Source organism: Melospiza melodia, chromosome 6 (assembly GCF_035770615.1).
Source record: "Melospiza melodia melodia isolate bMelMel2 chromosome 6, bMelMel2.pri, whole genome shotgun sequence".
Lineage (NCBI taxonomy): Eukaryota > Metazoa > Chordata > Aves > Passeriformes > Passerellidae > Melospiza > Melospiza melodia.
In genome coordinates, this window is record NC_086199.1 from 71,619,611 (window position 1) to 71,763,789 (window position 144,179).

A 144,179-nucleotide genomic window follows, 5' to 3' on the forward strand; every position below is an offset into this window, starting at 1 on the left:
TGGCAAGCACCACTGGTGGATGCGGGCTGCCCTGTCCTGTCAGGAATGCAGGATTTCACAAGTGAAAAGCACAAGTCACCAGCACTTTGTCAGGACACAGGGTACCATTCCATTTGTTAAAACAGCTGTACACCTATGAGGAAATGTGGTGATACTGGCTGAAGAATCTTTTTATTCTCCAGGTAGCTTTGAAAGATTTGGAGTTAAATCTTACACAAACTTCAGACACCAGTAGTCCCCTAGAGCGATATGCTATAAATGATGTCAATTAAACCTATCTAACCTTATCCAAGCAATCACTACTTATCAATATTATAAAAGAGCAATTTTTATTCATGTATTTATTAAAATGATAATGTATTGCATGTTTTTGTTTTCATCTTCATTAGCTGAAAGCAAAATCTTTTAAATGACGTTTTATAACCGAACTGAGCTGCTAGTCCCAGAACTGTTGCCAAGGTTAACCTTATTCCTAAATAAGGTTTCCTAATCATAGACCACACATAATCTTGTAATTGCAGAATCGGCAGACAGAGCAACGGCTAAAAGAGACTGGAAACTGAAATGTCCTTCCACATGCAGCAGGCCATCTCCTGAAGGGCTCCTGTTTGCCCTGTGAAAGCTCACACGTAACCCTTCTCCTGTGAATAAATATATTTTTCCAGCTTGCTTATCTACAGACAGAAGCCGCCAGAATGACATAAGAGTTACATCGGTCCAACCTTGTATATAACCTTGAATATCCATTTAAAACTGCCCTCTGCATTTTCAGCTCAATTTATAGATTTATTACTGTGAGTATTCTTAGAAAACCATCAATTATAAAATCATGCTTTTGATTAAACTGTTATGACTTTAGGTATATATTAGGTTTAATCAATTTTCGTTTTAAGACTGCCTTTCTGCTACATGAAATTTGAAACTGATTGCAAAATTAATAATAAAAGCATCTTCTTTCAGAAAGGACGTAAATCCATTACAGTCTACCATGAAGGAATACCCTCCTACAGGTGCTTTGGTGTTCTCACTGTCTGTTGGGGAAAAGTTGCACTGCCAACCACTTTACTGGTTGTGTTTTCACATACTTTGGCGGCAGCTGTCAGCCCTGCCTCCCCCATCACATACACCTTGGGAGAACTCCCACTACAGCTTCTACACAAAACTAAGGCCACAACAAAGCTTGGCCATTTAAGCCAAAAATCCAAACTTCCCAAATTCCTGTCTAGGCACCACGTAGTTTCAGAAAAGTGTCCAAAGATGACTGATTTTTTATCTTATTTTAAGTTTCTCAGCGGCCTTTCTGTCTGCTCCTTAGCATTCACAAGCTGTGGGCCCTGTGAGAAGCCCAGCAGCCACCTCAGGGGAAGGCATGTTGTGCGGTGCCTTTTGGAACAGGCTTTTTCAGAGGTAACCTGAAAGATCAAGCTGTAATATAATCAAGTGATTATTTTACAGATGATCTGACCGAATCACAGGATAAGGTAACAAATCATTTATAGCATCACTGGAGGGAGGAGTCTGGGACTGCGCTGGGTGCGGTGGAGCTCCAACAACCCCTTTTGCAAGGAGCTCCCAGCCCAAGCACCAGGCAAGAGAGAGCAGATGGTGAGAGACAGATGGGAGAGTACAAGGAAACAATGAGATAAATGAGCAAAAACTCAGCTGAAGACTTTAGCATTTGGTTCCAAAATTATCAATTTTAGTAATCACTTCAGCTGATGTAACCCTATGGTAGAACGCCTTTCCCGTTCCAAAGGTCTTAATAGCTACAATTACAACACATGCGGCAGCCCAGCACGGGTTACATTTTAGGTAAAGAGTGGGAGTTCAGCAGGCAAGAAGCACCAAGGCAGGGGGTGTCAAACGCTGAAACTCGCTCAAGGGGGCTTGGGTACCGCAGCAAGCGGCGGCTGAGGGCAGCCTGACCGAGCGCTGCTCAGCAGTAACGCGCTGGCTGACAGCAATTGGGGCTGCCCAAAGCCGCTGTCCCGCTCGCAGCTCGCCGGGGAAGCTGCAGCGGGGCCGGGGGAGCGCCCTCAGCCGCCGGCACGGCGCGGTCACTCCCGCACCGCCACCCGGTCCCCGCGGGCTGGTGACAGCCCAGTCACATCCCCGCCCCCGCGGGGGCGCTGAGCCACCCCAGGATGTCGCGGTCCCGCCACGGCAGCGGCGGAGGCCCGGAGGTGGCCCCCGGTGTCAGCGCACCGAGGGGACGCTCACACGCGGACCCCGGGCCGCCACGCGCGGCCCCGAGGGGGCCGAAATCCCCCGGGAGGGTCCAAGGCCGCCTCGCCCGCGTCCCCAGCCGGGGCTGGGCTGTGGGGCCGCGCCGCCCTCCGGCCCGCGGGCGGCCGGGGCTGGCCGAGCTGCGCAGCCGCCGTGCCCGGGGAGCCGCGGCCGGCGGGCGAGGGACGGCGGCCCGGAGGTAAGGCGGCGTACTCGGGTGGGCACCGGGACACCCCCAGGCCGCTCCCCGGGGGCCGCCGCAGGGAAAGCGAAACCAAAAGGGCGGTGACGGTGATGGTGGCGGCGGCGGGAAGGGGCGGGCAGGGGTTCCCGCGGCGCGGCTGGGCTCGCTGCGATTCGATCGCTCCTCCCCTCAGCGCCGAGGCGGAGCGGGGCGGTGGCGGCGGGCGGGCGGTCGGGCGGGCTCAGCGCGCCCCCATGGCCCTGGCGCCGGGTCAGCGGGCACGGTAGCAGCCTCCGGCTGTCGCCGCGGGTGACTCAGAAGCTGCCCGGGCAGGGTGGGCTGGCGATGCGCCTCTCCGCCGGGCTCCGGGCAGCCGCGGGAGACTGACTGAGCCACAAAGAAGTTTCCCCGGCGGCGGCGGCGCGGCGCTCCCCCATGCGCGCCTCCGGGCGCCGGTCCTGGAGCGCTGCTCGGCAGGCGCCCGGCGCCGACCGCGCCATGGAGCCCCGCGCGGGGCTGCACAGCAGCCCGGAGCTCAGCCGGGCCAAGCGGCTCACCGTGGGCGAGCTCTGCTCCCTCTTCGAGGCTCGCTGCGCCGCCGTCGCCGCCGCCGCCGCCCGCCAGCTGCCCGACCGGCCCAAGAGGGGCTGCCGACCCCCGAACGGCGTTCTGCCGCCCGTCATCCCCCGGCTCACCGTCACCGCCGAGGAGAGCGAGGAGGCGCAGGGCAGCCCCCAGGCGCGGCCGGCGCGGCCGGAGGGCGGCGGGCTGAGGACGGGCAGCTCGCTGCACCTGCAGTCCCGCCGGCTGTCCAACTCCTCCATCTCCTCCACCGGCTCCTCGTCCCTCCTGGAGGACTCGGAGGACGACGTGCTGAGCGACACGGAGTGTAGGAGCCAGGGCATCGTGCACTTGGAGCACGGCGAGGACACCAGCCAGGTAGGGGCGCGGGGTGAGCGGCTCGCCCGGGACGCGCTGCCCTCGCTGGGCGCCTGCCGGGCTCCTCAGGGGCCAACAGATGCTCCCGCTTGGAGCGAGGGTTGCGTGACCCAGCTCCAGGAAAGCTCCGTGCAGCTCCTGTCCTGGGCCGGCGGCACTGCTGCTGTGCCTGTGGAAAAGCGCTTCTGCACGTGGGCTCCTCAAAAACCCGGCCAGGTGTGCGCTCTTTCTTTCTGCTTGCTGTGGAGTTGGAACTTTACGTCCCAAGAATACGGGGAGGTGTTTTTTGATCATAAGTGGGTTGTTTTTTTTTCTTTTTTCCAGTCTCCTGTGTCAGATGCTCAAAATAAAATTTTACCAGGCATTTCCCAGCAGGTATTTTTTGTCTCTTTCAGTCCTGGAGTCTGTGGTTGTCAATTTTTGAGCCATTTCTTGCTGTGAGCATGACAGGAGATGGGGAGGAGCTTGGAATGGATAGAATGCATGCTTTTGTCCATTCTGGCAGCAACACATTCTTCTCAGTAAATCCCCTCTGTAATTTGGCAGCTTTCATCCATGAAGTGCACTTTTAAAGGCATATGGTTAGTTGCTTTTTCATGGTCTTTGATGTATATTTCCCTGACTCCATACAGAGTGCTTCTCAGGCTTTTGTACTTGAAAAATGTAGCTTTAGTGAATTCCCCCTCCCACCTTCATTGACACTGCTGCTTAAATTGTTGTTCTACTGCCAACTCATTGGTGCTGAATTGTTTTCAAGCACAACATACGCTTTGATAAAAAAGGTATAAAGAAGAAGTAATGTAACTTGTAGGTGATACCTCCAGCTGGACTTTTCTCATGGTAATTGTGGGTTTACTACTTTAAAGGACACATAGTCCAGGGACTAAAATGCTGTGCACAATATTGGTTTTGTTTGCATCAACTCGTGGCCTGATTTCAGAAGAGAAAAAAAAGAGTTTTGTATTTTGTTATTTTGAGTATAAAGAAACCTGTAATAATAAGTCTTAGTTTGTACTTTGGATTCTGAGATAGAATCTGGTTTACACAACAAAAAAAAATCACTTGTTTTGCTTTCTTTTCTAAAAGACATGCTATGTGATTTTGTGAAAGTAGCAGGAGAACAGAAATTAAATATAATAAAAGGCCGTGGGATCATTTGACTCAGTCTCCCTGCTGTGGCAATATGCGTGCAGCAAGAATTAAGTGATGATGCTTCAGCAGTAAGAGAACTCTGAGATGGCATTGTGGCCTCTGGTTAAACTGTGTGTGAGTGTAGACTGAAGCAAAACTGATTCTTCAGATGAGAAGCTGTGCTGCGTCAAAGCTTATGCTTCTGATTCTCTGAAGTCATTTGTACTGAATACAATATTGAGACCTAAATGATTGGGGCTGTATCCTTCCCTATAGTCTGAAATGCATGTATCATGTGAGTGCTACTACTTTCTTTTAGGAAGTCTTTATAGTCACCTTTTAATTACAAGAAAATAAAATATTAAAAGAAGAAGATCTCTAACACTGATTTATAGACTAAAAATATCCGTATTATAAATGTTTTAAACACCAAGAGACCATCCTGTTCACTTAGGTGTGTGGGAATCTGAGAACTTCCATAGTATTATAGCAATTCAGTTTTTGAAAAAATTTTTGCAGTTTTCCAAAGTTTAGCACAGCTGCAGGACTGTTTAATTCCTCTTTATAAAGTAAGTATTTCCTCAACTCAGGTGAAATACTTGATGCTTTAAAAGGCTGAGTTATGTTTCCATACCTGCAGTGTAGGGGAAGATGGGGGAAACTGCACCCAGGAGCTTGCATTCTGGCTGATTTTCTTTATCTCATTATCCCTTCTGTGGCAAGCTGTCAAAACAGAGCAGGGTCTGGTACCTAGGACTCTAAACCAGCAGAACTCCATGGCACTACCTAATAAATTAAATGGGCTCACCTGCTCAGTGACTGCTTTCATGGCTCATCCCTGCCTTGCTTGCTGCATTACCCACCAAGAGCTGGAATCCCAGGAATCTGCTGTTTCTCTGTGGTCAGGTGCACTGCCCTTCTTCTCAGGTGGCTGCACTGTTTGCTCAGCCATACCTGGAGGCATCCAGGACAGTTCTTGTCATTGATGTCTTTTGGTGCTGGACAATGCTGTCCAGTCGTTTCTTCAGCAAAACAGTGACCTCATACTGTGCCAAAGCTGGAGTCCGTGCTTTGAACCTCTGAGGGTTCTGCTTTACAGGATGTGTCCTTTCAACTCGTAAATCTTGAGGCAGGATGAATGTTTATTTTAGAGTGGAAGGCTTTGGGTTCAAGGCACAAACATGCAAGTGAAAATAACTACAAATTTTAGGATACTCTGTGGAATGGTTTTATATTTTGAAGATTTCATTTAGAGGCAATTTGGAACATTTTGTTTAAATTTATTGTTTTCAGTGTATTTTAATAGGTGAAGGCTTGTTCTAAGAGTGGAACACAAAGCACGGAGACTTTTCTGAAGGAAGCTGGAATCAGAGGTGGGCCAAAGTTTTCTGTTTCCTAATTCACGGGAAATTTTGACATTTTAAAATTTCTCTTGTATTGGGGAATTCCCTGAGACTTTTCTCTGGAAATGTTGGAAGTTAATTTGGAGCCTGGTGCCTTATGATTAAGCTCAGACCAGTGTGCTCAGAGAACTGCTGGGTTGTCAAGCCTACCAGGCTCCCCAGTGCCTACCAGGGACCTTGGAAACTTGCCCAGGTCTTCAACTGTGGGAGTAGAAGTTCTGATAATGTTCCTGTTATCAGAGCTTCAAGGCTTCCATCTGGAGACCCAGGAACTTGAGACCTAAGCTGAAGAAGGCCCTCCCAGACCTCTCTACTGTTGATCTGGAGATCAAGAGCCAGCTGAGTCTGAAATATCGTGGGCTCTCAAGCTACCTGTGCAGGACTGTGTGTGAGATGGGAAGCTCAGGAGCCTCTGGGTCCATGGCTTGCTGCCCTGGAGTTCTCAGGCCTTAAATCCCAGGACGGTGTGCCTGGGAGTGCTGTCTCTGACTGCATTCCTTGGAGGAAAGCTCTCCTTGGTCGTTCACTTGGCAAACAGCTTTCCAAGAGGATGAGTGATTCAGTTAAGTATTTCACAGAGCATTTGGGGTTGGATGGATTGACATATCAGGATGATGTTAAATTTTTGTTTCTTCTTGAGCACAGTACGTGGGCATGTCCCTGGAGTGTTGGGGGCAGTGAATACCTTGGGGCTGATGACGGTGACAGTGCAGTCCCAGCCTGGCTCCACTGGGACAGTTCACATCTGGGCAGGCCCACCTCTGAGAGTAGCTCAGTGGGTGGTGTTCCAGTTTCTCTGCATAAGTTATTCATGCCATTTTGCAGTAATTAGCAGAGGCTTTGAAATGGGAGTATCCAGGCTTTCCTGAAAAAAGACCCTTCCAACAGAGAAGGGATGCAAGTATGAGAGAAGCCGATTCTGCTGCTGTCCTGTTGGTTCAACTTGGGGCTGTGAAAACCAGTGGTGCAAAGCTGTGATAATGGAAACTGCATAATGCCACATTTGGATATTTGTAACTCTTGGCAGTAGCTTAAGAAATATTGGTTATTTTTTAAATAGCCAATTGACAGAATAGATTTTACCCTATGGCAAAAGCTAACATTCCTGCGTTTAAATGGGAAGCATACTTTTGTAGCCTTGCTTCATGCCATGGGGAAGTGTATATACACAGCTGAATCTTGCTGTAAAAACACCAGTGGTGCCTTTATAGTAATGGAGAGGATACAAGACTTATGTATTTTTGTCTTAATTCTGCGAATGAGCAGTTTTAAGAAGTACGAAGTCTGGTTGGCACATTTCTTGTTGGGACAGGGACTTTAAAGAGTGGTTTTCACAGAGAATAAATACCATGCTAATGTACAGCAGCCTTTTGTCCTCCTTATAGGAGAATGTTATTTACTAGATAGAAACATGCCAAATAAATTTACTCATTTTCATAGCTGTGACCTGTCATTCCAAATTCCTAGAACTGTAACCATGAGAACAGCTGACAGTTTGCTAGAGAAAAAGCAGTTCAGATCTTGCCTGCAGTAATACCAGAAACTTTGGGGGATATTTATTAGTGAAGTGCATTTGGTTTGGTTTCACTGATCATCTTAATTGTATTTTTCATAACATCAAGTACCTTAAAATGGACAAGTGTATAGAAAGGCACACACTTAATAGCTAACCAACTAAATAAATTAATAAATACAGGATGAAAGTTTTAACTGCTTTGGCTCAGGGGTGGGTTACATAAGCTAATGCAGTAGAATATAATTGTTATTTTTAAATGAAGAATAGGAATGACGGGATGACATAAGTAAGACTGTTAATGGGATTTTAGCCTACTCTCCAAAGGAAAGAAAGCTTGTGTAATCACTCTATCAATTCAATTTCAACTGCTTTAGTAGGTTTCAGCCAAATTTGGCAGCAGCATAGACATCTCAAAGTTTCTTCAAGAGCTCTTTAAAGTTTCACAAAGGTCAGACTGGGTGGAAGAGAGGAAACCAAAATAAGTGCATACTTGGTATTCTCTGGGGGGGAAGGTACCAGAGGAGATAAACAGCTGTGTTCTGCTTCGCTTGTTGGCTGCCAAGTTGCCATGTGCACGCTGGCTAGCCCATAGGTGCTTCCATGCTGGATCCAGCTGCAGCAGGTAGTGCCTCCTCTCCTGAGGGTAATTAGAAGGTGTGGGAGGGATCACACACTGCTGGGGGCTGGTGAGGTTAGGGAATGTGGAAGGCGCTCGTTGGGGCACAGGGGTGAAAGGGAGGAACTTGTGAGGGGGTGTGGAAATGTTGGGGAGCTTGGAGGGCTTTTGGAACAAGTTTATAGAGGACAGTGACAAGCTGTAGATACTCTGATAAGGGTGCAAGACAGTAGATACCAGTCAAGTAGAAACTAAGCTTATCTCTCTAGTGTTCTGCTCATGAGGCAGCTGCTTTTGATGGAATACATTTCATGCTGCTAAAAGCATGCATATTTATAATGACAGTCCCAAATACTGAAATCTTCCCATTGTATACTGAACAAATTTGAGGCAAATAGCAGTGATGGTCCATGTTTGCACAGTACTTGGAACAAAACTCTGAACTGAGAGCCATCTCTCAGTCTGAGCATGAATTCTTCAGCGCTCTACATTGCAGTGGTGGAGTATATCAAACCATCAGCAGTATCAGGTCTGATGGTGACTTTTTATTACAGACTTCTTGTCTGTAAGGAAATTGACTTAGCTGTTCTCAAATCAGGTGAGAGAGAGGCAATTAAATGCCTTATCAGATAAGAGTTTCTAATCATCGATATATCTGAAATGGTGACTTAGACATTAAAAGATTCTTCTCTTCTGAATCAATTTCACTCTGATAGTTCATTTTTCTTGTGTTAAAGGACATGTTGTTTGGGCATACAGTCTAAAGTTGAAAGAACTCTGTGATAACTTTTCCCTTATGGACCTGCTGTGTTGGCTGTATTGTAGAAGTTTCTCTGTATGTCCACTTCTATAGTTCAAACCTCCTTATAATTCTTGTTTCAACTGGAAAGGTGAGAAAAAAGTAACAGCAACTCCTCATTGCTGGGTGATGCATATTTAAAGAGGCAATACCTAAGTACCTATTTTACTCACACTATCATTGACTCAGCAGATTTATTTGTGAAAAACCATGCCAGTCTTAAAAGGAATAAGGGTAGTGGTTGGAGCAATAGCTCGGAAATTTTGCATGTCTGTACTTTTGGGTTCTGACACTATTACCCTGTTAGACTGGTTTGATGAGAGTGAATATTTTTAAACTGGTTTATTTGATTACCACGTGTAATTAGTGTGGTAGTTAACATATGCAAAAATTACCTCAACTCACATTTAAAGTTTATTATAAATGGAATGTGTTAAAGTGGATTGGTTTGGTTAAATGCTCACAATGTGATGCAATTTAATGTTGGAAGCTGAGAATGCACATTGTATTTTTGTGGTAAATAGCTGGTTTTTTAGCAGTGGCTGAGAAAAAAACTAAGGATCATCATGTGGCATTTTGTAGTGATTATCTATAAAGTGTGGTGGTAGAAAAAGTAATGTTAACCTTAGACATCTTGGAAGGAAAAGGTGATCTTATGTACAGCAGCAGTCAAGTCTATCTCTCTTCTTCCTTCAGTCAGGGCAGTTCTTGCAGTGAAAGGGGGCTGAGGCAGAGGAAATTGGCTTATCAGTCCATGTTAATTTGGATCTTGCATAGCGTAGGTTTAAATGGAATTTTTAAGCACTCTTCTCTACCAACAGAGCTTCATCTCAAAAGCTCACAAATTAGGTAAGGTGGCATTGTCTGTCCACAGCATAGCATACCTGGGGAAAAATATAATAAAAAAAGGAGGAGAGTGGGAGCAGGTGTTAGTGTCCATTAGCTCCTTCTGAATAAAAGCATAGGGAACAGGGAGAGGCTACCTGTTCATCCAGAGTCAGGCTAGCAAATAGCCTGGCACTGGATAACAGTGTGGTGGTGGTGGTGTTTCCAATGGTGCTGTATTGGTGTATTCTTTCCAATGCTTAACTAATTCATTCCTGTTATGCAGAATGCTGTCTGGGATAACACATAACCAGCAGCGTTTGAGGGGATTTTTGTACTGATGAATGGTGAGCTTCTCACAAGGGATGAAACCTTTTACATTCCAAGACATGTAGGTGTGAGACAGATTCTATAGAAACCTACCCTGAACCCATCAGGCCTGGCTATTGTTGCTTGTTAGCAAATCTTCTGTTCCTTGGCAAGCTTGGGAAGAAGTCAGCCAAAGACAAATCGACAGCTCATGTGAAGCAGTGATCACAGACTTGACATGATCCAGATTTAGAGCTTGGGACAGACTCTCCAAGCCAGTTGGTGACTATGGCAAGCAGAGCACAGACACTGCTTTGTGGGAGCTCAGCATTAACCCAGAATCCAGGAGCACTCCGTATTTACAGGCTGAAATATCCAAGTAAGGTGATGCAGTGATACAAACACTTTAAACTGTTTACCTCAGCCCACTATTACCATGTTTATTTTACTCACATTCAGCTTCAGTCTGCTGCTTTATTCAGCCTTCTGACCTCATCTGTATGTGAGCCACATTCTAACAGAGGTGTGGTTACAGGTGATAAAGAATATGTATAGAAACTTGTTTAGTCTGGGTGTCATTGGTACTCAAATGTGTCTGATTCATCCAGAGGATTAACAGGAAGCTGGGATGTTGCAGAACTGTATGAGTTAGTTAGTGGGAATGGCAGAGTTCACTTGGGATGTATCAGCAGAAACTGCTTCATACAACTTCATATGTACTTTGTACAACTTTCATGTGATGAGAATAATGTCTCTTGATAAATTGCATTGAACACTGCATAGAGAGAGAAGGTCTTTGTTTTCAGTGATGGTAGAAAATTATCATTAATTATCAATATAACTGATTTTGTCTCCTGATCTCTGCCACATCCCAACATAAAGTGATCCAGTCTTAGTTACAGCTGCATTCACTACTCTGAGCTGCTACAGAGAACACAGCTTTCTTTGTGTCTCAGCTCTTTTCAAGCAGCTCCATATAGTGAGAACACTGCAGTGGTTCTTTCTAGTGATGTTCACTCAAGACAGAACTATTTGCTGTGCTCTACTTCGTTTGCTTCCTGTGGTGGAGTGCTGAATCAAATGCAGGCTTCTGATTCTCACCTTTGAGGTGCTGGTGCTAGTCAGAGTCTGTGTGCTGTGGGCACACAAGAGATGGACAGAGCCCAGCTGTGAGGGATGTGTGCTGCCATCCCACTCAGGTTCCAGGTGCAGGGGGTGAGCTCAGGGAGGCTCAGCTGTGCTCCAGGCAGCTGTCAGTGGGGTTTTCCCATGCAAGAAGGCATCTCTCACCACAGCCAGCTCTGGCTCACTCTGCAGCACGTACTTTGGAAATGGAGGGAGCATTGCTGCTGCGTGTCAAGACCTTCCACTACTGGAACCTCTTCAAATGCTCTGAAATCACCACCTCTGCTGAAAATCTTCAAAGATTTAGAAGCATCTGGCACAGATCTGAGCATGTGGCACAGGTAGTGGTACTGTCATGTGCTTTCAAATGACCAATCTTATGGGTACGCATATTGCAAAGGGCAGCTGCAAGGTTCTAATGCAGGCTACTCAAGAGGAAAACTTTGGAGATGAGGGAGGTAAGAGGGTTGTGATAGCTTCAGGTTATGTACCATCAGACAGAAGGGGAGTCACTGACAGGGATTGGGAAGGGTACTGGAAATGTGAGGGGAAGAGGAAAACTTAATAGGCAAGCAGATTATTTCTTTAAAAATCAAGAAAAATACATTCTCAAAAAAACCTCAGGAGAACATATGACAACTATATTAAGAAATCATCAGTCAAACATTGAAAGTATATGTAATGAAAGAGCTCACGTGCCTGCAGTGTGGGTATGTTAATGTTCTACTGTCTTTCATAACAAGTAGGCATAGCACTTTATGCACAGAATTCATGACTTTCAACAGTTCTATATTTTCAGTCTACTCAAAGGATAAGTTACAGTTCCACAGTCACTGATGTAATGTATTGCAGAACCTCTGTTTATTCACAGTTAGCTCTGCAGCAGATCACAGAAGGGAAAGGCTGACTTCCCAATTTAACACGGCTGAATGCTGATGTGGAGAGCTGCTGCCTTTCACAGTTTCACAGTCCTTCTTTGCCTGAGAAGAGACTAGGGAAGTTATTTATGGAGACTTTCACCATGGCAAATAACTGTATTTTTTTCATTCTCCTTTTGACTAACTTGAGAGTGAACCTTACTAGCAGAAACACTGAACATATGTGCATGCAGCCAAAGTTAATGGGAGCTGTTCTACAAAAGTATTGTACAGTATTGTATAACACTGGATATTAGGAAAAGCAAAGGTTGACACCTCAGTTTAAGCTTTCAAAATTAGTTTTACTTTTCACATTAACCTATCTTTCCTTCACTATTTTTCCCTTCATTTAACAGGTTGTGAAAACAAATTCACTAACATTTGGAAAACAGTGTACTGCTGCTGTAACAGTTAAGTTTGTACCGGAAACTTCAATTCTGAAAATTTCTAACTTCTGAGTACTCAGTTTTGCATTTAAGGCATTATTAAAGTTCCAGCTCAAATGTAATTCTGGATCTGAACATGTTCCAGGAGGAGAAGGTGCTGACATCTGGCAATGATGTTTCATCCTCCCTGCCTTCCCGAAGCGTGCGCTGTGGAACAAGGCAGCGCTGCCTGGCCCAGGTGAGGTGCCCATGCTGGAGAGGGCACTCAGTGCAGGGCTGCACTTGGAGAGGCTCTTCAGGTGCCCTCTGCTGTGGGGAAAGCCTAGTTCACAGCTCTCTGGTGCACAGCTGAGCCTCCTCAAATTCCCTCCTGTGTATGGCTGAACACATCCCTCACAGCTGAGCTACATTGATCCCTTGTTTGTGCCGTGCCGAGCAGTCTCCACAGAAGGTAATTAACTACTAATGAGAGTCTACTGCAAGTTAATTTGAGGTTCTTACAATTTGCCAGGCTTTTTCAGGTTGACTTCTGTTCCTCACATTGCTTACTCCTGCTTTGAAAACACTCCTCTTCCTAGATTTCAGGTTCCTTCCTCAAAATTCAAAGTTAAAAAGCTTTCAAGAGGATTCACTTGAAATTTTGTAGTGGCGTCAATATGAATCTTTTTCTAGCCTTGGAAACACCTCAAGTTTTTGTTAGAGTTGTTCAATCTGAAGCAAACCAGAGTTTTAGCTCTTTTTTGAGGTGGTTAACTTAGAGCTAATCACCAGAGAACGAAACACATACAAAGAATTCTTGTGCATTGGTGCTTTCCTGGTTGTGCAGGAAATCTGGGTTTTGCCTCTCTGAAAGAGGCAGAGCTAGAGAAGACTGTATGGCCTTTGTACTCTTCTCCTTCATTGTATGCTTATGTGATGCAGCAGAAAGGATAAAAATCTGTATGAACAGTGTTTTTGCATGCAGATCAGCTGTTATCTTGTGTGGGGTTTGAGTGGGTTGTTGGCTAAGTGCACTTGACCTGAATATTCTAATAATGACAAGCTCTGCTTGGTGTGGGCTCCCTCCTTTGCCACCCATGTATAGTCTGTTGGGACGGCGTCGCTGACCCCACAAAGGGTCAGCTTTGTTCAGAGGAAAATATAATCTGAAGAAACTAAGAAACCTTCCTACGCTTCAGCTCTCATTTTTCAGAGTGCAAAATGCTGAGTATCAGAATTTTGAGCTGATAATTTGATACAGTTTGTATTGTCTTGCTCAGTGGCATTTAAATAAGGAACTTTTTTTGCCTTCTTTGTACTAACCCAGGAGGAGTAAGCAATTAAATCCTGAGGTTACTCATTTCAGCACAGATCCTGCCAGATCTGTTGAAAAACCTATAAAAGGATTTTAAAGTGGGGACTCCTGACTTTCAGGTGCTTGGGTTTGGGCACTAATCAGGCCCCTATAAGAGTTTCATGAGTTGTTTTCTTAAAATTTATAGCAAGATCACAGAAAATTATTGCTTTCAGCAAAGACACCAAGAAAGGGAGCAAGTCCTGAGCTCTGTAACAGTCCAGTGATAGTTAATCACTATGCCAACAGTCTCCAAGTCTTTTTCCAGTAATTGGACTGGCTGATGTCCTGATTATGATTTCTCATTCCAATATTAAAACTGGAGTGACACATAATTAATCATCTGTCTTCTGTCCCTATTTATCCATTGGGATTTTCCACATCATCTCTAGAAATATGTCTTCTTCCATTGCTATAGTTCTGTGCTTTGATCCTAGTCTGCCTTTTCAGTCCTCTGGTTTTACAGGAAACAGTCCTGTCTGGGACTATAGGATGAATGTAGCCAAATCACCAATATTCTTTTTACATTGCATTCTTTAATAAAAAGAGTAGGTGGGCAGCAAAATCAGTCTTGTCTTGTGAAGTAACTTCTCTGCGTGGCCTGTTCCCCTGTGTCCAGTGTAGGTCATCACCCATCTGCAGATGGCATTTCAAATGTCTGTTTTCTCTTTGCTGAACCCTGGTAAATTGATATTGGTTGCTCTTGGGTTTTGCTACCCGTGTCCAATGTGGCACAGAAGCTGCTGCTTGCTCCATATACCAGGAGGCTGGTGTAGGTGGTTGTGCAAGATACGGGAGTGTGGCTTGCAGTTCTGTTGCTAGGAGCCAACAGTATGAAGTTCTTTGAAGTTTTATGGGGGTTTTTAAATCTCTTTTACCATAAGATAATAATTTTGGTAGATAAATTGTCCTTGTAAACTACACCCTGCTTATTTTACTTTATTTTTAGGTGAGTTTGCATCTTAATAATCAGCAATTGATGTTCATGCTTCTACAAAGGTGGCATCTCCAGCATCGTGATGGTGAACGCAGGTTTACCTTCCGGGCAGAGGAAGCATGCTCCATAAAACACATTTGCTATTGTTCAAACACCCACAACTCTTCAGGAAGACAGATGCCTTGTTTCAGTTTCAGTCTTTAGTTGAGTCACTCGTGCTTATGTAAGGTTTGAATTTGATTCTCTTTCTTAAGGCTACATTATGGAAATTAAAATCTTAAATAACCCCTTGTCTCTGGGGCTAGCTGCTACTGATACAGAGGAGGAATTCAACTCACTTCTCTTACGTCGTTCTGTTGACAGAAATTATCTTTTGATCCTGTAGTTTTGCTCAAGGGAGATGTCATCTTTTCTCTGTATTCCTTACATAGTTCTTAGGGCTGACTTGGGGAAGGAAGAGTTTCTCTAATCTTAGGTTTGTGTCAAAAAGCCTCTTGCTCCAATGGGATAAGGTGAAGAGTACTAATTTCCATAGAATTACAGGTTTCTTAATCATTGCCACATTCCATTAATAGGAGCGTGGATTTCTGTTTGGTTGGGGTTGTTATTTTTTTGTTTGTTTGTTTCAAAATCCTTTCGACAGAGTGGTTTGGAATAATCTCAGGGTTATACTGTGTTGAAGCTTGGAGCTATTAAAGTGGTTGAAGGATGTGGCTTTCCCCTAGGCAAACACCACACCCCGCTCAGTAGCAGTGCCTGCTGCATGTTGACACTGGCATTCCATGGCCAGGGGTGGGCCCTGTTTGAACAGTGCAGTGCACTGCAGGTGAGGCAGTAACTCCTTATGCTTCCTTAGAGGATAGTGGAAGAGGCAGTTCAGAGGAGACAAGGCAGGAGGGGTGGAGTACTGGACTTTGTCTTGTGATAGACGGAAGAGCAGTTGGCAAACTGCTACTAGTGTATGTGTGGTCTGTTTTTTACATGATGTATTTTTAGACTCTCATAATCATTTTTCACTTAACACTGAATTACTGCTTATTTGAGTACCTGACTGTCTTGCGTGCCTCTAATTTAGTTTACAAGCACTAATTACTTAAATTATTCAACAGTGTTCTGAGGTAGAGTTGTTATAACCTGCAGTTGTGGGAACTGGAGCAGAGAAAGGGCACATATCTGGACCTAGATTCCATATTGAAGCAGTGAAATTTGTGGAGATCTTTTGCAAGTGAGTGTCTGACAGTATAGGATGTTAGAAGCTGAATTATCATGGTACGAAAGAAAAGTTAGGTGAAAACGTTTTAAAAATCAATATCTATCAGTAACCTCTCTATGTGTGTGTAGATACATACATGCAGGAACCTTAATTCTGTCCTTGTGCTTCCTATCCTTTCCTATAGAAAAAATTATTTACAGTACTATAGTCTTCCACTGTTACATTTCTTTCAGGCAGAATCTCAAAGTTGTGTGGGATGCAGTTTCTGGGGCTGTTACATGAGGATGTGCTGAAAACAGGGTCAGCTTTCAACATGTGTCCACTAACCCAAACTGCTGGGGATAGACCAACTAGTAGAAAACAGTTTTGCAATTCCTGTTGGACGGTAGCAGTTTCTGGCAAATCAGAAAGTGTAAGGATAACTATTAAAATTTTCTTTATTTCTCTTTGCTCAGACTGGAGATTCCGCTGCGGGCTCCTGAGTCCCTGGGATGTTGAAGTGGGGGTGCCCAGCCCTGAGCTGCTGGGCAGGCAGGATAGAGCTGTGTCTCCAGGTAACAGACTGCACCACCATTGCAAATGAGACACAGCACATGCTCAGCTTCCTTCCCAAGCTCACTCAGGGGAGATTAGTTTATTGAAGTTGTTTCCTGGCTTCTTGCCAGAACACAGTCTCTCTTGATGTTACACAGAAACCACACCTGATTTAAACTGATTGGCACTTTTGTAGTACATTTGGATTTGAGGTCATGCACAGTTCACAAATTACAAGTTTGCGCCTTAACAAGTTGTGATTATGTTTCAGGATAAACCTATTTATTGGTCTGTGCACAGAGAAATGCAGATCTGTTTGGATTTTAAGTATTACCAAATATTCATCCTGTTTGGAGCTGATAATTATGTGTCCTACCTGATAGGATGCTGGGCTTATTTTATCGTGTAAAGAGTGTTGTCTTTCTAGATGTCCCCTTCTCATGACTGGAGAAGTCAGTCAGTGACCCATGAGATGTGAAAGACAGGCAGAGAACTGTCAATTTGCTAGACTGTTTCTGAATATTTAAACTGCAGTTGTTTTGGAGGTTAAGAACGATTTCTTTCCTTCTGCCACACCATCTGCTAAAGTGATGTTTGATTTACCACATATCTGTTCTGGGTGATGGACAGCCTGAATAAATCTTGAATGTTTGGGCTCTGAGTCAACTTTCCTATAGTGAGGAACTTTCCATTTACTTCTTGGATAGTAACATTTCAGTTTCCAGCAAGACTGATGTTTTGGCAGAAACCTGGTAGGAGCAGAATGTCGTGGATTCAGCTTTCCTATGCTTGGTAGGGACAGATGGCAGAGCTCCATCCTGTCAGAGACCCAGTGTCTTTCAGAGCAGACCACAAGATGTGAAAGTAGGGGTAATGGCCATATTTAATACCTGCTATGGAAGACAGTTTAATATCCCTTAGAACAGAAAACATTTACTCTTGTTGAATTAAAATCTTTCAGTCAACAGTATCAGTGTTTACAACATATCTGTGAGATAAATGAAGGAAACCCTTGTGACAATGCACCTTTGAAGCCATATAACTTTATTATTTTGTCTTTTGGCCCGGGAATAATGTAGAGGTTGCAGAAATTTCAACTGGTAATAACCAGAAACAGAATGCCAACATAGATCCCTGCAGAATAGTCAGCAGATTGTGGCTCTTGGTGCTCTTTGCAGGAGGACAAACAAGGCTTTTGCTTCTTTGTAGTCAATTTTCCTCTGATTTAGAGGGGAACTGCTCCTGGACTGTACAAGTAGAATCCAGCTATGGAGTGGGACATGGGATTCTCTGCTCCTAGTAATTGAGTCTGATACTGACCTTCCATTTCTCTTACCTTCACTTCTTTAGTCCAGACATAATGAACACCCAGCAGGCTTACCATGTATCCTAAAGAGTAGCAAAACCAAATTATGTGTGCATCTCACTGCATGGTGGAGCACCACAGGGGAGAAAACACAGGAACCTGAGGCTTCTGACTTGCAGTGTTGTTTCTGCTTATTGCATTAAGTGTTTCTCATGACTCCGAAGATTTAGCCCAGCCCATCCTGAGTGCAGCACAAACAGGAAATGGAAACCCTGCAGTCAGAGGATCCACCTGCCAAGTGCTGGTTGAGCAGCTGTGGCCCTCACCCATGGCTGAGTGCAGAGCCAGAGGCATCAAGGGCTAAGAACAGTCTAAGCACTGTTTCTTCTCTAAGGTTGGAGGCTGGAGGGTGAAAGAGAGGGAGGGAGAGTTGAAGGTGTGTTCGCAGTTTGCCTGGCAGTCTGATGAGAGGTGCTGACCAGAGGCTGCTTGTGTGGCATGCAAACTGCTGCTCTTTAGGAGTGCATGTTCTCCCTTGCTGTTGATTATCAGTCTTACAGCTCCAGCTGGCACTCCTACATCACGGGAAGATCAACTGTGTGACAAAGCAGGGAGTGTTAAGTTCCCTTGGGAACTTAGATGCAGGAGTGGTCATGGCTGCCGAGGCATCCCTTAGGTGGAGAGGGCTCAGGGATATCCTTGACCAGGGATGTGGTTGCACTGTTTTCCTTGAGCAACAGCTGACAGCGTTTGAAGTGACACCATTCCCTGGCAGGAGGCCATTTGCTGTGATTTGGCCAGATGATCAGTTGGCATTGATTGGCATGGATCTCAGTGTGAAGAATGATGCTGTTGCCTGTCAGGGCACAGACTGTCCAAAGCCCGTGCTTGCAGCTCCAGACTCTGGACCAGGATCATAATGCAGTTATCATAATGCGGCATTCTGGCCCCAAATAGTTTTTTGTCTAGTCAGAAACACTGACTGCTCTGTGGATCAGTGTTTGCTGCTTCAGGAACCTGTTTCCTGCCCAGGACCAAGAGAAGGTGAAATGTGGTAATAATGGGGCTGAGTTGCTGTAGGAGCCTTGCCCTGCCTTGGCAGCTGAATTAAGTGTTGCACTCGGGAGCTCCGTGATAAAGGTTTGTGTGAGGGTTCACTCACATACGTTTGGGGAGCATTCTCCTACTTAACTTGCTCTTTCACCTCCCACCCATTGAGATCTTTGTGATTCATGTCTGATTCAGCCAAGTGGGTAGTAGACTTGGCAGCAAGAATCTCCTGAGCTTGAGGATTCCAGGAACCTTTAATAGGGGGCAAGAGCAAAGAAACTGGCTGCTGAAAGTATAAAGTGCCTTCTATTATAAATTCAGGGATTTGCTGTCATTGTTTGGGGCATTTTTGTTTTAGCTATGGGAAAATCTTGCACCTTGCTTCCCTACAGAGAGCCTTTGTGGATATTTCAGTTATATTTTTCCCAACAAATATGGTAAAAATGTCATGTGTGCCTCGCTTGCTCTGTGTCTTGTAAGGTGTTCTAAGTTTCTTCACATACCAGATGATCTCAAGCCTAGGACTTGTTATAGTCTGGATAATTATAAAAAAAGTAATGGAATTTTCATCATCTGCAATCAAAGGCTTTTACAATCTGCTTTAGGTGTTTTAAAAGCATGCATGAATGTGTATGCATATATTACTAGAAGAAACACTGAGGATAATTATGTTTTGCTTACATTTGGCATAAAAATGTCAGCTGGTTCAGGATCTGGATCTGACCAAGATGACTGCCTGCCTGTTTCATATCTGCAAAGATGACTACACTAAGACTCAAACTGAAAGAACTCAAAACCAGAATGCCTTGATAGGCAAATTTTGTGACTGTAACCGGAAAGATACTGTGTTGCTCAGCAACTCTCACTATCTTTTAAATTTTTTTTTCTTATATAACATCACTCAGATCCTCAGTTCTCTCCATGAAGTGAAACCATATGGTGAACTGTCCCAGAGCTATACTCCTTGAGAGAATGAAATCCCTAATAACCATTGAAGCTGGCTGCTGGGAAGCTTCACCTGTGGAGCAGTCTTTGGTTTGGGCAAACTGTGCTGATAACAACTTGTCTTGGTAGAGTATTGTGATTTTGACAAAGCAGTAGATACTTTGCTGAAGTGTTATGTGTTTTTTTTTTTAGTAGATTGTAATTATAGTACTGTTGTTATTGACTACATTCAAACAGAGAAAGATGCAGATCTAATTACTCAGTAATTAAATTAGGCCACTAATTTTCTTGGTTGTGATTTGCTCAAAATTATTTCTCATGAAAGCTTTTTATAGTAGTGGCAGGTATTGACTGTGTTGAAACAGATGAAAAGAAAGTTTTGTTTCAGCTAGGTTTAGTCCATTAAAATAATATGATTAATAGCTTTAGACCTACATTTAAATTCTTTACCTGTGTAGGTCCAATATGTCAGGTGAAACCAATTCAAATAAAGTGGCAAACAGTAGTAGTGAAAGCAGAGAACAAATATATTTTAATTTTCTGAATTATTTCAGTAATTTAATAGAATGGCATAAATAATTAGGAAAACAAATTAGCCTTCAAACTGATTTCAGTTTTAATAAACTATGGGAAATAAAGCAGTCAAGGGTTTTGTAAATAAAATTAACTCAGAGGTTTTATAAAACATTTTAAGTAAATGTATATAAAAGTAAAAAAAGTGTACATAAAAAGTAAAACTGGAGGCCAAGAAGGCCAATGGTATCCTGGAATGCATTAGGAAGAGCGTTGCCAGCAGGTCTAGGGAAGTGATTTGACCCTTCTACTTAGCCCTAGCATCTGGGCTCCTCAGTACAAGGGAGACATGGAGCTCCTGGAGCAGGTCCAGAGAAGGGCTTTGGAGAGGATTAGGAGACTGAAGCAACTCTTCTGAGGAAAGGCTGAGGAAGCTGGGCCTGCTCAGCCTCAAAAAGAGAAAAATGAGAGGAGACCTCGTCAGTGTCTATCAGTGTCTGAAGGGAGGGTGTCAGAGAATGGAGCCAGACTCTGCTTGGTGGTGCCCAGCAACAGGACAAGAGACAGTGAGCAGAACCTGAAGCACAGGAAGTTCCACCTGAATAGGAGGCAGAACTTCTGCAGGTGGCCAAGCACTGGAACAGGTTGCCCAGCAAGGTTGTGAAGTCTCCTTCACTGGAGATAGTCCAGAACCATCTGGATGCAATCCTGTGCCACGTACTCTAGAATGGCCCTGCTTGGGCAGAGAGGTTGGCCAGATGACCCACTGTGCTCCCTTCCAACCCGACCCATTCTGTGAAGCAATAGTAAAACTGTAGAAGATACAGAGTTTAAAGGAAACAGTTATGAACAGAAAGTGACCAGCTGCTCACCCTGATACTTAAGCCACCTGTGTGAGTAATATTGTGTGTAATATTGTGGACCTCCTGAGGATTTGTTGTGTCACTCAGAGTAGTAAGGATGCTAATGTGTGATCAGGAAGGAAGAGAAGAGGGGCAAAAAAGCCAACCCAGCAGAAAGGTGAGCCGCTGGAGAGTGACTAATTCTGTGCCTGGATAAGTCATAGCTGATACCCAGTTTAGTAATTCTTGGTATTGTTTTTGGGCCTCATAGAAGGCAGTTCCAGCCATTGACTGGTCTGACGAGTTCCCAGACACTTTTTACATTTCCAGACACTGTTGCTGTGGTTACTGTGCCCCAAAGGAGGCCAGCACTCATCCCCTTCTCATGTGCCCGCTGCTCACTGTGCTGGCCAAGATCCCTGGCCAAGGGGTTGCTCAGTGCTCCTGCATTTTGGGCACATGGCTCTTACAGGATTGTTCTGAAATGCACATAGTAACTTTTTGATAATTATAGTTTTCTGTACTCCTTACAAGTCCCTGTGGAGGACCTTTGTTCCTTCTAGGAGTTGGTGAGACACTGAGTAGGCAGTGGCAACCAGCATTACAGATTAGATTTCAGCCCCCATGTCCCAGAGTGGCAGAATTTAGCCTAAATGATGTAAAGACTTTAAGAGAACAGTAGGTAATGATGACTGACAATTAAGTACTCTTTCTTAAAGCCTTCTTGGAAAAAAAAGGATTACTAAAAAAATTTCTCATTATCCTTTTGTTTCTTGCTGTCATAATAGCTTTCTTATGTAGGCTTTGTATTATGCACAAAAACAAAGACAAAAAAAGACAACAGGATCTTGGGTAAAGAAATGGCTGAAATTTACCCAGTGAAATGATTCAATGGTCATTATTTTCACTTGCCTAACAGAATTTCCATGATGATTTACCAGCTCAGGCAAGAAACTACACCTCCACTCTGCTGCTGATGGAATCATGGATATTTTTAAAGACCCTGTTGATTTATATTGAATTTTAGTGTTCTTTTGTTCTTCAACTCATTATAGTTTCAAGTAATATGCCAGAATTATGAAAGCTAAATTACTTCATTTTTCTGAAGAAAAGGTTTTTCTTATTCCCCCAATGCTTCCTAATTTAGATGTGACTGATTTTTTAAATTATTATAATTGCTGAAATTCCTAAGCGAAACAAATTCTTATGTATGTTACCTGTTTGTTATTTCTTGCTTGAGGGTAGTTACATGTGTTTCAGACATTCACAGAACTGAGATATTATTATTTTTACCCTTAAATAAGTGAGGGATTTTATTTATTTTTCCATAGAACAGCAGAGGAGTGTTCAGGTCCCTATGCACTGTTGTCTTTAGGAATTAGAGTGGTGGTTCTCCTGTTCCTGAGGAATTCAGCATGTGCTCAGAGATGTGCTAGTTGCTCTGTGCTGCCTGTAAAACAACAGTAGCAACTAAAAAAGCCCTATCCAATTCAGGGAGTTTGCACTAATCTCTTCAGTGAGCTTGCTTGTTAGGGCGTTACAGCTCTTGTCCTGCAGTAATGGGAGGGCTTCAGGAAAGCCTGGCAGTTCCTGGAGATTTATTCTTGGGGACAGTGGGGTCTGAGGCCAAACTCCTTCAAATGGATGAAATACCTCCCAGAGTTCAGTGGATTTTCTTCAGGCAAGGCATACATCCTCTGGTGTGTTTGTGCAGGCTCATCATGGCAGGGCCTCTGCACACTGGTTGTGTGTGGAGTTGCATGCTTGTCATGTGAAAAGGCCTGGAGAAATGTGGGCTCACACAAACCAGTGGTGCTCGGTTACTGCTGCCCTTTGCTCTCCCTTAAAGGGTAGACAGGATGGCAGCAGCTGCCTTTGTCCAGGGTAGGACAGGTGGGGGACACCTCACCCAGGCAGCATCTTGTCTGTGTATGCACTGAGCAGGCCTCCACATCTGCTGCATGGATCTGTGCTTCTCTTCAGAGCTTCCAATTCAGGAAAGTGAGTCAAGGGAGTAATCCAGGTAGCAGATCAGATACCAAACCACAGTTCCTTTGCATGCACTGTGGCTGCATTGCATTAATTGCTTCTCCCCTTCTCTTCCCTGAAATTTTGTCCATTTGCTGCCAGGGGCACACGTGCCATGGCACAGACTGTCACTTTGTCTGCCCCACTGGCAGAAAACTTGCTTTTCCCTCCTTAGTGCCCCACACCTTTTGTGTGTTGCTCAGGGGTGTTTATATCATGTGTCAGTTAAAGTTTACATCGAGTAACTTACGTGCTGAGTCTAAGAGTGTTAATATTTTTCAGGTTTGCTTCTTGACTCTTTTGGAATGCCTTTCTTGTTACTGTTGGAAAACTCTTGAGCATGTTGAGGCATATAAAACAGCATCAGTGATGTCAGTTCAGACAATCCTGAATGCAGAGTTTCTCCTGGGAATCTAGAAGAAGTGAGGTCTTGGAGAAAGCCAGGCAGAGAAAAAAATCAAGGAAGACTAGCAAAAGAAACAGGAGCAGAGGGAGATAAGGCTGCAAATACAGATGGGCAGTGGTAGAAGCCCTCTTTGCCATTGCAGCATAAAGCAGTGATTTGAAAAGCACATAATGCCATTGCTAACAAAGAAGAAGAGATCTTACTTTAGAAATAGAAGTGAGAATGATTCCTCCTACAGCAAGCACACAAAGTTTTCATCTTCCCACTCACACCACTGCTCTACCAGCATGCAGCCCTGCTTGCATCCTGGCAATTTGCACCCTGGGTTGAGTGAGCTGGGAGACTAGAAATTGAGGTAAAGTGAAACTGCTGAACCCCTGCTGATGGCAACACTCCCCACAGGACAGGTCTGAAGGCAATCCTTTCCCTCCTAGCTTGAGCCTTCTGCTTTCCTTATCTTGAGGGGGAGGAGAGGTTTGTGAAGAGATTATTTAAAATTAAGAAAGGTAAATAAAAATCGTCAGTGTCTGTTTACTGGATGAGTAGCTTAAACATCCTTATCCAAGGCAGCCGTAACCTAAGCAGCCAAAGTCCCCTGGAGCTGGGGCTGAGTTTGGCCCATTGTCTCTCCTTCACGCCCACAGTACAAATAAAAGCTTCATCTTCTTAGCATTTGGTGGGAGGGAGGAGGCAGGAGAGCCACTGGAGTGTGATGTTGCATTGACAGTTGATGTAATTTCGTTGAGGATCTGTGCCTCTCCTTAGCGGTGCGTGCAGCAGCATGACGAGTCACTGGGAGGCAGGATGCAGTTTGTTAGCAGTGGAACTTTATGGTGTGTGGGGGGGTCTTTATGGCAGAGTTAGGGAGCAATGTTGACTTCTGATTGAGGGATGGGGGAGAAAACAGTGTTGCCCTGAAAACTGGTCTGGAATCTTAAAAAACTAAATCTCTGGCAGGGGCTACATTGAAAAAGGTCATTTTAATTCATAATAATGGGGTTTTGTCAACTGTTGTTTAAATAACTTGGGATTCTGTCCTTCTGAAGTAGAAACAGCACAACAGCCTGAAGAGCTTCTGCTATCAGTGAAATCTCATAAATAAACTAGACAAAAATAATTTCTTTGCTACTTGAAGAACAGTATTTACATTGCACTTTTCTCCAGAAGGAGGCTATGGACATATTTAAGTGGTGTTGAAGAGTCTTGCTCATCCTCACAGAACAGCAGCTGGGTCTGCAATAGACACAAGTCACTGTTCAACACTGCAAGGCTGCAGTTTGGAGCAGCTTAAGGCAAATTTTAAAAAATATTAAATCCAAATAATATAGCATATGAACCTGCAGAAGTTATTTATGCAATTGGAGTTTAGCTAGAGCTAGTAACATCTGTGGAGTTTTAATAAGTGCAACTGAGTCTTCATAATTCTCAAACATCCAGGATTTTTTCTGGATGCTTCCTCTCACTGGTACAGTACGTTTTCAAAAGTATGGGGAACATATCTGACTAAGAGTGAATTAATTTCAGCTCAAACTCCATTAAAACCCAAAGTTTAATAGACAGAAGCAATCTCATTTCAGAGTAAGTACCCTCATATGGCAATTATGTTGTTATGTCAGTTTAATTTGAAGCATTACTTAAAACTTTCTTGTGAGGGCAAATCCTTAAAAAAAAATCACTTGTGTCTGTGGTTCATATATGTTCTTGATACATTCTAAGATAACTGCAGGTTTTTGCCCTCACATGGTGACCAGGGTTGCTGGGGGGTACCTTATAAGAAATGTTGTGTAAGTTAATAAGTTTGGGGAAGCGTGGCCAGGTCAGAGAGTGATCTGGAGAGCAATATTTTGCCGGTGTATCATTTCCTGCAATTTCACATTTTCTGTTTTACACTTAGAGTGTAGAAGACAATAAAAATTACTTATCCTAAGCATCTAAACCTCCAGATCAATATCCATGCTAGAGAAGACAGTTGTTTTGAATGTGTATTTTCCAGTCGATGAGCAAGCACCTAAACTTGTTTTCAGCATCATTAATACCTCCCATTGATTTTGGTGATTTCCAATTGAGCCATTGATAAACTCTTCTGTAAGTGCTGCCTCATCCCCAGCTACACCTGATCCCAACAAAACCTCCTCGGCACTGAACTGTCATGCCATAAATACAATGCAGCTCCGTTTTTCTTCTCCAGCAGGGTGTTCTGTTCTAGTGATAGAAGAACTGAGCCTGCTCTCCTTGTTTGTAAAGCACTTTGGGATCCTTCCAACTGTAACATGAACGCTGGTGGGCTGTAGTTCTCTCCCATCTGGGTTTCAGTTCCAGAGTATGAGACTTTTTCACTTTCTGCTTTTTTTTTCCTGCCTTTGTGACAGAGCACTCAGCTGCTCTTGGTGAGCAGCTGTTCTGTTTCCCTGTCTGCCTGCAGCGGTACCCAGACAGCTGCAGCCAAAGGTTGCCAGAGCAATGCCCAGCTTTGTTAAAAAGTAACAGGATTGGGAAAGAGGGGAGGGAGCAGGAAAATTCATGACCTGGAGTAGATTCTACAGCACGCTGTCAGTGGGTGAGCTCCGTGTCCAGCTGGAGATGCACTTTCTGTGCAGGTGTCCCAGTAGGATTTACCTGCTGACTTGGGGAAAGCTGCTAATCATGAGGTGAGGCTGAAGTTCCCTGGGAAAGGAAGTGTTGCTGACAGTGACAAGCAGCTTATGTGCGTGTCTCATGGAAACTGAAACGTGCGTATCTGTGCATGTGTGTGTTCATTCAGCATCTGCTGTCCGCATTCTCTGTGACTCACACACGGAGGGTGAGGTGTGGCTAAGAACAGGCCTGTGACGTGCACTCTGACTTTTTTCCCCCCTCCTTATAGGCAGCTTTCTTGTGCATGGCAGGACGTTATCTTTATTTGTCCATTCTTGGGTTTGTGTGCATAATTTTCCAACAATGATGACAGTGTTTGTTTTGTGGTTCCACCTTGGAGCACTTACACATTAGCGAGGAACAATTCAATGTGGCGTGTCAGGATTTCAGCTTTTGCCCAACTTAAGATTTCTTTTCTTTTCCAGAAAAAAGCATGGCATACAATTAAAACCATGGTTAACTTGCCAGTCATCAGCCCCTTCAAGAAACGCTACTCATGGGTGCAGCTGGCTGGGCATACAGGTGAGAGGGGTATCTTCAGTGTGTTTGTCTCTGGAGTGAGGATGACTGCAGCATGGAGAACAGTCTTTCTCTGTTAACTTCCTTCCTTCAGGTGAAAAGGAAGCAGGCAACATCACACAAATCTATGACCTAAAACGTATTTCAGTTGTGGTGTGGATAGGGAAATGGGAGTGATATACCTGAATAAGGAGATCAGCAGGGAAGCAATGATCAGACTCTGGAGAAGGGCCAGGCTTGTAAGGTGATGTATGTAAAATACTTGTTAGAGGGAAACAAGAGGTTGGGGAGCTAAAGCCCTAATCTATCTGGTGCTGTCGGTTGCAGTATGGGATCATTTTTCCTGACTGAGTAGCCAGTAGTTAGTTCTCTAGGGGGAAGGATTACTGTCCATGCCAGTATGTGCTTCAGCCCTGGAAAGGACAGTGTTTCTAACACCACTCCAAACCCCTCATCTGAATGTAGGTCCTTGGGTGGAAAACAAATGGGAAAATTCCCTTGTTGACCATGTTTTTGCATTGCGAGCCTGTCATTGTTCACTGTACGAGTGCAAGGAGCAGCTCAGTTGGTCGGTTCTAGTTTTGTGTCTGTAAAAATTGGTAGGTGTCCTCCTCATGGAGGCTTAGTTTCATTTGTAAGGCAAAAAAAAAACAACAAAGAGAAGTCAATGGGTTTTTGTCTCTCGTGCTTTGTATAATTCCTGTGCAGTGCTGGTGGGGGTTTATTAGTACACATGTGGGCAGGCACCCACACTGCATCGTGCTGTAATGCAGTACGTGAACCACCTCTGTGTATGCTGATGCCCTAATATGGTGCACTTCAAAGCTGTGCTGAGAAATCTACTGAGCCCTAGAAACTGAGTAACTGTATTTTGCACAGTGTTGTTCTTGTGTCTGATTTGTATCACACAAAGTGCCAAGGTGACCCAGTCTTAATGCAGTTTTTGTCATGGAAGTGTGGAGTTTGCTTCATCTGTGTGGAGTGAGGCACTGGTCATGTAATCATCACCCTTCTGGAGACTCACATAGTGGGGTGGAAGAGGAGAGTTAAGAGTTTATTAGAAGCTGATTAGGAGAGATACTGTTCCAGTTTCCTTTTAGCAGTGTTCTGTGGTTGGGTTTACTCCATCCTTTCTGCAGCTGTTCTTCTCTGATACGACAGTTTTTTTCTGAACTAAAAACCTGAGCTGTTACCAGCCTTGCCCTTTTGCCAAGGCAGTGCCTGTTCTGGGATTTGTCAGAGAAGAACCAGTTTGCAATGGCTGAAGGATCCCGCTCTGGTAAAGGTTGAGTGTTATCCCCAGGGTTAGTGAGGCTCCTACTTTGGTGCCCACTTTATTTTGTCTCTGAAAGGTGCCTCTGAATGAAACGTGTCCTTAGACACTGTTGGCAGGTTGCAAGGATAGGAGAGCATTTGGAAACTCGACAGGTGGAGGCTGATTACTGCTAATTGTGGCCTCTGCAGATGTCATTTGTCCTGGTTAGCATTCAGACACAGGGCTGTACAAAGCACTTCGCCCTCCAGGCTGTACCTGCAGGGCATTAGCAGATAAGCAGGTTTCCAGAGGAGAGGCAATACCTGCAGGCAGGCGCAGGCACAGAGTGTGTGTGTGTGTGTGTGTGTGTGTGTGTGTGGGTGTGTGTGGGGAAAGGGCAGTGCCTGGCTTCTGCCTGGTTCTGGCTCTTTAAGCATCACTGATTGATGCGCTGCCTCTGTCTGGACACGCTCAGCAGGTGTGTGTACCCTGTGTGAGGATTAAGGACAAAGCCAGTGCTGGCAGTGTTATGCAGCTTTAAAATAGCCTGTCAGAGGATTAATGATGAATTCTGGCTCGTGGCTTCTTCCTGTGCATTTTAGCAAGTATAGTACTGTTTAATAACCTAGCAAAGATTTTTCATAGGAAAAAATCCAAACAGCCCAAAGGCCTGAAGGAACTGCGCTCCTTAAAGCCATAAATTCTGACATGGGAATGTATCCAAATGGACTTTCACTGCTAACAATTGTTCGTCCTGTGTGTTTTATTTTCTGTGGAAAGCATCTTATCTCTTTTCTTCAGGGGAAATCTTTAACTGCTGCTATGAGACTGAGATAGATGAAACTGGAATGGTGGGGGAAGGGGTTTTTCTTTTTTGCTTGTCAATCTTGTCAGCAAGTGTCTGATTTTCTTTTTTAGGGAATTTCAAGGCAGCTGATAGTGGGAAGATTCTGAAACGCTTCTCAGAGAATGAAAAGGAGTGTTTTGAGCGATTGATGAAGGATCCACTACGCTCCTGCGTCCCTTGCTTCCATGGCGTGGTGGAGAGAGATGGCGAGAGCTACATCCAGCTGGATGACTTGCTCACTGATTTTGAAGGGCCAAGTGTGATGGACTGCAAAATGGGGATCAGGTGGGGTGAATGAAAAAGAATGTACTTTCTCTGCTTTGAAGGAAGGGGGAGATGTGGTCATGCTCACAGTCACCTTGGACAACCTGAGGACAGTATGTCCCATTATTGCCAGTTTGTACATGGATTCTGGAAACTAGTTGATCTATATCCTCAAAAACTATCCACATCAAGAAATGTTCAGGGAGGATTTAAGAGAAAGTTTTTCTGAAATGGCCTGATAATACATGGGAAAAAATGACATGACTTATTCACTGCCAGTTCATTGAATCTTTGTGTCTGCAGCGATTCAGAAAGCCTCACAAAGTAAAATTTCCACCTCCCAATGCAAATGATGGAATACCAGTGTGAAAGCCCATTTCCAATGCTTGAATGAGTCTTTGCTGGTATTGATCTTTTCTTTAAAGAGTTGACCATTTGCTCAGGACTGACTGTGTTTTTCCATACTCTGACACCTTGAGGTGTTGCTATCTCTTTGTTCTCCAGGTTCTCACTTTCTTTTCCATTCATTGTCTGTGATTAAAATGAATGCATCAAAAATACTATCTGAGTATTTTTATGTAACTACTATATAACAAAGAGATAGTGATTTGTTGAGATCCTGGAGTAAGGTAACAGTACAGAGAAATATGAGCTGTCATAGCAATCTGTCAGCTGGGGTGTCAGCTCAGATGCTCAAGAGTTATTGTCATAAATTAGTTAGTCTACTTACAGGAGTGCAGATATGCCTTTTCAAATAGATGCAAAAATTTAAATTACTTAGATGTAGCAGTTCGTCTGAACTGGTACGTTCAGAAGAAATAGGAGAAGGATTTGCAACAATACATACACATTTTGTTGAAAACAGGTGACATTCTGGCAGTGAGTGACATCATCTCTTGGTTTGTTATGCTGTGATGAAGAAAGTAGACTTCAGGCACTTGACAAAGTGCAGGCTTTAGGAATCCAGTGGAATGTAGAAAACATGGATAGTGCCTTTCTAATGGCTACCAGATTAGCAGATTGATAAGAGCAAAATGCGGGAGTTTTGTGTCTCTTCACCTTCCTGTTCTTAGTTACCTCTTCTGGTTTGGAACTACTCTGATTATCTGCTTTACTCTAGTTTTTTCTATATGAAGCGTGACGCTGTCTTTCACTGAGGTGCATTAAGTAAAACTTAAACTGAGGCCTAAAAAAATTACCCTTGACTGTTTTAAAGTTTTTTGAGGAGAGAGAATGCAGTAAGTCTTCAATAGCCCTATTTTTTTTTTCAAATTTCATTATAAGTGATCTCTCCTACTTGTCCTTTGAAAATGCAGTTCTATTTTATGGCACAGTGGGAATTCAGCTTCCTCCTATTCTGTAACCAGGAAATAATCATAACTTGTAACAGCAAGTAAAGGTATAGTTAGAACAAGAAGTGAATTAGAATTCCTGATTCCTGGGGCTGTTTCACTAAATATGCCTGTGTACTGGGTACACTAAATATGCCAGTCATTGCTCTGTGTACTTTGGTTTCCCCATATGCAGAACTGGGGCAATGATAAGGCTTATTTTCCTGGTTGTTTTTTCTTGAGGCCAGTTTGTGAGCTGTAAAAAGAAATGTTGAGGAAGTCCTTAAGGATGTGTTGGGATGTGATGTTTGCAGAACATACCTGGAGGAAGAGCTGACTAAGGCACGAGAGAAACCAAAGCTGCGTAAGGACATGTACAAGAAAATGATTGAAGTGGATCCTCTTGCTCCCACGGCTGAAGAGAACGCCCAGCACGCTGTCACCAAACCCCGGTACATGCAGTGGAGAGAAACCATCAGCTCCAGTGCCAACCTGGGCTTCAGGATTGAAGGAATTAAGGTAAAAGTTTCACCTCTGCCTGTTCCTCAAGACTGAACTTTTTTGATTTATCAAACAAGCTTGTGCACATCAGTAGCCAGCTTTTCCAAAGAATCATGTGAAAATGTGCTAGCTGAAACCACAGAGTTCACTCTATTGCAGTTCTAAAGCATTCATTCTAGTTGCAACAGAGAGTGTCAATGAATTTAAGCTTCAGATACACATCAGCCATATTTGAATCAACTACAGAGACCTTACAGGAAGGACACAAGGAGGTATGCAGTGCAGATAGAATGAAAATGAGACTGTAAGGAGGAATTCAGAACAGAAGTATTAACTCCCTCTCTGCATGCAATTACTTTTTTTATCCAGGAACTATACATATTTATTCTAAGTGAATCACAGTAAAGTGGTTTTGTTGCAGTTACATTTATTGGCAAGGCATGTTAAAAGCATTTGCTTAGATACTCTTGGGATCAAGGAAACCACTTTTCCTTTTAAATACATGATGAGATCCAGTTTAGATGGAGCTGGAATAAAGCCAGAGCAATCCAAAATGAAATTTCTCCATCAGCCAAGTTCATCTGCTGTTCTTGATGGATAAATTTGTGTCCCTGTACCATTTCTAGGATACTACCTTACAGCCGCAGTAGAACCTTAGCAATTTTCTTTCCTACCCGTTACTCACTTAATCTTTTATAGAATCATAGAATGGACTGGGTTGGAATGGACCTTAAAGATCATGTAGTTCCAACCCCCGTGCTGCAGTAGAGCAGGTTGCTCAGAGCTCCATCCAACCTGGTCTTGAAAAATTCCAGGGATGAGGCACCCACAACTTCTCTGGGCAGCCTGTTCTAGTGCCTTACCCCACTTGCAGTGAAGAATCTTTTTTCTAATACCTATTCTAAACCTACTCCCCCTTTTAAATGATCCCTTGTCCTGTTACTGCCTGCTCTTGTAAAAAACCACTCTCCATTTTTCTTGTAGGCTGCCTTCAGGTACTGTAAAACCACAGTTTGGTCACCCCAAAGCCTTTTCTTTCCCAGGCTGAAAAAACCCAGTTTGCTCAGTCTTTCCTCATAGGAGAGGTTTTCCATTCCTTTAATCAACTTGGTGGCCTTCTCTGCACTTGCTCCAGCAGGTCCATGCCTGTCCTAAGTTGGGGACCCCAGAGCTGAATGCAGCACTGCTGGTGGGGTTCCATGAGAGAGGAAGAGATGGGTGGAATCCCCTCCCTTGCCCTGCTGGCCATGCTGCTTTGGATACAGCCCAGGACACAGTTGGCTTTCTGGGCTGTGAGCACACATTGCTGGGTCATGTCCAGCCTCCTGTTCACCAGCACTCCCAGGTCCTTCTCAGCAGGGCTGCTCTTGATCTGTTTGTGCCCCAGCTTGGATAGGTACTGGGGCTGCCCTGACCCATGTGCCACACTTGCACTTGAGCTGCATGGGGTTCCCATGGGCCCCCCTTTGTGCCTGCCTGTGTCCCTCTGGGTGGCATCCCATCCTTCAGTGGTGTCAACTGCACCACTCCAGAACCTGGATGAGTTTTGTTTCCATGTCACAATTCAAGCACATAGAAATAAGGTATAAAAGACAGTGATGCTGATGAACAGAGGCTCTTTAAATACCTCTTTCTTCTCTCTTTGCTTTGTGTCTTCTCCCTTCCTTATTCACAGATTCTCCTGCTGTGGTACTGGAACTGGGGCTCCAAGCTCATGCAGTGCTGGCCCCTTGTGTGCTGTCCACCCACTCCTGGCTGTTAGACACAGGCATCCTCATGCAGGAACTGTCTGGGTGGTAGATGGTCTGGCTCCAGTCCAGCCAGAACACAGGATCCTGCCTTGCCCTTCAGCCAGCTAATGATGTTATGAAGATACCTGTGTTATTCCTGTGCAACTTATGTCTTTGTATGCTCCTCTGTGTAATGGAATCAGAAACCCAGATGATCTTGAGAGTTTTCATGTGTGTTCTTGGAAAGATAGTTGGTGAGTGAAGATGTACAGTCCCAGAGAGTAATTGAGCTAAAGGAGAACATGGGTGCTTCAGACAAACCTCCTGGCTTTTCTTTGTGGATTTGTTTCTTGTCAGAGGTAGAAGCAGTATGACACTCAGACTGTGTAGTGTTTCCTTCTGTGGAGACACTGCTGTAACTGTGCACAGAAAGAATACTTAATCTTTGACTAAGTATAGGAAATACTTTGGAGCACGTTCCCTTTCTCTCTATTTCCCTGTGTTGTTATGAGGAATGTAGGTATAATTTTAAAATTTTTTTAGATGGAGAAACGGTGGCAGAAACTAAATTGTTCAGGCAATACACGTAGTCAGTACTGCCTGCACTGTTCCACTGAAGCTGAACTGTACATCCAGTTCTGTATTTTTGCAGAAAAGCAAAGCCATTCTGGAGGGATCCCCATTTTGGTAAGAAAGCCAGTAAAAGTCAGTGGTGCCTGCTAGTGGTTGATGGGAGCAAGGGGATGTTCTCCCTGACTGGACTGGTAACTCGTGGAGTTAGCTGATGAGGTATGTTGGGTTTGGTAATTCCTGCCCTGTGGCTGCTTGAATAAGAAGCAAAAGCAAAGAAAGTGAAATCATAAACCTTTCTGTGAACTGGCTGCTGATAAATAAGATTTGATTCACCATATGCACTCCTGCAATAATGGGGTATCTTTTTGGGTTGCTCCATTTCTTATCCTTGCCTTGCTTCTGGATCTCTGAAATCAAGTCAAGTTTATTTATGGGATTTGTCCCTTTTCCTCCTATCAAAAATAATCTGAACCATTTGGTTTCCCTACAGCTGGAACGTGTTGCTCAGTATATTGTGCCAGCCTGATTCCAAATGCACATTTCCTCTCTGGCAGAGGCTGTCTGAAGGCCAGGCATTGCAAACATTTTCTCTATAATACTAAGCTATTGCCTGTGGCTGAGAGTTGGGATTTCTGTCTTCCCATTCTGTCAGTGAATATCTGTGCAGTTTGAAAAGTTACTTCTTCCTTTGGTACCATTCCTTTAGCTGTAGATCAGGGATAGCCATTTTCCCAGGAGGATATCAGATTTGATTCATAAATCTGTGTGAATCCATGAAGTTAACCCAGAGCCCTTTAAGGGAAGTCAGCAGAGGGCTCTGAGCAAGACCCCATGATTTAAGATGAATAGCACTGTTTTATGGAGCTGTGACACTTGCCCTCTGGTGAGCCACGTCACTGTCACATCTAATAAGAGCTGGCCCACGAGCTGCACTGTGTGACAGACTGCTCTGCTGTGCAGGAGTGTATGTGGAGTCCTTAGCAAAGGTATGACTTCAAGGAGTGACTCAGGCAAGTGCCTCCTGAGGATCAAGTACATGCAGAGCCAAGGTGGTTTAGAATACTGGGGTGATGCCATTCAAACTCTGGATGTTCTTTACAGCAAGTAAAGACAGACAGTAATCATGTTTCCTGCCAACCACTGGAAAGGAGCAAAATCATAAAAGTGTTAAAAAGGGAAGCAAGCAACTAGTTTGTCCAGACACGAAAGGTTAGAAAGGGAACAAACACCAAGCAGCTATTCTAGACATTGCTCTACAATCTGCAGCATAGGGAGAAATTATTTTTAAAACAGCCTTGCTCCAGTGAAGAGGTACGAGATGAAGTTTCAAATATCTTTGTGCTCTTGAGTATTATCCCACATCAGATCAGATGGCTTCTAACGTTCACTGCCTACCTGCTGAACTGCTCTGGCATAACTTGTGCATCTCATCAGGCTGGCATGTGGCACTTGTGTCTGTCCAACAGCCTTGGAATAAAATTCTCTTGCATGAGAGATCTGGAGTTTTAGCATTATTGAATGTTTTTCATGTATGTATTAGAAACGAAGTTCGGCTGTGGAATAAATAGTGTTTCACCTGCTAAGTGAATTTGGCATTTTGGTGTAGTGACTTAACATGTAGGAGACAACATATTTTATTGACCTGCTGATTTACTCACAATGAAAATGAGGCATTGGACTGAAACAATGGAGAGGAAAACAGTTTGATAATCCTGCAGGCTTTTAGTGGACTTTTTTTGCCAATTGTAATAATTGCTGTATTTTACACCCATATCCTAAAATCTCCTATTCGTGTCTCTTGAAGAAACAGAGATGCTCTTGGGGACATGCATATTCATATATTCTGTGTTTACAAATACCTCCAATTCATGCACTGCTCTTATTTGCTTGTAGCTCCAGAAGCACATAAAAATGCTTGTCTTTTTCAGTAGCAGGATGCTTCTGTACTGAATCTTACTGCTAGCACAAAAATACTCTGAGTTTCTCCAGGACACACTTGGAACAAGCATGCCTGCACTGTCCTTTGCCAAAATTCGTTCACCTGCTTTGTCACTGCTAGCATTGCAAATCCCAGGTTGTTCCTGTCTGCAACAGATTTCTGTTCTGTGACTTCTGGGTCACATTATAGGTTCAAAGGTACATTTGGAACTGAATCCTAACTGTGATTCTTTGATTTCCCAGTGAAAAACTGAAACAACAACAAAAACTACCACCACCACCACCAGAAAACCCAAATAACAACAAAAAAATCCACACCAAAACCCAAAAGAAACCCCCAAACTAAAAGGACTAGTAAAATTGTTTTTGGAAATGTTCCCTCACACCCTCAGCCAGGGTTTCACTAGCCAGACAAGAGTACAACCAAAGAGGTCTCTGTGGTTTCCCCACTGAACTTTGCACTGCTAGCACTGATGTGAGAAAACCCTCCTGCAAGCTGGTAATATCATGAATAGTTTCTTTTTTTTGTTGTTTGTACTCAACAGGAAATGAACTGCCAGTGCCATTTAAAGCTATCCAATCTGCTTTTGTATCTCTTCTCTTCTTCTTGCTTGGTTTCTCTTCCTGTTCAGCTGCTTACTTTCATCTGGTTAGCAAGGGCTGAGCTGTTGCTCGTTCAAGAGGATTGAGTGATGAGGGGAATGATATGAGTGCAGTATAAATAATCTCTCTCTGTGTGGCTTCTGTGCAGAAGGCGGATGGAACATGTAACACAAACTTCAAAACAACGAAGACGCAGGAGCAAGTTCTGCAGGTTTTTGCAGAATTCATTGAGGGCAACACAACTATTCTGGTGAGTCTGAGCTCTTCAGGTGCACTGATCTTGGACCAATGCTCTTGCTCCATGGCCATGCTTTCTTTGGTACAGGAAATAGGAATTAGAAAACCAAGGGGGTAAGTGGTTTTGACTTCCAGTTGCTCTCAGGAGATGGGGTGGACATGGGGATTTGGTGGGTTGTGCGAAGTTGACTGAGACCAGTTTTATCAGCTCTTACCATGAGTTGACCCCAGATGCTTCATGCTATCAAAATGTCATTCAAACTAACTTGTGGCTTGCCATCAGCTTCAGTCATGGGTGTTAGATGCATTAGATGGGTGATATCTAAGCAAGGATTGTGTTGGCAGGAAAACTTGTGATTTGGGAATTCAGTCTGGAGAAGATAAAACCAGAGTGTGGAGGTAGGAAGTGAGATTGGTGACTAGCTGTGTTCCCATGTGTGAAACTCATCTCAAAGAGGAATTCCTGTGTGCTAACATGGGTAGCACAACAGGCATGTGGTAGATGGCATAACACATCTCTTGTCTTTGGAACTTCAAAGGAGGCTGTAATGTTTTGCTGCAGTGTGGAAGCCATTATGAAGGCAGAGTAGCCCTGCAGGAGGAGTGTGCCTGGTAGCTCAGGGCAGCCTTAAAAATCTGCACTAGAACTTTGTATATTAGGCCTTGATTCTTTTTATGCCCCCTCTGCCCCCACCATAGTTGGAGCTCCTTGTTTCTCTAACACAATTTCTTTCTTTTCACTTTGGGGAACTGGAAGATTTTTAATTCCTTGAAAACCTTTTCTCTTTATTAAAAAACAAAACAAAACGGTTGCAGAAAGCCTGATGATATCCAAATCAAGAGAGATAAGTATGCCTGGTGTAACACATGCAGCAGATGAACTCCAGTCTTTTAATTCACTATGAAAGCTTGAAATGTATTTTCAGATTGACTTTCAAATGATGAACCTGTTGTTTTGAAGGACCTCTAGCCTAAAATGAATATGATCTCTTAATTATATTGACTCTTATAAGATTATTCAGTTTTCAATGAAATGTTTATGGGTTGTTTTGGGCTTTTTTTCTCTTCTTCCAGAAAAAATACCTCAAACGTCTGCAGGAAATCAATGTCATTCTGGAATCCTCAGACTTCTTCAAGCGACATGAGGTGAGCAGTGACTGCAAAGCTCTGAAGGTGCATTGCTTCTTGGTTTGTCATTCCAGTGTACTTCAGAACAGCCTGCTGTATGAGTAGAAGGGGTTTTGTAGAAGAAAGCTAATACATGTTTACAACACAGATGCCACAAAGCCTCCACCACGCTGATACAGGAGATTAAGCTAGTTAAGGAATAGTAAATCCTCCTGTCTTTGACATCCCTCTTATGACATCCCAGCATTTATGGCTCTGGACCACTGCATGGAGTAGTTGATTAGTACCAGTTTCATATGGTTTTTCTAACCTGGATGTGCTCCAGTGGAATTTACAGGGGAATGGCATCATGGAAGTTTGCATTTGGTACAGTAGCATTCAGTTATAGCTTGACAATGAAGGCTGTATTACTTATAATGGATTTATGTTGAAATACCATTTAATTCTGATGTCTGTGTTCTCTGTGTGCTTTGCTGTGCAGAAGGCATCATTAGCATTGTATTTTCTGCTTGTTAACAGCTCAAGATTTTGAGATTAGATATTTTATTTTATCTTGTTGATGCTCCCTTATCACTAGAGATATTTTTGTTAATTGTGGGTCATGATGTGTCTTTGAAAGGAGTTATTGGCCTTTGCTGAATTGCTCAAATCGAGACCTGATGCTAAGATGAAGAATTGCTTTTCTTCCTGTTTTCTGCTGAGTCCCATTTATTATCTACCCTCCCATTTGTACCTTACTGGGGCATCTAAATCATCAATTTATAAGTGCAGCCCAAAAGTCTTTTGGGTCACAGGTGAGATGAGGAGATCATCTTCTTAGCAGGAAGTGTTAATTGGTGGGGGAGGGCTGAAGATGTTTTTTTAACTAGATTGTCTCAATCTGTCTTCCAGGTTGTAGGAAGTTCACTACTTTTTGTACATGATGGCAGTGGGAATGCCAATGTGTGGCTGATCGATTTTGGAAAGACCACCCTTCTTCCTGATGGGCAGACACTGGATCACAGGATCCCCTGGCAAGAAGGCAACAGGGAGGATGGGTACTTGTTGGGATTGGACAATTTGATTGGCATCTTGGAAAGCATCACTGAAAGATGAGTTGAGAAAGGCACAAAACTTGCAGGGCTTCTCTGTAACTTTCTGCTTTACTGAAGTAGAAGGAAACTCAGTTAGAAGGAAACCTTTAACTCCAAACTCCTGAGGTTTTCAGTGCAGAGGGAGCTGCATCCAGAACTCAGCAGTCAGTGATCAAAGTTACTTTGCATCAGCCCTCTATGAACCTAAAGGAATCATTCCAGATTGGTCTGTATTGCACCAGATGAAATTGAGACTGGTCCTCAGAGAATGAAGATCTCCATACTCGGGAATCACACCAGCATGAGTCAAGAGGTCTGTGTGGTAAGCCAGAATGATTATGATTTCTGGCAAAATGGGACTATAAATTACTTCTTAGAGAACCAGGACAAATGCTTGGGAACTCAGGGCAGGAAAAATGATTTTTCAGGGAACTGCATCGTTTTGAAACCAGATTGTGTTTTTTCCTCTCTAATTCCAAGTCCTCTTGTGTACACTATAGGTTGGACCAGCAACTCCTGCTACATTATATTACAGAGTGAGCAAGGTGCAAATGGGTGTTAATCTCAAGAAACTGGGAGCAAAGAGAGACAGCAGTTTATAGTGGTTTGATGTGGCTAACTGCTGTTAGCCACATCATTTCTCCCTTTCCCTACCCTAGCCTTGCCTCTATCCAAGAAAGGTCTTGGCTTTTTCTGTCGCCGCTCAGGAGATTACAAACACTCTAGGGAGAGAACAGCAGCCTATTGTCTCCAAAAACATTCCAGCTGGGTGGGCTGTTAGATATGTTGCTAAGTTGGAGAGTTATGCCTCTTGCAGCTGAACTGCAGCTCTGAAAATCACTAATGATCTTTCACAAACTAGTCAGGGAACTAAGTCTTTTTTTCCCAAGGCTTGTTTATTTTTGAAGATAAAACCCCTATACACATGCACACACTAGCAGTCAGCAACCAGTGTGATCTCTTACGATCATGATTTGACTGTCTCTAAATGCACGTGACTTCTTGGCCATGTCCCTCTTCTCAAATAGGATGCTGCCACTTAGGCATATAAAGTGGCACAGCAATCAGGGAGGTCGTGTTTCTGCATTCACAGCATTACACAATAACGAGATAATTCCCAGGCATCCTTCCTCCAAGGGATCAGCTGTTAACTCCATGCAGTTTGGGTGGAGGAATGTCAATATATTTCATCCTATAGTCCCTGTCTGGAATCACAGGTGATCTGTTCTTCATTATTCTACTGTGACCCAAGCACAGCCACAGAAAATTCAGCTTCTAGGTTAAAATCAAGAAAGATTGAATTGTTTTCTTGCAATGGCTTCACATACCTTCTCTGGTGGTTGCCTCTAGTCTCTGGAATAATTTTTTTATGCTGGCGATATAAATACTATCATTAGTCACATGTTGACTCACATGCCAGGTTTTAAGGTTTTAATGTGAATAATGGGGTGATGTAGTTTTCACAATGCAGGTAAGAGTTACATTACCAGTTGATGGTTAAAGCCCTTTCAACATCTAGAGGTAGTAATGCACATTGATCAGAAACTCCTGTCTTTTGTTGGTTTCCTGTGCTCAGGAAAGAGTCTGAGAACTTTGGATGAAGGTGACTGCACTTTTGGGAAACTGCTATTTCAATAATAGTTGAAATCATAAGCAAAAAAAACCAACTAACCTATAGAGTCCAGATCTGGAATGAAATCTGCAATATTTGTTGTTAAAGTTGGACAGACCTCAATAATTTCTAAAAGGAGTTACTTTGTGTAACACACTAAAGTGTGTTGTGTAGTAAAAGATCAGTCAGATTTAATTACTTTTTCATAAACTTAAAACAGGAGTATTGACAATTGAAGCTCAGTTGTGATGTAAAAGTTAGATGACATAGAGTAGGTATTCTGCAGGAAGTAATGACATGGGGAAATATTACATCTTAAACCAGAAGTTGTCTGAAACTGGTAATTATTTTTGCAGTTCACTGCAAATTCAGACAACTTCTGTGGCCTCCCAGAGTTTCTCTGTTTTATATTTATGGTAATATGTTAATGAATTTTTCACTTAGAAGTTTCAGAGTGTTTACATTAGGTTTTTAGAAGTGACAGCACAGATGAAACCATTCTAGATGCCTCCTAACCTTTGAACTGCTGTGAGATGAGAAATGAATCTGTAGTGAATTCCATACAGTTAAAAAAAATATTTCTCCTTTTCTGCAGCCAGCAGGTAAGCCATGCATAGCAGTGCCTAAGGAGAATAGCAATGCCTAAGGACAATAGCATATAAATAGGTCTCATAGGCAGGATTTCGATGACATTGCCTTTTTTATGAGACTGCATTGCAAGCTGTCCTACCATAACTAAAAGTAATTATTAAAGTTAGAAATAAGATAAAGACAGAAGTCAATTAGTGGTTTGCCTAAATAATCTTCAGAGTTAAATTTCTTCTGTTACCACATATGTGGATCTTCTGCACCAATGTAAACTATTTTCTGGAGAGGAGATCTAAACAGTAGAGGTTGGTGCTCAAATGTCTGTTGAGAGTTTAAGACAAACTTTTAGAATGACTGTCCAGTTCTAAAGGAGAACTGAAACAAAGTGTTATCAGTAGCTTCAAAGAAAACAACTCCTGGTAGCACCTGGCTGGTTTTTCAGTACATGGTCCTGGGAGAAAACATGGAGAAGGTTTGTTCCACTGCAGGAGCTGGAAAGGTCAGGGAAAAAGGAAAATCTCTGCTATAGCAGACACTGATCTGGATACTCATTCTAGATGATGTAAGTTCTAGGATGTTAGTTTTGAAATGGATCTTTGTCTTGCTAGGGGGTTAGAAAGAAAGAAATCACAATCATCTGTTGCTGTTATGGGGAAGGAGAGAAGGAGGCAGCTTTTCATAGCAAACTGCAAGTGTAGGACTTCAGCTGAGCACTGGAGCTCTAGGGACCTGAGGCTGTGCGCTCAGGAGCAAACTGAGGGTAAGTTTTAGATTCCTTGTTTCTCATCAGGTGGCCCAAAGCACCTGTCTATGAACACTCACTTGCTAGTGTGAGGAAGCAGCATGGCCTTCTTTCACTGTGGGGTAAGTTGTGTTGAATAAGCTTATATTTAGCAGAGGGTTGGCATGGTGCACGTGCACAGGCATGTAACACAGGGGGAGCTGATGCTTGGTAACCAAGGAATTTGTTCACATGCAAGTCCAGAATGTTGTTCATTAATGCATCTGCTGAGAGAATGCCTCACTCTGGAGGCACTGACTATGTGTGGTTGCACAGCAGGGTCAGAGATGCTGTCCTAGAGCCACTTTGGTGCTGAACACATGAGCTCTGACTTAGACTCCAGGGTCCTTAAACACACTAGGTAGATGCAGCAGTGCTGTAACTGCTGCATTCCTGTGTGAATCAAGAAGTAGGAATAGGACTTCTCTCCCTCAGCTTCATCAATGACTTGGGTTTTTTTGGCCTTGGACAACTCTCCTAGGCATTGTTTTGTTCCAATTTTACAGATGGGAATAGACCTACTTACCTCGTGGCAATGGTGTGAGGCTCTCCTTCATTAGTGCCTGCAAGCTGCTGTGAGATTCTTTGGAGGAAGGTGCAATATAGAAAAAAATTCACAGAGATAGATCAGATAAGTTTAAAAGTTATGGATGTTGAGGCCCCACAGAGATATAAATTTGGCTGAAATTTAACCAAAGTGGTAAAACCTAAATCCCTCTAAATTTTGTACAGGGAGGTATTCGCTTAACATCTGATCCAGTTCCTGTTAAAGGGAAAGATTTCAATGTATCTCAGAGGGCTTTTGCTACTTTTTTATTGCTGTTGTTATTATTTGTTATTCTTAAGGTACTGAGATCAAATGGCCTGTATCATCCACATGCATCTGTTCTGAACACTACAATGCAATGCTGACATTGACTGTATTGGATGAGTGTTTGTTTCTCTGAAGTGTGTATGCTACTAAATAAATCAGACTGAAGGAAAAAAAAGACATCTACTGTGATTTGGTGTTGTGAGAATAATATAATTTCTTCAAGAATTTCTTCAGGGAAGGGAGAAATACAGTATGTTTCACTGCTTTTAATCTTTACCATGTGGTACTTCCTAAAGCAAAACCAGAAGTCAAATGGTGGAGCTTGGTTCCAAAACCTATTGGTGGTACTTTTAGAACCTGATTCACCCAAAGCTTGTCAGCTTCCTTCAAGGTAAGCTCTGTCTCAGAAATCTCAGTGAATAGTCTACAGCCTATAAAAAAAAAGTGAACCAAGAGGCACTTGTCAGATTCAGAGCACTAAACTGTTGCCCTGGGCAGTTTTGTGTGGACACAGGAAAAAAGCACTCAAGTCTCTAGGACTGGCAGCACTTCTCAGCAAGAGAGAGTGTATTCTTACCATAGAAAGTGTGCAAAGAGTACTTATAAGAGAGGGAAACAAATATCCACCATTAGTGTCTCTTTATTTTGTGTTGCAAATATAGAAGTATACACTTGTGTAGCTTTAAATTGCATAGAGGCAGGTGTTTCATCTACTTATGTACAGTAGTCACCCAGAAAGGAAAGTTGGCAGAAGTGCAGCCTTGGTCAGAGGTGATGACAAATCAAAACCTGTTCACGTGACTTTTCCATTTGTGTGCTGTGATGGGAAGATGTGAGAGCACAGCCATGCCTACAGGAGAAACTGTCTCACACAGCTCAAGGGCCTAAGGAAGTCTGGTCCCCTTCTGACACTGCTGTGGAGATGCAAATACAGTGGGGGGAAAAGTATTCCCAGCAGCAGCAATTTCTTCTCTTTCAGGAAAGTAGGAAGTGTCTTGAAGGTGAAGTTACACTTGCAAAAGCCCAGAACTATTTTAGCACCCTTGGAAAGCTTTCTTAGTGCACACCAGCCCATGGGCAAATTAACTGAGAACTTAGCTCAGGAAAAGGGTTGATATGAAGGGGGACACCTTAGATCTGTGCAATTAAAAATTCTGTTTGTTTAGGAGAGCAAGGATTACCAAGAAAGGAGAAGCAAGGATTACAAAGAAATGAGAAGCAGGACTATCAACAAATGTGAAAAAGCAGAGAAAGACAAATTGAAATTTCCATTATTGTTTCATCGTCTGTTAATCAGTCCCTTCTTTAAAATGTAAGAATGAGGTTATGTGAAGCAACATAAAGTATTAATGCTAAACACAGTCAAAAACCAACTATATACATACAATTACAAAACCAATTTGGTAATGTTAAAAAACAGACAACTATCAGGAAGAGCAAGTTTTAACAACCCTATAAATGACTGATTCTGCAGTAGGGAAGTAGTGGAAGATTTCATATGGATTATAGACTGAATTAATCCCAGATCTCCAGCTCATGTCATTCCTCTAGGAAACAGAATTGGGTTTTGGCTTCCAGTATCCAAATGAATCAAATTTTGACACTATGGGTTTAACTCACTGGGGATGCCCTAAAAATGTCTCCTTAATAAAAAGCAGTTTCACACAACTTACATTTTGCAATGTTAGCAGTTGAGCACTGCTCTGAAATCTCTGATTGTACAAACAATAAGTTTCAGTCTCAGAACTGAAGGACTGAAGGTTGTAGGGTGTATCACTGCAATTGTTATTTTTTCTTTTGAGATAAAATGGTTTGTACAGCATGTACATTCAACTTCATAACAGGAAAAATATTAACAATATGTCCTCCAGGATGTTAATTAAAAATTCATTATCTGTGAGGGTTTTTAAATAGCATCTAAAAAAAGATTGTTACAGGTCAAAGATTCATGGCAATATGCTGACAGAAGATCATTCCATTTGGGCGAGTTAAGAGCATTGAGGGTACTAATGCAATTCTTTTAAAATTCCCAGCTCTTTCTTTTAGTGCCCATTTGGTACCTGCATCTCCATGTCTTGTCTTTTTAGAAAAGACTGCATCTGGCTCAGTGCAGCCCTGAGCTAAATGCTGTTGTAAACCATCAGAGTCTGTTTTGGAAATAAATAATCCATATATGCTTACTCTACTCTTACAGTTGCTCTTCAACATCCCACTCTTGATCACTCTTAGGGATAAGATCCTGGTCAGGATAGAAGTCTGCTCAGTCTCAGTGCAGCTTTGTCTATGTGCTTCCTGTAAACGAGTACCTTGATGCAGCTATTCAGTAAAATCAGGTATTTGTCCCATGTGCTGGACTTGCACTTTATTTATAAAAAGAAGGCATAGCTACAGCCAAGACTGCCCTGGCACTGCTAATAGAACTGTGCTCTCCTCTCACTTCACTTTTCAATAGCTTCCCTGCTTTTGGCACTACTGGCCTTTCTAAATCTGTGAGTTATATTGAGGCAAGGGCTTCACGGGGAAAACAGTGGTAGCTCAAAGCTGGGTAGCCATCTCGACAGTAGAGATCATGCCTGCTTCTCACTGCAATCTTGGGGTATTTTAGAGTCATTTAAAAATATGAAGAACTGTCATCTCTCTGCTACTTCATTAAAAGTCTCTGGGAAGAGAAGGTAGTATAGTTAACTTCCCATGGCTTCTGAACCAGCCAGTATTTCACTCCTATTGCCACCAATTTCCAGCCCATGCTAATGGCTAAGGAGAATTGAAAGCAGAGTCATAAGGGGCCTGCAAAAGCATGTCCCTGACCACCTGTGCTCTGCTCAGGACAGATGAGGGCTGAAGAGTGAGCTGGCATCACCTCCACTGCAGCTGAACCATGATCACTGCACTCTGCTGTGGCCTTATCTCATATTCAGGGAGGAAGGGGCCAAGGTGCTGGCACCAAGTCACAGCTACTGGAAAGTTTGATAGGTCATCTTTTGGGAGGAAAAAACCTACTAATGGATGAACCATAAAAGCAATACAAAAAGTAAGGACAAATTGATTGAATTTCAATAGTTAAAAGTAATTTCAATAGTTAAAAGTAATTGCATTTATTTTTGGCTAGCATGGTGCAGAGGTGGCCAGTCTGAAATATGATCAAAAATGTTAGCCTTTGCAAGAGGAGAGAATGAGAAAGTTTCCTGCTAAATGGGCTCTTCTGCCTCATCTAACTGGGCTGTAGCAACTCCTGGATATAAGACAGGACAGGCAATGAACTAAACGTGAGAGAAGCTAGAGAGCTAAAGCAAAGGTGAAATGGGAAGAAGGGCATGAGGCAAAGTCAATTATCTCCTTTGGTCTCTAAACCCATCAGTCCCCACACTTCTACTGAAATTTGCCCCACACAGAGGGACCCCTCTCTTCTGACCATCAATCATTTTACAACACCATGGATTTAGAATTATTTCCATAATATGTGGGTCTTTGTTGAACCATTTATGTCTGGAAACCATAGAAGGATTGCTGTGAAACGGGACCTCCAAAGATCATCTAGTCCAACCTCCCTGCTCAAGTAGGTTCTCCTACAGCAAGTTGCACAGGATCATGTCTGGGTGGGTTTTGAGTGTCTCCAGAGCAGGAGACTACAGAGCCTTTCTGGGCTACCTCTTTCAGTGCTCTGTCACCCTCAAAGTAAATACATGTTTTTTCTCATACTGAGGAAGAATGTCCTGTGTTTCACTTTGTGCCTGTTGTCCCTTGTCCTGTTGCTGGGTATCACTGAAATGAGTCTGCTCCCATCCTGATGACACCTGCTCTTAAGGTATTTGTATGCTCTGAATTGACATTGTATAAAACTGTCCATTCTAAAGTCAAAGGCCTAAAACTATACAAAGTGTGGAAGAGATAGAAAGTCAGACCAATGAAGCATAAACCTGTGCTGAAGATGCCTTTCAGTGAGGATGGATTCAGACTCTTCACCCTGTGATTTTCTTTACCACAGCTCAGTAGTGTCCACCCTGACTGATGTAAAGGACAGGAAGTGTCTGGTCTAAGCAAGCCATCACCTGCTAGCCTGCACCTTCAGACTGACATGCAGCTGATCACTCAGCATAAAGCATATACCAGAGAAGCTCTTGCCTCAGAAAGGAACTGGAGAAGTCTACAACTGGCATCTCACTGCACAGCTTGATTACACACAAAGACAGCATGTAATTTGCCACTGTAGGTGTGGCATTCAGGAGTGGTACAAGAACAGAATGCTTCCAAGACTGTTCAGACTTAATCCAAATTACTTGCCTTTTCAGTGTCCTTATTTTGCAGCTTTAATCCGTAAACATGAATTTAGATCCTAAATAACTCAAGAAAGCCTTAGAAATGAGCTGTCTTGGAAACAAATGACTACCTTTATAAACAAGTCTGCACTTGCAAGGCAAGGAACAATTGCTACCCGCTCAGCTGTGTGAAGCCAAGTCATGGCTTTAGCTTTCTCAAATGGTTGAGATATTCTACTTTCCTGTAAAAAGAACACTCTAAGTGGGGTTTGCATTAGATTTCCTTTCACTATTCTTCTCCTTTGCATTACTTTCTACCTTGGAGTATTAAAACCAAGAACTCCATCATACCAAATGCTAGATAGTTACCCAAGAACCTCAGCTAAGTTCTTACCAACACAGCATAGAGAATTAATGCTGAATATCAAAGTACTTACAAAAATGAAGTTCATTTTAAGTAAAGTCCATTAAAAGATAAGTTCATTTCTCATCACACCATGCAGCTCACCCTTCTTTGAAAAACCACCTGCCCCTTCGACACCAGGAGCTGTGAGGAAAGCAACACCATGAGGCAAGCAGCACATTTCCTCCACTACTCAAAGGAATATTATGAGCTCCACCAGCTACTGCTTTTTTAATGGTAAATGTTTTCCTCTTCATTGCTTGTTTACAAAGCACATGCTCAGAGGAGCCTGATTTTTTTTTTCATTTTTCTTACTGCTTCCAATTTGAGCAATAGCTTCCACAAGGTCTACTAATAAAACAGATGCAAATGTGGCTGCTACTCTTTTTTACTTCCCTTATAGTGCATAAGCATTAGTAATTCACCAGGACTGTAAAAAGCTCTCAGGAACGTAGTAGCCTTTGCAAGTTGGTTGCTGCTGGCACAGCACGTTTTTAGATTCTTGGTTCAGAAAGAAGCACAACCTGTGTTGGCCATTATTTCCAGCCAAGTACTTCAGCTGGATGGTAGGTCCATTTCTTTTCACCTGAGCAGATTGAAAAGGAGTTCTTTCCTTAGGAACCATATTCTGAATCAGACAAACAATGCCATTGTTCTCTACTTCTAAGCTGGTTCAGTGGAATGCATTTGAAGGACAGAGATAGAAATGCAAGTGCCTTTAGCAATGTGGGATCCAGCAGGTAGACAGAGGAAGCAGAACACTGCTGATGTTGAAACTTCACTCATCCAATTGAGCTAAAGTGGAGGAAGTTAGTGAAACAGGAAGCAGTCCTTCCAGACACACACATTCCCTGATCTTTGGAAGAACCATTTCTACTATACTGGAGTAACACTCAGGTCATCTGACAAAGACAGACCAGAGTCTCTCTCTCTTGATGTTTTCTCTTTTTTACAAAAAGGCTTTTCATCTCTGTGAAGACTGGAGCTCCTTAGCACAGCTGCTCTGACATCTGCCAAGGCTGATGGCTGGTGCTCGGCACTATAGCATAGATCATCATAAGCATAATTTACATTGCCACAGGGGAAAGTCTGGAGTTTCACCAGTTCAATCCCACTGATATCCAGATGAGGGTAGTTACTTTGACTTGGAGATGCTGGAGATGCGCGAGAGCTAGGAGAACTGCAATTCCCATCAAAGCCTGAATCTTCCCGCTCTGGATTTGCTTTGAGCTTGGAGCTGGGGCTGAAGTGACAGATATTCTCTAGCACCCATGATCCATATGTTGGATTCCAAAGATTTTTTGTTTTGTTTTTAAGTCTGTGGGCGGATGGGTTGCTGGGCTCCAGCTTCTGGTTTGAGGTCTGCTGGAACCACGACCCACTGTTGAAATCACTGAGGCATGGCAGGCTGGGCCCTCGGGCAGTCCGGTTGCTCAGGTTCTCCACCAGTAGCTCTTGTGGACATTGTACAAGTCTGTGCCCAGCATGGTGGGATCCCAGTGTCTTAGGTGTTGTCTGAGGGGTGAGAGAAGGGCTTACCAGCAGTGGCACTATCCCACTGGAAATGTTTGGGCGCATGACCATACTCCCTTCGTCCTCTGGTGCAGGGCTACACTCCATGGGCAGCTCAGTGTTGATCACATCAGGGTCCTGAAGAAGAGAGACAAGAGTCTGTTACATCTTCAGGGTGACTGTCACAGGTTTGGGCAATACTCCTGCATATCAAACAAGGTGCTATGTTCCATCTGGACATCACATGCTGTTGAGACTTGCATGTCTCCTTTGAGAAGAGACTGTGCTTCATTTAAATAAGTGACTAAGCTGTAGTATAAAATTTCTCTTTTGAGAGGTTGGATCCAGACCTGGAGCTGTTAAATGTTACTGGATAGTGAACTCACTGTGCCGTTTCATTCCCCCTCTCCACTCCATAACTATTCAGCTGTGGCTTTTGAGCAATATTAGGCAAGGTCAGAATATGGACCTTGAGAGAGATCTAAATACCTTTCCATCATAAAATGAAGGATGTTTTGCAATTGAACAAGCTGAGAGCTAAAAGCATCCATTTGCACAGTATATGCTCATTGTGGCTGGGTGGAAGATGCCAGAGTGAAGATGAACACTGGAAAAGAGCCAACAGCACCACGTTGTAATTATGTAATGTAATTATGTCAGTCTGCGAGGACCTTTCACTTGCCTTAGGGTCTAAAGCTAATGTCTTTGAATAGCTGACATTCAAAGGATTATCATCCACCTGGATACCAAAGACCAGTACCTGGGTGCAATACTTGATCCTTTCCAGGATGGTTGAGAAGTTTGGCCGATACTCTGGACTGTGTTGCCAGCATTGTGTCATGATCCGGTACCTTAAAGTTAAAAAAAAAAAAGATTAATCAAGATTATTCAGAGTAAAGTGGTCAAGGGTCCAAGGCTTGGTACATGGCTCAAAGGAGAAGTGCAAAAGTGGATCTATCATTTCTATATCCCTGGATCCTGCCTGACTGGGGAGCTGCTATTTAAAGCAAATCCTGTATTGCTCTAACCTGTATACAAGAGGCAGTAGCTCAAGACATATTTACCAATACCCACCTAACACAGAGGGCAATCACTATTCTCTGAGTAGAGGTGTCTTTGTCCACATTTTTGACATGTACTACACCTTGGCTTGTGAGAGTAAGGAAATACTTACACTGGCCCCGGACAGTTTTTTGGTGGATCCATTCTTCCTCCACTGGTGACAAATTCCAGCACTTCCTGATTGGTTTTGCAAGGGTAGGGCATGTAGCCTAGAGAGAAAATCTCCCAAAGCAGCACTCCAAAGGACCTGTATCAGAAACCAGCCAAAAATACCAGTCAGATTTCATCTATGCTCCACAAAACCTAGCTTGTAGCTATGTAGGCAGCACCACAGCAATGACCTTTCAAAGCTGCAATCCAATTACAGTAATATGCAATTAGTGTGATAATGAGTCAATGTTTACATAAGAAGACACCCCAATCAATCAAAACCTTTGCTCAAGCTCCAAAACAAGTTTTGCAGAGGTTTCAAATAAACTTCTATGGTCTAACTAAAAAGAACTGTTAGATCTGGCATGGATATTTCTTGCCTTAGTTGGAAAAACTGGAGATTTTTGTATTGAGGAATACATTTGGTGCTGGTAATTTGCCTGCAGGTTGAGCTCTGGGTGGTAGAAGCCCAAGGCAGGAGGCTGTGACCTGGCACCTACCCTATGCAAAACAAGAGGCGAGGACCTGTGGCATTGCCAGGTGACCGGACACTCAGAGAGCAGCAGGAGCCAATGACTCCAGACTTTGGCACATTTAGAGAGTGAGTGAGGGTATAAAAGCCCAGGGCTTCCTTTCTTTGGGGGGGGCCCCTCCTCAGAGGAAGGAGCTCAAGTCGTTCTTTTGTTACTGCGTCTTGATTAAATTATTTTAAGTATCCTCTGGGACCTCTGGGGCCCTGCTATGGGAAACCTGGGGCTGAGCTGGTAAGGAAACCTGGTCTGACTGTGAGTGTGGGGGCTGTAGCTGTGAAGGAGCCTCTACTCAGCTCAAGAGATGCAAATGTGACTTCTAGAATGGCTCCTAGATGGTCAGACAGGGACCTTCAAATGTTTCCTAAATCACTGTTTCAGAACAAGATGCTCAAGTATAAAATCAAGGGAGAGACATCCAGTGAAACTGAAAGGCAGCAGCATTTCTGATATGGCTGTGCATTTTTTACATCCGCAGGTCAGATAGCCAGTGTCACTAGGAATTATGTATGACTTAGCCTCATTGAAGTCAAGAGAGTTCTGCCAGGACTTCGGTAAGGTCAGAATTTTCAGTCACTTTTTGCTACAAAGGTCAAATTTCCAGTATATGTTACTTATAATAGCCTATTACAGGAACTGTAGCACTTTCCTTCAAAATATTTAGTGCTGGCTGCTCACAACTAGGCGCTGATAAGCAATCCTTGTCTTCCGGCATCGCTAACAACTTCAGGAAACTGGGTCAGTGTGGCATCTGAGGGAATGCCTCAGTACAGCATGTTGAAGGATCTGCTGTACAGAGGAAGAAGTGTTCTTAAGCAACTGGAAAGCTTCCATACCCCAGCACCTGTGCATGAATGTGCTACTGTTGAGGGGGTGCTTATTTTAAAGAAAGATCAAGTCGCATGAGAAATCAGTATATAAATATTGTTTCCTCAGCAACCAGCAAGGACTTCTGATTAAACCTGCTGTCATTTTATAGGCAACAAGAAAAAATATACAAAAAAGTAATCCTGGGTGGTACAGAGAGAGTAATTTACAAGAGATATAAGAAGACCCTGTCACTGATGGAAACTGGAAGTTTCTGAAGGCTGACGGAAGCATTTGATGATATTTATCTGGATTTTTAACTGAGACTTCCTGAGAATCTAATCTGCTTTTTCCTTTTACTTCTTGATTGGCTTTTTGTAATATCCTACTTTCATGAACAGCAAATTTTTATGACCTCTATTTGCATTCAACATTTAAATTCTTATTCTGGATTCTTTAGCCATACTTCGACTGAATGCAATGGGAAGACTTCTCATCTTTTTCTGGCAAATTCTGACTTTGGGGTTACTGCTGAGCACACTTTTGTTCCTTGAGCAGTACATTTCTTGATACTTTTCAGTGAGTAGCAGAAGTGATTAGAAGACATTTATTACCAGGTATCAGTCTTGGAGGTGAAAATGCCCTCCAGAAAAGCTTCTGGTGGCATCCACTTGACAGGAAGCATGGCTCTTCCTCCCTTGCGGTAGTAACTTGCTCTGGGAAAGATGAAACACACAGAGAATGTCACACAGCCTGAACGGGCTTCGATACAGAAAAGATCTTATCACCACAGTAACAGCAGCTGGGGATTGCAAGTAACAGCGGGGGCCAAGTGAGAAAAAGGAAAAGTCATCAACACAACAGTGCATTTAAGCAGGATTTTATATCCTCTTTGCAACTGAGATGGAAACAGAGGATGTTCTTGTGCACAGCTGAAGGCATCAAACTTGCCAATGCTTTGCGCAGGGTGCTGGTGCAGCAAGTCTTCTTGACATCATGAAGTGATAAGTATGGTTGCTGGGGGTTTTTAATTTTAATTTAAGATTGTTTATGATCAAATGCCTAATAAATTTTCCTATGCTTGGTTTAGTGTCCACAAGTGTTTGTAGTTTCCTGGGACCACAGTTGAAGTGGATTGGTTCATAAGGGTAGATCTGTTAATTTACAGTCTGTTAACACAAGTTAGTTAGCTGCTCATCAAAATCAGACCTCTAATGGATGAATCCACTGCTTCACATATCATGAAACAATTCAAACCTGTCAAAATTATACAGATTACTGAGTTACTCACAGAACTGAAATTGCCCTTAACTTACCTGTAAATATCCCTGGCCATTCCAAAGTCACCAATTTTGGCTATTCGTCCTGCTCCAGTACAGGTCAAAAGGCAATTCCTTGCAGCTATATCTCTGAAAAAAAATTAAAATTAATTATAATTCTAAATTCTTAAGTAGTTCAAGGAATAAAAAAAGTATTAGACCCAGTCCTGCAAATCTTACTTGAGTAATCTTTAAACAAATGTGAAGAGCCCTGTTAAAATATGAAAGAATTCCAGTTACATTATCAGTTTTGTTAACCACAATTCTTAAACTGTATTTGAATTATATCTTCTACCCAGCATCTGCCAAGCTTTCCCCATTCACACCTTTTTCACTAAGGCAGAAAACAGTGTCTGTATCAGAAGAGGAACAGACCTAACCTCTTTTGCTTCAACCACATTATGACAGATTTCTTTCTTGCTCTATTTTTTTTAAAGAGTGACATCTCAGCAGCATCCTCATCAGTTAAAGATGTGATGCTATTAGACAGTCTTAGCAAACTGCTTGAAAAGTTATGTAGAACCAGATTTGGTAATCTGTTGCTTTGTTACTTCTGGATATCTCCCATGGAATCAGTCAAAGCTCCACATGGAAGCAGCTGTTAGCTGGGTGCAAGTTTAGCTTGTGAGAAATGGAAGTGATTCCTTCATGGCCAAGGCTAAAATATTACTGTTCATTTTAAATATGCATTCTGAAAAGAAGGTAATTAGAATCATAGCACTGTGGGGGTCCTGTTAACTGCCAAGAAAAATAAGCTCCTTGAAAACTCATATGTTTATTTCCATTGCCAGCCTTGAAAAATCTCTGAGGATTTGGAAGTCAGGTTCAACTTTCTCTTCTACTATCATCTGTGACTCCTAGATGACAATTCCTGCCCTGTAGAAGCCTCTCTACAACCCCACTACACTACCCCTAGGATTCCTAATATCTGTAATGAAAGCCTTCTTCATTTCCCAACCCACTCTAAGCAATGCTGACATCACTAACAAATACTAATACAAAACCTGAGGGAAATTCCTTGTGTTCAGATTTATGGGATTGTTGGCTAAGACAAAATGAAGCCATTCCCAGGTTGCTTATATTAGAGATCTAACAGCGCAAAGATTGACTCAGAGGTTTGTTTTTTTAAAGTCACACACTGCTGCTACTATTACAGTAAGGATTTTAAAATAGAATGCTGTAGTGATTAACTCAGAGGTTTCCAATTAGAATACTGATCCAAGAGATCTAAGAGCCACAACCTTTCGCACATTCTTACTGCTCTTTTTTAACAACAGAAATCTCTAACCCTTTTCCACAAGAACTTCCTTATTGTTGCAATATAAACAGTAGAAATCTGTTTCAGATGTTCTAATCATAAAGCCCTATAACATATTTCCATATCTCAACCTCCTGGCTTTTTGCTCCAATGTCTGCTTGCCATTGTTTCCCTGGATTTCTCCAGCCCCTGCCCAGTGTTTCTTAGCCCCACATGTGCTGCACATGTGGGTGAGCCCAATTGCCTGCCTGCACATCTCCAGGCTGCACCTTGGTTTGATTAGAGCCTCTGTGACCCTCTGGTGTGCAAGGGCTCTCCTCTCCTTTACACACAAGCACTGAACACAGCATGCAATTCACAGTAAGGAAGCCAGTTGCCCACTATGCCTAGGAACATTATGAGCTGAAATAATTCTAAATAAAAAATGAAGGATTTCAATACCCAACCAGAATTTTTAAAAGGGTAACTATAACCTTTATCCCTTCTATAATAATTTTGTCTTATTTGAAGCATGCTATATCAACGTTTTTTGCCCAACAAATGAGGAAAAAGGAATTTGAAGAAACAAATATGGGCTTACTAAAACCATGCAAGCAGGTCAGACACTGAGCTGGGAAGAAAGCCTGAGATGTGTTTTTATCTCCTGTCATCCTTGCTCTACCCTTCTCTAGCCTTTGCCTCAAATATTATGGACTGTCCTGTGCTGGTGGGATAGGGAAAGCATTTAAGTCAAGATAGGGAGACGATAAAGGAAAGAAATAGTTTATTGTCTTCTCAGCCAACACTGACACTACCATCTAGTGGACTACAGGGCTAATTTCAACCGTCTCTACGTTGCAGACACTCAAAAACTAGTACTTAAGCCCTCTCCCTTGGAACAGACCACTGCCCTCCCTTCAGGACTGCAAAGAGCAGTGCAGAGCCTAACTCCTAAAAAAACCCAGGGAGATCCACTTGGTCATCTAAGCACAAGCCTGCAGTGGCAGAGGAAATAATCTGTCTCCCCTGTGGAGATTAGTCCTGTCTAATCCACTGCCAATAGAAAGTGTATGAGCCTGATGCACCTTGAGACAGATCAGAAGAGACTGTTTCTCCTCACCTGTGTATGAAATGATTCTCTTCCAGATATTTACAGCCACAGGCAATATCCCTGGCTATATTCAGCAGGTCCTGCATTGTTAGTGTGGATGGCTGATTCTGGAAAAGGACACGAAATGGTAAGGGGAGGAGAGTGAAGTAGAAGAATGTCATTCAGGCAGGGTATAATCAGAGAAGGACAGAAGAAGGGAAAGGGAGAGATATACATACAGGATGGGGGAAGGGTTAAATGAGTCAGGAGCAAAGAGGAACATAAAGTAGGTCAAAGCAAAGAATTAGAAAATGAGTAAACTCTTGTTTAATCCCAAAAACTTTCCGGAGATTTCGCCTCTCTTGAGCACCATACATGAGTGCAATCTGGCAAGAGACTTATGGCCTGGTGTGAATAGCCAGTTAAAGGGGCTGGGAGAGAACTACTCCCTGCTGTGTTGTGTGAAGTCAATAGACAAGCAGGTTTAAAAGGTGAGACAGAAGAGAATATAAAAGCACCCACTTTTAAAGAGTGAGTTAATAAATTATCAACAGAAATTAGTGCATGAACAAGAGAGAGTAAAAATGCACAAGTGCACATCTTTACACCAACATCAGCATTCATCAGCTTATCTGTACCTGGTAGAAGAACAGTGATTACCCTCAGGAGCAGTATGCAAAAAAGGAATGCTTTACTACAGGACTCCAGGACTGGTACTAACCCTTCACCATCTACACTTCCCTAAGAACAATAAAGAAAACTTTTTTCAGGAGCCCTGCTTATTTTCACCCCCTTTACATCATTCTCCATAGGGAAATTTTTGTCATTTTTTCTTTAGGAACTTCTTTATTGCTCTCAGGAAGGGTGAAGATAAATTACTACACTGCTAATCAAAGTCTGAGATATATCAAATAAATTAGGCTCAGCTCTTCAACTGGTATAAATTTGTATTTCTCCATATGGTGCCGACGCACACCTGCTGAGGACTTAGTGCTATGAATTCTGATTATAACTTCAGCTCCTCACGTGCCATCACAGTACATGGAAAACAAAGCAGGTATTGAAAAAAAGAAGACCAATTATTTATAGTCTAATTGTCAGTGAAGTCTACAATGGCAGGACAGGATTTTACCTCCTCAATTATTGGAGTTTCTTGCCCTGCTTGGTTTTTGTCTCACTGACACCTGCTTGCATCAAGCAAACCAACACAAGTATCCAGAAGTCTGTGGGAGCTGGGACACACACACAGCCTAGCTTGGCTTCAGTGCCTTTATCCAGTTGATAAAAATGTAAAAGCAGTCATACTAAAATCAACCACAGCCTCACATGGAAGCTCTCTCACCATCCTGGGTCGGTTCTGCCGAAGGAAGCTCTTCATGTCTCCTCCTGCCATGAGCTCCAGCAGAATGAAGCGAGGCAGTGTCTGTAGGCTGACACCGATGCACTGCACAATATTTTGGTGATTGAACTTACTGGAAGCCAAGGTCACAGCACATGGAAGAGAAACACAGCATTAGTACCTGGCCAACATCCATCCATTCTCATTCTGACTTGATATTTGACAATTTGGACTGAAGCAAATCCTGATGCGGTTACAAAAAATCTTCAGCCATATCAAAATGCCTCTCTGGTTATGACAGCCCCAAGAACAGGGTTATGCCTGGCTTTGCCCATGAAAAGTCTTCAACAGAAGGTATAAAAAGCTAAAAGCAAAGCAGAGTCTTCTGTCTGTGAAGAAAGAATTTAATGAACACACTGAAAGATGAGAGTGAGTGACACGAGAGGGATAAGAAAGTTAAGCACGCAAATTTCATTGGCATTTGTGATACAAAGTCCTGGCTAGAAAGAATTTAAATTCAGTGTTGGTTATTTTAGACATAGTGCTGTCTAGTTTGGGACTAGGGACTCAGTGTTTAGTCTGCCAGAGGGACTCAGCTAATACCTACTGCAGCAGCTGCTTTTGTGATTCTGCTTTTTATAAAAGGAAGCTGAGCTTGTCACAAAGCACAGTAAGACTCAGTCATTAGACAGCAGCATCTTCCCTTAGAAAATGATTACCTGGATAATAAAGGAACTAAAAATAGAAAGGAAGTTGGGGAAGAGAAAGAGTCGTGCTACTAAGTGAATCAAGGCACTCCTAAATTGATTAAAATTGCTCTTTAAAAAAACATACATCAGTGTTACCTCCTGTTCAGCTACCACATTTCTTTCAGACTGTGGGGAGTGGCACTATGTCATGAGATTCATGCTTTAATAGCAGAAAACCAGCATCTAATTATAAGCTGGGCCAGACAATGAGAAGAGGAACTTCACATTGCACAAATTCAAAATCTATAAATTCCAAGTACTTACAATTAACCTTGACTATGCTACTATTTTAAAGTCATCCATGATCCTACTATTGTTTTCAGATTATGGATTTCTGTTAATGAAGTAAATTCTAAGGTTGGAATACCTAAAGTACAGGTGATAAGAGGAATGGCTATCTGTTATATTTTCCAAGAAGATTTTAGAGATCTTATATTTCACTGTCAGAGGGTCATGCACACAGGACCTTATAAAGGTTCTGTCAAGCTTGCAAATACATCAAATCAAATGCAGAATATGTTTGTACAAAAATGTTGCACTTTCTTACTCCTTTGAACAGGATCAGCAGAACCAATCAACCAAAGTTTTTGTTAAATTGTAATGATTTTTGGGTGGGATAGAGTTAATTTTCCTCACAGTAGCTCATATGGTGCTACATTTTGTATTTGTGATCAAAACAGTGCTGATAACAGATTGATATTTTAGCTGCTGCTGAGCAGTGCTTACACAGCATTAAGGTTTTCCCCACACACACAACTCCCCCACAGTGAGAAGGCTGTGAGGACAAGAGCTTGTGAGAGGACACAGCCAGGACAGCTGGCTCCAACTGACCTGAGGGACATCCCATACGGTATGGTGTCATGCTCAGCTATAAAAGCTGAGGCAAGGAGGAGGAGGGGAAAGGGTCAGTCAGAGCTTGGCATTTGTCTTCCCAAGTAGCTGCTGTGCATGATGGAGTCCTGCCTGCTCACGGGAAATAGGGAAGGAATTCTTCAGCGCTGCTTGGCTTGCTCACACAGATTTTGCTTTACCTATTAAACTGTTTTTATCTCATCCATGAGCTTTCTTGCCCTTCTGATTCTCTTCTCCATCCCTCTGCTGTGTGCAGCCAAGTTGCCTACTGGCATTAAAGCACCAGAAACAGGCAACAAAAGAACCTCAGTTATCTTGTTTGAGATAAACAAGTAGTACCTTATATGCTACTAAAATGCCATCTGGTGAAAAATAAGACTGAATTTATTTTCTGAACACAGGCAAGGGAATAAAGGATTCTATGATTACCTACATTACTCTTTCCCCCCCTGCCCACTATCAGTAAAAAAGCCCCTTAAACTATACCTGATAATCAATGCTTCCATCAGGAAATCCATCTCATCCTGCTCAGAGCAGACTTCTGGCAGGGTCTGTTGAGGCAGTGAGAGCCATTCCACCAAAAAATTGAGAACATTTGTGTGACCACCAGAGATAAAAGGGGAAAAAAAACAAAATAAAAGAATGAGCATGTAACATATAAATCACCTCAGGCACCTAAGAGCAGGGGCTCATCCTTTCAGTGCTGAGTTTATTGCACTGCATGTGACCCATTTGCTAGTTAAAGTCAGGATAGGAAACAATGACCTACTCGAAAACTTTTTGTGTGTGTGAATTGAACTCTATGCACAATTCTGGAGCAAAAATATCTTCAGGTACACATCAAGAAAAATATCAGATGGGGACATACAGACCTAGGAAGGTTTTTTAAATGACAAGCTGTTATTTATCCTCCCTTTTCTTTGTGTCCACATTGCAGCACATGCTTGCATGCCATATGACACACACAGCCACTTGATTTAAATTCTTGTGTCACATGCCCCTGTAGCTTTCTCTCCTGCCAGCAGATTTGGACATCTTCTGCTGATACAGATGAACTGGATTACCACAAATGAATGACACGCTGATCTCCTTCTGCTTACCACTGTGCTCTGGTGCTTCTTCCAGTCTGAATAGTGAAACTGGGTTGGGCAGTTCCAACTGCTTACTAGTGTCCTGGGTTTTCACCCACATTTGTACAGTGACACAGGGAAGTTCATGACATGAAAGTCAGGATGAATAATAGTAGAACTGTCTTTAATTAATGAAGGCTATGTACTTGAGCTGAACTCATAGAAGTAGATTTGTTTCTCTGAGTCACAGGCTTATAAAATAACAGAAGCAGAATATGAGCATCGTTAACTTCAGGGCTGAGTAATTGACAAATCCTGATGCAACAGCAGTCATTTCTGAGAAAACCAGCCTATTGTCTCTTGCCATTAATGACAGAGAAATTATTGTGAAATCACAATATGTATTCACAACAGCATCCTTAACACTGTGCAATATCAAAAAACTACCTGAAAATTTCACATACAGTAGAAAAGCACTACTCTCAATATAAAGGGAAGTAATTGAGAAACAACACAGATTTTTAAATACATCGTGTGGAAAAACCTGTGAGAAAGCACTCATCAAAGCTGATAATGTCTGGATGCAGCAGTGTGTCCAAGCCTGCATCACACATATGCATATGTCATTATACATGTGATACACATGCATTTCCAGCTGGAATAGGGATAACATGGCTCTTATGGGTAATTATTGCTGTAGAAGAAATTTGTGGGTACTGACCTTGATAGCCACTTGTAGAGGGTTGGGGTCCCCTGCAATGCCTACCACAGTTCCCTCATAAACCTCACCAAATGCACCATGTCCTAGTGCCCTGCAAGAAAAGAAGAGGGGTAACAGATGTTATGTGTCCTTGGATCCAAGAGCTGGCCAAGCTCTTCTTTTCATCCAGTCCAATACAACTCAAAACTTCTGAAAATGGCTTATCAATATTTTCTGTCGCTATCATTAAAAAAGGGAGGTTGGAACCTTGATGGTTCTGAACAAAAAATAGGCCTGCTCAATCCTAGGATCTATCACCAACTGTGGCAAAAGAAAGACAAGAAAAATGGAGAGCAATGGAATAAGGTGGCTGCAGACTGATGTCTTCAGGAGATTGTATAAGACATAAGAATGATCAAATTGTTCCTTCTAAAGCTTATATAACTTTGATCAGTATCATCTGGACTATGAAGAGCAACTTAGCGTGTATCTCTTTGTGACAGGAAATTTCCTTGTGGTTGGAAATGCTGAAATAGACATACTGCTATAGATTTGAAAGGGAGCTGCTGCCAGGAGGCAAGTGCAATAAAACCACAATCACAGTAGAGGTGAAATACCTATGTGTGGGAACATGGAACAGGAGACTCACAATCTTACACTTCTGCTTGAGAACTTCATGGAATCAAATTATCTTAAAGAACATCGCTAGTATCACATCTGTTGTATTTTGGCTGACTTGGACTGAGTGCTTTGCAGTCAGCAAGAGAGGTGGGCCTTGTTTTCTCACCGAAGCAGAGAGATGTTTTTCCGTGGGATCTCCTTCAGCTCGCTCAGAGTGGCGGCTTTCCCCGCAAAGCAGTAGTTGGGGTTGTAGTCGGTCATGATGACAGATGTGCGGATTTTGCTCAGTTTATACTCCGGGCTCTGCAGTCGTGCTCTGGATCCCTCCAGCTGCTGCTTCTTCAGGTGATAAACTGCGGGTGGAGAGATGAATAAAAATGCATAAACAAGATCTACAAATGGACAGAAGAGATAATGCTGGCCACACTGAACAGAATGACGCCTATCCAAAAATTATAAATGGTCCAGAAATGTCTCTGGCTTGCTGTATCATGCTCTTCTTCACAGTCTTCAGTGCTTTAGTAATGGATATGTAAAAAGTGTTATTCCTGCAAACACCTAATCACCTGGGAACAACTTAGGTTTCCTATGCTGCTTTGTGCATTGGCCGAGGAAGAGTGCTCCACAAGACATCTTTCTGACATCAAATCCAAAAAAGCAAACCATCTCCTTGAATGCATTATATATTTAATTACAGATTGTGATTTCATCTAGTGTTGCAGTGGCTGCTACAGAAACACCTGCTAAGAAGGCTTCCCTAGCTCTATTGTTCTGTGGCAATTAGTGGGGAAGAGCAGTCCTTGCCCTTTGGGACTATGCTTGTGTCTAACTGTGGGCGGTGATGTTTCCTATCACTTCTTTTTCCCTGTTCTTCCAATCCCCTTGGGAGACCACAACACTTTGGCTCCAAGTACTGAAAGCAGTGGCACGTGGCCAGGTGGTCTCCTTTTGTCTAATTTAGCTGGGAAAAGCCAGGTTAAAGGGTGATTAGAAGTAAGTGTATCTTACTGATGGACAGGCTGCCACAGGTGAGGATCATTCCAAGCACCACAATCACAGACACCACAGCTAAGAGGAGGGGGAGAGACAGCTGTCCCTCTGGTATAGGACCCTGGGGCACTGGAAGAATGAAAACAGTACAGAGATCGTGGTCAGAGCATTTTATAAAAATTACAGCAAATCCCTCTATAATCCTGAAGGTTGAAAAAGTACTTAAATCATTTTTAAATCATTGTGAAGATAGAACACAAACTGATAAACCACATATTTCTTATCCATTCTTCAGTTTTCTATAAATGGGTAACATCACTACTCATAAGTTGAAAATGTCTACAGTCTTGATTTTTTGGAGCTCCAAGAGACTGTGAAAGGAAATAACTGTGAGTACAAGGCATCAGCTGACAGGCACAGTGGGAAACTGCTGTGGAAGGAAGCAATTTGTGTCTTAAATAACTCAGCAGTAGGTGGTACGTTATCCTGGAGAGGTATTTATGCTTAAATATCTGATAGACTGAGCCCATTCAGGAAATTCACACCATGTCTCTTTACAGATATTTTACCTCCCGCCTAATCCAAATGTGAATGTTGGAGATGGTGGCAGAGATGCAGCTCAGCATGTAAGCAAAGGTCAGCAGGAATTTTCAGTCCTATGTTTGACTGACATTTCTCACACCACCTTGTCCACTGGATCCACTAGCTCTAACCCAGGAACTGAACATCAAAAAAGCCAGAAGGAGATATGATATAAAGAATAGAGATATGAACCAGTGAGGCTAAAACTTCCTAACTTACCGGTGCAGGTGACATTGTCGTTGGCCAGCACAGCCCCCATCTCACACTGGCACACTGGCAGGTTGGTGTCAGGGTCCCTCTTGCAGTTGTCTGAGTGGCAGTGGCTGCAGTTAAGATAGATCTGAACCTCCACCTCACCATGACTCTCCATGGCTGAACAAGGAATCAGACACAACAGGTGGGCTTAGTTCAGTTTTTCCTATCTTGTTCCAGTAAGGTAAAAAAGCCAACAGAACAAAACCCAGCAGGTACCTACAACTTCTCTCCTTCTCTGCAGGAGAGCAGATAGTCCAACACAGTGTGGACATGTCAGAAGCCTGATGGGGATCAGTAGGGAAGAAGATATTTGGTCCCTTGAGCAAACAGAGAGGCCTTGAAGTGAATTGACCTGAAAAAGTCGGGGACTGAGGATGCGTGGTTGAATCTGGTATCTCTCCTGGCTTAGAGATTGACAGAAAAAAGGTCCCAGAGCACTATGAAAATACTTAAAGAAATGACCACAGCTAAAGATCTGACCTGCAGCATGAAATAAACTTCAATGAAATGAACAGAAAAACAAAGACAGGAGAAGAAGGAGGATGAAAGAGGAAATACAGAGGAAGAAGGAAAAAGGAGGAAGAAAAGAAATGAGAGTAAGAACCATATTGTACCTGCCAAGGGATGCAAGAAGATCTCTCCTATGGGGTTCACAAAAGAGATGCCATCCTGCCCACCAGCTGTGATATCATCACTATCAGAGGCATGTCCCCCTGGGGAGAGAAGAGTATGGCTAGCTGATCAGTGCTGCATGTTGCAAAAAATATGATGTCTCTGAAAGGTTGCATTCATTCCCATTATCACCTGGGGTCACTCTGCAACCTTCCTGTGATATTGGATGTATAATGTCAAACCCTCACTTGACCCAGCCAGTATCAATGTTAGTGAAGTGACTTCATCTAATGCAGGTTTCTCAGTTCAGCAAGGTAAAAATGTATTTGTTCTGAACAGAAAATAGAAATGGAATATATTTTCCATGGGTAACTTGGAAATGGGTGAAGGGGTGATTCATCACACCTTCCAAATATTAAATCACATAGAACACTTTTATCCTTGATTTCTCCAGTTATGGAGAGATGGTGGAGAGAGGGTGGGTTTCATACCATTCAACTTGAAGTATCTGTGCCTCACCTCCTGCAGTCATGCACCTCTGCACTAAGAGACCTGCAGGGGCTCTGAAGGGCACAAAATTAATCACCATGACTATTACCCCAGCAGGCTTACCTCTGTACCCTCCGCCTCCTCCCCCAGAAGTACAAGCTCCTCCTCCTCCACCAAAACCACCAGAGGTGGTCCACTGGAGCTTGGCTAGGGCTTGGGGACAAGCTTGACCTCCTTCTCCACCTTCCAGAAGGGACTTCCCAGCCTGAGGAAGCAGACTCTCATCTTGCCAGCCACCACCTCCACCTTCAGTGTGAGAGTGAGAAAAGAAAACAAGAACAGGTAAGAGCAGCACGAGGAGAGATGCTTTGCAGAGAGAGGGAGATGAGTCCATATTAATTTCTTAAGTGCCTAGTTCAAGGTAAACTTTTCTTTAAGTTTAAAAGAATATACAGACAAGCTCCTTGCTGTCATGGGCAATAACAAACAGGAAATCTAATGCACAGCCTGTGCAGAATAAACTGACGCCTCAGCATCAATTTCTTGTGGTGTTAAGAAAATAAGGAGCCTACCACTCCCCTTCAGGATAACTGGTTAGGGCAGTCAGCCATGTAATATGCTGAGTTTATCAGGGAAATAAAAATAAATTGGATTGCTATATCTCACTTTACTGGCCTCTCTGTAAGCCTACTACAGCAGGAGATGGACAACCACCAGATTTTTTTTATCTCTTAGGAATGGATTCTAGGCACAGCCATTCCAAAATTATAAATAAGGTTCCATTTCTGGTATAATTCTCATAATATAATTTTGTTGTTAGGGTTTAAGGGGAGTAAGGGGAAAATGTCTTCTCTTCAAAGGCCATTGTTACAGTGTGAAGGAGCAGGCTCCGTCCCTCAAACGTCTTTTTCCCCAATTCAGTTCATAGAAGAGAGGCGTCTTCCTCTCTTCTATGGAATGGCTTCTACTGGAGCACTCATCAGCTGTCCTGTGCATTCTCTTTTTATCTGGTGACACAACATATAAGAAGATATCCCTTACAGACTAGCAGCATATTTCTAAAAACTACTGCCACAGAAAAATACCAAAAGACTGAAAAAGAAGCCCTTCACTTCATGCTTACAGGTCAATGGGCGTATTCAGCCACCTGACTCAGACCTGGTGTGGCTTTAGTGTCTCACCTGCTGCCCCAGTCCTCCCACTGACTCCAGGTACTGCAGTGCTGTTCTCAAATTGCTCCAGGGGTACATCATCCAGGGAGTTGTCCTGAGCCTTCAGGTAGGCTTTTCCTCCTCCTCCTGCTGCGATGAGCAAAGGTTCGAAAATGCCATCCTTCTGCTGGAAAACCCCCCATCAAATATCAGAAAAACTTCACATTCCTTGATATGCCAACTCATAAAACTTATCAAAGATGATGAAAGCATCCCAAAGAAGACTGGCATAAGGCCAGGGTAATGCTACTGCTTGTCTCATAGAATCATTACAAAAATATTTCACATCATGTTCCTGAGTACAAAAGTAACTGTTTAACTGAATGTCAAGGTTTTGTGACATATTTTTTAAAGACTGCTGCCAGTATGGAAGTGGGATCCTGGTGTAATTCCCACATCTGAGCTGTTAAGGACTGAGGAACCAGTTCAGCTAGCTTAATGAAGGTGATAAATACAAACAAGTATATAAAAAGAGATCAACAACTAAAAAGACAAAACCCATAGAGAGACAGAAAGAGGAGAGGGAGAGAAAGGCAGAAGAGAAAGAATCATTTTTCATAATCTTTTTTAAAAGAACTGTTTATCATATGCCATGGCTGACAGTGAGAGCTAGTAGCTCTGCTGGACACTGCTCAGGCAGGATGCAAAGAGGAAATACTTACTCTAAAGATGTAGGTTGCTCCTCCTCCACCCCCGCCTCCTCCAGCCCATTCCTTCAGGTCCCTTTTTCTTTTGTAATCTTCTTCAATGAGAGATGACTCCCCTAAGCAGATCTTCTGAGTTTCAGGATTGCCCTGAAAGGAGACAAGAAATGGAATCAGATATCAGCAAAGTCCAGCTCTTGAGACTTGTCTGTGTATTTCAGTATAATTATGTGATAATACCTGTCATGCATATTAGACATAGACAAACCAGTATGTAGATTATCTTTGTAGAAAGTGACCTTTTCTTCTTGGACTGACAGCTGAGGGGTAGATCTGTCTGTAACTTCTGATTTGCAAAAATGTAATAACTCATTGTTAATGTCACATTAATTGAATAATTAATATTTTGAATATTTTGGACTTCTTATAACCAAAACATTTAGATATTTTGGCTTCTGGATTAATTCTAAGAACTTTCTTACACATTTACCGTTTATTTCTCAGGGAGATAAATGAATAAAGCAAAGGTGACCCACACATAGTTGGGAATAATCTATTGATATATCTTAGAAAAGTAATTTGGAGAACCAGATTCCTATTCCTGCACCAGTCTTACTGCCTGTGTCCTCTCATTCATGTCGAATCACAGAATGGAAGGCTGGAAGTGACCACTGGAGGTCATCTAGTCAGCCCAACCTCCCTGCTCAAGCAGACTTCTCTGGGGCATGTAACTCAGGATTGTGTCCAGATGGTTTTTGACCATCTCCAGACAAGAAGACTCTATAATCCCTCCGGGAAGCCTGTTCCAGTTCTCAGTCACCCTCACAGCAAAGAAGCTCTTCATCACATTCAGGTGGAACACGTTCAATTTTCTGCCCATTGCATCTCATCCCAAGACTGAGACTGAGATTGACTGAAAATTGACAGAGGGAGAACTCTTTCTTGATTCTGTTAGGAATGGTGCATCGCCTTTCTTAGTTGGTGAAGCAATTTGTCTGCTTAATTTAAATAGGAGAACAAATTATGGCAATGAGATAAAGACCAGGGGAAAGCAACTGGGGTAAATCTGAGGAGAGAGAATCAAGGTTTGGAGCTGCAGAACTTCTCCAGAGAAAGAAAAACAAACATAAGTCACCCAATATAGAGATTCATCACAATTTTCAAAGCCAAAGAAAGTTGGGCTTTGGAAGTGGGAAAAATTAACTGCAACTTTTTCCAGTAGCACCTGCCAAAGGGAGATAGTGCTGTGTTGTGACTTGCAATTTGGAGAACAAATGATGAAATGCAAGAGATTAATGGACAGCTTTTCAGATTATGACCTAAGACTAGAGAGTGCACTGAAAAGGGAACTGCAGATACACAAATGTATCTTTTATTTAAATAGATATGATTCTTTTATTATATAAAGTGAAGAAAGGGTGGGTTTGGAGTCTATTGGAGCATCTGGGTAAGATACCATCTCCTTTGGGAAAGTAAATAGTAACAGGAATAGTATATGCATCCCCAAACACACCAGTCTGTGAGGAAAAAACAGCTTTGTTCCTGGGCAGAGGTTAACAACACCTCTGGAACAAGGCAGTATCAAAATTGATGCTGAAAAGAGATCGTTTTTGAGCCTAAGTGACCGAAGGACTTTCAGATCATTTGGTATAGTGTTTTGAGGACACACAAATAAGTGTTCATGTCACCAATTTCCATTTCCCTTGAGTGTTTTTTTATCATCACAAAAACCTAATTCAGGGGCCTCTGGAGTTAGTAGGAAGATTCTCACTGGTTTTGGTAGGCATTGGACTCAGGCTTTAGTCTCTAAGCCTAGAGAGTATGTAACACAGTGCAGCCACAACACTGCTGGATGATTCCATAAGTAACAGTAAATTTTCTGAAAATCCTGGCAGACAGCAAAAACCCTGGACTGTGGAAAAACAAGAGATGGAGCACATCTCTTGCCTATGAGCTTCCTTTTTAAAATAAGCACAAGAGAGCTGATGAAGAACTTATTTCAAACACCAGGAGCTTAAAGCAAAGTTTTTGTGGGCTTCATATTTGTTTGTGCATTTTGGGATTGTTTTTCTTTTCAGTGTTCTTTATATCTGTTTTGAGATTCTTTCTAACTTCTTTTATTGAGTCTTTCCTGTCTCCTGCCTGGATTCTGGGATTTCTATCTTTTATCACCAAACCCCAAGCCACCCACAGAATCTGCAAGGTCTCTGCCCACATGTGCTTCATGGCCCTCACCCCAGGGCAGGCATCCTCCCCCTGCTGCCCCACTAAGATGTACAGCAGCTCATCTTTCTCCAGGTGGAAGGTGGCTGAGATGAAGACACCATGGGACCGCTTATTGTGGTTTTTGGCTCCCTTCCCCCCGGCTGCTCCATAGGCAGAAATCCTGCAAGACAAAGTAAATAAATGAAGAAACAGCTCTCACAATTCTCATCCCCAAAATAAATCCATCTGCAACGTCTCCCAGCCTTCACTTCCAAGCAGAAATTTCTCCAGAGCAGGCTCCCCTGCTGTAGCAGCTTGTGACTATTCTTTGTCTGAGTCCCATGCAGGTAGGCTGCACAAGAGGACAGACCAACCCTCACCTGAGTACTGGAAACAGAGACTGCAGGAACAAATAGCATGAGCTGGTACAGCCAGAAGTCTAAGGCTACAGGACTGAGATTATGGCAGCACTCCTTGGCTGCATGCCCACTCTCACTCCTCTACTCCTCTTCTGATCTCTTCTACATCTCTGCTCACCCTTCCATGCTTCACAGTAGCTCAGATATTTATCCTTATATCTACCGCTCCTGTTTCTTCACTGTCCCCTCCACCTACTCAGTACAGGTGGTCCCACAGTTGTGCTTGTTGGAAATCCACAAACAAAAAGCAGTTGGGGTGGCTGTCCCCCAGCACACACTGATGCTCACCTGTATCTGTTTGTGGCTGGCACTCTCCAGACTTGCACTCCCCGGAGCCTGCCCTCCTTCTCCACAGTCACTGACACGTTGCTGTTCTTGTAGGCACTGTCACACTGAGCTTGAGTTGGCCCATGGGGACCACTGGCACCACATGTTGAGAACCACCACAGAACAACAGTTGTGTCCCCTGTGAGCAAAATAGCAAGAGTTGATTCAGATGTGAGCTTGCCTGTATTTCTCATATTATACCTACTTTCTTCTAGTCATAGCACAACTACTGCTTTCTTATGGTTGCTGTTTGTTTTCTCCTCTCTCCCCTTATTTCCTACACACTATTTGATAAGTCATGGGCTGAAGATAAACTTTATCAATAGGGTGTGAGGGGGGAAATGAAAAGGGAAGAGGGACTGAACTTCTAAGAAAGGGTTTATCCAAGTGTCTCACAGATATGATCAAATTCCTCTTCTCAGTGCCAGTCTGAAGCAAGAAGATGCTCAACTTTCCAAATGAGAACTAAACCATGTACACAGAGACAAGGGTTGAAAACATCTGTCATTACAGCTAGTGACCATTTACAAAACACAGTTAAAGTTTGAAGAGATTTTTCTCAGGCTTGCAGAAGAAGCCTGTGGCAGCAGAAGCTGCCAGGGAGCAGCCTCTTGCTACCATCTGTAGGGACCCTTCTTCCCCAGGAAATTTCTATCCTGGTTCTCATTAAGCATTATTCTTTTGTTTCTAAACAGCACAGCAGATAAGGATGTTTTCTATTTCGCAACCATTTTCTAAGACCCAAACAAATCCATCTGCTCCACTGAATTAGATGAGGCCTAAGAATGAAACTTTTCAGTAATATATTGAAAAACTACGTGATACAGTTTATGCACAAAAGCCAGGGTCAAAAGTAGAACTGTTAAGGAGATGAATTATTAAAATAGAGGTAAAAATTACAAACTTTTAAAAGAAAAATTCCAATATTATTTAAAGGAAAAGGCAAGCAAAACTATCCCCAACAGACAATATCCTGTGAACATGCAGATGGATCAATGCAGTATGAGTTTCAGCTGCATTACAGCACTCCCCTGAGCTAATGGGAACAGACAGCAGTACAGATTGTCACATTCCAGGTGGACACAGCCTTCAGGAGCTGGGACAGTCACACAGTGGTATTTGTTGGTTGATAAAACAGCCTCAAGAAAACCTCACTTCCTGACCTTCTCCTTTAGACAGCTCTTCTCACCCACACAATTCTTATCTGTCCTCCAGAGTGGCAATCTCTACCACTATCAGTAAATTAGTCCCCCGCGTTCTGTTGTTCTCCTACTTTTTCATTCAATTTTTTTCTTCAGTGTATTTCCTCATCCTTACTTACTTCTCTCTGGATTTTCATCTTTACACCACTTTTCTACACTCATTTTATTCAGCTTCAGTGCTCAGCACTCTTTCTATTCCCAACTTTCTGTACAGGTCTATGCCTTTTGTTCCTAAGCTGCCTTTCCATGCACTACAAATCTGAGCCATGCAGCTTCATACAAACTTCATGCAGTTTTCACTTTAAGAGATTCTGCTTTTCTTTAAAGAGGACCTGCCATCTCAGGGCCGGTGAGCCGGGCTCCAGCAAACTGCTTGCCTATAGCCAAACAGGGACTACCTGACACAGACTCCACATCTTTGGCATCTTTGGATTATATATAGTTTCTTCACTGCTGCAGGAAGGCAGATCACACACAGGGGACAGGAAGGGAGTCACCTTTTATGGCCAAGAGACAGGTTTTCAGTACTGAATCATGTACCTGGGAGGGAGGGCTCTTCCAGGGGGTTCAGAGGATGTTCATCCAGGATACTAATCTCACGCGGGTACTGGCGTTTCCCACCAAAATGATTCAGTTGTTTTCCTGTAATAGTTTGTAGAACAGAGAAAGAGGTGGGAGGATGGTAGAAGAGAGCAATAGAAAATTTAAAGATTACATGAATTAATTAAATACAACTGTATGGTTAAGATAAGTAAATATTACCTTGGGTAGAAAGGTGTTTTGAACAATCATAATTTTGTATTACTCTTTTGAGCCCATATCTTAGGTAAGCTACTTTTATCTCTGCTGAAGGCAGTGGGTCTTCACATGAACACAGACCCTCCATGTTACTCCATGCAGGTAAAGCTCCTTGGTCTGCAATTTCCCATAGCTGTGATTATAGGAGATTTTAGGAAAAATGTAGTGTGGGAGAACAGATACCAGGTATTGATGTTCTGCTGTTCAAACAGGCAGGTGACAATTCTGGACAGTCAAATGATTGGAGGTATAAAGGAAAGCGGTGACATAAATCCTTGTCTTTGGTTCTGAATAGTGTCATGGCAAATAACCCAGCTTAACAGATCACTCCCACCTCAGCAACCAACTCTGAGCCTCTGAGAGCTCACTTAGAGAATAAATAACTAAATAAAATTACATGCCTCACTAACATACACAGTTAAGTAACAGAAACATACACTTGTCACAAACTGTTAATCTTTGGACAAACATTTTTGAAAATCACAGAGCAAAACCATACACTTCTGACTACTGAGATAAGCCTTTGAAAACCAGCCCTTTCTCAGAGAGGAGGAATTTAAAATCAATTGCTGATCCAAACCATCTGAATATGTTGAGAACACCTCAACACCAATGCTGCCTTACAGCAGGAAAGTAATAATGAACCCTTGCCTCATAATCTGCAAGCATCCTGTTTCAATAGTTAAATTACCCATTTTTATGCAAATATTTTGATTGGAAAATCTCTAAGAAAAAGGGCAGGCTTCCTTCCATTTTGTGAGCTCTCAGTTGATTTAATACTGAACATTTTTAATCAGTGGAAAAACATTACAAATATTTCAATTTGTTCCAGTTGTGAGAATCTAACAGCTGTCTGATGCTCTACTGAAAAGAGACTCACTCAGTTCCAGATGGACAATTATCTCTGCCACAAAACCACTGCTCTAAATAGCAATAATTAACACCCTTGTTAGCTGTGTCAGAAAGGCCAAATAACTAATTGAAGCATGGAGACCTTGCTGAGCTTTTACTCCTGAGAATATTCCCCCCAGGTCTGACTGAAAGCACATTGATGCATGCAAACAAAGGAAAGCTTTGTCCTGACACACTCTGCTCATACTGAGATGGAGAACTTCAATGGGTGAAATTGTCAAGCCAGTGAAAAATGAAATTAACCCAAAACAAATGAAATTAATCAAATGCAAGGAAGCAAACAGAATGAAAAATACAATGGCCAGAAAAGATGTTCCCCAAGGCCTGCACTGAATTACAAATTCCAAAGGTCACAACATTTTCAGACACTTAGCGATGTACCAGAAGCCTGGTTATGTTTGCCAGAGCAAAGGAATGTAAATCACTCTCTGAAACAGAGTTGATCTTTGTGTCTGCATGGATTTTTTTTTTTGTGGCATCCCATCCCAATGAGTATCTTAAGGCAATGCCTCATTTCCAAACAGTCTTTCCTCCTTTTCCAAACAGTCTCAAACCTTTGCTCTCCAGAAGAAACTTTGTCTCCTCCGTGCTAAGCAGCAGATCAGCTGCGCCACGGGCCGAGCGTGGCCCTGTCCACACCAGCTGCTAAACGCTTTAAAGGCTGATTTATGCACTGTCAGACACAAACCTGTAAGGTGGCATTTTCTATAGACCTAGTCTAGCCTGGGACACAGGGGCTGGTGCTTCAGTCTATTTTAGTTTCCACTTCCTCTTCTAACAGCCAACATGTTGACAGTAGAGTGAATGGAAGGGAACAAGAATTAATCCATATTAAGGTGTATCTATATAAAAAAAATGCAAAAAGCACAGACTTCCTCTTTCTGGGTTTTAGCTAACACTGATTTCTCCACTGAAATGAGACAGAGGGAAGTGTAAAGGAGAAAGAGAAATCTTCTGCAAGCAGAGAGCTAAAGTAATTCACTCATTCACTGCTTCAATATCTCTGTGACTGTAGTGAAAAGGGAGATAGAGATCTGGTGGCTGAGACTAATCAGAGTAAGATACCTCACAGGATCCTCAAAGTGTGAATGGTCTCCTCAGAGATCCCACCTCACTAATGATGATTGCAATACTTCTGAAAATCAGACTTTGATGGATCAGGGACTCTAAAATCAAGAAGTAGAGGTAATCTGTACAAAAGCTCTCTTTGGACAGTCTTGCCATTTATAAAGCAATGTTCTGGGAAATCAAAAATTATGTACAGACTGAAATTTCTAGGCCAGGGCAGTAGAGTTTGACAGACCGCAGACCTGTGATCTTAATTGGAACAATACAATGCTTAGAGCACCAAAACATAATAGTAAAGGCAGTGAGAAGGGCAACTCAGCTATCAGCATTTTATTTCCTGTGCTAGTCCACATTTTCATGTTAAAACACTCAAAATTCAGACCTCTTCCTATATAAGCACTATTTCACTGAAACTATGAATATCTTTATGCCTGTCTGCCTGAAGTTCTCACAATGAACCAGACATGCCATCCAGCCTGTGACACTGTCTTACACAAGGTGATGGTATAAGCCAAAATGTGGTTTCACCTCACCCTTTCCACAGGGAAAAACATCTGTCAATGCCCAGGAGCTGCCATCTAAAGAATGGTCTGTTTGGGTTTTGTCCTTATTGATGTGTCTTCAGCTGCCCTCACTACCCAGTTGTTCACTTAAATCTTCCTGAACCTTTCCTCTCAATTTTAAGGTCTGTGGAAAACCTCACCTTCTTTCCTATCTTGCATACAGAAACAGTGCTTTCATTCAGCACTGGGTTTTGTAGAGAGTTGAACTACAAAACTGAAATAGATGAAGAAAATAATATTTACATCTGAGCAAGCAGCAAATCCTTCCTTCCTGCCATACATCCTTCCTGCTGCCCTCATGAAAAGACCTCACTACTTGGATTTTAATTGGCTCTGTCTCTGACATCTGAAACCTGTCCTTGCCAGAGAGAAGTAATTTCATTACTGGAAACACAGCAGAGCTGCTGGGCTTGTCTGTAACCTAACTGAATTAAAGTCAGGAGAGGAAAAATACAAGGGGGCTGCTCTCAGAGGTGAGAAAATGTCAATTTGCAAAGAGGATTCAAGGAACAGGGGCAAGTGCAAGGCTTCTGAGAAATGTTTCCTTTGTGCTATGTTTCATCTGCATGACTCACACATCCCTGGGTCGTGCCTTCAGATGGGGTAAGTCCGGTTGCTCCTGGACATCAGTGCAATTCATCCCAATTGAAAATCAGGAGTAGCCTGGGTGGTCTGATGGACAAGCTCTGATAACATTGCTGCAGGGGCATTTACACCCCACCTGTTTGCCTAAGGATGCATACCTAGACCACTCCCAGCAAAATGTCTGTGGGTAAACTGGAGGGTCTATCTGAGAGCAGTAAACTCTAGCAGCTGGGTGCACATCAGCTGGCCCAAGTGCATCTGGAGTCCCTTCAGCTCCCTTCAGCTTTCTCAAGATTCCAAAACTAGCTGTTAGCATGGAGGTCGGGAGAGAGGACTGTAAAGAGCTGGAGTGAAAAAATGAAATTACCATAAAGGACCAGCTTTTCGTCTTAATTTCAAGTGAAACTGTGCATACTCAGCATTTTATAGAAGAGTGGTTTCAGTGCCTGCAGAACAAAGGGACAGAGAACAGGACACTGAACCAGAAAAAGATAGGAAGGAATAGTGGCTTCTGTTGATGAGCTTTTACCACATCTGTTTTGACATAAGCCTTCCCACATGTTATGTTAGGCTACAGGTAGCCACTGCAGGGACATGCTATGACCCTAAATGCTGACATATTGAGTGTAGTGACATGTAGAGTGGCACCGTATCACCAATCCACATTTTATCTGCAACAGAATTCACCATTCAAGTGTTGCATATCTTCCAGTTCCTTTGCAACCAAGCATATTTTTCCCCAGGGACAAAAGAAGGCAGTTTCTAATATTTGCAAGTAGTACAGGCACCTAAATTCTTTCCCTTGTCTGCTAAGAAAATCCACTACAACTCCTGCTAACATGTTTCAAAGGGTAGCACTGGCTCCATTTTTCTCTGGAACTGTTGTCAGACACGTTATATAAAGGAAAGCTGTTATATATCTGGCAGTGATAGCTAACACACCTCCTTACAGACTAAAACAAACGTGTTGGAGTAATCTAAATTTTATTGTCAGAAGGTCAATTTACTCCGTTATTGTCTTTCTTTTCTGCAAAAAATATGGTGACTTTTGCCTTCGACTTTAACAAATTTGTTTCAGGTATCAATTACCAGGGTGCATAGATCAGCAGGGACTGTGGAAAAAGAGTGTGATGTAATCCCTCCATTTAGGGCTAAGGAGTAAGTTTAGTGTTTCTTGCCAAGACACACAGACAGGTCTCAACTATGTGATACAGAATATCCCAGTTTAGAGAAAAAAGAAAGAGCACTGGGAGATTGACACGGAGTAAAATTGCCTCTACTTGCAATCTTCAGAAGGTCTGAGATAAAATGGTATTGTGCTGACAAAGGTGACACAAATGATCCATACACACTCAGTGGGGAGAACAGAACATGTGTCTTGGACCTGTGGGATGCTGATTACACTTCCTACATTTCTGGGGGATTCTGTGACATTTGTGGCTCACCGTCAGTGAAGCAGTCCAGGCCAAATGTAATGTTGTCGATAGCAATGTCAGCTTGGGAATTCCAGCCCCAGGTTGCCAGGAGTTCCAGTTGAAACCTTTGCAATAAGACAGATATTTTAGAGAAGACTAACAAAGGACTAAGGAGAGGGGAAAACAAAACAAACAAACAAACAACCTCCCTAAAAATACAATGTTCCCTTTTGATGGAAAAAACATCATGGCTATTTAGAATTTTTCCTCCAGGCAAGTCCAGCCAAGGGCTTGCTCTAAGTCTTAGACACATATAAACCCTTTGTAAGTGCCACAACATTCACACAATTTCACATTTCATGGGGAACAAGAACGAGAGTCTTACTTCCCCTGCTATCTGCACATACATACAAGCAACTGGCCCCCACTAATTGTTATACACAAACAACCATCCATATTCATTACCATAAACAGTCAGAGAGTTGGACTGGGGTAAAAAATTTCTTCTTCTTTCCACCCCCAAAAAGATAAACACTGAGCAGAATATCCAAATGTCTTGGGCCTGATCCTCAACCAGTGTAACTCAGAAGGTGATATGAGTTTATTTCAGAAGGGTAGGACTTTATAAATTTCAGCCATAATTCCTTGAAGATTTAGCTCCCTGGGCTGTCTCATCTTTTTCTGCTATGACCAGGTGCTCCTTATCTAGGAGCTCAGTCATGTCCATGTGTATTGCTACCTGCTGAATTCACAAGGAAGAAAGAAAATGAGCTGAAGTATCTCCTTCTAATGGATAGAACTGAATTGTTTTTCATTACATTTCAGAAATAAACAGATGTCTGATGTCCAGTCCATTTAGAGCTTATTAAAAGCATATGGGCAGGACCTCTGTTGCTGTCTCTGGTAAAGCTCAATGATGATTTATGAGAGATCAAGCACTGACCTGCCTAACACATTAATCATTCAGCCTAGGAACACACTTGTCCCAAATTAGTGGCAGTAAAATATGTGTGTGCATTCCACCCACCAACCAAATGTTGGTTGATATCCACAGTTAGTTGCACTGCTGCATAAAAATCTTTAGGGATAAACTGCTTTTACCCCAACTCAAGAATGACCCCTTGTGCTTAAATGAAGGCATCCACAACTTCAGGATCTGAGCACTCTAAGACTAAGAGCAGCAAATGCAAATCAAGGGTCTCTTGAATGACCTCTTAGCTGCGGTGTTAGAAGAATTTTTCATTAGATCCCCTTCTTACAGAAACCCTCCTCTTCAATACCAGGCTTAGCAAGAGTGTTTTCAAACCTCGTGTGTAAGTCCACTGACAAATGACAATAATTCCCCCATTTGTCTGATGGAAGGGAGTCAGAGCACCCTGAGCCCAGAACCAGGGCACTTGCAGGACCCACAGGCATGGGCAAAGCAGCCCATCCTACCCCTTACTTACAGCACTCATATGGCATTATACCCTTGGTCAGGTCAATCTGCTGTGTCTGGTCCATGGAGACAGAGCAGACAAGGGTCCCTGGCACTGCACTGCAAGGGAGGCTTCTGCTCCACAAGCAGGAGCAGATCAGTACAAGGGGGACCTTGAGAAATGACAGCCCCTCCCCACCTCCAGTGCATGAGAATTGACATTTCATAACCTCTAGGCTCTGTATGCCTCCCCTTCCCCTTAATTTCAGAAAAAGGGAAGGAATTTGTCTTTTGAACTCAGTGCTGTCTTTGCCTGAGGGGTTTCCAGAGTTCCTGTTCATTAATCTCTTTTTGCTGACCCCAGCAAATTATGTTCTCCAGCTCTCTGTTGTCTGGTCATCTGTCTGTTTGGTTTTCTTCTGGTAGCATTATTTCTCCTTGTGTATGTGAACCAAGTAAGTGAATTTGCCAGCCAATCACCAAAAGCATTTTTTCAAAGTAGCTAGATGCCCAGCTGGGAGGCTGATCAGCAAACTGTCTTCCTTTTCTCCTAAGAAATAAATTCATTGGATGAAGGTGTTGCTAAAAACTACCTAAACAGAGCCTTTGTGTCCTTCTTGTGTTCTTTTTGCTAAGGTTTCTCAACTTCTGGCCCCATGAAGCAGCTCATGGCCTGCAACTTGTTATATCTCAATTCATGCCTACTCTTCCCCCTGTGTGGTCTGTCCCCTTCCTGCCCACTTTACTGCTGCCTACCATCCCCTTGAGGAACCAGGGAAAAGTACAGCACTTTCCTATAGCTAGAGAAGAACAGGAGTTTCCCAAATACTTGGGATACAGAAAAACAGCATGCCAGCTCAAAATGTGCACTAAAAATGAACCCAAGTGCAGCATTGCTAGAGCTTGCATTACCAAGGAAAGCTGACAACATCCATAAATACACAGAATAGTCATTCAGGAAGTTATATACCAAACTGTAGTAAAATTGTCCAGCAATGTTTATCACACACCTCTGTTTACAATTGTTTTCAACTTCACTAACATTAAAGTCACTTAGGCTGAACTTTTCTATTTTGGGTGACTTGGTATGGCTTTTCTAGCAGTCAAAACATTTTGTGAGTGCTGAGGATGAGGCAATGCAGGGATTCATGATTCTGACCATGCTCAAAATGCTGGTAACTTTTTAAGTGCTCTGTGCTACTAGGTATTGGAAGAGGGATCTGAAATTTGGGAGGAAGAGAGCCACATATCAGGCATGAGGGTGTTTTTTTTTCACATGAATGAGAATCAATTAAAATTTTAAGAAAACAGCTTTGAAATTTTTAAATCCCTGACATTTCTATGCCTTGTATTTTTTTTTTAATCCTGCAGTTTCCTCTTCCCTGGATATCTGAAAGTCTCAGGCAAATAGTACTTTCCACGCAGTGCTATTATCATCCATGTCAGTCCTGCTTCAGCTACATGAGGTGAGAACTACCCTTCCAAATAAAAAGATAAACATTTTTTTTTCCCCAACTTTCCTTTCTGTTGCTGATTCTGGGGCCAAACAGAAGAAAAAGAAAAAGCTGCCTAAACTGAATCCAGAGTTAACAAGGTGTTATCCTGGAGAGAGACTGAGAGCTCACTGGGAATTTTACAGCAGAGGAGCTTAGACTTGGTGTGCAGGGGATTTGGGCCCAAGATCTACAGAGAGAATTAAATAGCCAATCAAACAGGAGTACTGGGAATAAACCTTTACTGTAGGTCTGGGAGCATTGAAATGAAAGCACACTAGAGATAGCTAGGAGGAGAAAGGAAGTGCAGGGAAGGGATTCAGACTTCTTAATTAAAAAAATCCAAAACTAAACAACACACAAAGATAGCAGCTGCTAGAAGAGAGATATAAACAAGAAGCAGGGAGAATTTCAGAAAGGAAATAACAACCAGAGGCATGAGATAGATAAAACGGTTTCCCAAATGGGAGGCTGAAGCAAAAGAGAGGCCAAGTATATGAAAACAAGGAAGAAAGGCAACAAGTGCACACAGTAGCAGATAGGACAGAAGGAATAGAGCATGGAAACAGCAAGACAAGAGGACTGGGACAGAGCCCATGTCCTAGGAGCACAAAGACCAGGTTTTCCTCCCTTGGGGAAATGGCTTCAGCACCTTCAACTCAATGGGTGCTTGTTCTGTGTCTGTTACAGATCAATGTAGCAAATGGCAACTTATTACTTCTGGCAGTCACCTGGCTATCACAGCTGGTACAGATTTGCCTTCTGGACTGAACAGTTCCATCCTTACTCATTATGATCATCGCTGTTATGCCACTCAGTTTTAAATTTGAAAATGTCATACAGAAAGATTACATGAAGTAAAACAAGACAGAACTGCTTGAAATAGACTGCAATAATTAATACATGCATAACCTAACTACAGCTTTCATTTTGCCTAAGTGCTCAACTTTTTCAAACATTACGGTATTTGAACATTTGAATATCAATTTGTTTTTCATGCCATTCTGGCTAGTGCTCAAAAAAAGTGTCTTGCTGTCCGTTCCCTTCTGCCACATAAGATTAATTTTGCTTTGGAATTAAGGGCCAATACCGAAATTGGAGGCTTCAGGGAACAAGCATAAGGGACTGTAATCAGAGGAGGCAGAAGTTCTTAAATAGCTCTGAAGAGCCCCTTGGTCTCTGCTGCAGACAGGTCCACAGTGGAGTGCTCAGAGAAATGAGTTATTCTGCACTAATTCTTTACATATTGGCCACAGTCTACATATTCACAACTAACAGATACTAATCCACAGGGCTTCAGATTGTGTCAGACAAGAGTTTTAAATACGGTGCTAGCAGGCAGACCAATCCTACCCTAAAGGAATCATTCATGGCAAATGTGTGCATGGTGAACATGTGATAATACTGACAGGTAATCAGGAGGCAAAAATAATACTGATAATACTGAAAGATAATCAGGAAATTAAACCAGAAAGAAGGTAGAGCAACATTTATAATATTCACTGTACAACTTTGGAGGGTTTTTTTTTCCTTAAGTTTCATGTGAAACAGGCCTTCCTCAGGAATACGCCAAAAAAACCCAAAAACAAACGTCCCTCCTCCCCCCATCACCAAAAAAAAAAACCAGATTGGAGAAATTGAAAAAAATAAAAGCTTATGTTGTGCAAAATAACCAACTACCAACACCAGCTACGTGGCTTGAGATTGAGTTTCGCCAGGTGAGGGAGAAGAAATGCCTGAATTAAATTTGATTTCATTGAAATTCTTTAAATCTTCAACATTTCACTTCATCTGAAAACCAGTGTTGCACTGCATTTCTACATTTAAACCCATGAAAACTTTAGTGTAAAGCTAATTTGGGCAACAGTCTTTTTCTGAAATCATTGCATCAGTAATGTGGCAATGAAGGATTTCTAGCTGCCCAGGCCACAGTGACATTGATCCTAGACTGGACAGCTCTATTGGCTGAACTGTGGGATTACCATGCCTTTGACTCATGTGAGTGTTTTCTACTATGGGAGTATGGAGTGCAGCTATTCTAATGCAGCTGTTTCCCTGCTGGGAGCACTTTGCCCCTGTAAGTACACTGGCTTGCTCAGATTGCTAAAAGGTTTTTAGTACAGATGCTTGCTGTTCCCAAAACCTAAGTACTGTTTGAGGCTGCATAGAAGTGCTGTCACATGGCATGGGGTTGTGTTGAGCTAAGCCATGCGTGTGCACAAAGATATGCACTTATGGCAGAATACTTCCTGAGCAAGCAGAGTCACTTAAAAACAGCTCTGAAAGAAGGCAGGAATGAAAGTGACACTTCACAACAAAGACAGGAACAATTTACTAAATCTATAGGGGTAACTCTGGCTGCCGACAGTGGAGCTCTTACCGGTTCTGAAGCACTGGCATGGGTAAGGTGATGAGAAACCAGTGGTCGCTCCAGCTCCCTGCCCTTTCCCACATTGGCAAGGTGATTGGAGCTCCCTTTATCTCTTCCCTGAGAGAGAAGGAGACTGTACCATTGTAGCTTCCAAAAACATGCACTGAAAATTGAATCTGTAACAGAGGAAGAAGAGGAAAAGAATGGTAATCTGTGACAAAAGGGAAAAGTAGTCATTTCTCCCGTCCCTAGGAATTTGAGACACCAAACCACTGAATCTGGGTCAAATTCTTTAATGACAGACATCACTAAGCTTCCAGCCATTGACTGTATTTGACTCAGCACCGTCACTAGCACAGAATTCTCTCAGCAAAGACCCGAACTGACACTCCTGTTGGGCAGCTGTTCCTCAACCACTGATGACAATATCCACAGCCTCTGACACCATCTGGGTGAGAGGACTGATTTCCTTGTTATTGTCTTCTCTGAGGAGAGAGCTGTCCTGCCCAGATACCTTTAAAACAAGAACGGTCTCTAGAGGCAGGAAACCTCAGTCCATCTACCGGCTCCAATTCATAGGCACCACCTGAATTGTAGCACCCCTAAGACAAGCGAGCAACAAAATCAGCAGGCCAAAGAATGTTTTGAAGCAGGACTTGTCCTCTTTCTTTGAAACAACCACTTCCAGTTTGCCACAGAGCAAGAGAAAGTTGCCATTTCTACCACTGCTGTGAATATTCAGCTGTTCTTAATGTTACAGAGAGCTCCAGTACTGGCAGGAAAGGGAGCACACACATGTTCTGCAAAGAACAACCACAGAAGTTCCTTGATCTGGCCTCAAATCCTTGCCAGTGGAGGAAAGAATCTCCTGTGGCTTCTGCACAATAACCAACAGCTACTGCTTCTCCTCTCCTGGTTTTGTAAACCTATATCCAATCACTTTTATTTTGTTGTTTATGTTGTACCCAGCATATTTTACCTGGATTTATAAATAAATATAAATGCCGAAGTTACATTTCTGGCACCTGCACCGTATTTATTTTCCCAGCTCTAATTAGGAGATATCAAAGCTTTCTCTTTTTCCCATAGCAAGACTGGACTCCAGCTCAAACTTGCAGCTTAATTTTCCTAAGTGTTATGACTATAATATTATTTAATATTTTCAATTCCAGCATCTCAGAGCTGCAAGGCAAGTTGTGTGATTTTATCAAGGCCAGGTTGCATTAACCTTATGAAATTCCTGAAGAATATGATCAGAAGTTTATTATATTCATCTATTTCTGGAAAATCCAATGCATTCTAACTTCGCACTCCTGTTCTCAGTGAAACTATCAAGTTTATTAACTCCTGTACAAGTATTGCAGAATTTATGAAGAGAAATCTCAGCAGCAGATATACTAAAAGACTGAATGGCCCAGCCAGACAGCTCCATTTTCTGCAAACACTGGCTGCCCCATACAACTTAGCTGTTACCTCTCAGAGTTACCTCTCAGTAACTCTTCCTATGTGGTACAGCCAGGCTGGGGAGTTTTCCACAAGGAGTAACTGATTTGGGGCTTCTGCTTTCACTTACTGGGGATGCACCTCACATCCCTTTTCCAGTTCTGAACAAGTGGCCAGCTAGGCAGCATAGCCAGCTCTTCTGCTTTCCAGTGTTGTGCAGAGGGACAGGAGAACAGGCTAACTGTGTAAATGGTGCCTACAGCCTGATGATTTACTCCACAAAGGTGCTTAGACAGAGTGACACACCTGATAGTCTTCAGTGGCAAGACTGGCTGGCAAGCTGGTACTGTAAGCTTTAGCCATACCACTTGTCTGAGTGCTGTCTGCTCGCAGGTAGAGGAAGTGTCCTGTCAACACAAAAGTGAAAAAGACAAAATGATCTCTTATTTTTTTGTGTTATCACTTGAAACAATTTAACATTATTAATGCTGCTGCAGGTATGAAAGCATACGTAGGTGTAAGCAGGGCTTGAAAGCAAGTCTGTTGGTGAGGTTGTAGTAAACACTCTGGTAGATTTTAGCAGCACAAAAGTCAACATCCCAAACCCTTTATTGGAATGTGAGTGGGTAAACCTCAGAGACCACTCAGGGTCTTCCCATAGAGAGGTGCACACCAATCTACACTCATAATTCCTACACCATTAGCATCAATGACCCTTGCTGAGTAAAACACTGGGCTGGAAGAGTTTGTTTGCAGTCTTGGTTTCCAGAGAGAGCTTACATAAGCTCTCAGGAGACAAACAGGATACTTGTATGGAAACCCTTTATTTTGGCAGGGAACTGTGAGGCAAGACTCATGTGTACTAACACTTCTGACTTTCAGCCTGAACAGGTGAGGGTCTCCTTCTTATTTAGCAAGTTGACAGTTCTGCAGTTCTGTTGGGCAATTTTTACCTTGTGATGCAGCATTTATCATATTGCTGCTGAGGTGCTCTGCAACCGAGCAGCTCATAAGAGGAAGGAGGATGGAAGAATATGCTTTATACAATTTTTTTAGAGGTGAAGGAGAATCCTTTCTCCGAGAGTTTTGAGTTAACTTTTTTGCAGAACTTGTTTATTATAAAGTTTTGCGTCATGTTCAAAAGTTGAAGTTGTTACAGATAATACTGATGCTGAAGTTCATTTGGCAATGATGCCAAAATTATTCAACCTATTTAAATAAACTTAAGTTCAAGGCTCGTGTGTACATGCATGCACAGAGTGGGAGAGAGAACAATAAAGAACCTACCACCAGTGACTTGCAGAGTAGACCCTATAAATGAGTCCTCTTCAATCATTTTGGAAATGCCCCGAATAGACCAAGGAGATGCTGCAGTTTCATTCAGTGTCCAGCCACACAGACCTTCTTCAAATGAGCAATGTGAACCCTCTGGGAGACTGTCTACAATTGAGAACAAGAAAAAGTAGGAAAATAGGAGCAACTTGATTATGGAAGAACACAAACAAAAACAAAAGTGAAAATCCATTGTTGTCCAAGTTATCCAACATATGCTACACTATCAAAATAGGTCTCATTTATTTCCAGAGTCACCATTAGAAAGCCAACACTTTGCTTCTGTAAACATTTGAGTCTTTTTTGTGCTGTCCTACTCTAAATTCTGGGCAAAACTGCAGCCCCTGTAACCTCAGGAATGGCAAATCACAGCCACAAATTTGGTAAAGGTCTTGCTACATATGAAATTGTAGGCATCACAAAGTTTTGTGTCCACTTAAAGGAAGGCAAATCAACAGATTATTTTAAATCACCACTGTACTTGCTAAAGCTAAAATTAATTCTTAACAGCTCATACACCGTTAGGGGATTTTTCTGTCCTGATGTGCAAGAATTCCTGAACGGGGATCTTGGAAGAACAGATTTATGACACTGTAGGTAACTAAGAGTGGAAAGATGATTAATACCCTTTCCTGAAGGGAAGGCTGAGATCTTGGGTCCAGAAGGAAATTTTCACCCACCTGCAGACATGTAAATAAAATTTTCCCTTTCTCTGAAGTAGCAGTAACTGTAAAGGGAAGGTCATTGAGCTCCTTACTGCAATACTTAAGAAACAAAACCATTTTTTTTTTTAAATCCATTTGGTTCTTTATAGGGTGACTTTTCAAAGAGAATGTTGGTATCCAATTAGCATAAATTGGACAAATTAATTCGGGAGGTGAAATACTGAATTAATCTAAAGATGGAATCAATTTAACTTATTTTGTATTTTAAATTATTTCTTCTAATGGAATGAAGGTTCCCATGAAGTGTCATGCCACATACTCACCACACCTCACTCCTTCCTCTTTGGTAGGGCAATCACTGATGAACTCACAGATCTGTAGGTGGCTGACACAGCCTCCATGAAAGCAGGGGAAGGTTGAGCCTTTGTCATATACAAAAAGGTCTTGATTTTCTTTATCTAATGGGGAAAAACAAAAGAGAACTATATCTAGAGATGAGTTGACAGGGTGTGTATGACCCTTTGTGTGTACTAGTTTTCACAGGACCTTGTAGGACCTTGCCCTTCGTACAATAAATCTCTGCTATTTTCATGTAGGTTTCTATCCAGCGCGAGATTCCTGGACAAAATTTTTTGCCCTTCTCTTTCTGATGCACTGCTTTTGATGTGTTTGTTCTATCTTTAGATAATTTTTGGGTTTTTTTTTTAATGAAGGGCCTAGCAGTTTCCTACTGTGATGTGCTCCTCAGTTCTGCACACATGACTGTGCACCTGCCAGGCAGCTGTGACATGCTGCATGGCACCCTGCTGCTGGAGGCAGGGACGCCCCCTTATCTCCAGATACATTGCTATGCCCTGTTGAAGCTCAAGTTTAACCAGCTCTTGGGCTGCTGACTCATTTCTGTGCCAGCTTCCAGCTGTGGCATCCAGCCCATGAGGAAGCTGCTTCCCCAGCAATCTGGTTTGCTCTACACAAATTTTAGTCATGCACCCTAACTAGTCTAGTCAGTTCTAGTCTGGGAGCATTTGGCTGACTTCACAGGTACCCATCAACCAGGCTGAACATGATTTTTAAGTCTGATGTTTCCCAAAAACATAACTCTCAATGCACCCAGCCTGTCCTGTGGATGCAGGCCTGTGCTCAGGCCTGTTATGGACATGCTGCCCTTTAGCAGAGCTCTGCACAGAAGTTACATTGGGACGCTACCACTCTGGAAAAAATGTAAAAGTTAGGGAACCAATTGCAGGAGAAAGAGAAAAGAACACCTCTGCAGCAATCCAGGTACACACTCTGAAAAAATAATTTTTCATGACACTGTTTTGTGCCAGATACATGCACCAGGTTATTTAGAGACTGAGAGCACACTGCTTCGGGCATTATGCATCCCCTCAAAACTCTAGGACTGTCAAAAAAATTACATTAAAAATATAGCATGTTAAATTAAAAGAATAATGACTAGAATTAAATTTCTAATATGATCAAAACCATGCTCACAATAGTGTTTTCTTTTTACATTACATTCCAGGCTATTTCTACAGGGTCTGCAAAATGGAAACAATAACATTATATTAATTCATGAAATTCAGGAACTGAAGATGATTATGTCCCCAACATGAGACTGCCTGTGCTGACAGACTCCTGCACTTCCAAGAAGCCTAAATGACATTAGCAGGGTTCTGCACAGCCGCTGAGGATCATTTGCATGACATTCAGAACAAAACTGTAAGCTCCAGGTAAAACTGAGGTCTTAGCTGAGCACTAAGGACCTTAAAGAAAATAATTACATTCCGATTATTTTCATTTTAGATACAAATTCTCAGCCTGGCAGTAACAAACAGATCCCATCAGGAGCAGATAACTGTTTCTTTTCTTCATAGATTTGTTAGATAAAGCCCAAGTATGGAAAAGGCTTTGGTTACACAAGGTAGATTGTTCTTGATTATTTAAGAGAGAAAAATACTAAATGCTAAAATAATCTAGATAAAGACTTTTTTCACCCTTGTTTTTGGATTCAGCATAAGTCCAGTTGTTTTTGGTTTTTTCCCATATAAAGATCAAACAAAGCAAAGCTCAAAAGCAGAGAGGATCACTAGAATTAGTTCTATAACTCTGAGTTACTCATCTTTCTTCTAAATTCTATCCTGTCTCCCATTTTGGTGAGAACGTGTTTGGTTATTCCAAACCTGTCTGTGTTGCAGCATACCATGAAAGCAGTTCCTGAGCTGCAAGGAGCCCACTGCCAGCACTCCAACCTCCTGTGCTCCGCAGTTTGAATACACCAGGGTGATTTTGAAAGGTCTTTCTATTTGTCCAATCTGGGCCACCAGGTGTTTCCATTTCATCCTAGAGGACAACAGAATGTTATCAGACATACACACAGCACATCGGATTCCATGGAGTCTCCAGCATGACGATTCTGCACTGTACCAAAGAGAAGTAATAGTATCCATGTGGGAAATGGATCAATGAATTCAAATAGCAAGATAAGAAATGGGTGTTAATATAAAACAAGTGATGTCCAGCCTAGCAAGCTCATGTAAAGTTATCTTTGCTGCAGAGCTTATTGTTAATGATGAAGAGATCCAACCATTCCCAATGATTCTTAAATGGATCTTAAATTTTCACCAATTTTGGTGACACACTACCCCAATATGTGCTTTTCACATACGTGTTTGTGTTCTGTTTGCCCTTTAAAGTACAGATCAACCAAGCAGCTGCACAAGACTCTGGATCTCCTCAAGCCAACACTGACATTGTGTGTTCTGGAAGCAGATGTCTGACCCTGAATGTTTCTTGGTTGTGTCAAGAATGAAAACCTTTATCTGTGTATTGCCTGTTTGATTTTCCGCCATAGCAAACCACAGTGCACCCACAAAGCAAGGGACAGAAGAGAAGTGCTGTTCCAGGAAATGCAGATTACTTGTGCCATTTACATTTCACTACAGACCCAATGCCATAACCTGCAAATCTAGATTGCAAAGGTTTCTCAATAGTGCAGCAGTTGTGGCAGTTTGGAGAAAAACAAATGATCCCCTGTACCCTAATTTTAAAGATGGTTGTAAGACATCACAAGCTAGAGAGAGATACCAAAAGGGGATTTTTGAAGTACTTCACTCAAAGTCTGATGGAAGTCAGGGTATCTAGGTATCATTTTAAAACTACAGCAGAATTCTTAAAAATATTTTCACTTTATTTTTTTGTTTCCAAATCTGTTCCTATATCTTATGCTAGCAAGAAAGTAAAGCACAGTTAAATATATGTGTTAAGATTTTGTAAATAGATTGGAGCAAGGCTGGTGAGAAAGGAATCCTTGCTCTAAGCTCTTTTTCTGAAAATAGTATCAGACAGAGATAATTTTACCCACATTCTACACATTGCTGATGTTACTTGTCCACTCTGGACAAATGACCAAAGTGGTTGCCAACAGAGTAATAAGAAGGCCAGGCCACAGTGTTAAGACATGTTGATCAGGTCTTCTCCTAGGATTATTTTTTCATGTAGGAAATGCCTTCAGCTGCCTTGAAGTGGTCATGTACCACTGCACCAGAAACACCTTAGAAGGCAACACCAGATTACAAACACATCTCTTCTGGACTCAGTATAAAAATCACAGAACCGTATTTGCCACTTGCAAAAAACCCAGAGCAACTTTAATTTTTTATCACCCTCTCTTGCATTTTCCCTTCATAATTATATAACTTTGTCTGGACAATCTTTTACTATCCCTTCTATGGCATCCACCCACCTCTCACTTCACAATTGTACACACACATATATTCCCACAAATATCCTGAACTCAAATGAAACTGAGCTCTTCTTACATGAGGATGACCCTATTTCCTCTATTTCCTGTCCCATCATAATATATTCAATAGCTCATTATAATTTAATTCATCTTCAGAAAGGTACAGCCCTGAATTGCAACAGCACAATATCTACTTCCCAACGTGGAAGAACAACTGCTTTGCTTTCAATCTATATTGCAGTGCAGCTTCAGGAACATCCAGCACCTATAAATACATCTCATAAATATTCTTATAAATATCCCCCCTGCCACATTGTGGGACAACATCCAAGACCATCCAGCACTGACCCAGAACTGAGTCACTTCTGCTACATGACACAGCTTTGTTCATCACTCCCTTGCATCCTGTTGACCACAAGAATGAACGAGTCATAATCAAATTGGTGCAATAAGCCTATAAAGGTAAGGACAATCTTTCAAATTTAGCTATTAGGCACAGTTCTAATACCTCTACCAAGTTACAACCCACACTCCAGCTGAGACTCCACAGTATTGCCAGTGTTGACACAACACTGAGTGCAGAACCTGTGGCACACAGCCTCTGATTCACAGCCAGTGGTGCACTTACCAGTAGCAACTGAAGAGCCCCACAGCTGAAAACAATGACTGTTTCAGCTGCTGCACCTTAATACTACATGCTTTATGAGCCAGACACTTTGGAACTTGCTGTTTACAGACTGGTACATCAAAATAAAACTAGCCATCTAAGTCAATAAGCCAAGCTCTGAAATGCCATGACTCAGGAAGACAGATTGCCTGTTCTGCCATCTTTGCTGGGAGAGCTGTGGTATCTGGTGGAAGAACAAGGCCACCATCTTAAGCCACTACTGCTGCGAATTAGTGCTCTGGCTCAGAAGAGCTGCTAAGTTCCCATGAAACATCCCAGTTCTGAACTGAAATATCTCTGCTACTGAAATTTTCTCAATTTATAACATGCCAAAAGAAGCTGTCTAGCCTTCAAAGGCTGCAAAAATGACAAGTGGCTTTGCATTACACAGAGTGCTTTTGTATATAAAGTCTCTTCATCATCAAGGTATTCCTCAAGTAAGCCTCCCCCACTAGATCCAACTGCAGCAAGATTTCTAACGCTGTAAATAATTACACCTCTTTGCTTGGTCTCACCATTGAAATGGAAGCTCGTCAGAGCCAATGTAATTTTCTTAATGGAATCAGGAACAAAGCCCAGTGTTGATCCAGCAGAAGATGGATCATTGCAGCAGGCTTCCAGAAAAACCACACTTGGCAATAACTTTACTATTGATTTTATGTCAAACCAGATCTTAAGTATTGAGGCAATATTACTCTTCTCCTAAAAAGAGATGTTAAAATTCATCTGTATGCATGGAAGAACTATTAGGGTCTGATATAATTTGGAGAAATTTGCATGGATAGAAAGTTTAGTGCTGCAAGATATCTAATGATTAATGCAAGAAAATTCAAGATTCACCCTGAAAAATTTAACTTCAAATCTTCTTTTGTAGGGTTTACTTTGGGATTTCATTAGCCTCTCAATCTTCTCTGCTGAACAGATGTTTTCCACCCTCTTCCTACCAATCCTTTCTATGATGTGATTTTTTTTATATCCAACAAAGGTAACTGATGATTAATTTTAGGAAATATTGTATGTAAAGAATAACCATTTCTTCATTAGGACTGAAAAATGCAACAAAGCAGAACATGAAAGCTGAAATATTTTCTAAATTAGGGGGTCCCACTGCATGGGTTTTTGCACAAAGCTGTGTATGCTAGATGCTTCTAGACTCAATCAGTGAACATAAAGTTTAGAAGTTGTACTTTACTTTTATACACACAGGAAGCTGTTTTCTGCATGTCCTCACATACATCTGGTGCTAACCACTGGACTTAAAAGGAAATAGAGAGTGCAAAACACATGCCTACCACTCCAGCCTTCACCAAACTCTTAGAGGGTTATTCTTTGACACAGTATATTTTTGGGTGCAAGTTCAAGAGAGGCACAGGAGGCACTAATTGAATCATACTCCCAGCTTGGTGTTCAAAATTCATAGTCATGTATAGCAGCTGGACAGCCTCACCCTTTTTAGATACATTTTTTAATCAAAAGGGTTCTGCTCATTGTTGTCAGCATGCATTTAGGCATTATCTGAGAAGACTTACCAGGCTACTCCCTTGTCATCCATGCAGTAGGAGAAGTTAAATAACTTTTGTGGAAAAAAACAACCACATTAGTAGAAGTGTCAAAGATGGCAAATTTTTTCAAGTGTCTCAGAAGATGGTGGAGTATTTTATCCACCATCCCTTCAAGAAAAAGGGGGAAGACACAAAAAAATAAGCAATAAACAGTTTTGTGAGGTTGGCTAACTGAAAACCCATGTGTGCACATGGCCATGAACTTTTTGTTTTCTGATCTACTGAGACTACCGTGGTCATTCCAGAATGAAAACAGAACAAAATCAGCTAGGCTTATTAGCTACAGAAAATGAAAATATTATCCCTGCCCCAAATGATGCTTTTTTATTTTAAATGCAGTGTGAGTACTAAGAGTTGAAAGAAGCTAGCTTCTTACTGAAACAGTTTTGGCTAAGAACACTGAAATAATTGTGGTCCACAACAAACACAAGCATGTGAAAATATTCAAAACCACACAGGACTCAAGAATTTTCAACTGTGGCTGATTCTGAGTCTGTGTAGTAAAGAAGAAAAGGTAGGATAAGCAAAATAGTAAAAACATTTAAGAAAATAAAGTTTGAAAAAAAATTTAAAAAACATATATTAGATGTGACCTGAATAAGCACCATAACCATAACCCTGAGGAAGTGAAAATAGTTTTCTGAGTTAGGTGCCAGACAAAGAAGGCTTGGCCTTGCAAGCAAGGCTACGTGGTCTTGATGTTTGAGCTTTACTGATATAATGAGAAATTAAATGTTATATATTTTTTGTAAATGCATAGAATCTTAAACACCTCACTCCCTCAGCAGTTCTCCTTCTAACAGTAATAGCTGAGAACACCCATGATCTATAGGTATGGTATTTAAAAATAAACAACATGACTTTGTGACCTTGCCCTACTTGTTCAGAGAACATAGTACCAGAAGTCCATCTGCTTCTTCTTCTTTCATTAGGGCTTATGTGTGAAAAAGCTTCCATACTACCAATCTAATTATAAGTCCTACTAGTTGGTGAGGTGCACAGGAAACTTTCTCTTACATGTGACATATATCTAAGCTTTTAGAAACTGTGTAGCTGATGGATCCTGAAGGAGAAAACACCATCAGGAGAATATTTCTATGTCCAGAAAAAGAATTCACTGAAGTAGTCTGGTGCAGCTGGAGTTTATCATGAAGTATAGCTTGGTCATGGAATTGAGAGGTGACAAAAGGGACTGAAGCAGGATTTCCTGGTGTGTCTTGATTATCTGACAAAAGTGCCACCTAGACTTTTCTCTATGTCCAGGTTTCTATTCTGATCTGAAGGCAAACCCTTGGTAGTAATTTTCACTGGTTACACTAGGCACTACACATAGGCATCTACCTCAAGGTCATCTGCTCCTTGTCCCCCCTTGTTCTGCTCTAAATTGTGCAGCAGGGTTTGGTTAAGACAGAAAAGCTTGTAGAACTCCTATTCCCTGTGGAAAGTCCCTGTAAGGTGGAAACCCTTCAGGGTAATCTCTCCTTAACACCTCATGTTCTTAAAATCTTAATCATGGAAAGAATGCTCTTTTCAGGCTACCTGCCTAGCAAGAAGCAAGTCAATCACTGTGTTAAAAATAAATTCTCTTTGGCCTGCATGGTCAGCTTTTTTTAAAATTGTACCAAGATTTTAAAGTTCCCCTGTAATGAGGGAGGAAAGGAAGGGTGTTTGATAGTTCCTAACTTTGTTTTATTTCTTTTCTATCCTCCTTTCTATCTTGATTTCAAACAGGATTTGGTCTCCTCCCCTATTTAAAATCTTAAGAGTAAATTCTCTGAGCTTACCAGTGCTTCATTTCATTCAGTAAGAAAAGGTAATACCAGTGTCTGTGCCAACTTTCAATAAGGAAGGAACTTCATTCTAATAAATCTAAATGCCATCACTTTTAGAGAGATGATAATCTTGACTTCACATACAATTATTTTGATTATTTTGCAGTGCTCAAATAAGCTGCTAAACAACATCTATGATCTGTTCCAGAGATGCTGCAGTGATTACCAGCAAAGCCTGGTCTGACCAGTAAGGTGTAGCAAAAGGGTATTTTATGAGTTTACATTGTGGAATAGAGCTGCACCTGCAGACGCCTGTCAAATATTCAAAAAGTAGCAAGGGCAGCTTTGAGTAGGTAAAAAAAGGATATTAGAAATTAATCCCAGAAAACACAACAGATTCCCAGTGAAATTGGCAAGAAGATGGGAAAGGAATAGCCAGGAAGGAATCGAGCAACAGCTGAAAATGAGAGAGAAAGAGGGAGAGAGAGATCTGGAAAAAAAAAGATTTTTTAGTCAAACTCTGCTATCTTTGGCTGACGGGAACTCTTTGCTACAGATCTCTATGGCAGCCTGGGGAGTGCCAAAGAATTCAAAGAAAACAAGAACTGGGATCTCTTGCTTAAGTTCTCCCTGGGAGTCAGTCAGGTGATGGAAATAAAAAACTCTGTTATGTGTCTGACCCAGGTTCTTACAAGTTGGACTGCAGCAAAGGAAAAACAAGCACATGGAAAATGGAAAAATTAGATGACACGTGGACTTTTCTCTTTCTTTTCCTGTTGTGATTTATTCCCTTTACCCATTTCTCTTCCTTACTGCATTCTGCTACACACAGGAATAAAGAAGTAAAACATTGGCAGGATCAAAGGGAATACAGGACAAGATCTGTGGTTGTTACACTTTCTTTTGTTTTCCTTCACCTCTTCTTACCTCAGCTTTTGCCCTCCTTGAACTCTACAATTGGAGCAGAAGTGGATACTCCAGAACCTACTAGAAGGGAGGAAATTATTAAAGAGGTAAAATCAACCCCACCTCAAAATAAGAATTGGGACCCTTGTAGCATTGGCAGGACCCACTGGATCCATAGAGATATCAGTCATGTTACCAAGGCAGTTTTGGGACTGAATGCATTTTACAGCTGCAGTCCTAGAATCAGTGAAAAAATTAATCACTCTTCACCCTTCCAAATGGGACAGAAGCAGAGTAAGATCTAAGCTGGTGTGTCCTTTGCAAAGGGGACACACAAAACCTGTGTCTATTACAGGCATCCTGTCAGGAGGCTGTGTGCTCTAGTCCTGAAAGTCATACCTTTATTTGCTGCTATGGTAGCAATAATGATCTCAAGAAGGCAAAAGACACTGATAAACAGCAGCCTAGAGGAACTCCACTCTACCTTGCAGTTCAAAGGCTCAACAGTTGAAAAATTATTGTCTTACCCAGCATTCTCCTCATGGCCAGCTCTCAGAGAAGTTACTGTGTTTTTGTTTGTCTCTGCGTATTTGATTTCAACTGTGAATCTCTGGAGAAGAGGAACAGCATCCTGTGAACCTATGGACAGCTCCAGCAAGCAAGAATCCAAGCTCCCAGGCAGGATGGGGCTTTGCAGGCTGAACTCACACCTATCTGGGAGTCTACTGGTGTTCAGGAGGAAAACAGCCCCTGTGAAGAGAAAAAAAAAAAAAACAGAACAAAACAAGAGACACACAGCATGGATGGAAGAGACATAATAAGAGGAAAATGGAGAAAGAGTTTGAAGAAAGGAGTAATGAGAATAAAGGAAAAGCCATGCACATAAATAAAAAGAGAGAAAGAATAAATTAAAAATTAAGGATTTAAGTAAAGAAATGATAGAAGAAATGACAAGAAACCAAAAAAAGCTTGAAGACATGTCCAACAGAACAAAAGCCAAAGACTTTGCCAGTCAGACAGCAGACAAGTGAAGCCAGCTCTGGCTTGTATAGGGTTGAATTTCCAAAAAAAAAATGCAGACTCTGTAAATAAAAGCAGCTTATCCCAAAATGGGGAGATAGGAAATAAGTGTATAAAGGGGCTGGCTCCTTAGAGGGTGCATCCATACACAACCAAGGCAGCACACATGCATTACGTGGTCATTTCTCATTGACTCTTGGGCACTGACTGGGCCTCTGGGAGCCCTGGACCAGAAGCAGCACATGGTGGCACTTCTAGTGACATGGGCCTGAGCCCTCAGCCCGCTGACTCCCGCTGCAGCCAGGATCCGTTCGAGGGGAGCTGTAGCTCTGCCTACCTTCAACATCTCCATGGGAGGAACGGTTTTCCAGAAGCCTCTCCTGGGATGCCAGGACACCAATGGAAGATAACACCCAGTCTGGCTTTCCAAAACTGTCTGTGGACGTCGCCCATGAACAGCTTGAGCCGATGACACAAGAGGTTTCTGTTGTGAGAAACCAAAGGTTTCAGCGAGGCCTATCCCAGCTCAAGGGGCACATGAGTGACTGAATGTACAGTGTATGGGGGCTATATCTCCCAAGAAATAGAAGAATTGAAGAGAAAAAGAAAATTTTGTCCTGAGCTATAGCAACAGAATCTCTCCCAGAGCAGGTCAAGGAACACATAAGAATGAAAAACTAACCTGCAAATTCTTGGCAGAATGTAAGTCATATCAGTTGAAGGTCTAGACCACAAGTATTCGAAGTCCCAAATTAGAATAATACCAATAATATCAACAAGGATATTGAAACTGTATGGATTTAGCATTTTGGCAGAAAGAAAGAACTGATACTCTAAGGGCAACCCTCTCCCTGCAATAGAAAGAGCTTGACAGGTTCTCAAGCAAAACAGATGAGCAATGCAAGCTTTACACATTTTTTTTATTTTTGTCTTTTTAAGATAGTTTTACTTTCCTCTAGCAGGATAGATAAGAATACCTTCTTAACAAACTCCAGAGTTTGCTCACAGTGCTAAAAACACTAGATCATCTTGGCCAGAATTTTTCATAATCAGCATATGATAAACCATACAAGAAGTAATTCACTGTTCTCTCATCAATCTAATATAAACTCCCTGAAGGGATGTTAGCTGCACAAAACTCTCCCACACAGAGTGGAGCTGAATAGAGCTGATATTAATTTGCATGATATTTTATTTTCAGTAGTAATAATAATATTACAATAATAACTGGAGTGTCCCCAGGCCAAGTAAGAAATACTGAGAGACTAAACATTCATATTGAGGAACCTGATGTTCAGAGGGTATTCAAACCTTGCAAACACGAATGACACAAAGATATGCCTTTTGTAGTTCTATTCCTGTGGAGGAGAACAGGCAGGTAGGAAGGACAGAATTAAGGTCAGGGATATAACAAGGAAGTGTGTCTGCACAGGTATAGCAAAAATAAAAACATAAGAGCCTCCAGAAGATTGACTATATTTCAACTAAATTTTCAGATAAATGAGAAAAGGAAACCTCTTTTGAATGTGACAACAAAAGCAGACTAGCTTTCTCCTAATTATTGAAGTTAATTCTAATGTCATTTTTATAAAATAACATCCAGTAAGCAGGGGAAAAATAAACACAGATGTTACAGAGTTGCACATAACTTTGGGTTGGCATAGAATGTGGTCTCCCACCCAAACACTTCTCCTCCCTTGCTTTGGATACTCCCCAACTCCTTCTGTCCTGCTCCTACTGGAGTTTGCCACCTCTCTCAAACTGACACCTGGGCCAACCATCCAAATACCTCCTTAGCCCAGTTCATAGAATGCATACAGCTTAGGAAAGGCCTGGGCACCGTTCAGCCCATCAATTTTGCATGGAAGCCACAAGCAGATGAGCTGGCAAACTGTGCATGTGTGTGTGTATGCAATGCTAGATACCAGCAGCACACAGGAATGAGGACTCCAGTCACTCTCCTGGCTCTGTTGGATCTAGGGAGAAATGTCTGTGCACAGCTCCAAGCTGTGGTTTGATGGTGCAATAAAAAAACTTTAGGGATCTAAATAGCTCAGAAACTCCATAGAAATGTGAGACAAAGCAGAGTCCTCACCCAAACCTGCTGTGCTGTATTGAGGTTTGAAAGGTTAACTCAGTACCTACAGACTTATTGTTAGTAGAAATAATATTTTTATCAGATAATTTTTTTAGTTGGTGGTAAAACTCAGAAAGCAATTTCTCTCACAAGAGTGTAACAGTGAAAGAGACCAAAGTGAAAGCTCAGGAAAGAAAAATTTCCTGTTTCAAGAAGACGGTTACTTGAAACTATTGTTTTTGACAAAATCATTTCATCAAATCTTAATAATACCTCCGATTGCAGTGGCAAGGACTGTACCAATGCAGACTTAGTCCTTTGAGTGTGCCTTTCATGACAAGGTGGTTCCCAGCCGAGATAGGCAAACACAACTTCTCCCTTGAAAAGCACCTAATTCCCAGCTCTCTGAGCTTTACAATGTCTGTCTGCCACAACCTGACACTGAAGAAATCTGAGTACCTGCAAGCGTCTGAAACTGATCTGGAAAGTTTTTGACATCCAGTAGAAAAAAGACTGTTTTCTCTGGGAAGAGGTTATATGCGTTGCATTGCGCTGATCAACAGTAAGCTGGTTTTTAGCACAAATCACAGAGTAAGAGAACTGGGTACACTCGTGGTTACAGTGAAAGAAACACTGAAAACTGAAACCTCTAACACCACTATGTACCATCTTACAAGTGCTTCATATCCAGCTTTGCTTATGAACTTGAAGAACCTCAAGTACAAGTCAGCAAAAAGGAAGAACATGACAAATTTAAAAAAAAAGGTATCAAAGAGAAATAGATCTGTATTACTACAATCAGCAAAGGACATATTTTAAGATATTACAAAAATGCTCCAAATAAGATTGGATTGAAAGAAGCACATGGACAGTGCAGGATTTGTCAGAAAGGACTTTAAAGAATTAGAGGTTTTTGGTTTATTGAGGGGGGAGGCAGTAAGTTTCTTCTGTGGAGGGTTGTTTCGGGTTCTTTGTGGTTTTGTTTGCATGCTATGTTTTGAGTTTGGTAGGGTTTTTGTTTTGGTTTAATACAGAAATAAGGAATTCCCTTCAGTTTACACTGGCTTTTCTGAGTCATTGCTCTAGTTCCAGTCAGAAATACAGTGCCATAGCTTTCTGGTAAGAGGTGCTTGTGACTGCCAGCACTTATCTTACACCTAGATTCTGAAGGAGAAATAAGGAGGATGTAAGGAAGAGGAAGTGTGGTACCTGGTGTAGAAGGCTGATGCAATGAAACCATCCTATTTTTTATCAGGGAGAGCTTCTGAGTTGGATTTGGTGAAGAAGAGTTTTCTTCATGTGATCCAGAGCAGAAGACAGCAGCTATAAAAAAATAAAAAGAGGAAGGGATGTGTTTGATGTTGCTTTACAAAACTCTGCTCCCATATTATAAAACATGTGCATATATATAACGAAGCCCTGCTACATCACTCTCACCTTCATTGCAGTGCATTGGGGCAGTACCATCCTGATGTCTCCAGAACAATTCATACCAACAGCAGCTCTTTTATTTATTTAACCTGTGCATGTGAAAATACACAAGTCCTGAGCTAAGCATGCAGTAGTTTGTATCTAAGATTATCTCTGGTCTCTTCTAGAAGTCATAAACAAGTTGGTAAAAACAAACATATTTGTTGCCAAAAGGTGTTCACAGGCAGAAAGCAAAATTAATTGTTTTCAAACCTTGGCCATTTGGGTTATAAATTCAGCAATATAAAAATGTCAAATCATGTCAGAGGGGACAGGAATCTTATTCACATGAATTGCAGTTGACACAGGAATGTACAGACATGTCATTTATAACATTTAAGATATTTTCAGCAGAGATAATTTGAACAATAATACTATGAAAACTTGCATCAATATCTATAAAAAGAAAAACCCCTCAAATTTGAACATATGTTCACTCACTATTGCATATAAGTTTTCAGCAATATCCAATCTGATTTTGAATTGCTGTAACAATTTTAATTTTAGTATATATGACAATGCATCACACAGTGAGTAAAATGCTGTGAAATGTTTCATAGCACGAAAATGCTGCATCCTTCCATCTTTTACTATGTTACTAAAGACAGTAGTAATTCAAGGGGTTCCAAGGAAGAGCAATTTTAGAACAGAACAGCATTATGCTGCAGCAGACACATGCTCTACTGGTGACAGATTTGGGGTCTCCACAGATCAATTGTCAAACACTATATTTTTTTCCTGTTTCCAAATATTTAGGGACATTAAAATAGGAAAAGTTGGTTTTGCACTGCATATATGACACAGGCACTGCTCTGATAAGCAAGATATCCTCAATAACAGGATGAAATCCTCAAAAAGAATGGGAATTATGTGGCCAAGGTTTAGCCAGCCTTATGAGAAATCCATGCTAATAAACAATCATATATTGCAAACAAATCTATTTCATTATATGAAAAGAAATTCTGCTATGTAAAGGGCTTTGACAGCTGAAGTCTGCTCTCCCAACTCCTGTTCTGTGTCTTTTGAGACATTGCTCAGTTTTCTATCTCCCAATCTTCACTCAGCACTGCTATAGCTTCAGTATTTACTTCCCTCAGGGTTTTATGTAAAGTCTGTTCCACCCACTCGTCTCCTCACACACTCCAAGCTGCTTGTATACTTTGGAAATAGCCTGAGTATCATGGGACCCACAAACATAGTACAGTCATAGCAGAAGTTCTGCTAGAGACATTTTTCCTGATACAACTAAAACTTACACAAAATATTTGATGCAGTCACACCCCCACTCCCCTCCCCTAGAAACACCTTTGGGATGTTCCTCTTGTTTTTCATTAACAAGCACAAGATCCAGTGGCATATTACCAGCAAAGGAGCCCTAAGCTACTTGAAACATGAATTTGCTCCCTCAGTGTGGGAAATACCTCCATTGCCATTGGTGATAGTTGAGACAAGTAAGATACAAAACAATGGTAACACCCAAATCAATTTGGCAAAAAACTGCAAGAGTTCATTCTAATGAGTGTAACAACCATATTTACCTGTCCTGGGAAGATGCCACTTACCTAACTGGACATCTGAGAGGAAGGAAGGGCAGTCATTACAGCCAAATTCACTGGCAAAGTATACTTGGACAGAGGACCCTAGAGTCAGTGATAGACAATGCACCCACAGAAATAGGTCCCCATTAATTCATTTCATCAGGGCAAAGAATTTCTGGCTATGGCTTAGCAGAAGAAGACTCACAGTAGCAGCTTAGCAGCCTCTAGTCCAGCATATGCTCTTACTTTATCTCCCAATTATTTTTCTTTCTCATTTTTTCAACTTCTTCGATTGAATTGAAAAATCTAGCCTATATAGTCACTAAGATGCTTCTGATCATCCCACATCATGTCCTCTCACACATATTTGCATGTAATTTTTGTATTACATAAATTTCAGCCTGAAAAAAATAATAATGACTATTACTTTTCACCTTGATGATTTCTCTACCTTGAACAGCAAAAGTCAATTGTTAAAGTGAGAAGAAATATAAGATGGAGAGGAAGGAGATTAATGACTTTAAGCTAAGTCTGTAATTAAGGAACATAAAGTGATGAGGAAGAAACAGTGTAACATATTCAACTGCCACAGGAAAAAAATGGGATCTTTTAACAGCACAGCGCAAATCCATCTCTTTTTCAGTAAAATAAGAAACCTACAGCACTGAGAAGATAATTCCATTTCTTTCACTATCTTACCAAAAAAAAAGCAATAAGATACCTACAGGGGTGATTTTTATCCTGCATCCTGCTGTTACCTTGCAGAAGAGAAGAAAATTACAGAAAATACTTACAGAACTCCTGATGGGAAATCAGTTCTAGATAAGCCAAGGCATCTTTCTGACAAAACAGGAATTTCCTTTACAGCACTTTCTAGTTGTATTCTCCATCTAATGTCAAAATAGCCACTTAATGTTTCTCACTGTTTCTCTGAGATTAATATACAGAAAAATATCTCTGTCAGAAAGTCACACTAAGCCTGAAGTAGACTCTTTGTTTGCTACCTTTTCAAGCATTTTTTATTGATCCTAAAACTTCCACTTTCCGCTCAATAAATAGTCTCTCTTGTTCATGAGCATTTACAGCCTTAAGTTATTGACCTTGCTCTTTGAAAATATCACTGGGATCTCCAACTGCTTGGTAATAATCTCTCTTATTCTTTGCTCATTAGTTGGTTCTACCCCAAGTCCCTTGATTACTTCATCACTCTTGTTGTACTCTGTCTAGACAGATTGCAGGTAATGGTCAAAAGGGAGCAACACAACAAAATACAATTTTCCCAAGGCTTACAAGGTGCTACTCCAAAATTTTCTAGAGGCCTCTCCAGTTTTTCAGGGAAAAAGGCAGACATCAGTGCACACTAATATCATGCTATGCAGAATGGCCATTCTCTCTCTCCTGAGATTTCTCTGTTAATCCATGCACCAATCTCATATGACATTTCGGCCAAATTAAATTATTGTAGCTGATTGTCTACCATGACATCAAGTGTCCTGTGACATATTTCCTTCTACGACATGTATTCCCAACCTCCACTGTAGTTCTCTTTAGATACCTAATTCCATGGGTGAGTTCCATTGAACACTGACTTTTTTTTCCTGCCTTAATCTGTAAGTTTTCAGCAGATCAGCAGTACAGTTTTAATGTTGTCTTCTGACTTATTCTTAAACTCCTAAATAGAACATAACCCAAAACTTGCATTTTCGGGAAACTTACAAGTAGAGTTAATTGACAATAATTCTGGTTGATTCTTGTGTTTTAAACCAAAAACATGACACAGCAATTTGCACCACACACTCACTTAAGTACACATGTGGAGTTATTAATTTAAGAATGTGACTGAAGGTACAACATCCTACAGGACTTTTGTCACACTGGTAAATGCATTGGGCAAACTGATGCTTCAACAAGATGGCTCTTCAAATCAGCCCTTTGGATTGACAAGTATTTATAAACCCTCTTCTAGCTCTTTGATCCTATATATAATATTATGGTATTTTTACTCTGACTGATGTTAAGCCAGCAATCTTCATATTACCAAGCAGTCCTACTTCGCAGGAGTAGAGCAGATGTAATTAAGTATTGTCATCCAGCTTATTCCATTTATCCTTTTAAAGTACTAATGCAGAATTAGTTTTCTTCCAGTTCTGCAGAATTTCCTCAGTATCCTGACACACTTGTTGTAAACATCAACACATGGAAGTGTTTCAAAGTTCGTTACTAGTTCTTTCAAAATTCTTGAACACAAGCTGTCTCAAACAGTTGTTTTACAAAGTAGGCATTTTAATAACAGTTTTTTTCACAATACTTTTTCTTTGTTCAGAAAGCCAGTGCACAACTTCTATGTGACAGTGAAAAATCAATTGTTTTATTTTTTCCTAGAATACTAATGTTTATTGAATAATTTTTCTTTTTGTCTCTATTATTGACAAACCTACCACACACATTTATGACAGATTCACATAATTGCTAAAATATTTTTGCTACTAATGTACTTGGAAAATTTCCTTAGACTTCCTGCTGATTTCTTCATAATTTCTTTTGGTTTTTTTAATCTATAGCTAAACTTTCAACTTTTCAACTTCCTTTTAGTGCAAGCAATGTAGTATTTTCCTTATTTTTTGTAACAGCATAGCCTCTCCTGCCAGCTATAGGCTTGTAGCTTTCTAGCTGTTTAAACAAGCAACTAAATTATTATCTGAATCTTTCTGTCCATTAACTTTCTTTCTATTGAGCACTTTCCTTTGGCACTGTTTTACATTCTGAGAGATTTAGCTCTTCTGGAAGTATCAAGATATACCAATTTCAGGTGTTATTTAGGCACAGAAGTCCCTTTATTTGAATACCTAATCTGAGGTACATATCAGACCACTTAAGATTTTTATTCTATTTCCAAGAAAGGTGTACTCAAGCCACAACCACTTCCACTTGTTGAACATCTGAGTTTGGTTCTGAACTCAATTCTTATCTCAATTCTTTATCTGCTTAGAATGGATGGAAGGTATTATCCTGACAAGTGACAGGGGAATTCATTCTGATGGTGTCATCTATTCAATGTCTGCAAGTCTGCTCCCATGCTAGCAGAATGAAAACACCAATATGCCACTTTTGTTGACGGCTTCACATGCACATACAGACACAAGGGAAAAAAAATACTTTTTTCCCTCCCCTTATACACAACAGGATAGTCATTATCTTATCCAGATCTTTAGTTGGGTTTGACAGGGTACAGCAATCATCAGCAATCCCATTGACATTTATTTTAGGTATTAATTGACCTTCAAGATAATTTTGTTCAATGGCTGGGGAAAGAGGCAATGTCATTTTACATACAACACTGTTCCAAATTTACTTCTGTCCTTTGAATTACAGGAATTCCTCCTTCTAGCCTGAGAAATTCCAGTTTATCATCACTGTAGTTTTAGAAGTTATTAATTGCATTTCACTGCTACTTGCTTATTAGCCAGCCTCATCATGATGATCACAGGCAGTTGGAGAACTCCTCTTTTAGTCCTCAGGGCCTTGTTTAATTTTATTCTCAATATCTTGCCTCTCTGTTAAGCGTTTTTATTTTTTCCTTTTCTATCATTTCCCTTGGCTGTTAATTTAACCATTTGAAAAAGTCTGTCCTAACAAGTTTGGAAGTTTGCTTCCTCTCCAGTGAGCTGGAGGCCAGTCAAACTGCACAATCTCTTCTCACTGGAGAATACAGACGTGCATTTCATTGACACAAGTCTTATACAACTTGTCTGACTAGAAGAATACTTGAAGACCTTTATTTGTTTGGTCTGTTTTTAACTTTCTTCCTACTTTATATGCAGAACATGAATAGTACCTAAGAACATACATTGTCCATCCTTCTTTGGCACCATTACAGAATTTCTAAAAGTTAGTTATATTCTGCAAAACTAAATCAAGTCACTTATGCTACGGACTATACTTGGTAGCTGCCTTGGTAGATATTTTCTTCAGAGAACTTTCTCAGATGCTGCAATCCCAAGAGACAGAACACCACCTCCTCGCCCACCTGCTGACTAGAATCTTCCATGAGGGGTGGTAAGTGGATCTATCCAAAGGGATTCTCACAACCAGTAAGTCCCTGTTATAATTTTCACTTGGATTGCCAAAGATCATCTGCAGTTTCCATGACATACTGAATGACTAGACACTTAGGGTTGTATGAAATTCCTCCAGTCCCCTCTCCTGCTGCTCACAGCAAGCTGCTTCCTGGCTGCCCCTGGATACACAAAATGCTGCTTTGTCTCACATTTCCTCGCTTTCTTTATTCGGTCACTCAGTGGCCAGTTCCTTCCCTGGATAGTGGTGTTTCCTGAATCATTTTGTGCAACCACTCTTTATTCTCTCCAACACTTTGTAGAGTGCATCCTCATCCCTTCATGCATCAAATACTTGTTTCTATAAAAATCACTGTGTCTCCCTTCAAAAGCAGAGATTTGTGAAGCTCTGGCACTAAGTACAGTACATTGCAGGTTTCCACTCCTGTGCTACAGCTACTAGACAGAACTCACCCAGAAAAAATTTTGCCCATGCCATGTGTATTTTTCTCACAAACCTTCCCTATTGAATAGGAAATTCCTCGGTCCTCCTCTTGATACTTCCCTAACTTGGCATATTGCCTTTGAATAGCAACTTGCTAATTATGATTTCTTACTCAGTTTTCAGTGTATATCTACACCTCCTGAAATAGATCTGAATTGCTATTTTAATTACTATTGAGAAATAGGATGCCAAAACCACTTCTTGAAATCCAAAAATACGGCATGTACTTCATCCTGCTGGTTGTGTGTTGTACACATGCACATACTTATGTGTGCACATATTGCCACATCAACTTGGAAAGATTTCTCTTTTTATAGCTAAGCTGCTCAATACTCAAATGTCTATTTTTATAACACTAAATGTTCACTACTCATTACCACTACAGGTAATAAAGGCTGGGTTTTGCACTGTGTCTCACCTCTTTTTAGGCTGCCCAGAGTCAATCATGTGCTGCACAACAGCACAAAGGCAACTTTTCCTCCCTTCCTCCTCCACTCACATTAATGGGGAAAAAAATTCATTTAAGAGATGCATAACTGTGCTTTCCCTGAAAGGAATATGGATCTTGGGTTCTTGCAAACTGACCAAAAACAGAAATGGGAAAAAGAAGAAAAATAAAAAGAAAAAAATCAAAAGTGTTAAATGAACCAAAATCATGAAATTCTTTGATTCTTCAAGAACTTTCCTTTCCAAACCTCAAAATACTTTTTCATTTTTCTGCAATAAAAATACTATCCATTCTTAAGGAAAATTTTCCTTTCTCATTGGGTTAAATGTTTTACATTAACTTTCAATATTTTCAGTCTTGTTCACATCAAGCCACATAGGCTGTTGCCAAAATCAGAAGGATGACAAGATGGGGAGAGTGGAAGGACTCAAGCCTTTCAATCTGGCTTTGTCATTTGAGAAAAAAGATAAGAAATTGCACCCTAAGACACCTGTTTTACAGCAAATTGCCAAAGACCCATCCTCCCAGAGAGAATGCAACTTAGATGACTGACTTACATTATGTATTACTCTGAAATGAATAAAATGTAGGGGAATGTGTCCAATTCCTAATGAAGCACTTCAAGCAGCGACAAATAACCAAGAATACACAATTGAAATATGTTTTGCCTTTCAATTGTGGGAGGGAGCAGCACTTACAAACTGATGTGCTCTTGCACATAAATGTAGAGAAAGAAATATAATTGGTTTATTCCTTTAGAACAGCACTTATAGGGTTTTTCAACTGCAGCTTAAAAGGAGGTATCTGTGAATTCACACATGCAGGGGTGACAGGCACAACAGAAGGTGAAGGAAGATATGAAGCCTGTGGATGCAGAGACAAAAGCAGAATGGATGGGATCCCTCAAAAGGTTACCTGAAGCCTCACTCTCTGCTGACGATAGCAAAATGCTGAGTGACCATTTTCTCATGTTATGTTTTTGTATGGAAATGCCAGTTCCATTACTTAATAGGAAATACTACTACCTTCCAAATAATCAAGTGGAAAATATTACATCATTTTGTTAAGGTTGAAACACGTCATCTTCACTCTGTAATATGCTCTGAGTTTAGAGTTAACATTGATACAGTAAAATTATATCTAGCTAAAGGAAAATAATGTTCTCAAAACAGACTGCCATACTGAATGACTACTTTTAATAAAGTCAATGCTTCAATTTGGAACAATTTGTTTTGTGAAAAATGTTAAGATTATGAGTCTTCATCATCATTAGAATGAAAAAAGATTTCTAAAATCAGTTTCCCATGAAAGAGAATATCTAGTTTTTAACAACCCCCTATGCTAAGACGCAAAAAAAAAAATTCTGCAAGTTGCCCAGAGCAACCAGCAAAAATAGGTGAGAGAGAAATTGCTAGAGATCTGTCCTTCCGGAGATGCTCAACTTCCAGCTTCAGGATGCCTCCGCATTTTGTAGTGTGTGTACAGGAGCTCTGTCTCCCCACTTCAGCTTCCACATAACAGCACTGCAACATTTCACAGAAAAAGAGGAATTGTCTGCCAGCAAGAAAGTGAAAGAAATATGATTTCCAGATCCAGGTCTTGATTAAATTATTACAATGAATATGAAATTGATCCTGCAGAATTAAGTTTAGTAAAAATAAAATTATTTTCAATTACTTGATTTCACACAACATAAGTGGAGAGGACAAAAGTGACTTTAATCTGTCCTTGAGCTCCATTGATCTTCGAGGTTACTTAATGTCCCTTTCCATCCTTGTTTTACTGGTAAGAACCTCAGGAATGCTCGAAATGCAAGCACTGCTTTAAGAATCCCTCAGGGGCTGCTTTGCTCACAGAGGCTATTCCGAGCATAAAGGCACATTTCCTGCACTTCTTTTTCCTTGATCTACTTTTGACACAATGATGACTGTCAACAGCTCTTAATCATCTAAGGATTCCCTTTTGAGTACTTAACCCTTGCACAGCAGTGCAGGACAGCTACAAGGATGCCCATATATCATTAAAAGATTTTTTTTTTGGTACATTCCTTTGTCTGGTAACTCTTCCCAGACAGGAACCGAGGCTGTCAAGGTACAGCATTGTTGAGCAGGCACTACTCAAGAGGAAGGGTCCCCATTCTCATCCTGCTACTAAAGCTCTGAGCCACTGTGTGCAATGATACAGGTGATGGGATCACACTCTTGGGGAAGGTGCTTTTTAGCAAAAAAAAAAGGAAAAGTGTGAAGCAAAGACTTGGTTGCTGTTTTCCTATCAGCTCTCCTGGTTCACCTGGACAAGGAACCAACTAGGGCAGCCAACACTAATTTCCTTCTCCAAGTCTTTTGGTCAATAAAACCTACAAGCTTTTCTCCAACATTCAATTTCTGATGAATCTGTTTGGAGATTACTGAAGAATCAGAAACTAATTTGTATGTAGCTTATAAATCCATCCATTCTCACTCAGAAGCAGCATCATCTCCTACTTTCATTAAGACTTAATAAAATCCACTTGCTGCTGAAGAGCATAAACAAAGAGAGAAGAAGAACAAAGAGTTATACCACCCCTATAGAAAGACCAAAGACTGAAAGAGCCTGCTAATTATTTGCTTCTACTCATCTTTATTTAATCACTCCAGAGACTGCCCCAGAGATGATGTTCATCTCAGTCCAAGGAGGAACAACTGATTATGACAGATCTAAATAAACCTAGCAAAAGCATAACTCATAGGTATTGCAATTCAACATTAAACAAATAAATTAATCAAACCCAAGAAACCCCTTCCCTCCCCAAAGGCAACTTTAAAACAAAAAAGAAGGCAACAGCCCACCTATCCACACTCAGCTTGGGCAGAGTGGTTAATAAATGGGGAGGAGATGCAGAGCTGCCAGATACATGATTTTTTTCCTAGGAGCCTGTGGAAAATGCTGTTAAACTATCAATTCTCTAACAATACTTAAATAGTTACACCTGATGTTGTGCTGGTACGTGAACTTCTGTAAAGAAGGCAGAAAATCTTGCAACAGGAAAAGCTCACAGCTACAATCCTCCTGACAGTACCAAAATGTAGTCTGGTATCAGAAGCACGATGTGTGATTTAAAGTACTGATCTGAGTATCAAAGTGTAAGAATGAGGCTCAAAACTCTTATCATAACAATAACACAAATACCTTTGAGGAAAAAACCATCCACAGGAGGAGTCAGCAGTATGTACAGACCATGGGGTGTAGAATGAGAGACATGCTAGAACCATGACATTATTGGTTGTGTTTGGTCTGATTCGAATAGAGATCTGTTAAGAAATGGTACTTATTATTACTGAGCTAGTCTGATTAGTTTGTTTTCTGTAGTGAAGTTCCACATTATTAAGAGAGCAAAACTCTGTAAACTGCATTTTGATTACTGTAGTTATATCTACAGTCTCATTTTAGTTAATCAATTTGAGCAATAATTTCAAATGTTTCAAAGTTAGTTGAACAAATAACAACTATTTTGACATCATAGTTACTGCAATATATCATTCATGACTTACTAGTTCAAACTCACAAAAGAAAGGAGAATGCAGTTGTTACTGCCTATACTTCATGTCTTTATCCCTGAAGAAAAATTAACTGGGAGGTAGTTAAAATATTAATATGCTGGGAAACCAGAACAGCAAGACTTCACTAAGCATGCCACTCAGTTCCCCTGTTAGCAGAAGTGAGTATCAGAATTCTCAAGATACAGTCAATAGCAAACTTTAAAGGGCTAGCAACTGTACAATTGGATTAAAAGCAGGTGTCCAGAATTTTTAAGAGATCATTTGGCACCAAAAAAGACAAAATAAACTCAAGGACAACCAGATTTATTTTTCTTGTAGCATCTAGAATGCTAAATACATTGTGATACTTGGTGATCCAGACTGTCAATCAGTAGCTGCCAACAAAAACACTTGTCAGCCCCAGAAATAGCCCCCAACTGAGCTGGAAGGGGTCAGGGAACAAGAAACTGTGTGAAACCAAAGTTCAAATAAGTTATTGGTGCAAATGAAGAATGAGGCAGATTCTCACACTGCTTTGCCAGGTCACTTTCCTGACTTTCCTGTATTCTACAAAGAACTGGTGTGTTATGAGTGAGAAGTTTCATTTGCATCGTTTGAAAAGAAAGAAAAATAGTAATAGTCAGTAGGATTAGCTGCTAGTCATCTCTTTTATCTAAAAGCTTGCTACCTAGCACCAGGATAAAAATTGGCCTTTAATCAGCTCTTTCATGAAATTTCTCCTTTATCGCAGCTAGATTCATTGGCAAGCTTCCTACTCTTTCCCCCAACAGCATCAACTAGAGTTTGGACAGATGACCCGACTTCAAAATATTTCACCAAGGTACAGCTGCAAAGTTACCTTTTTCTGTCAATAAGGAGAAGCATACCAGAAAGGCAACACATCCTAGATAAAAAAATAAAGAATATCAGGCATTAAAGTTCAGGGGAAGAAGATGATGTGGGTAACAAGAAACTTGTTATCCAAACACATGTGTTTCTATAACCAGAAAAGGAATGTGAAAAGCAACCAGTGTTACTGTTTTATTTATTTTTTCCCTCTTTCCTATTTGGTCACCCTCATATGAAAATCACTCTGGGCTCTGTGACTTCAAAGCATAACATCTTGTACACAAGGAAAGATACCTTCACCATTTGACATGTAATTTAATATTATGATAATGTTTTCTTTTAATGAAAGAGCAGAGGTTGTTTATTTGGAAGTTGGCTGCTGGCCACCTCTTTTTAAGCTATATGAGACTGTGGTTTCTTAGAGCTGTATGAAACATCTGTTATGAAATTCAGGATGGGAAGAGAAACCCTTAAGGCCTGAAGAACTGGGTCCCAATCTCAGCTCTTCCATGGATTATTGACAGTCTAGGCATAGGCAGAAGCTCTGATCAATAATACACTCCACAGAGATAACACAGATAATGAGAATCAGGCTCTATCTAATGTAGAGGAAGCCAACTTCCCAGATCTCACTCACATTCTCAGATAAGTAACAATGAAGAAATAGCACTGCAAATAAAATTGTATAGAGAGAAGAAGAATAAATTCATATGAGAAAAGCAGCATGCACAACTGAATTGCCTTCAAATATTAAAAAAAAATTGTTTCTCTTTTGGTTTTTGGGGGGAGTTGGGGGTTTTTTGTTTTGGTTTTTGGTTTTGGGGTTTGTTTGTTTGGTTGGTGTCACCGACATCTTTTCATAAAAATCCTTTCTTTAGGACTTTCCCTCTTCTGGGAAGCTGAGGCCCCAGAAAGAGAATGTAAACAATTGTTATTTGCTGTGGTGAAACGCAACAGGTGCACCTGTGATTGGCCCATGTTCCATGTTTACATTTAAGGGCCAATCAGGGGCAAAGCTCTCTGGGACAGATTCACAGAGAGCTCCCTTGTTTTTGGATTCCTATGCTATTCTTAGCTTAGCAGCTTCTGAACTTTTCTCTCTATTCCTTTTAGTATAGTCTTAATGTAATATATATCATAAATTAATAAATCCAGCCTTCTGATCATGAAGAAAGATTCTCGTCTATCTCTTTCACGCTGAGGAACCCTTGCAAAGCCATGCAACAGGTTGGTTTTTGGGGGTTGTTTTGTTGTTGCTGTGGTGTTTGTTTGGAGTTGCTTTGTTTTGATTTTAAGAACCTGGAGCAATGACCTCAGGTAATGCCCATTGTTTTAAGAATATATCACTGGAGTCCCAAAGTGAATAGTCTCCAACTGTCACAAGCTGTGCCATCCTGTTTTGCCAAGCAGAAGATATGATACCTGCTGGAAATTACAGAACGTACCAGGAGTGTTAGTGGTAAAGTGTGCTTAATAAAACTGGGGTATGGTAGCAAAGCTATTCTCATTCACAAGCAGGCACTCGTCAGGATCTCATTTTCTGGCAGACAAAGGCTGTAGCTGCTAGACCTTGGGAACCAGGTAAAGGAGTACAAGACCTCTGCCTTTTTAGAACAGCAGCATCTGCTTTTTGCCATACTGACTTCCTCAGAATTCTTTGTCTCAGAAGACCTACCCACCACTCTTTATTTAACCCACTGATGAGGGAAAAATACACCACACAGTAATTATGGCGGGCTTCCATACAAGAAGGCAGTATCTGAGTATGTACTGTTACTTGCAGCTCACACATTTCCTAGCCTTCACTTAAAGGTATCACTGAGCACACCTGTAAATATGCCTATGTGTGGGTCTGCACTACTAGTGACTGAGACCCTATCGCTTCTGCTTTTTGCAAAACAGAGAGTAATGAAAACATGTAGTTAGGCAGAAGTTAATTTTATTCATGTGATCAATTTTCTCTAACCTGTCTTGATGGTTTTTGCATTCAACATATAAACCAAGACTGAATAAAGGTTCTTCTGCTCATGCTGCTTCTGCCATTTCCTGTAATATGGCTATTTGACCCTGGGAAGGAAAGAGGCAGAACAGCCAATGTTCATCAGTGAACATCCAATTGAACTTACAGCTCAGAGGATGGGGATCAGCAAAACAAAAGCTCATTTTTCTCATTGTGTTATGCCATTAGCAGAGACATTAATGGAAAATATTGCTACTGGTATTAGATCCTAAGCCTGCTCTTTCTTTAGAAATCAGTCTAATAACTAAGTTACAGAGGAACAAAGAATTATGACCCTAATTTCCTTATTATCTTAAAAACCAAGGCAGCAGGCATGCTGCACAGTTAGTACTTAGTTTCCTTCCTGGTAGGACTGGTATATAGAACAATTTGCTCGAGAAGTTTTAAACCAGCATTTTAGAAATTAAGCAAAGAAATCTCATTTCAGCATATTCCTCCAAACAGGAAGAATCTTAGCTTGTGGGATACTCTTACTTAAGCTTCCCAAAATTGTTTTCAGATGTCTAGAAAAAATCAAGCTAGTGAAAAGAACTCATTCTATTTTAATTACTTTTTCTTACTCCCACAAGCAGAGCATGTCCTATTACTTAATTTGACACTGCTGCAATACTACAGCAGTCTTTGTGACAATTCAAATTACTATTTCATGAAGCAACTATCTTTCTCAGGTGGAATGCTGCAATTGGCACATGAAAATGAAATCAGTTTTAATCTTTGGCTCTGACACTTGGCCTGGGTCAGAAAACACATCAGGCAGCTCTGCTCTGCTCCGTTGCCTCAGATTTGAGTTTAGTGTCTCAGTCAGCTCTTGTCCCTTTTTTTTTTTTTTTATTTTGCATTTCCAGCACTCTTGGCATAGGTTGAATGTTTTGTAGTCCTTTCTCATCTAAATTCTCATGGCAGGACTGCCTGGATCTGCGGCACTTTGTACTCAGTAACCCAAGGGACGCAGTGGGTCCTGTAGTCCTCTGGTTGTTTTTGCAGCAGGCTTGGCTGCTCAAGTAAATCTGCTGTCAGTAAGTCACACACTCGAGGACTCCTTGCCTTGGCACCTACAGCACAATTACATAAGTCCATGTAGTCTGGCATGAACACCAAACCAAACAGGGCCATGAAGAAATCAAGCTGTAAGGTTGCTTCAGCATTACTGACACAGCTACACTATGCAATTCTTCATATTTCCAAGCAATAGACAGTCAAGGTGCCCTCCTAGACATAGAACATATTCTCACTTCCTACAGAGCCAGCCCTCATCTGTAGGAGCCTTTCACCTCTCCACTGAAATCCAGCCTCAATTCCCACCCACAGATGACATTTTTGTGGCTTTCTCTCTCTGTTCTGGCTCCTTTGCACACTGCATTCATTCACAACCATCTCAGGATTAATTGACTTTCACTAAAGAAGCCTGTTAAATATAAAAGCTTTTGACCTCCAACCAGGTCTCCAAATAAGTGAATTTGATGATTCATTTTGAGCATCATTATGATATTTCAGTGGAACTAAATGCTGGGATTTTAGATGCTATTTTCTTTAGCTAATTCTATTTCTGCTAAGTCAGTTCACAGTACAGTGAGGATTGGGATTTATACATATGAACTGATGTATTTAAGAGATTTACTGAAATGAATGACTGACAGTTTGTGGATAATTACCTGCTAATAGTTAATTTCAGATTTTATAATGAGCAAACTGCAACTTACAGAGTATTGCTTCCCTGCTGCTTGAAATATTGTGCAATATGTGGGAACAAAGAATTTAATTTAAAGAAAGCCATATCTTTCAAACACCAGAACTAAATTACATTTTTTCCCTGAAGGTTTCTGGGTTTTAAAGAACAAATAATACACAAAACATAGACCTATGCTCTCTGCAGAGATTTCCTCTCTAAAAATTAGTAAGGAAATATTAAGATCAAACAAAGATATTGCTAGGCCAAAACTAGTTCAAATTTTGTAAATTAAAATCTAACTATAGCCATGTCACAAAAAACATGGATCAATAAATCAAATAGGTTAATGGTGGTGTCTTAGATAATCAAATTCTGAAATCACCGAATGAATGCATCAGCTAATCAAATCAAATCACAAAGTTAACACACATAGAATTGCTTTTCATCAATCCTCCACCAGGAGATTGAAAGTGATGGCTGTTTTTCTTTGATCTGAAGCTGCACCTTGGTTTTGTTCTAGCACAGTGGTCATGGTGCAACTACTGTGGAACACAACATTCCAGGATGAATTCAAACTGTCAAACAAGTTTAAGAGAGAGCAGCAAGATTTTTTCTTGTATTACATTGTTGTTACACAGACTTACTCCTCTGGTCTTACTTCTGATGTTGTATACAAAACCCTGAACATTTAATGGAAGTCATTATTGAAACAGGCCATTAGCTCACAGTACTAGCTCTGAATAACAATTCTTCACCTCCTCATGTGTTTCCAGAAGTCCTATCCAATTCTCATTTACATGCAGGGAACTATTAACAGCATTGTTTCCCACCACTTCAACCATCCTGACACTCCACATATTTCTGTAGGGTAATGAACAAGGAAGTTTCTATTCTTCAAGGTTAAAGAAAGGGAGAATGAGACTTAGGTTTGGAGGGGTTGTTTTTGCCTTGAAAGCTTAGATGCAGATGACTACAGCAAACAGTACAGCAGCTTGTGATGAAAAAGAACTAGAAATAAAATGGAATTTCTTTTCAATAGACAGAGAAGTGTCCAAATCACCTGGTCTGTCCAGAGGCCCCCTGTACACATATTGGGCAGAGAACAGTCTCTCTGAAAAAGCAGTTCATTGCATGTCTGCCAGCTGTGGGTTAGTGACAGAACTGAATTCTCTCTGGACAGGCTAGGTGTTGTGTTGATGAAGTGTTTCTCAGTGTTTCAGGACTGAAATGTTTCACTGGTATAGCCAAGGACAAGTGTCTTAACCTCCCAGCCAACAAAAGTGAACTGGAGATATTTTTCTGCTGATACAAGTGGTCAATCATAAGAAGGAGCCCTCTGCCTAATAGGCATTATTTTTCTTTGAAGAATAAAAATAAACAAAAATTATCAATACTGCGATGGACTCTCACTTGCTAAGGGATTTAGGAACCTTGTTATATGAAATCCAGGGACAGCTAAGTGACTTCTGCACCCTCAAAATAGCCAGTATGATCTAATTCTCTTGTAAGACGCCTGCTTTTGGCTACATTAGCTGGAGTTTTAAAACACACCTAAACCAAACAAACCCATGGTACCTCCGCACTTGCCTGTCAAAGCTTGGCCTGTCTCTCCACAGAGAACACCAATGACACTGTCAAGAGAGCCCACAGTGCCATGAACGTGACTAAAGCATTATTCAGCTAGGGTGAACAGAAAACAATATCAAGGATGCTCCTTTTCTTCTTTCTTTGGAGTAAGGGTTGGACAGTACAGACAGCATGAACTTGATTTAAAAGGATCCCAGAATGTTCATAGCTACAACTCACAGCTAAACCATTGCTTTCCGTTCCTTACCTAAATTCATACAGCCTACTAGCAGCTCTGAAAATAAATAAAACAACCTTCCAAAAATCTCATATGCATATTCACACACTTCTTAACCACTACCCCATCACTGCACCTGAAAAAATGAGGGAAGTAGAGAAAGCCTCATCTGAATTAAGAGAGAATAAATTTTGCTCTCAACTTTTTCAGAATGTAATTTAATTTATGTAATTTAAAGCTTATCCAGATGCATTTGGATCGGAGTTATTCCAACTCAGTTGAAAATAAAATGGAGTAACAGCTAATAAAAGGAAACCTTTCCTGTTTCTTCCAAGTAGACTAACACCAGCCATGGATTAACACTGCTAGGAATTTATTGTAGCTTCCTGAATTGGCTATGTATTCTTAACCTTGATATTTACTTGTAACATCAACAGAACTGACACTGATGAAATTTAGAAGTTTCTTTCTTTTTCTCAGTAGTAAGTTATATGCTGAAGCTAAGATCTGAAATCCCTGCATGGTATATTATGTTTTCATATAATCATATGTACACTGTTATTAAATATTCAGTAATTTTATACTATTATACACAGTACATTTTTATACTTGGAAGTTTGGCCAGTTGCATAAAATACTCTCTTAAATGTATATATTAGATCATTTGGTTTTCTTAATGCTGCCATTTTCTCCAGAAATGGGTACTGCTGGAAATAGTCTTCTTTTCAAGTCTTATATTTAAACTTGTTCCTGTCTTTCAGACACTGATTTATTTTGGGGGGGGAGAGGCAGGCCTAGGGCTTGAGAAGGACAGGATGGGGCAGTCCTCATTACATGATGCTCCTGGAACTAGACATCAGCCTAATCGACCCCAAACTTTCAATTCACGTTAACCCTTCCATTATGTAGTGGCCTGTCTGTTTCCAAGCACGCTTCTAAGACAGCCTGTGATCTCTATTCTCAGCAAGTACTTCTGCAACATTATGTTTGCTTCCTGAAACATAGATGCTGTTACAGTATCTGTAACACAGGCTTTGAGTATTCAGTGATTTCTACCCTTAAACAAACACGGATCACTTAGTCTAACGTTTTCTTTCCTCAGTCTGGTCACAATTCTGTTTTGCTGTCCTCAATGTTAATGAATCTATCCTCATTAATCCAGCAGTTAATACTCTATGTTCCACTCCGTGTTTTCCATTAATTTCTAAATTACCCCAATTCCACAGGTTTTGGGAAAAATAATTAAAAACCTTGCTTAATTTATACTTTCATCAGGCACATCAAAGCCCTGTTGTACTACCAGAACTTCTTTTTACATAATTTTGGTTATGTTAACCTAAAAATGAATATGCTTAGATGTTAACATGCGCTGTATTGTTGTCTTTTCCATTTACTGCTGATTCATCTGCTTCCACATAAACTGTGTATTATTTGCAATATTTCTGCCACAAAATATAGCAGATGATGTCTAACCATACCTGGTCACTTTCAAGCTTTTTTGGTGACATGTTGCAGCACAGAATTCAACACTCATCCTCTTCCCATCATTCTTCCCAGACAAAAATTAACATTCATTTCTGTGTTGCACAGATTGTAGTGTTTAGACACCTGGTGTTTTATGCGCCTTAGTGACTGACACAACTCCAAGATCTGTGTGATCACATATACAACAGCTGTAAGTGCTCTCTGACATATCTACTAACATTTTTTTATTCCCTTTTCTTTGCTGATGCATGCACAAAACTTCCTTGACTGATTTTAAGAAGTCGTGGTTGATGCTTTTATTCTCATATGACAGTGATATATATCAGATAACCACAAGGATATAGATGAGCAGTAAAATAACCACAGTACAGAAATACAAGAAGTGAATACATGTCCTCCAGTGCAGAGGAGAAAGAGACTCTGAGGTCATTCAACAAGGTCAGAAGTATCAAATTATTAACAGATATCCAGTGAACCAGCAACTGGTGTATCTGTCTCTGTAATTAGCTCCTGGGTACACATCTTTCCAGAACCCTTGAGATATTAGGGAAGCTGCTGTGAGATTATAAACCTGCATAGGAAGGAAAGGTTCTATTAGAGAAGAGATGAATCAGTGACACGCTATGTTACATCACTGGTGCCTCAGATCTGGGAGACTTGAATGCACTTGGCTTAGTATTAGGTAGCACAGAGCACAAGAGGAAGTAAAGATATGAATATTTACTAAACAGAAATTATAAAATTTTCAATAATCATGCTGAAAAGGCAAATGTTCTATTAACAGAAGATTCTGTATAAAAGGGGATAAAAATCCACACTACATCAATGCCATATGAGAATGTAAGAGCACTACTTCCTCAGGCATAAACAGATTAAAAATCCAGAGCTTGAACTCCAAAGTCCTTAACAAACTGGCTGGTGGTGCTTCTGCATTAACACTCAATTTAGAAAGTCTCAAAATGCTGAAAGTATCGCAGTATGCAAAGAAAGGGAATATTGCTTGACATTTAAAAAAGGGTAAAAGGGGAGCCAAATGATATGCCAGATCCTGATCACAATATTGAATAAAATAATGGGAATATTGTGTTATGTTTGACTAATTAACAACAGAAATATGGATAAAACCACAATGTTTCATGGAATAAAAATTTGTTTTAAACCCACCTTAATCTTTGGAGACTATAATGGTGTTGTCCACATGAACATATCCTACAGATCCTGGACTCCTTGCGATCTTCCCACCCCCTAAAGTTGCAACAAACCATCAATTTAAAACCACACCTGCAGTTGGTGATTTTAGGGACGTACTCCACCAGCTTTCCAAAATATGGCAAAGAAATTACTTCTAAGATCTTTTGGCTAAACCTATATGAAAACACATTCTTGATTACTTCATGATTTTTCTTTTTAACGGCATTTATTAGTTCATTTGTTGGTATTGCATTCTTTATGATTCACTGTCTGGTACAGATATTAAAGAACGTGTTAAGTCTCCAGGGAATAGACCAGGAAATGTTAAGGTACCAAGCTCCTACCTTTCACAATGATATTCAGAAGCTTTTCATGAAATAGAACCAAATAATAAACTAATGTCCTTTGATAGGGACCTTCCAGCTCTGCTCATGGACAGTGGGTTTCAGAAGCATACAGACTAGGCATTTTCTGTTTCCTATTTTTATAAGAGAATTATTTGTCATCATATCAGAAACAATTTGATTTGACCACTGACATTTATGTACTCTTGTTTACACTCTGTGCCAGAAACAGGTTATTAATAGGTGTGCAATAGATTCTAATAACAGGGAATGCTGCTCATATAACCTTACAAACAACTAATTTCCTACTGGTGCCCAATATATTTTCCCCAGTAACTTGCTTCATCCTACTTTTCCCTTGTAACACAAGTATTTCAACTTTCAGCTTAAATTTCCAGTTAACATATCTGATTTACAAGCTGTATAAGAGCTTGTAGTCTTGTGGTTTTCCTTCATCAGAAAGCACTGTATTTCTCAAATTGTATTTTTATATGAGACTATGAATACAGGATTTTTTTGCTAAACTTCAACCAGCAGTATGCCTACCACCAGCACCCTGGCAGCAGCTATGTGGAGCAGCACGGAAGATTCCATCCTCCATAATTTCTCTGCAATACCGCCAGGAAAATATGGAAGCACTGCCACAAGCCTCCTCTCAGTATCTGCCAAATTCCTTTCCAGAAGGAGAGGCTCCAACTTCTCCATGCCAAAATTTAGCTTTCATAGGCCTAAATTGTTAAAAAGTAGGATGCACAAGAATACTGGTAAGAGATTAAACTATGTCTTACCATAAATTGTCCAGCAAATATATGAGAGTGGGATTTATAACTTCAGGCAACTACTGCTTGGGTGTTAACTCTAAGCTAGTTCATAGAGAAGACTGACTTAAACTACTCACTTCTGAATGGCTCAAGTTGGCCCAAAGGATCTCTATTGTCAGTGTCATGCAGTGAATGGATTTGTCACACATTCACTGCGTACCTCTTAACGCGTGTTAAGAACCTCTGACATGACACTGAAAGACTGATGCCTGAAACAGCCCCTCAATGGCTAAACTAGGCTGCAGGAAAGTACAAGACTAAAAACTGAATCTTCTGTCAAAGTCAATATTTCTTGCATTCTTCATGATCAAGACCCCAGATTAAATTCCCAACACTTGCTACCTGGGGTTTTATCTGTTAGTGTCCAGACTACTGTAAGAAGAGGGCAGAAGAACTTTTAATCCTGCTCATCCTTTGATGTCTCCTGTAAGTTCTTCAGGATCACATTCTATTCTTTTACTCCTTGTATTCCCCTCCCCCACAAAAAGAGTCAGGACATCAAAAAGGGAGAGGATGTTTGTATTATACTGTGAAGAACTTTGGCATCAACTAGTAACTTTGAAGAATAATCCTGAAGATAAAAGATACAGATGAAGGGCTAGAAACAGTCCAGCAGTCACATGGCGTTAAAAGAATGGTTTACAAAGAAATGGATCTCTAGGGAGTAATTTGAAGTTAAAAAAAGATTTCTACATGCAGCCCAGGGAAATGCAGAATTTTATCAGGACTGGCACAGTCCCCAGCAAAGAAACGAGCAAATGTGGAAGAAGAAGAGCTCTCATAATGTCCATTCAACTGTGACTAGGCTAACTGTGGTGAAAAGTGTTTCCACTTAATCTGCACTGACCCCTAACCACCTAATGTCGAGGACATTCCTGCTTATTGAATGGAATTAAGTCGACAGAAATCATGTCAAGGAGGAGACAAACCGGTATCATGAGACCCAGTCATGACAATTAACAAAGAGACATAAAAAAACAATTGTTAAGCACATGTGCATAAGCTGAAAATCAGAATAGAGTCAGAATAAAGACTCCATGCTTCAGACTTCTATTGATTTCTGAAGGAACACTGCAAGGTAGGCTATGACTAAACTAAAATATGTGAATTGAGAAGGAGGGTGTAAAGATACAATGAAAGAAGAGTGAGAGGAGCTGTTTGAAGTTCAACAAGAATTACTAATTTTCCAATTTTATTTGTACATAAAAGCATGTATTTAATTAGAGGTGCAAATGAAACAATGTAAGACATGCAAATAATACCTGTCAAACAAGAGGACAGATCACAATTTTTAAATCCCAACCCAATGCTTTGCAAAGTAAGAATGGATTTTTTTTCTTTAATGACAGAAATTATCTTAGCACCATGGCCTGCTACTTCAGCCGTTCTCCAGAAGTGGACATGTTTACATGAATTATAATTAAGAAACTGGAGGAATATTTTGCACAGTCCAGCACAACTAATGAAAAAAACACCATGGATAAATTACAGACCATGGCACATTTGTCTAAAGTGCCACAGATTTAATTGAAAGAGAGAGCTAGAAAAAGATACTTGAAAGGCAACAAATAACTAAAAACACCAGAAAGCAATGACCATAGGGCAAAAAGAGATATGAGGATGAGGATGAACTATTAGTTGGCAGTTTTGTATCATCACAATAGACACTTTCAGAAGTAGAGACCAGAAATCAGTGCACCCGAAGTATTTAGACAGCTCCACATGGCCATGGTGTGCCACAGCCCAGAGGGAAAAAGATGAGCTGAGCAGAGTGTAATAAAGGGAAGTGCCAGGGTACACAAGCTGCCCAAGGCCATGCTGCTGTGGCCTTGGACACAAGTGCACTGAATGCAGAGGAGCAGGCCCGTGCACAGCTTCAGAAATCAGTGGCAAAAGGTGGCAACTGCAGGAAAACCAAGTTACAGGTAACCTCAGACTCAGCAGTGCAGGCAAAGCTGAGGACAAGGACATGCTGGGGCAGGCAGACACGAGTTCCAGTCCAAGGAGATCAAAAAATTAAGAAGGTAAGGAAAAGAAAGACGAATATGTCAAGGAAGGACATCAGAGACCAAGAAGGCCCTCCTCAACAGCAACAGGACAACAAGCACAGAAATGGGTTAGATGGCCATTGTCAATGAGAGGCCTGACAGGCCATAGGGTAGTATATATGAGGTTGGTGAAACCACTTTTGGAAAGAAAAACTGTGAACTAGCAGGGACCTGGAGAAAAAAAAGGTAAGACTTGGAGTAGTCATCAGGAAATCAATCTGTGCAGACAGGGCTGGGATGTTAACATGAGTCTCAGCACCAATATAAACAGTCTTCTTAATAGTGAGACAGTTTAATAAGCATGGAGTCCTGATGGATGCTGAACATTAAAAAGAGGGATGGTTTCATTGTCCACTGCTTCAGAGAGCCAAGCCTGAGGAAAGTGAGTCTGGGCAGTCTGCTAAGATCTGTACAGCTCTTTTATGGAAAATATTAGGACAAAGCTCATTTGCACCATTCACAGCATTTACCATCTGAAAGATGACTCTCCAGTATGAATGTCTTCCCTCACAGCCAGTACAATGAAAGAGGTGCAGAATCTTTTTTCAAACTGCAATTGGAATTACTGCTGTGAGCAATGAACTTTGTGTAACAGAATTCAAGTGGGTGGGACAGCCCTGGAATTCAGAACTTCCTGAAAGATCTAAAAGTCAGGGATAACTTAGACTACCTTATTGTTTTTTGGCAAACTATTTCCTTATTTTTAAAGACACTTCTGTAATTTGTGCCAAGACCTGAACTTTATTTTTTGATCCAAAAAAATCACCCTTGTGTTAAAAAATTAAGACAGCTTTTGCTCATGGCCTAAAACAAAATAACCAAGATGCATGGATTGTACCACTCTGGTTTTGGTAGGAAACTGACTCTGCAAACAGAAAAGCAATCACCTGGATTTCAGTTTTATCATTTATTTTCCCCTAGTAAAGAAATGTAGAAGGCAGTGAGGATGATAAGTCCGATATTTCCACTGCTCTCAGAACATATAAAACAGAAGACAGACCGTTGTGTTGTAAATAATGACTAGGACTGAAAGCATCCTTTACATTTCATTTTATTTTATTTTTGGCTTCCAAGAGAGTAAAGTGTGGTTTAGGGAGTGAAATTTGATTTAGAGACTAAATCTTTGGGCTACAATATCACACTTTTGACTGGAACGCAGCTAAGCAAGGATATTTCCTATAAAGGCTTTTACTTTATTTCTGACACAAAGTCCTTGAATATAACGAGCTCCTCCTTTCCTTTAAAGGAGCCCTTCAGAATCAGTCCCAAAACAAAAACAGTGAAGTTGAGAATGTCTATCCTGCCAAGGAAGAGGGCCTCAGATTACTGTCTCTCATTACCGCAAGGGTGAGCCTAAGGGTTTGACACCTTTATGAATTACTCAAGAGGGTGGCACAGCCAACAATATTGTGGCTATTCTGATACTTTTAACACCGATGAACTGCTTTGAAAATATCCTCCAGTCCTTACATTCAGATGGTTTCATGGAAAGGAATGAGTAGTAGAAAATCCAAAAGGCTGATAGGTCATAGACAACACGAGCACTGATCTGATCCATTTTAAGACAAGGGGGTCCCTGTCCTTCGTTGCTTTTAAAGATGTTTCAGTTATCTCAAGCTTCATCATGGAGATGAGAATGTCACAAAAAAACCCACCACCTCAGTGAGAAATCAGTGCAAGAATATCAAAACAAGAGAAACCAGAATGGGTGTCTGCAAAAAACAAAGATTCTTGGAAAAATTTCTGACTTCCTTTCAGACCATGGGTAATTTGATTAAACACTAATGAAAAAAGTAGTGCCTGAAAGAAAATGACTGGGGACAGTCCTGAGCTATTTAATTTATAGGCAGTAAGGAAACATAATTGGATGCATTTCTGGATATATCTAGAAAGTGTTTATTTGCATGAGAAACAAGAACATAAAACCCACTAGATACAAACAGAACACATAAATATTCAATTCTCTGGATATCTCATATCAAGCTCTTAGGTTTGTACAAGAGAAAATAAAACTGTATTCTGTTAGAGTGAATCCCTGAAACACTGTGACTGCTGAGGCCAGACCACTTTCACCACCACTTACCTTGTGATGTACTAAGTTCTTTTGGGTTCACAAGAAGAGCACTCACTCTCTGGAGGTGATAGGAGATGAAACAGTAGGAGATCGTCAGCTCCTTTCAGCTTTAGCCAGGCTTTTATCAGAGAATTATGAAGGATATTACATATTCCAGTAGAGTGTCCCTAAAGATCAATGTGTGACTACTGCTGGCCTAGGGCCGCCAGTTTCTTAACTGGAAAAGGGTTAGTCCAGAGCTGTCCATGCAAGGGAGAAAAATGAGATTTCTATTCTTCAGTCCTCAAATAAACAACATAAGAACAGCAGACAGCCTTCGTTCTTTGCTCCCAGGACACCAGCCAGCACAATGAGGAAAACAACATGAGGTCAAGAGTTTGTGCAGTTTTCTTCTCTGTTCGTCCTTGTTAAAAGAGTGAATCACAAGTCCTAAAGTTCATCTGCCCCCAATGCAGTATATTAACATGGAGTCCTTAATAAAAGACTGAAGTTCTTTACTCACAGCAGCACATAGTTTATAACAGTTAACACAGACACTGCTTGAAAGGCTCTTTATTGCACACAATTCCTACATTTCCAGTGCACACTCTTCTAATATCCAGAAAGGCACTACCAGACCAAGGATGAGTTTCTTGATTTATGCCCACCAAATGCAGCACACCTGTCAGTTTCTGTACATTTAGACCACCTGTAGACTACTGACATCCAGCATATAATTTTACCTTTTCAGTTCTAAACAGCCTGAAATTGCAGCTGTAATTGGCAAATCACAATCCATAGGAAAAGACCAAACACATATTTGAGTAGTCCTGGTTTTTTCTATGTATGTTTATCAAGTGTTCTCGTTGCCCACTTGGTACTCAACTAGATATCATCCCAACAGAGGAGTGTTCAACAGAACTTCTTCCAGATCTCTCACAGAGTCACACATTTCAAAACATCCTTTCTGTACCAGCTTCTCCTGAAAAGCCTCAACATCTCCAGGTCAGGAAGTTGCAAATGACACTGTAAATACCAAAAGTGTCCCAAGAACTTCCAAGAATCCCTGTTGCCACAAAAGCCAGTTACCTGGTATTGCACTAAAAGCTATTGCTTCTTTGCAAGCAGAGTACAAACCTCACTTTACTTACAGTAACGAGAAGGTGTGACACAGCACAACAGATGCACTCTAAGGGAACTGCACAGTCAAGAGTAAATAGTATATTCTTTTGGAAGCACATGTTGATGCCTCTCAATACAAGAAAGACATTGAGGTGCTGAAGCATGTCCAGAGAAGGGCAATGGAGCTGGTGAAGGCTCTGGAACAAAAGTCTTACAAGGAGAGGCTGAGGGAGCTGGGGTTTTAGCCTGGAGGAGGCTGAGGGGAGACCTTATCTCTATCTACATCTCCTGAAAAGAGATTCTAGTCAGGTGGGGTTGGCCTCTTCTGACAGATAACAAGTGACAGGACAAGAAAATGTGTCCTCAAGTTGTGGCAGGGGAAATTTAGACTGGACATTAGGAAAAGTTTCTTTGCTGAAAGGGTGGAACAGGTTGTGCAGGAAAGTGGTGGAATCACAGTCCCTGAAAATGTTCAAAAGCTGTGTAGTTTTGGTACGCAGGGACACGGTTTAGTGGTGGACTTAGCAGCGCTGGATTAACAACTGGATTCAAATATATTTTCCAACCTAAATAGTTCTGTGATTCTATTTGCATTGCCCTCTGTTGCAAATAAGTGGTTTGTGCTGTTTAAAGAATCAGAGTTAAATCTTCTGGCAAAAAGCAAGTTTTCATATGAATTTGTAACTTTTAACAGAGTTCAGTGACAAACTTCACTCTATTACTTACCAAATGAATGAAACAAAAAAAAAAAAAAAAGGAAAATCAAATCAAACTTATAAACATGAAAGATAAGGGTACAGAAGAGTTTAGCAGCACTTAATCATTAACTGATTTAACAATTATAAAGTAATCAATTCAATAGGGTTTACAATAATTGTAACAGTGACTTAATTATGGGTTTACATTAACAGCATTCATACATAATCAAGGCACGCACATGGACACAGGTTAAGAAATGTATACATCTATATCTACATGTGTTCCTCCACAAAGGAAGTAATTCCATCTTGTGTTAGAAGAAACTGCTGCATACCCTGCCCTATGTCATAACCACATCTGAAAAATCCAAGCTAGAATCTGTTACCTTATCCTCCTATATTTCAATATTTTTGGATGTCTGGGTAGAAGTAGTTTTTGTTGGGACACTGAATATCTACTTCACTGTCTTCTACACTCAGAACCTTCTGAGAGAAGACCAGCTTTTGAAATTACTCTCAGGGATGGTGGGAAGCCAGCTCCATTCCCAGGACATTACAAAGACAGGCCTCATTGGTACAACCTTGTGAAGGAGCAGGCTGAAGCATGCAGGGCACAGGGAGGCCTGCACCTGGCTTTGAAGGCAGTCATGGACACTGCTGTGTCTGCACACCAACATGTTGAGGGCACACAGTGCAGTGCCCAGGCTTGTGTGTCTGAAGAGAGCGCCATTACTGTGCCAGTGAAGGTGGACAAACACCTTCCCCTCCTATTAGCTCCCCAGCCTTGCAGCTCTTGAGTCAGACACCTTTCAGACATCTCTCTCACAGCCTCAGCTAGAAATTGTTGCCAGCTTCCAAGGCAGGGACCACAGCTTTGCCAGCAAGTACTCCAGCAGCATGTGGAGTCTGCCAGCGCCAGCTGAGACTCCCAAATGCGCTTCCTAGTACCTGAGCCTCTCAATGCCAGCTGGACTCCAGAAGAGGAAAGCAGTCAAACAAACACTCAGAGGTGGAATGTGAAACTCAGCACAAGTTTAAGCAGTGTATTAAACAGTTTGTCAGCCAAGATTTCAAATGCCTTCTCTGCATCATGGCATCTTCTGCTCCTGTAAGGAACTCCTGGCTCCAAAGCACACATAGCCAGAGTAATGTGTGCTCTATTTTGCATATGCTTATTCCTTCCTCTTTGTGCATCTAGTTATCTGGACTTTGAAAGTAAAAGTGATGAGGTGATTGTTTTGCACTTTTTTAAAACTCATGCCAGGTGCAAGTAAGGAAATGAGATAAATAAGCTGTGTACTTCTTACAAAACGTAAAGATGCCAGTGCATCCTCCACTGAGATCAGCGTGCCAGGTACTGCTATCCACTGTGTCTAAGGGTTACCAAGACACATGCAAAAGAGCAAGACAAACATCAGGGATAATAAAGTGCAGGGAATTGGGAATGGCTTTGCACAGCACACAAAATGTCCAGAAAGGTTCCAAAACCCATAAAACTGAATTTTGCTTTGGAAAACTGATAATAGAACACAGCTCTGTCAAAATGATAAGGCAGAGTGGGAAAGAGAGCTGGTTAGTATATTTTAGTAGTATTCACAAAATTTCTTCAAATAGCATAAGCGTTAGGTTGCACATAGAAAACAAACACCAGCAATTACAGGCATCTCCTCCCTTCTCTTTCCTTGTAAGATGAAACCATACTCTGAAAATTGACTCAGTGTCACAAATGACAGAGCTGGCATGAAGAATATCAACCAGGTCACCAGAGAAAAAAAAAGAAGGCATTTTGCATCTATGCATCAGTGCTGTGCCTTCTCAGAAGCAGATAAGGATACTTTATGGAAGAAAAATACAAATGTACACCTTTTAAGGAAAACACTTTTGTCCCTCTACCAATGGAAAAGTCAATGCTGTTAGAAACTTAATCAGTAGCCCAACATTCAATGTGAAAGAGTAATTTTTTTTTCAAAGCAAATTTCCACTGAAATGGAGTTATAGATTCTTCTTAATTATATTTTACTATAAAACGGAAAAAAAATCTGTAATTCTGTGCACTGGATCTAATTGAAGGAACTAGAACATATACTGTTTTATATCTCACCACATCTGAATAAGGGAGATAAAATAGGTAAATTAGGACAAGGATTACAGCACCAAGGCTCAGGAATCTTCCTGAAATCATAGGGAAAACTTGTGGCTGAAAACTAGCCCTAGAAAATCTGACTCTCATTACCATATTGTAAGAAAGGTAGGCAAAGAGAGCTGAAAGATTGCATTGCCTAACTTAGATAAACGTTAAAAGAAAAAAATTTATTTAATTTGTACATTTACTTTTAGTAGTATGTTAGGTTGACTGAAAGAATGACAAATGTCTCCAGTGCTGCCAGTGCTTATAATTCTACTCTGAATTCAGTACTCTACAGTGTTTTTCTTAAACATGCAGTTTCTGGAGCCATGTAATGACATGAAAATTACAGCAACAAAAATGACTTAATAGTTACCCAGGATAGCAAACACAAACTGGAAAGACTCAGAAACCAGATGGCTCATAAATATGTTTAATTTAATGATTTTTAACCCTATCTGTGAAACCTGAGCTTGGAGAATTTAAAAACCAGGCAAATGGTGCTTGCTATACTTTTTCCCTTTGCAAATCTCAGAAACACTATGCAAAGGTACTTTAACCAGCTCTGTTTCTTACCCCTTTGTGTATTTGTGTCACAAAGAATGAAAAGACACACTGAAGAAGAATCTTATATGTAGTTGATGTTTCTTTAAAAGCTCATGGGAGCACTTCTGTGTATACTACAGAGTATGAAATATTTTGTGCACAAAATTTAAGCCTGGGTTCAAAACCTTTTTTACTGTCTTTTTTTACTTTAAGATGACAAAGGTGAACCTCCACTCTTCACCTTCAGAACAGATTCAGTCCTATCCATAAATGTTTAAGAACACCTCCTCTTAACAACACCCTGTAAATGGTAGGGGTCAAAGTTGAAAACAGACTATTTTGTCTGAAGGGCTAAAGGGGAGGCTTGAACACCATACAACATCATGGTGTATCTCTTATTCCTCAGCATCATAGCATCAGTGATAGGATTCAGACTATCAGCCCAAATTTGTCCTCTAAAACTGTTACAAGTTCTGTTAACTATGTGCAAAAACACTAACAGGTTCCAAAAATAAACTGTCAAAACCAGAACTAAATGACAGCTAAACCAAATATATTTTAGTTAGTACAATGGGATTGTAGGTGTTTTCACAGTAGTACAAATTCATAAGGCAGTTGCCAGCTCACTGACTCCAAGCTGACAAGGCTGGCATTGAGCACTTGCTCCCTTGCAGAGATTGGAAAGCAGGCTTTGGAAGCTAGATCAGGGTGTATTCACATAGTCTGAATTCAGGTGTCTAATCCTACAGGCTGGTTTCACAAGACACTTGATTCAGTGACTGTTGGGAGAGATTTAGAAAAAACCCAGCAGACTAAGTGTTTCCCAGAACAATTCCTTCTGTCCCAGCTGGCCTTCCTTTTGACCCCACTCTGAGACCGATCCCCTTCTTGTCCTTGTGCAGCAATCACCATATCCTCAGTTGTACTGAACACAAGCTGAAAAGGGTCCCATCATAACTGAAACATTAAAATGATGTACAAACCAAGAAAGCTACCTTTTATTCTAGATCATCCCTGCAGTATGACTGACAGCTGAGATGAGACCATGCTACTACTTGGGGCTTGCCTAGAGAGGTTGAGAGGGGCATGCAAGCTGGAGACACAAGCTAAACATCACCCAGATGTTGACCTCCATGTTCACTCTGTCTCAAGAGCCCTAAGAAACCAGTAGAAGAATCAGCACTTCTATCTCTGAAATTCTGCACTTACTTGTGTACTGGTTTTGGCTGGGGCAGAGTTAATTTTCTTCACAGCAGCTGGTACAGGGCTGTGTTTTGGATAGGTGCTGAATACAGGGTTGATAATATAGAGATGGTTTTGGTTTTTGCTGAGCAGGACTTACAGAGCAGAAGCCTTTTCTGCTTTCCATGCTGCCACAGTGGTGAGGGGACTGGGGCTGCATGGGAGGTTGAAAGGAGACACAGCCAGGACAGGTGACCCCAGCTGACCAAAGGGATATTTCAGACCATATGGCATCATGCTCAGCATATAAAGTGGGAGGAAGAAAAAGTAAGTGGAAGATGCTTGGAGTGATGATGTTTTCCTTCCCAAGTAAGCCTTGCATGTTATGGGGCCCTGCTCTCCTGGAGATGGGTGACCACCTGTCTGCCTACGGGAAGCAGAGCACAAATTCTTTGTTTTGTTTTGTTTGCGTGCACAGCTTTTGTTTTCTTGTCAATCTGTCTTTATCCCACCCATGAGTTTTCTGACTTTCACCCTTCTGATTCTCCCCCCGCTCTGACTGGTGGGGAAGTGAGTGAATGGCTGCATGGGACTTTTTTCCTGGGTGGGAATAAACGACAACAATTTGATATAAGTTTCCCTTCACCTTTCTCAGTGGAAGACTATCAATAACAGTATTAACTGGGATGTTGCTTCTCATCAATCCTTTTTTTGCAGCCACAAAGCAATTCCTACCATAATAATAAAATAACTCCTCCAGCTTACTGTACATATTTCTTAGTACAAAAATGACTGTAATTTCTTCTGAAATTTAATTGAAAAATAACTATTGGCTAGATTTACCAAAGCTGATAACCTGTGCACCCACATGCAGCACAAATCCCTCAAAAATGGTAATCTCTATATAAAATAGGTAATTAAAATATTATCACACAAAACCACTAGCAAGCCCCAAGTAGTGTACAGTTTTGGATAACTGTATCCACTGAGGGAAGACAACATGTTTAAAGCAAAGAGGTTTTCCATTTATTTTTCCTTGCATTAATTTTCACACATACATATATGTATGTGTGTGTGTATATATATATATATATATATATATATATACATACACACACACATATATATATGCATGCAGGAAGGCACATAAGAGAGGAAACAATCTGTGGGAATCAAAATATGAAGGTAAGAAATAAAAAACCTATGTCCTATCCAAAATTTTGCAAATGAAAACGAAAATAACTTTTGGAAGGGAAGCTAAATGCTTGAGTCTCATCAGACTAAGCTAGCACAGCTCTAAATGAGGTGAAAAGAGCTAGAGTTGCATATATCTTCCAGTTTTAGGTCCCTCTGAATAGCTGGAACACAAGCCCTTTTAACACAGCTAAATAAAGCCCAGCTTGGTTTATTCACCTTGTTTTTCTTATAATTATTTCACAAGTTTATTTTTGCATATTTTACTAACTTTTGTCTCTAGGTCTGCAACAGACCGACAAACACAATGTCAAACTCTGGGAAAGTTCAAACTCTTCTAAGAACCTGATAGATCCTGAAGGGCCAGGAGGTATGTGGGACTTCAGGAAAGCTGAACAAAAGTTAGTGATAGTGATGACTATGCTATCAGGGCTTAAAAGATTCATAAAGTCCAGTGTCCCACTAAGATCTAGGCTGAACTGTTTGCCTGCATGGGGTTAAAGAAAGCTTCCTTCAGAGGTTTTAAATACTATTTGGGTTCCTGCCGTGACTATAAACACAGAAAACACTCCTGTTGTGAACTACATACTTTAAAAGTGTTACTCATGTGAAGAGATCCGAACTCACTCAAAATGCCACAGAGAAAACTCTGAAACCATGCTAAAAACCATGGAAATTTTAAGCAGTCATGCTTTTCTGTGATTCTGTTTGCTGAAGTCAAAGTAATAAATAGGTCTTTAATCACTCAGAGCTTGGTAGGAAAAAAAATATAAACAGAAAATACTTGGAAAATCTAAACTGCAGTTAAATATAACAACAGAAACAGAAAATTTAAAAAAATATCAAGACATCCAAGTTATTAAAAGTGCCTAAGCATAATCATCCATGCCCCTTATATTGTTAAAAATATTAGTCAAGGCACATGGGTCTGCAAAACCGCCAAATTAGTTATTGAGAGAAGAAAAGCCATTTTTCAGTTCTGTTCCAGAGTGAATTCAGCTTTGCCTGAGGTTGTTTGAGTTCAGGCTGACAGCTGCTAACCCTTCTTTTGGTAATCCAAAACCACACTGGCTGGGCTCCTCATCTCCGTTGGAACAGAATTCCTCCATCCCGCTTCACCACCCAGCCTTGGCCACCTCCCATCCTCCCTGTGCATCCCCACAGTTTCCTCCTGCCTCCCTAAGGCCAGGAGAGCAGAGCAGATACTGTAAGGCAGAGCTACAAGGGAAAGTGCAAGGGCTGAGTTCACCCTCAGCATATCAAAAAGGGGCTTGGTCCCAGCTGCAGAGCCGCTCAAAACAGCCCTGCACCACTGCAGGGAAGCAGGTGCTTCCAACAGCACCTCTGATATGACAATTGTGATTCCAGCAAACTGTGACTCTGAACCAGTAACCTGTCTGGTTCCATTCTCATTGAAGTTCCAATGTGATGGTCGGTTCTGCTTCAAGGCAGGAAAATCTTGCAGTTTGGGTTTTCTACTGGCTCCTGAATAACACAAAAACTCTTCACCACAACAATATAGGAATAGATTCTTCTCACCTCCTGCACGTAATTCTGTGCAACAGAACATCATCACATCCTTCTGTGTCACTTCCTACTGTCACATTCAGTTACTTTATAACTCCTCTATTTTTAATTTATAAATATGTATTACCACAAACACAGACACAGAGGAGAGGTGTGGATGCTCTAACTCCAGAAAGTTTGGCTGTTTATGCCCTCAAACACATGCTGTGCTACAAACTGGGAAAAAAAAAACCTAACTGAGCAATTGAAATACATGAATAAATGCATCATTCTTGGCTGATAAGCCAAATCTTATGGGATTTCAGATACCAATTAGCTGAAAATCTGTGATGCCGTATTAAAAGACAGAGTTCTCCCATTAGACAGGGCAAAAGTTCATCTGAATTGCAAGGATAAATCTGTGCTTTTTGAAAAGTCTTCAGCATTTAATTCTATAATTCTATATTATAATTCCATATTTCACTCTCATTCTTGACTAACTCTGATGAGGCTTCTGTACAATAGATTTTTTAATTCAATCAGTGCCAATACTGGGGATGTTTATACCTTCACAGAGAATAGTTCAGTTGGAAGGGATCTGCAACAATCATATAGTCAAAATAATTAAAATAAACATAAAGCCAACTGGAAATCTTAAGACGTTTTACACTAACAAGTGGAGAATTGTGTAAAGTTTCATGTTTTTACAGCCAGCTTTGTGTTAAAGAAAACATATAGAAGACCAACCTGAAATTCTCCTAAAAAGGTAACACTTGGCCCATGACTGTACATCTCACTGAAATTCTGAGCTCTTTATTTACTCAGTATATATGGCAGAGTTGCTTTTTCTAGGTGAAGAAGACTGAATGTCACCTCTGATTCCTTTTATGTCATTTCCCTCTGTTTCCATTTCTCCTTACGGGTCCAGCTGTGTTGGTATGACACAGCTGGGAGAAAGCACAACGTGGAGGTCCAGCACCTTGAGGAAAGCTCTTGGGAACAGCACACCTGAGGGAAGCAGAATGCTTCAGTGATACCCTGCCACTTGTCTGGGAGCTGTAATCCTCTAAGCACTGCAGAGGTCCGGAGAGATCCTGACATGGCATTTGCTGAATTGTAAAGGTTCTACACCTTGACTTCCCTCTTGCGCATGCAGCACAAAAAGGCAGGAACCTGACATTCCCCAGGCAAAAGCCCTCCATAACCTAGTGGTGCTGAACGAGTCACAATCTGAAACAAAAGCTCTACATGTTCCTCCTGCCCACCAGTGTGACCTGTCACAACTGACCTAAGGTACCTGCTGTCCCTACGCACTTAGAGCATATCTGTCAGCTACAAGTCACCTCTCACCAAACACTACAATTCACCCCTTTTCCAAGCTGGCCTGCTCTCCCTACCTGCCACGGAGTTCACCTTTGTGCATGCTGTTAGCAGCTCACATCAAAGCACTGGGTTTGTTACATGCCAGTACAGGAGAGATGTAGAGGAGCAATTATAATGGAATGGGAGGAAGAGGAATTGTAAGAGGAAGGACTGATGCTGAGAGGCAGGAAAAGACTATAAGCCTGATCCAATTAATTAACATAATTAATGTCATTATTTTCCTCCTCTGATTTAAGGATTCAATACAGGAATCATGCTTACTCGTAGGAGTCTCAGATAAAAGTCTCCAGATACAGAAGACAAGATGTTGCATGGCTGTAACTGTATTCCCATAGATATCCATCATGTTGTGTTAACTATGAACTCTGTGGGTTCCTTCCTCTCCATTTATTTCTGGATAGGCAGGCTCACCTGCCTCTCCTCTCAGCAGCTGCTCTCTGTTTCTTGTTTTACTAAAGGTTTGCAAAAAGTTATTTTTGTTTATTTCTAAGTAATTTGATCCAATACCAAGCTACAAACAGTCTGCATGTAGAGCAATGAGCATCAGCACAACGACCTGCATGCACAAATCTAAGTACAAACAGGAATGTGGTGTTATAAGATAACTGGGAAGTTTTAATACAGGATTTTCCAAGTCATTGGCAAGCCAAAAGAAATTTTAAAAAATCAAAACAAACAAAAACCTGTCACAGGTTAACCTAAAAATCTTCTGAATCAAAAGTTTTATAAAATTGCAAAGACCAACTCATTTCAGGGAGTGCTGGACTAGAACAGTTAATGTAAAAACTAAATATGTTATATTAAATCATGTTTTACGCTTTTTAAATAAATATTTCAGATTTCTGAATGCAAGGTTTTTCTGAGCAAAAGTTTGAAATTAAAAAAATTTAAACGTAGATGTAGATTTGTTTGAATGTCTCAGTATGAACTAACTGGTACACACACAAAACAAATGACCAAATGTAACAGTTCAAAGCCTAGAGCACGTTATGAATCACCTTAGTGTCAAACATCAGCAGTCTTCATAAAATTAATTCAAGGTGAAAATTTCTTTCTGCTGCTCTTGTCACAGATATCACTGATGCACTTCTACACACCAGCACAGCCAGCATGAGCACCTTCATAGGTACAAGCAGGCTGAAGGCAGGGACCCTCCTGTGGATCTGTTTGGGACACTAGGGAATAGGAGAAGATGCTTTTGAAACTTCACTGGAGTGAGACATCCTTTTCTCTAACTTTAATCCTATGGACTAATTAGAATTTATGCAGCTATATAGCATGGATAGAAAGATGGATTTATTCCATGGCTGCTCATAAGACATTGACTTCAGCTCTAAAGTAACACTACACATGACTCACTATCTGTTGTCATCTTATTGCAAAAGTCCCATACCTTCTCAGTGATTTCTCATGGCCATCTCCTCACAGCACTGACTCCTTCTTCTTCACAGCACAACCAACAAACTCCATCTCCTCTCACCCAGCTAACCCACTCTTTTGCAGCGCTCATCTTCTTATTGGACACAGCTGTGGCCTATTAAGGGCAGGCCTGTTCCTAATCTCTGGTGATTAGTACAGCTGCAGCTCCTCAGGTGTGAGACTACCTTCTGCACTATCTTTATTTTCTCTACATTCTATCCTTACACAACGATCTGGTTTTTGCCTCCTCCAACTTAGTCCTCTCTCCTGATGCAGTTTAGAAATCACTGGTGTTTCTCTGCATGTGCTCCCTTACTGTGGGATTCCCATAAATTTATCATATCCTTTTTCACTGTATTTCAAAGAGTCCACAACTTTGTAATGTTTGTAACTTAAAAAGAACTGTCTTGTTTTCCTTTCAAGGCATCCATCCCATATTTGACTTTCAGTGACAGCCATAGTGCCTTGAATTGGATATTCAGACTAGGCACAGGATTTGGAGACATGCTGTCATTTGCACAATAAAGGACTCCTAAGACAAATTTCAAGGATCATTCGATGTTCTTCTGGTTGGAACCATTTAAGTGAAATCACTACTGTACCTGTGTGCTACTTTAACTGAGCAGAGATAGGCACAAGAAGAAGAAAATAAGAAAAAAGTTCTTCAATGAAGAGACAAAAGAGAACACAGAGCCTCATCCCTTTCATGCTTGGCATGCTCTCCTCCAACAAAGGGATACACAAAGCACTAAAGGTTTGTCTAAGTGAAATAGATGCACTGGTTTATCTTAAGCTGGCTTACAACAAAATAAGGTACTCCTGTATCTTCTGCACAATGTGGACTGACTAAACTTAAGCCATTTTATACTCCTTCTACAAAACAGACAAATTCAGTCCTGAGAGGTACATAAATCCAGGGAGAGAAACAAATTGTTTGGGGCTTCTGAAAACTGTTAGACAAATGCAAGCATCCAGGAATGGGGCGTTCATCATTGCCATGCTGATATACCATTCCACAAACAAAAGAAAAGCTGTCTTACTCCTAAACCTGCCATCAACCTTCCTATGCTTCTCTACCTCAGAAAGGATTCGACAAAACCCAGAACCATAACTATTCACCGGGCTGAAATTAAACCCAAGTTACCCTATTCTGTGATGGCCGCACTGCAAGTGTTGGAAGGGACTGCAGAGAAATCCTGACAAAGTGCCTCTACCAATATTATCTCATGGACTGTGGTTATACTCAATAGCTACACTCTGAGCAGTGGCATAAACATGACCACACATTTGGAAGGGTGTTTGAGGTTTGCTCAGGATGTGTGCTGTGCTGTAATTTCGCAGATAGTTGGCTCTCCACAATCAAAGGCAAGACTATGACATCTAGCCAAGCACAGCCTGGTTTCTCACAGAACAGAAAAGGACTGACCTGCCCACCCCTTACCAAGCTCAAGTAATCAAAAGAATATAATCCAATACGAAGGTTCAAAGTAATATTGGCGCTTAAAAAAAAAAAAAAGGAAATTTTCCCAGACATTCATCTGGTGTTTTTTTTCACCTTCTTCCCAACCACCTCCTGAGACCTGAGGCTAGTGTGCAACCTCAGCCTCAAAAAGACTGTGAAGTTGCTTTGACACAGAACAATGTATACCTGTGGATTAAGTTTTTTCCTGTTTTTGTTACCTTTGGGTTGGTGCTTCTTTTTCTGAGGGTTTTTTCCTGCTATTGTTCTCTACCACCTTCTGAATTTTCTCATAGTGTCTTGATTTTTGCACCAAGAGGAACTTGCAACATCCTCCAGTGTTTCCATGTGCCAAAAATTGTTGGTGGATACGAACTCTGAAATTATCCTTTTATGATAGAGCTCATCAGAAATATGTATGCCAGCCAGGAAAATAAAAGAGTGAGAAGAAGACCTGCAATATCCTTCATCGCTTAGATACTGGACTTTCCAAATAAAGAAGGAAATGTAAAGCCACTCCAAGAATATGCTTCAGTAAAAATTGTACAGTGGAAATACAAGTGGTTTTTAAACTAATAGACTATAGAGTTTGAGAGCTGACCACAATAGCCCCCATAGTGAGGCAAGCAACCTCCATGTGAAGATTATGACAGCAGCTCCACAGTTAAATGCTCATGCATTGAAATCTCCTCCAAAGATTGAGATTATTTTTGGCAGAAGTTTGGACAGAGATTGTAAAATGTACATTTATTTTCATTTAGCTCTTTACTTACTCTCTCTGTAACACACCCTTTTTAAAATCTCTTTCCTAATACAGACATGCTTCATATCACAGACTTGGATATACAGCAAATGTAATTATTATTCCTTACATTAACATTTCTTGTATGTTGAAAGCCACTCCACCAAAAACACTGGAAAGATACTCAGCAATTCTTGATGAGACCACATGCCATGAAAGCTGAGGTAGGGACAAGTGTACCTGCTTGCATGAGGTACACTTGTCCTGGGACCCTTCGACAGTAAAACAACCTCCTTCCTCCCAACAGAAATAAAAGGCCAGAAAAAGCCTGAACTCAAAAACTCTGTGCTATGTCTTGGCATGCAATTGTAAATAGAAATAAATTATAAAACCTGCTTAGAAACTGACGTCGCTGTGTGTCTGCGTATGAAAGTAAATATATACAAGTTCATCATTTAGCCAGAGAGAGGAAATGCACTGCTCTAGCTCGAGCTAGCTGCAGCGCCCAACAACCTGTTTGCCTTTCTTCCTTTCGTGCCTGGAAGTTACACCAGTTACATTTCTCTGTTACACTGAGAAATACAAAGTGTCTCCTGGTCCTGTCTAAGGGTCACGCTGTAGTCACTGTATCTACACTGGGGGTACTACTGTAACTGCAGCTCTCTGAGAAGTTCAGCGTGTCCTGATAGAGGCGTTTCTTTCCTAATATTCATAACAAATTTGCTTGCCACTGTGCACATCAAGTATATGTGTCCCACTCCTACCTTTTTCTCCCGTCATTGGTCGCATGGATGCTGCCACCTCCCAACTTCTCTCCTATTCCTGCAGCTTCCCTCCTAATATCCCCCTTCTTCTCTCCTACTGTCACTTCTTTTCTTTTGTTGTACTTCAGAACCAAAGCTGACAGTGACAAACAGAGCAGCACAAAGATTCCTTTCAAAACTTAGCCTGAGAACCACTTTCTAGGTGGGAGCTCATAAGTCCCCCTTTCACAGTCCCAGTACTTACTCCTCTCTTTATCCATGCCCCTCATCTCTCTGCTTAGACAAAGCATCCTCTCCAAACTGCACCTTTTCCTGTAAGCAACCTCCAAACTGCTCCTGGAGCATTACTCTTATCCCCCTCTCCAAAATAGCCCCTAAGAAAACAATCCCGCAGCCAGAGAAGCAAAATGGTCCTAGGGTATAGCTGTTAGTTTCATGCCAGACCCTTGTACAGTGACTGCCTGCATCCAGCCTCAGAGCCTCGAGAGCAGCAGCTTTTCTAAAACTACAGATTGCCTATTCGTTTCAGTGAACAAAATTTACTTACAATCAAGATTTATTTTCCTCCATGTCACATGCTTCACATATGTTTCATGCCAGCTCTTTCAAACCCCAACCCTCCTTTTTTCCCTACTGTTCTGAAAATAATGATTTTCTGGTTTTAAAGGTAAAAGGGAAGGGGCAATGAAATAAGTCTGAGCCTCTGGGCAGAAGAAGGACTTTGCAAAATAAGGAGATGAGAGGGATGAAAAATAAGTTCCTTACCCAGTGCAGTGACCCACAGCAGCAGCTGTGGTAGCCGGTTCATGGCTCTGCGGGGTGCGGGCTGGTCCCACCCGGTGCGCGGCTCTGGAGGGGACGTGCCAGGCTCTTCCTGCGTGCTCCGCTGGAGCTCTGAGACCGGGCTCGGGCTCCTGCTGCCTTGGAGGAAAATTCCCACCTCCTGCTCGGGAAGGCTCGTATGGGTCCTAGAGCCACCCTCCCTTCCTTGCCTCCTCCTCCTCCCGTTTTGCATACCGCTCCTGCATGATCAGCAAATTCACAAGGCAGTTGCTTCAGACACGAACGCATCCATCTATAAATTCTGAGGCATTAGTATTCATCAGGACAAGATGAATTCGTAATCTAACTGGGTGGCTCCCCTCTCTCCGTCTTCCCTTGCGGCTGGCCCAATGACACACACGAGACTCATGCACCCCCCCCCCCCGGACTAAGCTCAGCTCATATTTAAGATGATAGAGAGGATTCCCACGGCCTGGAAGTGTGTTCACCGGCTGCCCTGAAAGAGAAATTGGACCTATTGGACACAATCTAGATTCCCACCTTTCTCTTCCCCTCGGGTTGCTTATAACCACTGAGCTCCCGAGCAAGACAGCCTCTGTTGGAGACACACAGTGAGCACCCGCAGCACAGCCAAGTGTGGCTTTCCCCTGCCAGCTTGGGCATCTGCTCTTTAAACACTTCACTCCAAACTCCGTTTTCTTCATGATCATCAGCGTTTCAACTGCACTAGTTCACTCCACCTTCAATCTCTTTGCAGGTGTGTCTTTCCTTCATGGGGAGTTTATTCTAAAACTGATGTTCTTTTTATAATCAGAATGCATTCTTTATGACTAATTCTCCAGGTGGATACTTTTACTCTGAATTAGGGGTGCTTTAGTCCAAATTAGCATAATTCATTGTGGTTGTTGTGAATTTAACAGGTGGTACCTGGGTCTTGAGTAAAATACCATTCAAAATGTAGGAACTGGAGAGATTTGGAGCTGACCTGAATTAAAGCCCTTGTATGTCTGGTGGGGCTGGCACTTACAAGGCAGAAGCCTGCATTCCATGTTTAATTCTGGTTCACAGAATAGACTAAAAATTTAATTAATTTACTTAACCTTCTCTGGGTCTTCCTACCAATATCTATGCAGCACTGAAGGGTAGATTTTATTTTTGTATCTTAATAATTTTTCTGGATCTGGAAAATTGCTTTTTGTTCAGCAACATATTGCTACTTTCAGCAGATTTAGAGAAGCATATTTTTAACACAACCTGGATGATTTGGAAGCAAACATCATTCTGAGGCTTTCATCTATGGCCACATCAATTACAGAAGTATGGTAGCAAGAGGACAGACATTATTAGTTGCTTACTAGTTAAATTTCTATAAAATGTCTCCTAAGCAAAGTAACAGATCAAGACCAGAAATAACAAATTTAAAAAAAAAAGGAAAAAAAGAGAGAGAGAGAGAGAGAGAAAGCTGCCAGCTTTCCAGCTCTTCATAAATAAATATCTTGGCTGAAGCTCTGGGATTACAAAGCAGGTAATTTTTAACTCCCAATTGGTAAAAAGTAGGGGCACTTCAGGAAATTTCCATACTTACCTAAACCCTCCCATGAACAGAAATGTAAACAGACTGCATCTTCAAGGAACTCATAGCAGCAGCAGACACTGTTTCTGTTAATATTTCTTTAAGGAAATTTGTATTTTCCATGGTTATGGAACTGGTTTTCATTTAGTTTGGCAAAGATAGATTAATTCTGAGGCTCATTACAGAAATGTGAGGCATTCTATAAAAAATAGATAGATGCATGTGATGCTTTTAAGCAGAGGGCAAAAGCAGAAGATTAGGTGACTAATCTCTGACAAACTGCCTCATTAGACACTTTTGAGAGGTTGAGCCCTGGGTAACCAAAGTAGACCTTGGTCTACTGGAAGGTCCATAATTAATCCTCAGCAAGATAACCCACATCTGTCAAGCAAAGGATTCACCCAGACCAGACAAAAACTGAAATTTTAGGGAATCAAGGATTTTAATGATAAAGGACAGAACACAGAAAAACAGATGAATGAAAAATATTACAAGATGAAACAGATGAATGAAAAATATTACAATGAAAAGTATTACAAGATATACTGAGTATGAAAACAATGGAGTCAGAACAATGCCCAGCATTTGGAAGTGGGATAGGAATTAAAAGCAAGTGCCACTCACCAACAGTGTGCAAGTGATAAAAGAGCATGCATCAAAAGGGAAAAAGCCCAACAACAGCACAAGAGAATGGCAGCAACACAACTAATGCAGAGGAAACCTCTGTAGAAGTAATTAGGAGCAGTGGACAATGCTGCATCATCAGAGAGCTGAACTGCCAGTCTGGAAGGAACTGGGACAATTACAAGCTTTTAAATTGAGCACTTATGCACTAGAGAACTGCCAGAATCTGGACACCAACAACTGAAAAACCCACTAGTCTTAAATAATGATACCATCTTTGGCTCAACAGCACAGGAGCAACCTTACTGGAGCCCAGGAGAGGGAAGAAGATGTGCTTATGCTATTCTTACATTCATCTGAGGGCATCCACTATTGCAAACACAACACAGAAATCTAACCCATCTCAAAAACATTTGGAATAGGGTCGCAAGGCAAGTTCCAACCATGCTTCCAAGAAAATGCCTCAGAACTGAAGGGAGATGAGGCACTCAGCTGCTAAGCAAGCAGAGCTTCAGCAATGGAGGTCTGGTCAGTGGCATGAAAAAAGGTTTTCACTTACCTGTACACTCAGGAGACAAAAATTATAAACAGTGGGAAATATTTCCCATATAACAGAAAATAGCTTTGATTGGTGATTGCTCCAAAATGCATTTCTACGTGGGACACCAAGCAAGACAAATGTTCATGTAGCTCCAACACCATCTTTGAAAGATACTGTTCCCTCTTGGGCTGCATGGTGCATAGAAATATACAGCACGTTTTTGATAGCATAGCCAAGACAAAAGTCTGTATCATGATAAATTAATCAGAGAAAAATATGAGAAAAATGCAGTCAGAGATTTCATAAACCTTGTATGAGAAACAAGCTGTAAGGCAAAAGCTAAAAATTATTCCTTATGATGGAAATAATGTCCAGCAGAGCAAGGTGAATGGGGTGAGATGGTACAGACTGGGCACACTAAAATGAAGGAGTACAGATTTGTTTGAAACAAACACAAAGTATATAAAGAAATTTGTGCTCAGTCAGCCTGCCTTAGCATCCTGAATACTGGTCCACAAAACTCTTTAAAAGACATAGGATCTGACTACTACAAAACGACTGGAAACCTGAAGACCAAAGCTACAGAGATGGTATCTAAGCGCAAGACTAATTTGTCCTTGTATTCTTCTACTGAGAACATTGATAATTTTTTTTAATTTGCATAGTCACACTTTGAGACCAGTCACTTATCCATAAATAAACTTGGTGTTAGTGTAAATGAATAAAGAAAAAAAGATTTGGCTTTACTCCATAGCCATTAAAGCTTCATGTCTTCATGCATGGAAGAACTTTGTGAGCTGAAACTGATCATAAAACTCTTTACAGCCTAAGGGACCTGGAAATTCTCAGCCTAACCTTTCCCACAAGCAAAAAAGCTACAAAAGTATTTTGGTTTCAAATATATGATTTCAATGTTCCATAAAAACTAAGCAAGATCTGATGATGGTTAGACACATGATCTCTGGAGTACTTTACAAAGGAACTATGAAGAAAATATATCCAGAAACAGATTTTATATCTGCTGCACACACAAGCTCTTAAAGAAAAAATATCGTTCTAGGGTCAGAAAAAATGTGAACTTTGATTGCTACAGACATCACTGGGGGCACACTCCTACAAAAAGTGATTTGGGCTAGTGCCACAGATAACACCAGTGCTCCAAGTGGTGCATAATAGCTAAAAGTCAGGCTTTACCCCTTTAAATTATAATCGGCTAAAAAGGATTAAGTTTAACTGTTCAGTGTGATTTTATTTCAATACAAATTAAATCCTCAGACATCAGACAAAAAAAAAAGTTTTTAAAAGGACATGCACAGAACTATTTATGGATTTAAAATCTAAAAATAGGACCAATGATATTTTACACCAGCCTCAGATGAACAGCAAATTTGAAGATATTGTTGTTATGCTTGTTGCACAGAACAGAAAGAGAGATAAAGATGTAGTTTGTGGAAGAAGGCAAAAATATCCTGATGCCCTAGAGCAAAGGCAGCATAGATTTTTCACTGCTGCAGGGTGAAAACAAACTTATTTGCATCCTCAACTGTCAAATTAATTCCTACATAGAAGTAAAGCTAAGTCATTTGTCCATGACAAACATCATGGACAAATACTATCCTTGCTGCATTTTACAGTACCTGTGCTAGTAATGCCTGACAACAAGACACCTTTGATGAACATGAGATTTAGCAGTTTGCAGAGAAGTACATATGAGGCGTGTCTCTATAAGTCCCCATTATTTCCAGCGCAACAAGTCAGTAGAAAGAAAGAAAGCACCTACTAATGAAAGATGATAGAGGCCACATTCAGCCCTGTTAAATCAGAGCATGGCACCAGCAAAACATGGTGTGTCATTTGCTGACACTTCATTCAATGGAAAATTGAAAACAAGAGTGCCTGTGCTAACAGGAATGGACGTCAAGAGCCCCTGAGGACTTGTAGCTATCTAAGGAGACAGATGAGGAAAAACAGCAATCCAAAAAAACTACTTTAAGTACCTGGAGCCCATGCCATTTGCCCAAGACAGCAAACTTACACGTGCGAAAGCAAAACAGGCAAAACAACAGAATGGATGCCAAGACAGTTCAAAAGTCACAGGAGCATATCACACAAGGAAGGCCACCCCGTGAATCAGTTGCTGTGTAACATTCCCAGGAAATTTCATTTTCTGAAGAGCCTGCTACATACATTTAGAATTACTGACCAGAAGTTCCTAAGCACCTATGGATGCAAAACCATTCTTCTTTCAATAGCACCTTAGCTCATAGATACCTGAATGACTCACAATTTCTTACCGAGATCCTGAGTTTAAATCACAAGTCATTCTCCACAGCAATGGCTGAACCATCTGCTCTTGCAGCAGCATCACAGAAGGCACTTAGTGTTTCCTAGAAGGGCCTGATGTCATCCAGTACAGAAACCAGGTGTGAGGGATAGCTGGATCTCAGTAAAGGACTACAGCCCAGCCACACAGCAACTCTTCGTTGATCTGTAAGGGGATTCAAAGAGTGGCAAGGGAATCAATATGCAACCTTTTCTTAAACCAAGGGACCACTTCACCTGATGTTTTCACTACCTGCCTTAGGTTTTTTTAAAGAAACTGTCAAGATGTGCTGTAAAAACATCTAAATAAGAAGATAGTGGCTATAAACAACACTGGCATTTTAATAGAAACATTATTCAAGTGGTGTTGTTGATTGATAGTGTGGATTAGGCAGGTTCAAAGAGAATGTGTGTTGCATTTTTATTTTCTATAATATAGCCACAAAATTTTATTCAAATTCAGAGTCAGTCATTTCTATAATCAGCCATATTACTGTCCAAGTAATACATTTTTGGACAGTTTCAGATGATGTGGTGCCATCACTCTCCTAAGATAATAATTTATTTGTGTTTCATGCATATTTCCAACATTCCAGCATGCTTTTCTATTGTTCCAGCTTTGGATACTCTTGAGTTGATTCCATATGTTACTACTTATGCAGGTAAGTAAGTGAATCATGAAATACCAAATGGAAGGGACCTTAAGGACCACCTGGCCCAAACTTTATTGGAAAATTCACTGTGTAGACAAGATGGACCAACACCCTGTCCAGACAAATCTAAAAAGTTTCCAATGTTGGGGAATTCTACATCTTTTCTCAGTTGATCCTTACTTCAGCATTGTCAAAGCTCTCCCAAAGCTTTGTGCTGTGTTAGAGCTCTCCTCATGGCCCTGTTACTCTCACTGGAAGAAATAACCCTATAGGAGCACATTCCCTATGGATTCCAATTCTCGAGTTCAAGTGTGCATAGGACAATATAGATGCTCTTGACAACAAAAATAGATACTGAAATGCAATATAAATGACTGACAGTTGATGTATCTGTCACTATTTATACGCACAAATCATACAGTGGCAAGTTTCAGGGATCTACTTTCTTCTCTATGATTACTCTCTTTTCTTCAGCAACTTTCCAGTTTGTCAAAACCTAATTACCACCATCCTCCAAGTGGGCTGCAAACACTGATGACTGTTGCTCTCCATTGTAGGCCTCCAGTTTTCAGAGATAATGACATTGTCTGTATATCTCTCCTAAACCAGAGGAAAAAGCAGGAAATGCATGGAAAATCAGCTATTAGTGTAGATTATTGTAACATATTCTTAAGGTAAATCATTACAGCAACCTGCCATCTCTCCTGAATTACGAGAGACACCAGTAATTACTGTTAGATTTCAGAAGCCTGGTGAACATAATGACATACATTTGTATTCTACATACTTATTTTACCAAAATGAGATTCTCAAGCTCATTAAATAAATTCCAGAATTTTCTATCACACCAGGAAAAGACTTAAGTGTCAAAAAGAAAATGTAGCTGGCCATAAGGCCAACTTCTGTTATAACGTCTGTTTTTTCATGATTTTCTATTCAACTTCATTTTCAGATATATTGTAGAAAATGAGTGCTAAGGCTGGTTTGTACTTTGCACAGAATAATCAGCCAGAGTCTTTCCCAAAAGCTGTGAATATAAAGCAAGAAATCATTTGGCCAAGCATCAAATGCTCAACAGGTCTTTCTCCTCAAAGAGCAAGATGCCTTGCATAAGAAATGTTTTGGCACAGATTCTGGCTACAGCAAACAAAAATTATTTTTCAAATTTGCATAACCCTGATTTTATAATAGGGTTACTGTGTGTTCTCTTTTGAGGACCATACACCACCACCCCACTGCCTCGCTGGAATCCTCTCACAAAGGAAAGCCTGCTCCAACTCCAATTTTAAAAAGCAAGTTTCTGCATACTCACAGCAGTTACAGGGTTCTGATATTGCAAGTGTAGCTACACTGGATTTAGGTGCACACTAGTAATAGTTGTTAAAGGTGACCATCTGATTAGCAGGAAGCAACAGACAATCAATTCATACAGAGGAACCACAAAAAATAACTTTACCTCAAAAAATTATCTGGTGTAGGTAGCCAGCTGAGGAAACGTGCATTAAGAAGCAAGGACAGTACTGTCTTCTATATCCTCAGGAGTAGGAACTTAGGCTGTTTATTTGCTCAAATCCTAAATAAAAAATTTGTAGCAGTTTTGATGAATTCCTTTAATCTCTGCAAATGAGCTAATTTTTTCTACGTACTTTTGCATTAAGAAGAAAAAAATGCCAAATATCTGTCAGAAATGTTTGACTTGTAATTTTTCCTGCACCAAGAAGTAGTGGCTAACTTCCTGGAAAACGTGGTCTTAGGATCAGGTCTGTCAACCTTTCATCAAAGAGGTTCACCTGTGACAGATTTACTTCCAATACCATTAGGTAGGAACAGACCAGCTGCATGTGAGACAACTTTCTTGGCAAATATTGTTTCTCTTTCAGCTGGATTCTCAAGTGTAACAAGTCCACAAATGCACCCTTCTGGCATACCAGCGCTCTTTTCATTGCTACAGCATTCAGATTCAGCTATCTGCATTTTCCCAGACTGCAGAAATATCTGGGTTTGGTGCCTGGGGCTGATCATCCAGGGGGAAGGACTGCAGCTCTGAGGTTCCAGTCTAATGCCAAGCTTCTCCAGACAGAAATGAGGGACAAACCAGAGCATCACCATGGTTCCAGAAGTTAGTGGGTTGCAGTAATATAAAAATACACAGCATGGTATTGCTAAGAGTGGATCATATTGAAAAATCTTTGTTTGAAAGAATATCCCCCCCCATTTCTTACCATCAAAGAAAACATCAGTGCTGGAGAGCAGTGAACTTAAGCCTTTTTATTTTATGAAGAATAAAACATTTTGCACAATTAGCTCCAAAAGCATTTTGCTCTGATTTTAGGCCTTTCTTAACTCTGTGTGTACTTTGTGTTATCTTTCATAGTAGCCACAGAATCTCTGAGGAGGCAACAGCTTCTGTCCTCCTCTAGATACCAGCAGTATCAGAGAAACAATGAGAGAAACAAAGCCAAATATTTTGTACTCTGGTTGTCAAAACAATGGTGTGGGAAACAGAGTCACACTTTCGAAGGCAAATACAGGGTTTGGACTTGGGTCTCCAATGTCTCAAATGGGAGAGGCAATACTACCACCTCTAATATCTATTTCTTCCTCCAGACTGCCTGACTTAATTTTTTATGACTGGTTCAACCTTTATTTTTTAATCTCTCTTTATAGACTAAAAATAATTAGGGACCTAAGATGCTATTTATGGAAACCTAAGACATATTCCCAGTTGAACAAAATACTTGCTAAAAATAAAATCACTCTAGCTAATGAAAAGAGAGAAAATTAACCATAGCCAATTAAAAAAGAATGGGTAAGTGGGAAACAGGCCTGAGAAGGAATATGGAAAGCTTTCATCATTCAATACATTATTAATCAACTTAATTAGGAAGTAATTAACATTCTAGTGCCCAGTTTTGTATGGTTTTATTAGTCCACAGAGAAAGTAAAACACGATAGTGCAAACACTGTCAAGAAATTAAAAAAAAAAAAAGCTTTTAAATGTATATAATATTCTTCTCAAGGAGGGTAAAGACATTCTGAAAGGGTTGGTGTTAGAGCCAATCAATATAGCTGGGAGGGGTCCCTTGATAACATCTCTCTTCTCCCCTTCAGATTTCCCCTCTGGAAAGTTCAAGACACAGAGAAGTGTTCTTGTGCCTCAGTTTCCCAGAAAAATTTTTCACTTTTAATTGCACTGAAAATAGGCATCAAAAAATAGCAGAATAAAGGAAAGGATTGGGGAAATCTCCCTAGAGAGCCTTAACTTGTTTATTTTCTCAGGTTTCAGATTTGCAAACACACCTGTTTGCAAAGAGAGCTACACTGACAGCTTTGACTCCATGACATAGGCACTGGTGCCTGTAACTTTTCC

At 41.2% G+C, this 144,179-nt stretch overlaps 2 protein-coding genes across 3 annotated transcripts; one reads left to right on the forward strand and one right to left on the reverse strand.

Annotated features, from left to right (window-relative positions):
• Positions 1 to 2,667: 2,667 nt before the first annotated feature.
• ITPKA (inositol-trisphosphate 3-kinase A) lies at positions 2,668 to 42,090 on the forward strand. Of its 2 annotated transcripts, XM_063159052.1 has the most exons (8): positions 2,668 to 3,349; positions 3,674 to 3,724; positions 26,543 to 26,639; positions 28,810 to 29,023; positions 30,648 to 30,852; positions 35,827 to 35,928; positions 36,990 to 37,061; positions 37,935 to 42,090. In XM_063159052.1, the coding sequence occupies exons 1-8, from the start codon at positions 2,846 to 2,848 to the stop codon at positions 38,136 to 38,138; spliced, it is 1,449 nt and encodes a 482-aa protein (XP_063015122.1). In that variant the 5' UTR covers positions 2,668 to 2,845; the 3' UTR covers positions 38,139 to 42,090. The 2 variants fall into 2 exon arrangements, with proteins under 2 accessions (XP_063015122.1, XP_063015123.1); XM_063159053.1 differs by lacking the exon at positions 3,674 to 3,724 and having other exon boundaries at positions 2,669 to 3,349.
• LTK (leukocyte receptor tyrosine kinase) lies at positions 42,080 to 95,741 on the reverse strand. The gene is made up of 29 exons (XM_063159543.1): positions 95,726 to 95,741; positions 95,565 to 95,678; positions 92,616 to 92,762; positions 91,786 to 92,008; positions 84,810 to 84,949; positions 82,930 to 83,064; positions 81,897 to 82,049; positions 80,916 to 81,016; positions 79,176 to 79,342; positions 73,916 to 74,010; positions 69,085 to 69,186; positions 67,304 to 67,481; positions 66,627 to 66,777; positions 64,410 to 64,541; positions 63,718 to 63,874; positions 62,660 to 62,842; positions 62,050 to 62,148; positions 61,400 to 61,552; positions 60,617 to 60,727; positions 59,775 to 59,961; positions 59,009 to 59,099; positions 57,704 to 57,768; positions 55,620 to 55,749; positions 54,308 to 54,405; positions 51,948 to 52,040; positions 51,246 to 51,347; positions 49,257 to 49,391; positions 48,843 to 48,933; positions 42,080 to 48,220 (listed from the first exon to the last, which is right to left on the reverse strand). Exons 1-29 carry the CDS (start codon positions 95,739 to 95,741, stop codon positions 47,447 to 47,449), a joined length of 4,323 nt encoding a protein of 1,440 aa, XP_063015613.1. The 3' UTR covers positions 42,080 to 47,446.
• Between the last annotated feature and the right edge of the window lie 48,438 nt (positions 95,742 to 144,179).

What these genes read in the sequence shown, in the direction of transcription:
- LTK (XM_063159543.1), bottom strand. An exon ending in ATGCCAGTGCTTCAGAACCG is followed by an intron (nt 74,011 to 79,175) that starts GTAAGAGCTCCA and finishes CTTATTGCAAAG; the next exon opens with GTTTCAACTGGAACTCCTGG. An exon ending in CTTCTTGCATCCCTTGGCAG is followed by an intron (nt 61,553 to 62,049) that starts GTACAATATGGT and finishes TTCCTTGTTCAG; the next exon opens with CCATGGAGAGTCATGGTGAG.
- ITPKA (XM_063159052.1), top strand. Translation starts at nt 2,846, where the DNA reads ATGCGCGCCTCCGGGCGCCGGTCCTGGAGCGCTGCTCGGCAGGCGCCC. An exon ending in GACTGCAAAATGGGGATCAG is followed by an intron (nt 29,024 to 30,647) that starts GTGGGGTGAATG and finishes TGATGTTTGCAG; the next exon opens with AACATACCTGGAGGAAGAGC. An exon ending in TCAGGATTGAAGGAATTAAG is followed by an intron (nt 30,853 to 35,826) that starts GTAAAAGTTTCA and finishes GCTTCTGTGCAG; the next exon opens with AAGGCGGATGGAACATGTAA.